Here is a 144,179-nt window from a genome sequence, read left to right on the forward strand (position 1 = left end):
TCTAACACGAACCTATGATAGCTCCAGATAGCATTCTCTGTAGCATGTCTGGGAATGGTTACATTAGGGTTAAAAACCAAACTCACCACTATCTCGTTGATGCTGACTCATAATGACCCGATAGGACAGGGTAGAACTGCCCCTGTGGGTTTACAGCTCGATATGGGAGGACAAAGCCTCCCAGTTCTCCCAAGGAGCTGCTCATCATTTTAAATGGCTGACCTTGCTAGCAGCCCAATGTGTTAACCCAAAGCAGGGAAAGGCATGAACAAGTCAGAAACCTCCCTGCCTCCCCACTGAGACTGTAAGAGCTCACCTTAGCCTGGGAGCAGGTCCTGCTCCCCTCCCTGGAGAAGCTGCCTCTTGTGGCCTCAGGGCTGCCGCAAGGCAGGGCAACGCTCCTGGAGTGGCTGAGACACCCTCACACCCTGCACCCACTGCCTGGAGCAGAAGTTCCGGCCCAGGTGACCAGACAGGAAAGAAACCTGACTTCCGATGGGCATTCTCTAAGATTGTCCTTCAAGTGGGGTTTTGACTGTGGGACTGAGTTTAAGCATTGAATTTCCATTTTGTACACACACACCAAGAGGCCCAGGGCCATGGGGGCATTTGAAATGAATACCAGCCCAAGTCTCCTACCTGCCAAGTATTCGATTAAGCTGCTAAGGTCTGTTTCCACCATCCTGTCTTTCAAATATTTATGTGGCAGATTATAGGCAAGCTTCAAAGGCAAGGAAATGCAAATCTGTTCTATAAATCATAGAATAACACAGCTGCTGTCTTCTTCAGAGTGACAGCTTACGAACGCCAGCCTTTCTGTCTGCAAAGCAGGGGGTGGGGGGATGGATCAGCGCTCGTCGCAGCCAGGCAGGGCTTGGCTTGTGTGTGTGAGTGCATGTGTGTGTATGTGTGTGTGAGAGTGCACATGCGTGTGAGTGCACGTGTGTGAATGTGCGTGCATGTGTGTGCAGGGGTGAGTGCACATGTATGCATGTGTGTGAGTGCATGTGTGTGGGTGTGAGTTCACATGTGTGTGGGTGCACGTGTGTGGGTGTGAGTTCACATGTGTGTGAGTGCACGTGTGTGTATGTGAGGTAGGCAAGAGAGTGGGAAGTTTCAACAGTATTTGCATTTTTATCAAACAACAGTTTAAAACCCTTTTCATGTGGGTGTTTTAAAAGATATCGCTCAGCAGTTCTGGAGTTAATTCATCCATGTCGAGTGCTGCGGGCTTGTGGAGGGCTGGACCCTCAGGCCTGTGAGGTTTCCTGGGACCTGGAGCTGGATGTGACCTTTGGTGTAGAGGAGCTGTGCTGGTAACATGAGGCTAAGGGAGAAGTCAAGATGGAATCACTTCAAGAATTCCAAAATAAATTTAATTTCTCCTAAATGAGTCAAAAGGAAATTGTGCATTGCAAACAGTTATGCAAAGTAAGTTCTGCCCCCAGGGCCCTGCCAATCTGCCATGGAGCCCCGGTGAGCCTAAGATGAGATGCTGTGGGCTCTTCTCGGCTGTTGCCTTGAACATGTAGATTCGGCACACTGTTGTTCCGTGACACCTCTCACGCACACTGAGACCAACATGGGCTCCTGGCGCTTGCCCAGCCCCTGATTCTGACCTGGTGTCAACCTGCGGGCCCACCTCAGGAAGCGTCCCCTCAACCGGCCACAGAGGCACCCAGAAAGGTGGGTCTTTTGTAAGGATTTCCTAGGTATTAGTGAGGATGCTATTACAAGTGACTTACCCTCAGTTGGGCAATAAGGGACCCTTTCTGGGTCACAGAAAACAGTGTGGAGAAACCAAACCATGGGAGCGGAAGGGATGGTGTTGGGCTTGGGAGCAGTGTCTTCCCTCGTCCGCCTCCAGTTTTTCTAACGTGGCTGCCAACAACCAGGAGAAATTGTACCTAAGAAAAACTTTTGCCCCTAGAGAGACTGCCTGCTGGTCCCAGTCTCCACTTGCACAATGCCAGGGAAGAACCGTAGCTGGTGTAGCCTGGGCCAGCAGACGAGCGTGAGCTAGGGAAGCCTTGGAGAGAAAGTTCAATAACTGTTTCTCATAGCCACGAGATGGCTGGAAAAATAAAACAAATAAGTAATGAAAAGTAGCCGGGGAGATGGTGTGATAAGCACAATGCATGTTGAAAGCCATGACCTTGAGGGTCAATGTGCCATAGGTTCAATGCTGCTAAGCATGCCTGGCTCTCCTTTATCTCTGAGAGCTCTCATGGTCTATCCATTGTCTCTGTTTTTCTGCTTGCAAGCCTGTGGCATGGGGGCTTCATGCAAAGCGGAACAAAGGGCTCTCTGTGGTGTCCTCAGGAATGGAATTCTGGTCTCTCTCTCTCTCTCTCTCTCTCTCTCTCTCTCTCTCTCTCTCTCTCTCTCTCTCTCTCTCTCTCTCTCTCTCTCTCGGAGAGTGGGAATCTGACCAGTGCCCCTCAACTTTTGCCTCTATAGAATATCAAGGGGCTTGGCTCTTTCCTCCCAAATGAGTATCAGGCACGAAGGGGGATTCTGGTGGCACAATGGAACCTGCTGAACGGCTAACCACAAGGTTAGCGGTTTAAACCCATCATGGTCCTGTGGATGAAAGAAAAGGCTATCTGTCCCATCAAGATGTACAGAATCCCGCCCCTTGTGCAGAAGCCTTCCTTGTCTTCCCTCCCAGACACCGCTGCGGTCACCGCGTGAGGCTTGTCCCCTGCTGGCTGCTCTGGGGGCAATGCGTCTCCCAGCGCCAAGGACAGCAAGAAGACACTGGACAGCGGCGAGGACGACCGACTCAACAAGGTCATCAAGGAGCTTGGGACCGGAGACCACTGCAGACTGCCCAGGGGATTGGCAAGCGCGTCTGTGTGCCTGCGGGCGACGCCGTGGCAGTCCTGGGCTCCGCCCCACCTGCAGAGCAGAAAGAGCAGGAGGAGGGAGTCTGAGAGGAGGAGGACGACCACCTGGGCTTTGGCTTGTTTGACTAACAACCCCGCCCTGCAAATAAAGCTTTCTTTCACGTATATGGTGGGGGGTGGGGAAGATGGACAATATTGGAAATCCTAGGGAGCAGTTCGACTCTGTTCTGTAGGGTAATTATGAGTTGGCAGTGGGGTTGGCCTTGCTTTGGTTTAATAGGCCCCTTGTCCCATCTTCCAGAACCATCTGCATTGGATTCCCACGAATCACTCTGAACACATTGTTACTCAAAGTGTAGTCCCTGAACTCGAGGTGTCAGAAATCATCCGGAAGCCTGTTGGAAATGCACAATCTTGGGCCCTGTTCCAGCATTGCTGAAGCCGAATCTACATTTTTACAAAAGAATGAGGCAATTTCTGAATTCATTAATTTGAAAAGCACTGCTGTAAGAAATTGCAAATTGAGCTCATTACATTTCTACTCCCAATTCCTAAACAGTTCTTCACATTTCCCCCACCGTCTCCAAGGCAGTGACCTCTAGTAACTCAGACTCAGAAGTCTCAAAAAGAAAAAAAAAACCAGTATTTTTTGCCTTTATTGTCTATTTTAATTGTATCCCTGGTATGTACCTATTTATCCCATTGTTTCATTGGTCTGCTTCTTCTAAGCAGCCCTCTGTTATACCAGGATCATCTAATAGATGCATGCGACAGCCAGCTTCTTCATTTAGACAGCGGATCTAATAGTATCACACTGCCTTTACATATTTACGTGTTATACAAATTTAATTCTAATAGAAGCAGTTATCAACCATGCCATGGTGAGCAGTTGTGAAGAATATTGCCAGTAATATATTATTTAGAAAGTACCATCATTCAACAATTTAAAATAAATTAGCAAGCATGAAATATTATTTCTAAATACTTTCATTTATCTGCATTCTGATACATTGTACTGAATACGTAGCAGTGTGTCTTACCTACAAATACCATAGGGCTGTCAAACTTTTTCAGTAACAGGCCGGGTAGTAAACATGTTAGGCTTTGTGACCATATGGCTGCTCTCTGTTGTGTCTGCACAGTTCTGTTAGCATATCAGGAGAAGCCGTAGACATTTTAATTAACAATTGGCTGTCTTGAATTCAGGTCCTTTAACTCCATCTTCCAACGTTTTACTTCTTTTTCAACATTGCTGACACTAACAGATTCTTTCATTTTCGTATATTTTGCATATATTTTAGCTTCAACAAGACAACTATTATCAAAAAGAAGGGGGGGCTGGGAATGGGATTGGGATGAGATCCTCTTGAATCTATGCATCAATTTGGACATAATAGACATCTTAAAAATAATCGCGTCTTCCAATTCATGAACATGGTATATCACTCCATTTCTTTGGACTTTATTTATTTCAACTGCATTCCATGCTTTCCAGTGTCCAGATCCTGTACATATTTGGTTAAGTTCATTTGTAGATATTTTATGCCTTTTGATGCTATATTAAATGACATTATATAGAATTTTACATTTGGCTTATTTCCTGCTAGGATACGGAAATACCACTGACTTCGTATATTGGCTTTGTGTGCTACACCTATGCGGTTGCTGTAAATTGAATCGACTTAATAGCAGTGAATTTTTTTTTTAAATTGAGTGCCGCATCTTTCTAAACTCTCTTATTAATGCAGTATCATTTTGCTGATTTGTTAAGATGTTTTAGGCATACGATTATGTTTCACGGAATAAAAACAATTTAGCTCGTGTTTGCTCAATCTGTCTGACATTCCCTCACCTCCGTGCTATTTCACTGACCGGAACCCCCAGTTCAATGTTGCCGAGCAGGGAAGGAAGCAAACATTCTTGCCCTGATCTCAATCTTGGTTAGAACACATCGAGTCTTCAGGTTTAAAAATAATGTTAGTTCGGATGCCCTTTGAAGTAGTTTTCTATTATTTCTCATTTTCTGAGTTTTAATCATGGCTCAAGATTGAATTGTGTCAAATGCTTTTGCTGACCATATATTTTCCCTTTATTCTGTTAATGTGGTAAATTAAATGGATTGATTTTCAAATGTTAAATAAAGGTTGTATTCCTGGCATACATCCTATTTAGTAATGCTGTATTATCATTTTACTATATTGCTGGATTCTATTTGTTAATAATTTGCTTAATATTTTTGCAACTTTAGGGATATTCATCCATAACTATCGTTTCTTTTAATATCTTTTGTTTGGTTTTGATATCAGAGTAATGATTACCTCATAAAATGAGTTGAGAAACGCTTCCTTTGCTTCTACTTTCTGAAAAAGTCATTTTAAATTTCTTTCTTTAATGTTTGATCAGATTTATTTATTAAAGCCATTGAGTCTGCTTTCTTTGGCAGAAGGTTTTAAATTATGGAGGATATTTCTTTAATAAATACATAAGCAGTCAGATGTCCTATTTCGAATTGTGTGTGTCTTCGTTACATGTATTTTGAAGGAGCTGTCCATTGCAGCAAGGCTGTCAAATGTCTGGACATAAAGTGATTCATCACTCACTCCCTGCCACAAAGTTCATTCTGACTCCCAGTGACCCTACAGGACATGGTAGAACTGCTCCTGTGGGTTTTTGAGATTGCAATTCTTTATGGGAGTAGAAAGCCTCATCTTTCTCCCCAGAAGCAGCTGGTGGTTTTTGAACTGTCGACCTGGCAAATTAGCAATTCAGTTTCTAACTGCTATGCCACCAGCATTCCTCTAAGTGATTCGTGTTTTCCTTTATTTTTCTTTTAAGTGTTATGCCATCTCTTTTGTCTCTGATACCTGTTTTTGTGTCTATTTATTTGATTGATATTTGAAAGGATGAACTTTTAGGTTTATGAGTTTTCTTTACTGTTTTGTGTTTTATTTTCATTGATTTCTACTCTTTTGTCAATTCCTCCCTTCAGCTTACTTGAGGTTTAATCCCCTCTCTTTTTTTTCTTAGTTTCTTAATGTACATGCTTGTTGTTGTTGTTGTTAGGTGCCATCCAGCTAGTTATGACTCAGGGCAGTCCTACGTACAACAGGATTAAACACCGCACCATCTTCACAATGTGGGTTATGTCTGAGCGCACCATCTTCACAATGTGGGTTATGTCTGAGCCCAGTGGTACGGCCACTGCATCCCATCTCCTTGATCATCTTCCCCTTCCCCCCAGCTGTCTACTTTGTCATGGATCATGTCCGTTGTCTAGGACAGACTTCTCATAACATGTCTAAAGGACATGAGATAGAGTCTCCTTACCCTCAATTCTAGGAACATTCCGGCTGTCCTTTTACCAAGATGAATCTGTTTGTTCTTCTGGAAGTCCATGACACGGCCAAGGTTCTTCACCAACACCGTCATTGAAATGCACCGATTCTTCCCTGGTCTTCCTTATTCAGTGTTCAACTTTCTGACGCATATGAGGTGACTGAAAATGGGCTTAGGTCACATACCCCTGGGTCCTAAAAGTGACACCCTGGTTCTTCAACATTGAGAAGAGGCCTCTGCAGCAGATTTACCCATTGCAAGAAGTTGTCTGATTTCTTGAGGGCAAGGGTGATGAAATCCTTGAGAAAGGCATTCGTTTCTTCATTCATCACAATGTCGTCTGTTGGTCCACTGGTGAGGAGTTTTGTTTCCTTCACATGGAGCTGGGATCCACACTGACGGCTGAAGTCTTTGCTTTTCATCAGCAAGTGCTTCAAGTCTTTCTTGCTTTCAGTGAGCAAACTTGTGTCATCGGCACATCGTACTTTGTTAATAAGACTTCCTCCAATCCTGAGCTTACATTCTTCTTCATATAGTCTAACTTCTCAGAGTATTCATTCGCTATACAGACCGATTCATTTCCATGAAAGAACACAACCCTGACCCTCAATTTCCTGCTTACAAACCATGCAGTGTTCCCTTGTTCTGTATGAACGACTTGCTTCTTGGTCCATGTACAGCCTCCGCACGCGCACAATGGGGTGTTCTGGAATTCTCATTCCCCTTCATGCTACCCACAGTTGGTTATGAGCCCCACAGTTGAATGCCTCTGCATAGTCAATAAAACACCAAATAAACATTTTCTCTTGTTCTCTGTTTTCAGTCAAGATCCATCCAGAGTCAGTTGACCATGCAGCTGTCCAGGCATACACTAATGAGTTCTTCCAGCTTTCCATCAGCTTGTTGAAACAGTTCAATTGACATTCTGTCAATTCCTGGATCCTTGTTTTTGACAATGCCTTCAATGTAGCTTGTAATCTTTTCTTTCTGAATCATATGCTACTTCTTGAGATGGTTGAGTAGTTACCAATTCTTTTTGATATAGTGATTCTTTCGGTGCATCCACGTCATTCTGCATTGAATCTTTCAATACTGCAGCTTGATTTGTTTTGTTCCTTCAGCCCGTCTTCCTTTTTGGCTTTCTCTATCAAGGTCTTTGCACATTTCATTATACTTTACTTTTTCTTCTTAAGTTTCCCTTTAAGTGCTCTGTTCCACTCTCACATCTCATTTCTCATTTCTTCCGTTTGCTCCAGTTACTCTACGTTCTCTTGCTTTATAACACCAAGTTAGTCGTCTTTTCTGATATCTACCTTAGGTTTTTTTTTTTCCTTTCCCGTCTTTTAAATCATCTTTTGCTGTTTTCACGTACGATGTTCTGGATGACATTGCACAAGTCAACAGGTGCGCAATGCATAAGTGCTCAATGGCGAAATCTGCTCTTCAGTTGCTCTTTAAATTCAAGTGGGAGTTATTTAAGGTTGTGGTTTGGCTTTTGTGAACTTGTTTTGGTTTTATTCAACTTCCACCTGAACTTGCATAAGGACAATTGGTGAGCTGTGTTGCAGTTAGCTCCTGGCTTGTTTATGGCTGATGATATCAAGCTTCTCCATCATCTTTTCCTACAGGTATAGACAATTTGATACAGATACACAAGGGGGTACTGATACACAAGGGGGTACTCCCCCCAAGTGGATTTTTTTCAAAGCTCTGTATTTATTTATTTTTATTTTTTACAAAATAACCTCATCACCTTCAAAGTTCTCTTTATTGCACTTAATACTTTGTCAAATCTGATATTCCATTCTTGGAAACATTTTTAAAACTCCTCTGATTGGATGGCTGATAGCACCTCCCTCTTTTTTTCTCTTTACGTCTTCTATGTCCCCAAATATCTGTCCTTTCATGTCCCTCTTCATTTTCAGAAACAAAAAGAAACCACACACAGCCAGTCGGGTGAGTAATGTGCATGGGGAAGAATGGCATGATGGTTTTTGCCAAAAACTGGAGCACTGACATGACTGCATGAGTAGGTGCATTGTTGTGTGGCAAAACCAATCCCCCATCTGTTACAAATCAGGCCTTTTTTTGTCCCACCCTGTCCCACACTTTTCAGAACCTCTAAGTAGAAAGCTTGATTAACAGTCTGACCTGGTGGAATGAACTCCAAATGCACTATGAATCAACATTTTCATCCGTTCAGGGAGTTGACGGACACCCAGAATGAAGTTTGCCATCAATCGATATTTCACCTTTTTTGAAATAAGAAAACTACTCATACACTTGAGTTTTCCCCATAGTTCTGTCCTTGTAGGTTGTGTTCACATCACAACAGTTTCTGTGATATTTTTCCTGAGCAGGAAACAAAATTTCACAGCTGCACACCGTTCTCTTAAATCGGCCATCACCAAAAAAAGGGGTTTGATTGAAACTGCTTTCAAGAAAAACATTCACTGTGACCAGTGAGCCTTCCCAGGCAATGCCACTGGGTGCACGACCTCAGTGAGTTGCTCTGTGCTCGACTGGCAGGAAAAATGTGGACTTTGAAAGCTCTGCCCAGTGGAGATTTTTCCATTTTGGGGGGGGGTACCCCTTTGCAGACCTTTATATTCCATGTGGTGAAGACCACGTATTTACTTGTTGAAAGGGGTATTTGCAATGAAGTCATTGGTCTTGCACCTGTCTACTTTGACTCTCCAGCTTTGTTTCTATCACCAAGGCCATATTTTCTAACTATTGTCCTTTCTTCTTTGCTTTCAACTTTTGCATTCCAATTGCCAATAATTATCAATGCATCTTGAAAGCGTGTTTGATCAATGGCAGACTGCAGGAGTTGGTAGAATTTGTAAATTTCTTCATCACTAGCTTTAGTGGTTGATGGGTACATTCAAATAATAGTTGTATTTACTGCACTCTTTTAGGCGTATTGATCTTATCCTAGCTCTCCTAGCCCAGATCCATTGTTGTTCAAGATAGAGCCCGAGATGCGCTTTTGATGATGAATGTGAAAGCATTTCCCTGGAATTTGCATTCTTGAACCATGTGATTGTCTGACTCAAAACGGCCAATCCTAGCCCATTTAATTTGACTAATGCTTGAGATATTGATCTTAATGCATTTCATTTCTCTTCACTTTTGATGACTTTCAATTTTCCTAGGTTCATATTTTGTACATTTCTCTATCTATTCCACCTCCAGTTTTTTGGGAGTGTTTGAAGTGGTTTCTTTCCTCTTTGAGTCATGCCCCATTAGCAGACGAAGGTCCACAAAGCCTTACTTCCTCCACGTCATTCCTCCAGTCAACTCTGCTTCAAGGAGTTGCTCCTCGCCAGTTGACTTTTGAGGGTCTTCCCACCTGAGGGGCTCACCTTCCGGGCCTGTAGCGGACAATGCTCTACTGCTCTTAGTAAGACTTTGAATTACGAATCCCTCAGGAGTGGACAACCCAGTCCTTCTGTGTAGTTTCTTTGTTGTCTGGACACTCTGCTGAACCTGTTCTTCAAGGATAACCCTGCTGGTATTTGAATCCCAGTGGCATAGGTTCCAAGATCATAACAACAGGATGCAAGTCACCATAGTATGACACATGAATGTTGCATTAAAATAAAAAAAACCTATGTATATATACACACTCCCACATATAGTTTTATTATCTTGTAATTCAACATATCTTATAAAATGCTCCAATATTTTAAAATTTGACTGTGGACAATTTAATAATGTGTTGCTTACTTTCAAATGATTTGGGGAGTTTACAGAATTTAAAAAATACATTTCTAATTTTATTACATTGTGGTCATGGAAGATCCTGTATGGTTTACATTTTTAAATATTCTGAAATGTCCTTTCTAACACAGAATGGATATTTCCATATCCTCACAGATAAATGTTGGATGTGCACTTGAAATACAGTACCATTTTTCAGTGGCTTAGCAGGGTACAGTCATCCTTTGCTTAGATTTCTTTTCTCTGCATCCTGATCAGGAAAACACACTGAAGTAAAAGACCAGGGCCCCACCGCGGGTTTTTTTGTTGTTGCAAATCCACCTAAGCCAAGTTGACTGTTGTCAGTTAGCTAATAGTAAGGATTTGCGCAGAGGCAAAGTGACATGTAACAAATGAAGGTAAAGTATCAGAAATATCATTTGCATACCATCTATTCTAATGTATGGGAGCCTTGTGGCACTGTTTGGTAAGTATTAGACGATTAACCACAAGGTCAGTGGTTCAAACCCACCAGCCGCTCCTTGAGAACACACTGAGGCTGTCTGCTCTTATAAATATTTAAAAGCCCCAGACATCCTTTATAAGGCCACCAGGCGAGACCAGTCCCTGCTTGGTGAAGTTGAGGGGTAGCAAAAAGAGGAAGGCCTTTGCCAAGATGAACTGACGTGGCAGCTTCATCGATAGCCACAAGCATAAGAACGACTCGGAGGATGGTTCGGGCCCGGGCAGTGGTTTGTTCTGTTGTACATAGGGCGGAGATGAGTTGGAACTGACCCAAGGACCTGAACAACAACAACAACAACAGAGCCAGAACTGGCTCAAGAGCTGTGGGTTTGATTGGAATTTCTCTCCCAAAGTCCTGGGAAGAAGTCTCGCAATCTGTTCATGTGGTAGCTATTTTTTAAATCATTTATTGGGGGCTCATATGACTCTTATCACAATCCACATATGCATTCATCGTGTCAAGCCCATTCGTCCATTTGTTGCCATCATCATTTTCAAAACGTTTGCTTTCCGCTTGAGCCCTTGGTATCAGCTCCTCATTTCCCCCCTCCCTTCCCACCCTCCCTTCCCTCATGAACCCTTGATGATTTATAAATTATGATTATTTTGTCATGTCTTACACTATCTGATGTCTCCCTTCACCCACTTTTCTGTTGTGGGTATTATATGTAGATCATAGTAATCAGTTTGCCCTTTCTACCCCACCTTCCTTCCACCCTCCCAGTATCACCACTCTCACCACTTGTCCTGAAGGGTTCATATCTCATGGATTCCCTGTGTTTCCAGTTCCTAGCTGTACCAGTGTACATCCTCCGGTCTAGCCGGATTTGTAAGATAGATTGCGATCATGATAGTAGGGAGGGGGACAGGAAGCATTTAAGAACTAGAGGAAAGTTGTATGTTTCATTATTGCTACCCTGTACCCTGACTAGTTTGTCTTCTTCTCGGACCCTTCTGTAAGGGGATGTCCAGTTGCCTACAGATAGGCTTTGGGTCTCCACTCCACACTCCCCCTCATTCACAATGATATATTTTTGTTCTTTGATGCCGATACCTGATCCCTTCGGCAGCTCATGATCACACAGGCCGGTGTGCTTCTTCTATGTGGGCTTTGTTGCTTCTGAGCTAAATGACCGCTTGTTTACCTTCAAGCCTTTAAGACCCCAGACGCTATATCTTTTGATAGCTGCACACTATCAGCTTTCTTCGCCACATTTGCTTATGCTCACGTTTGTCTTTAACAATTGCGTCGGAACGATGAGCATCATAGAATGCAAGTTTACTAGAACAAAGTGTTCTTGTATTGAGGGAGTACTTGAGTGGAGGCCCAATGTCCATCTGCTACCTTAATACTAAACCTATAAATATATGCACATAGATCTATTTCCCCATCATAATTTACAAATAAATTTACATCTGTACATGCTGGCCTCTGAAGTAAATTCTTCTGGGGGAGGGCCGGCTGTCCATGTAACTGGGATTGGGGCTGGCTCTCAGACTATGGTAGTTATTTTTATAAATGTTGTAAAGGTCAGATATTGGAACCACAATCAGAAAGGTGCTCTGTCTTTTCACTCTATGAGAACAGCCTCTCCATCAAATGCTCCTCAAATCAGGCTTTGCTAGAGTAGCTGGAGATGTTTTTGCTCTCTGGCTAAGGGGAAGTTCACTCAGTGATACATTTAGTTTGAGTCAAGTGGGACAACAGATATGGTTAATTTACTCCTAGCTGACCTGGTGTAGGAATACGCCCACCACTCACTCAGGAAACATACCCACTGCCGTGAGCGGGAGATAGAGGACTAGGAAGTCTACTGGGTTATGAACCCGTCTATGGCACTGGAAGGAGTCCTGGACTGAGCACTGGGCTGCTAACCACAAGGTCAGCAGTTTGAACCTCCCCGTAGCTCTGCGGGAGAACGATGAGGCTTTTTACTCCATAAAGATTTATAGCCTCAGAAACCCTAAGGGGAGTTCTGCTCTATCCAATAGCAGGCCCTTGATGGCCCCTGATCGTGGTTGTTCTCATTATGTGGGGGAGAGGAAGAAGCAAATATATAAAGCCAAAAGCCAGTCGGTGGAAAATCTGCCAATCAATACAGAAAATTGTAAGCAGAAGATTCAGTTCTTATCAACACCTAGGAAAGAAAGTTCTAGCCTGTTACAAATATGCTGTGTATGCAGTATATACAATTATAAACATTCTATCCCTCTATTCCTTTTAAAAAGAGATTGTGTAAAATAGGATTTACCACAATTCCTGTCTGTTGAGCACAAACCCATGGAGCTGCATAGCAAACATATGTTAGGCTGCCTATTTGATGAATTTAAAAATTAATAATACAAAAATTTTTGATCAATTGAGTTAGAGGAAGGGCAGAAGTCTCATTTTTTTCTCTCCATAGAAAATATATCAATAGTTGTCACATGAAAAGCTTCTCAAAGAATAAGAAACTGATGACATGCTCTGTAAACCTTAATCTAATTCACAATTTTAAAAAATGTAAAGAACGTGTAGCCAAAAATGGTAAGAAAAACATTGCAGAATAAGATCAATAATTAAGTAACAGAAACATATGGTACTCTACAAATTCTTGACATCTTTTAACTTGGAGATTTATTATTCTTTTATAATTCCATATAACTAGTCATCTTTGGACTTACTTTTATACTTGTCATTTTTCATTCTTCTTTCTCAGAGGAGGTCCTTAAAATCATATAAGTTTTGGACTCCAGAGAATTTGGACCCAGTCTTAGGTAGGGAAGGATATTGGATCTTCCTCTTCATAAGCTTGCTACCAGGTTACAACAAAGTATCAGATTAAATCCTGCCTAAAGTCCACCTCATATAACAAGCATGTGTTTATCAAGCAGGGAGGAAAACAATATTGCACACTGTTCTGTAAGCTTCTTGGTGGTCTGACTGGACCTCTGCACAGGAGGTTTATTTGAAACAAATACAATCATATGCATATCTAGGGACAGATTTCTGCTAACCATCTAATGGAAACAAGCTAATAAGAGCTCTTTGAGTCAGTGTCTACAGGAGCGTGCGTAGGAATCGGGTACAGATAGGGGATTCTGGCATTCAGTCCCTACCAGAGTAAAGAACATCTCAACAGGACCTCCATCAATCCTGACATCTTAATCACCACTCATTTGACCATTGAAAAGCTCTCCTAAAATCCACTGTGGTGCACGGTGCCCTGTGGTGCAGTCTCTGATGATGACTGCAGATGATCCTAGTGAGGAGTCATGTAGAATATGATGATTTCTTTTTCCTTTTAGTAAATATTAGCTTGTCGCCCCTGGGATGCGCATTTGCAGTTGGAACGAGTGACTGCCCTTGGAATCTAGCACATATATTCAGATTAGGCTGTCCACGCGCACACATTTAAAGAAAGTGTAACTGCTCCCTTCTGTGTAATCATTGCTTCATCATCGTCGTCGTTGTTGGATGCCGGTCAGTTGGTCCCAACTCACAGCAACACCATGACCAACACAAGGAAGCACTGCTGGGTCCTGTGCCACCCTCACCATCGCTATGTTTGGGTCCCTCGTTGGGGCCACGGTGTCAATTCATTTCTTCAACTGTCTACTTCTTTTCTATTGGCCCTTTCCTTTACCAAGCATCATGTCCTTTCCCAGGGGCTGATCTCTCCTGATGACGTACGTCTAAAGTACATGAAATGAAGTCTTGCCACTCTTGAGTCTAAGGAGCATCCTTAGCTGTACTGCTTCCAAGACGGACCTGTTCTTTTGGCAGTCCATGGTACGTTCAATCCTCTTCTCCAGCACAGTACCTCAAATGCACCAATTCTCTGGTCTTCCTTATTCAGCGTTTAGCTTTCATAGGCATATGAGGTGACTGAAAAGAAATAGATAGCTTGGGTCAGGTGCACCTTAGTCCTCAAAGTGACATCCTTGCTTTTCAATGCTTTAAAGAGATCTTGGGCTGCAGATTTAGCCAAGGCAATGCATTCTTTGATCTCTTGACTGCTGCTTCCATGAGCACTGGATGTGGATCCAAGCAAGATGAAATCCTTGACAACATCAATCTTCTCTCCATTGATCATGTCACCCACTGGTCCAGTTGTGAGGATTTTGGTTTTCTTTGCACTGAGTTCTGATCCACACTGAAGGCTGCAATCTTTGACCTTCATCAGCAAGGACTTCAAGTCCTGCCCACTTTGGGCAAGCAAGGTGTGCCATCTGCATACCAGAGGTTGTTCATAGCCTTCCTCCAATCCCGGTGCTACATTCTCCTTCACCTACAGGGTGTGAGAAAGCATGTCCGCTTCGATCTGTTGTAGATACTGGGAGCTCGGACAACTATGTTCTCTGAGAAACAATGGGGGTTCTACTGCCTTTGAAGCTTGGAAAACGATTTTGCTAGTCCTGGTCATTCTCTCCATGACCAGTGTCCACTCATAGTTGCGATGAAAGGCCAGGGTGTGCTTGAGTTATTTTGGGTCACTGAGGATGGCACTGGAGACTCGGTGGACGTCTGTGGGAGGAGAACTGACTGAACTTGGGAAACGTGGAACAGGGGTGCTAGGGCTCAGAATCGACTTGATGGCAGTTGGTTTGGTTTCTGTTTGGGTCCCAGATGAGCTGTCTCCCAGTGAGGAAGATACAGCTTTCTTCAATCTTGCCTGGGGCCTCAGAAGGACCCAAGCACACAGGGAACTCACCCGTTTTTTTCAAGGTTTTCTTTTTTTGAACTGAGAAGCAAGCCTTTCTAGTCTGATCACAAAGCAGGGAACAAAGACGCCTGGTTGGCGCCCCTGGTTCTAGCCTTGAAAGGGAAGAGGGACACACAGCCGCCCTATAATGAGCAGAGAAGATGGCTGAGTCGAGAGTGTCCTGGACATCAGACCTCACGGATGCCCAGCCCTGCTCCTGCCCCATTTGTTTTGGTTTCACGTGTCTACAGATGATCCCCAGTTGCCTGAACTTGTTGGTTGCTGAATTTGGGTCTTTTTTTTTACAACACCAACAATGACAAAAAAAATATCCTAAACAATGTGCCAGTGAAGGCAGCAAAATTATAGGGCTTGACAAAATAGAAGAAGCGAAAATAACAGCAACAAAGGAGAAAATGCCCCATAATTCATGGGGACAGCATAACTAGAGAGAATAAAATGCGCAGTCTTGGGAATCTGCACTGCGGGGGTAGGGAGGACGGCAGCGAAGACAGTGACCTTGAGACTTTGACTCAGGCAAAGAAGTGGCTGTGCTGGGTTCTCTGAGGCTTGGTGGGTGGGGTCAGGCCGGGCCAGTGGGCAAGGAGAACTTGGAGTGTTCAAGGCCCAGACCCGCAGGGCAGGGAGTGCAGGAGGACCTGGTGAGACAAGGCCGTGAGAGTGGAGAGAGTAACGGAGCAGGTAAGCAGAGAGAGGGAGGTTCTGAAGGCTGTGCAGGGAGATAAAGACCATGGCGACACAATCCCCACTCAGTGTCATACACTTGGCTGGGGCAGAGGGCCAGTCCAGCTCTCTGGGAGCAGGGGTACAGGGAGCAGGGGTACAGAGCCAGGAAGCAGCAACCTGCTGATGGGGGTGGCACCGGCATCTGGGCATTGGCATGTCTGACAGCAGGAAGGAGCTGCAAACTGCATCGACTCCAGACTCGTAGAAGCTCAGGGTCCATCTCAGGCAGAAACGAGTGAAGCTGAGAGAGACCATCCAGAGGGCGGGTCCTCAGAGCAGACACACACAGGTTCGGGGCGAAGGCAGAAGTGGGTCAGCGAGGGTGTGCATAGATGAAGCAGTCGGTTGAGAATATGCAGACAGAAAAGCTCACGCGAGATGTCGCCAGACGGTTGTCTGCCGCTGAGCTGTCGCATTGACTCCTGCTGGTCCACAGGCGGGTGGCTCTGCCCTCGGGGTCCCCAGGCACCGAGCAGGCCTTCTTGTGGCACTCCTGACAGTGCCAGCTGGTGATTGCCGGAGCGCCTGTGCTGCAAGACACAGAGGGTCTGATCCATCTCCGGGCACCGACAGTTTCGTCTTTCATAATTTAATGGGGGAATTGAGAAAAAGCATTTCCTGGGCCCGAACTGGGCCTCCTGCTCCAGAGAAGCAGAGTGACAGGGCCCTTGGGAGGAGAGGGCCAGGCAAAGTCGCTGCTCCCCAGGGCTGGCCAGTGAGGGCCAGGAATCTTCTTGAAGAGCAGGTTTCCACAGCATTTGGAGAAGGCCGAGGTGGGAGTCCATGAGTGACCAGAGACTCTGAATGAGAAGACAGCTCGAGAGGAAAGAGGCTGCTTGGGGCTAATCGTGTTTTGCTAACCGACGAGAGCCAGAAAGTACAGCCCCTCAAACCATATTGCACTTCCAGTGTCTCACCAAGAAGACTGATCTTCACAGCGGAAAGGGTAGGAGCAATGCTGGGTACAGGGGAGTCACTGGGTGGTGGCACAGACATTTGATCTGCTGGGTTGCTTAGCAGGAAGGTTGGCAGTTCAAACACACATGGTGGCATTTTGGAAACCAGCTTTGACAACCCTCTGGGGGTACAGTTCTGCTCTGCTGCACTGGGGTCGCCAGGAGTCGGAATGGGCTTGACAGCAACTGGATTTTTGTACAAAGTACCACACATCCACAAACTCCTCTCCTCTCTCTCTCTCTCTCTCTCTCTCTCTCTCTCTCTCTCTCTCTCTATCTCTCACACACACACACACACACACACACACACACACACGCATGCACGCACACACACCTCTTGGGCAGGCACAAGGAGAAGATAGATGCCTTCTTGGGAAGCAAACGTGCTGCGCTGACAAAATAGGAAAGCGCTCCATGAAAGCGTTCGGTGTGCACGGTCAGTTTAGCCTACATTTCTGCTGGGTACGGTTGTTAGGTGAGTGGATGTTGACTCAGTGACAAGCAGATCTTCTCCACAGATTTTCCCAATGTCTTGATCCCAGGAAGCTGCTGAGTAGGTTAGAGTCACCCACATTTTTGGCTAGCAGTCTAGCACTTAACTCTTATACCACTAGGCTCTGGTCAGTAGATGAAGAAGAAAGCGATCCCTTTGTTGAGAAAGGACAGCCCCACATCACAGGCTCTTGGGCAGGTGACTTGGGGCTTCCTGTTTGGCCCAGTACCCTATTCTGCACACAAATTTCCCTGTCTCTCTACAAGGCTCCCGTCCTGCCTCAGCGTGGCTTACATCAGCACATACATTCCAAGCAGTCCTGGTCTGTCAGGAAACCCAGCCCCAACCCACTCATGTCCTGGGGAGAGGCAGAAGTCCTCAGCCCACCCCCCTGAACTCATGCCTTATCCAGTGTCTGTTCCTCTCTGGAAATCGACAAAGGGAGACTACGTATCTCGGGAGATGTAGCCTCACTCTTAGTGGTCCTGACCTTCAATGACCAACAAACAGTGTCCCCAGAGCATATTCAGTCTTCCAGTAGGGCAGGCGAAAGCAGACAGCGTCCAGCCTGAGTAACACTGCTCTGAGCTTCCTTGGCTCCCTTTGAGTTTCTGTTCCAACGAGAGGCAGATACTATGCCTGCCTGTCCTTCCCGCAGCCCCATGGGCTTTCGGCTTCTACAAACAACTGCTCAGGCAGAAATACTCCCAGCTCTGCAAGCATAAGCAAACACTGCAGCTCCCGAAACTCAGACCGAGTTAAGAAATATTGCTCCCCTACTCTGAGAGCAAGGCCATTGTGGAAGCTTAGCTCTGGCTTGACCATCTACAAAATCTACACTCAGAAAATGGACGAAACATTTATCGTTCAGATCAAGACGGTTAAGGCATGATGATGAATAATAACAACCTATTTGCTCTAAATCGAGTACCTGGTTCCCGTGTAGGGGACAAAATGACCTCCCACAGTGGGTCTGCTGAAGTGTTGCGGTGAAGTCCAGTCTTCGTTGGAAAGGCACCTTCTTCAGACCACCTGCTGCGGTTGAGGGGAGGGAGTGGAGTCCTGCTCACAGGGTCCCTGCGTCTCAGAGAACGCCGTGGATCACTGCGTAGTCGGTGATGGCAAATGCACTCAGGTTCAAAAATAGTACCTTATCATTTATCTCCCCTTTGACCGATTCTGAAGTGGTTTCAGTGTTTAATCTTTTCTGCTTTATTTTTTATGGAGGTCTTTCTCTGTTTTATCTAGTTGCCATCATTGTCATCTTTTTATGTTATTTTATTGGGGGCTCTTACAGCTCATATCACAATCCATCCATCATGTCAAACACACTCGTACATATGTTGCCATCATCATTTTCAAAACATTTTCTACTTGAGCCCCTGGTATCAGCTCATTTGTTTTCCTCCCTACCTCCCTCATGAACACTTGATAATTTATAAATTATTTTTTTCATGTCTTAACACCAACTGCTGTCTCCCTTCACCCACTTTTCTGTTGTTTATCCCCCAGGGAGGGGGTTATAGGTAGATCATTGTGATCAATTCCCTCGTTCTCCCCCCACTTTCCCTTTCCCCTCCTGGTATCGCTATTTTCATGATTGGTCCTGAAGGGTTTATCTGTCCTGGATTCCCTGTGTTTTGAGCTCTTGTCTATACCAGTGTACATGCTCTGGTCTAGCTGGATTTGTAAGGTAGAATTGGGATCATGATAGTGGAGGGGGTAGCATTTAGGAACTAGAGGAAAGTTGTATGTTTCAATGGTGCTGTACTGCACCCTGCCTGGCACGTCTCTTCCTTGCGATCCTTCTGTGAGGGGATGTCCATTTGTCTACCGAAAGGCTTTGGGTCTCTAGTAGGCCCTCCCCCTTATTCACATCGATATGATTTTTTGTTCTGAATCTTTGATGCCTGATACCCAACCCCATCGACACCTCATGATCACGCAGGCTGGTGTGCTTCTTCCATGTGGGCTTTGTTGCTTCTCAACTAGATGGCCACTTGTTTACCTTCAAGTCTTTAAGACTCCAGACGCTATATCTTTTGATAGCCAGGCACCATCAGCTTTCTTCACTGCATTTGCTTATGCACAGGAAGGTGAGCATCATAGAATGCCAGGTTATTGGAATAAAGTGTTGAGGGAGTAGTTGAGTAGAGGTCCAATGTCTGTCTGCTACTTTAATACTTAACACTCAAATATATGTACATAGATCTACTTCCCTGTCATAATATAAAAATATATTTATATATGCACATGCTTGTATTTAGACCTCTATAATGTCCTTTTCCTCCTAGTTGTTTCCTCTATTTCATTTTTCTTTCCTCTTGTGCCACGATCATGTTCTGCCTTCATTCGGGTTTCAGTAATTCCTTTTGGCTACATTGCCCTTGATCAGGCCACCCCCCTCCCCCCGGCATCCTAGGCCCTTCTCACCATCGGTTTTAGATCACTTGTTGTTCCCTTGTCCCTGGGTTTGTTGGCACCTCCCCCTCCTCTCCCGTATCTCATCCGGAACTGTCGGTCCAGTTGTTTTCTCTTCCATATTGTTTAATCATGTCTATCTTTTGTGGATAGACATGCCAAAACAATAATAAGCACACAAGTAAAACAAAACAACAAAAAATAAAAGCCTGTAATTAGTTCCAGGCCTGTTTGTTGCTCTTAATGAGTGTTTTCTTTTTTCAGTTGAGTCTGATGCGGCGCCACACCCCAAAGTCTGTTTTTGGACCCCTCCACTGGGGCCTTCGTTGCTTTGCGCCCCTTGCTACCCTGATGCACGCCCTTCGTGCTTCCCGCCCCGGTGTGGTAGGGTTGTCATTTTTGGTTTGCTTCCGGTTTGTGTTTTGCACGATTTTCTCTAAATAAATCTAGGATAGGTATATTTATCGAGACAGTAACTGGATTGATTTGTTGATGGCCTAGGGGACTGGCAGGGAAGCATGTAGGCACCGGAGAGCTGACAGCAGTGAGTATGAGAAGAAAAGGTTCTGACATGGACTGTGGTGATGAGCACACAACTCTTCTCAATAGGATCGACTGCTTAGATTGCATGGTGTGTGAAGTAGATGCCAATAAAACTTAAAAAAAACACACACAAAAAAACCAAAGAACTCTGCTCTAGGGAGTTGAGTAGCTGATCTTCTTCAACATACATGACCAGGCTTTCTTCCAAGCCAGCTGTGGGTAGACTCTAACTTTCTAACCTTCTGAATGAAAGCTCTGGCAGCAGAGTGGGTTACGAGTTGGGTTGTTCACTGGAAGGTCAACTGTTCGAACCTACCTGCTGCTCCTCCAGAGAAAGATGAGGCTTTCTGCTTTGATGAAGAGTTACAATCTTGGAGACCCACCCCAAGAGGCCTCCTCATCTGTCCTATTGGAGGGTCACTATGAGTGGGGGTCGATGGTGTGGGTTTTGGGGTGTCACCCATCAGCACCACCACAGGCTCCAGTTTCTTCAGTCTACTTATTAATGGTTTTCAAAATAAATAGTAGAGTCCAGTTTCATCCAAGACACACCTGTTGAAAAAAACAACTAAGGAAATATAGAAGAGCTTCCTGCTGTTTGAAGTGGAGCCAAGTTGACTCTTGGGCACTCAGAGATCTTGCAAGTGTACTTTCTGAGTTCCTGTCAGGAGCCTTTGAAGGACTCAAAGGCTAAGGCAAGGCCTGAGCCCATGCTGCCCTGAATGCCAAACTAAGAAGAAGGTGAGATCTGGAAACTACAGAAGGCAAACAACCTAGATTATGAGTTCATGAATTAATTGTTTCAAAGGGAATTTACAAGCACTCACAACAGGAAGCAGGGATGACTAGGAGCCAGTATCGATTTTAAGGTTTCCCATTTGGTACCAAGGGCTCATGCTCTCGGCTGCTTACCAAAAGGTTGGCGGAGGTTTGAGTGTAGCCTGAGGTGTCTCAGAAGAAAGGCCTGACAAGCTACTTCTTTTATAAGAATCACCCCTTGAAACCCATATGGAGCAAAGGTCTGCTCTGACTCACAGCCTGCGTTGCAGTCAACTCAAGAGCCACACCTAGGGCTACTGGGATTCTGAGGCAGCGTGTGTATTTTAGGGAAAGAAGCCACATTGTTCATTCCTCCTCTGACTCTTTGAATTACAGGTTGAAATTGGTGACCTGTGGTCCCCATGTGCTCTGTTTATCCCTGACCAGCATTGATGACGAATTCAGCTGCCAAAACAGAAAGACAGGGAATGTGGCAGCTTGTATTCTCCTCCCCAGTGACCCCTCAGCCTATCCTCCCAGTGTCCATGTGGGAGGGGCACGGGACTTGCTCTGGCTAAGGGACTGAGCAGAAGGGATCTATGCCACATTGGTGCAGGAGCTTAGATGGGGCCCAAGGCGGGCCACGGATGGGGTTCTTCTTGTTGTCCTGGGGCCTGCAACGAGATGGCACACCAAGCAGAGCAGAGTCATAGCTACAGACCCAAAACACGGACAGAAATGAACCTCCTTAAGCCCTTGTGGGCTGTTACTATAGGTTAACCTGGAAAAATTGGCTGACACGAAGCACCAGCACGCATGAATCTGGACCTTCCGCTTTAAAAAAAGTCAGAAGCCACAGTGGCGCTGGCCCATGGCCCAGGGCCACCAGTGGCTGGAGATGAGCAATTGCTCCCTGTAGAAGGGGTGCCCAGCTCCCCCCGCCCACTTGACCTGTTTGCATGGGGTGATGGTTAACTGTGTGCATCCACTAGGCTAAATAACGTTTTTTGTTGTTTTGTTTTTGCCAATTGGTGCAGATGTTGCGGTGCACGTCTGTGGTAGCTGGGAGGACCACTGATGAGCTGTTGAGGGTAAGGGAAAGCCATTCAACTCAGTTATTCGATGGGCCTCATCCCATCCATGGAAGGTCTTAAGCAAAAACCGAGGTTTCCAACAGAGGAAGGAAGGAAGGAAGGCGGCCTTGGGCTGTAACAAGGCAATCCTCCCTGCGTTTCTAGCCTGCTGGCCTGCACTACAGATTCCAAACTTGCTAGCCCTAGAAATGTGCGAGCCAATGCTTAAAAGTCAATGAACGAACACAGCTTGCCTTCTCTCCCTGTCTATACAAGGGGGATTTGTAGAGGGTGTGGGACCTTTACGTTCCATTTCTTCATGAATTTTTCGACCTTCCTCACGTGTATATACAGATTGAGTTAGTTAGTTTATTGTGCCAACCTGGCTGATGAACACATGTGGGATTAATTGAAGGGCAGGGAATAAATGGGTTGGTGAACCTCACCTTTTGAGTTCTCGGGTCTCTTGCTTTGTGATGGTCGGGCCAGGGTGCAGCTGCCTTACCAGATCCCAGCTTCAGCAGGCCAGGCTGACTTCCTGCAAGACATCCCCAAGGAGAAGCCCCATGGACCTGCCCCGATGCAGCCCTGGGTGCTGGAGCAGCTGTGTGGAGACCCCTGCCAGCGCTGAGATGCTTACACATTCACTGTCTAGGCTTTCCTCCTGTAGTCGCTGTCATGCGTCTGCTTTGTGAGAGGGAGGAGGACTTTCTGGATCGGTGTTGGACATATGGGTTAATGTTGGACTTGTGGGCTTGGGCAGCACTGGGTTGGGATGTTTTCTTTTCTTTTTATTTATGTATTTATTTACATTTTATTAGGGACTCACACAACTCTTATCACAATCCACACATATACATATACATACATCAACTGTATAAAGCACATCCGTACATTCCCTGCCCTAATCATTTTCTTTTTTTAAAAAATCTTTTTATTGGGGCTCATAAGGCTCTTATCACAATCTGTACATACATCAATTGAGCAAAGCACCCTTATACATTCGTTGCACTCGTCACTCTCATAATTCACCTTCCACTTGGGTTCCTGGAATCAGCTCGGTTTCCCTTTTTTCCCCCCATCCCCCTCCCTCCCCGATCCCACCCCTGGTCCCTTGATAGTTTATAAATAATTATTATATCTTATCTTACACTCCCCGGCGTCTCCCCTCACTTGCCTCCCCCTTGCCAATCTCCCAGAGAGGAGGTTACACATAGATCTCCGAGATCGGTTCTCCCTTTCTACATGCCCTTCCCTCCTGGTGTCGCCACTCCCACCGCTGGTGTTGAAGGGTTCGTCTGTCCTAGATTCCCTGTGCCTCCAGATCCCCACTGCACCGCTGTACATCCTCTGGTACAACCAGGTCTGCAAGGCAAGGTAGGATTGGGGACATGATGATTGGGAGGGGAGGAAGCGTTCAGGAACTAGAGGAAGGTTTTGAGTTTCATTGTTGTTACACTGAACCCTGAGTGGCCCATCTCCTCCTCACTACCCCTCTGGAAGGGGTGTTCAGCTCTCTACAGGTGGGCATTGGGTCCCCATCATGCACTCCCCCTCTTTCACGGTGATGTGATTCTCACCACCACCCCACCTTTGATGTTGGAGACCTGGTCTCCTCTGTCCTTCATGGTCACCTATGTTGGTGTGCTGCTTCCGTGTGGGCTCGGTTGTTTCTGGGCTAGATGGCCGCTTGTTTGCTTTCAAGCCTTTAAGTCCCCAGACGCTATATCTCTCAGTAGCCGGGCACCATCCGCCTTCTTCACCACACTTGCTTATGCACACTTTCGTCTTCAGCCATTATGTGAGGAAGGTGATCACACAATGATTGTTTTTGTTCCTTTGTATCTGCTACATGGTCCATTCAACACCTTGTATTCGCTTAGGCCGTGTGCTTCTTCTCTGTGGGGGGATGTTTTCTTGATGTGCACTTAATCTTTACATAAAACTCTGTCTTATACGTATGAGTTTCTGTGGATTTGTTTCTCTAAAGTACCCAGACTAACACATAGCATATCAGGGGAGGGATGGTGCTGGGAGCGCAGCACTGGATGACATGGGAACACGAAGTACCCTTGCATTGGGTCAAACATATATGGTGACGGTGTATGGCTTGTGTGCCAGCACGTTTAGTCTAAGGAGCCCCTGCCCCCAGCGCTCCCTCTCAACCTTTCCCCATCACACCCATCACCCTCCTCCCATCATCCTCCTCACAAGCTTGCTCAGTACCTGACCTGATGACTGTCCTTCCCTAAGAGGACTGGGACGTAAGCTCCTACGGCCACAATCTGGTCCGGCTTACTGGCCTCCATGGAGCATGGCTCCTGGCACAGAGGAGACACTCAGTAACTGTCTGATGAACAAGCCATCCCAAGGATTGTCTTCCTGATCACACACACACAGGATTGCCATGGTTAATTTTAAGTAACGCATTATTTGGTGCCAGAGACAGTACATAGACTGGACACGTCAGGGTCACGTTGTCAGGGTGCTCCCAGCCTGGCGGAGCTGCAGGACTGGGATGCTGCGATGCAGGAGGCAGCACAGTGTGGAACTGCATGATGTCAGGGAGCCGAGGTGCTCCAGAACTCAGGGAATGAGTATCTATATTCACCCGAAGGATCGGGGGAGAGGAGGGATTCCGAAAGGAGGCACCAGCGTCTGGCCAGCTGGGATTGGCTGGAAGGAGGCCGGAAGAAGGTGCATCTCTGGTGCAAGGAGGAGATGCCATGCAGCCCTGAGCACATGGATTCAGCCTGAAGTCAGGGCAAGTAGGGAGTGTGGGGAGCAGAGCACAGAAAGGCCCTTAGCACCCAGAGCATGAACAGACTTGCTTGTTTATGTCAAGAAGCTTGGACTGCATCCTTAAAGTGCTAGGGAGCCAGCAAGAGATGTCTAAGTGGGAGAATTGTATCATGAGATATGCATTTTAGGAGGTTCTTGCTGGCAGTATGCCTCTAAACAGAATTGGCATAGGGGTGAGATTCAGGGAACACACACGCGCGCGCGCGCGCGCGCGCACACACACACACACACACACTGTTAACTGCTGTTGAGTTGGTTCCAGCTCCCAGCGATCTCATGCACAACAGAACCATCCTCACCACCGTTACCATTTGAGCCCATGGTCCATCTGTCTCATTGAGGGCCTTCCTCGTTTTCACTGACCCTCTACTTTACCAAACACCACATCCTTCTCCTGGGACTGGCGTCTCCAGAACAGGTCGAAAGTATGTGAGATGAAGCATGCTGGCTCTATTTCTCCAAATGTGGATTTGTGTTTTTTTTTCTGACAGTCCCTGGTGTATTCTCCAAGCTCTCTGATCATTTGCTTAGCATACAGATTAAATAAGTATAGCAAGAGGATAGAATTACGACACACACTTTTCCTGATTTTAAACTTAAAGAGATGGTGAATTATGTGGAGAAGAATGCAGAATCAAGATCAGAGGAAGGCTTAGCAACAAGCTTTGATATGCAGATGACACACCCTTGCTTGCTGAAAGTGAGGAGGATTGAAGCATTGCTGATGAAGATCAAGGGCTGCAATCCTCAGTATGGATTATAATTTAATGTCAAGAAGACCCAAATCCTTACAACTGTACCTCTAGATAACATCAAGATGAAAGGAGAAAAGACTGAGGCTGTCAAGGATTTCCTCTTGCTTGGGTCCACAAGCAATGCTCATGGAAGCAGCAGTCAAGTGATCAAATGACACATCACGTTGGGTGAATCTGCTGCACAGACCTCCCTACAAACGTAAGGATATCACTTTGAGGACAAAGGAGTGCCTGACCCAAGCCATGATATTTTCCATCACCTCCTGTGCGTGTGAAAGTTGGACACTGAATAAGGAAGACTGAAGAAGAATTGATGCAATTGACTTATGGTGCTGGGGAAGAATATTGACAGTACCACGGGCCCCCCAAAAGAGCAAACACATTTATCTTGGAAGAAGTACAGCCAGAATGCTCATTAAAATATCAACACTTCATCTCATGAGGTACTTTGGACAGGTTAGCAGGAGAGACCGACCTCTGGAAAAGGACATGAGTCCAGGCCAAGTTAACTAGAGAAAGAGATCCAGTGATGTGTGTGTGTGTGTGTGTGTGTGTGTGTGTAAGAGAGAGCTTTATATCAAAGAGCAATTTTATATTGAGAAAACATCCCAGCCCAGTCCAGATCAAGTCCGTAAATCTGATACTAGTCCATAAATTCCTCTTCAGACTCATGCAGCACATACAATGACGCTGAATCCAGGAAGATCACAGGCCAGTGGATGCAAAGTCTTGTGGATCCAGTGGCGGTGGATGCATCTCAGCACTGGCATGGGTCTCCACGTGACTCCTCCAGTTCTCTGAGTGTCTCAACAGCAAGAAAGTGAAGCAGAGAGAGAGAGTGTGTGGCTTGCCTCTAGAGAGAAGCAGAGGAAGTTCCCAGAATCCTCATGAGAAGGCCATATCACAAGGAGGCATCATCAGGCTGTGATCTGATTGATAGGCTAGACTCCACCCTTCACTTATTTATCAAGTTGACATGAAACTTTGTAACTACCACAGACATGGTGCTTGGTGAAGCAGAGGGACAGTGAAAAGGAGGTGGACGGACACAGTGGCTGCAACACGGGCTCAGACATAAGAACCGTTGTGAGATGGTGCAGGACTGGGTGGTCTTTCACTCTGTTGTACATAAGGTCGCTAGGAGTCGGAACGGACTCAACGGCGCCTAACAAGAACAATGGTGTCTTCAATATTCTTTGTCAACACCTTATGGGGCTGTCTGAGTTATTTCGAAGACAGCAGTTCTTCAGACCTCCTTGTCCACTGCTAGCTTATGATATGTTTGAGAACACCAGGGCTTCGTAAGGCGCACCTGACCCCTCAAAGTGGCGTCTTTGCTTTTGAACATCAACCACAGGTGTTTGGCAGCAGATTTAGCCAATGCCGCTTCCATGGGCGCTGACTGTGGATCCCCGGAGGAGGAAATCCTTCCCCACGTGCATCTTGTCGTTGTTGATCATCATGCTGCTGATGGGCCCAGATATGGAGATCTTTGTTTCCTTTGCGCTTGGCTGTAATCCAGGCAGCCATCTTTGATCGTCATCAATAAGTGCTATAGGTGCTCGCCACTTTCTGCAAACGAGATTGTGTCATCGCAGATCACAGGTTAATAAGCCTTCCTCCAGCCTGGATGCGGGACCCTTCTTCATGTCGTTCCGCTTCTCTGATTACTTGTGCACCATCGAGATTCAATGAGTGTGGCGAGAGGATGCCGCTCCAGTGCACACCTGCGTGTCCGTATGTACATCTCTATGGGATGGGGAGAAGCTGTCCTGAGGGGTCCAGAGAGTCTTCCAATATCCCAGGCATAACCGATGGGAGCAGAGGAGTCCACTGGGGCAGAGAGAGCCCACACGGGGGGTGGGGTGGGCGGGTGAGCGGGAGCCCTGCTGGCCATTTGAAGACTTTGGAGTGGACTCTGGACGAAATGGGAAGGCCGTGGAGGGCTCTGAGTGAGGCCGTGGCATGGACTGGCTTCAAAAGGGCACTCTGGCTGCTGCCCTCCAACGAGGCTGACTCAGGCCAAGAGTGGACACAGTGAGCAGGAAGGAGTCACACAGCAGAGAGAGGATGGTGCCCTAGGCCAGGCGGGGGAGGAAGGTGCCGTGCTAGCCCGTCCACAGAGGCATACAAATGGGATGGGTCTGAGGATCCCTGAGCAAGTCCAGCTCCTGCCTTCCAAGCCAGATCATAATTCTTTCCAGCTCTGGGTTATAGGGTGTCTGCTGCAACTCCTCGACTCTGCTGTTGTAGTGGGAAAATGGCTGCAAACAATATGTGAGGGGCTGTGTTCCAATAAAACTTTATTGATAAATATAGGCGGTCAGCCCTGCAGCCTTGTTCGCTGGCCCCTGTTGACTAAGTCACAAGTGGCGCCAGCCTGCTCTTACCCCACATTTCTAGCTGAGTTGTTGCTGGTGGTTTTGGGGCACGGCTGGGCCCCGAGGAGTGCCACCTCCTCAAGTCTGTCAGGCAGCTGCTCTCAAGGAAGCGAGCTCCTTGTACGCACACTTGTGACACAGGCATGAGTCACAGCTTCCCTCTCTCTTGGAGCAAGCTCTCTCTTGACAAAGGAAGTGGCTCTGGGCAAGACCTTTGTATTGTAGTGTAGGCTCATCAGCTAATCTTCTGTGACTAAATACCTTTATTATGTGTAATTAAGGCAGCAACTGAGAAAAGATGCAAATGTGTTCTTAAAAAATCTGACTTCGCAGCAGCTGGAAGCTCCCCGACCTTTTCCAAAGAGCAGGTTTGCAGCGAGACACACTTGACGTGTGCTAAGCTAGGGGAAAGAGAGGCTAACAGCCGAGGAGGAGACAGACAGACCGGGAGAGACAGCTGGAGCTCATGGCCGCCTGGCGCTTATCCTGGAAGCCGAGCTGACTGGCCACACCAGGGAGCATCCTGCGGCCTCCACGAGACCCCTGACCCAAGACAGAGGATGGTAGCAGTGGAAATACCATAAGCTGCCGCGGTGTCAACTTTTGTGTCGGAGTTTCCTCCATCTCTCTGTGGGGCGGAGCTATCGAGTGTTGCAAGTCAGGGCAGATGGAAACAGGGGAAATCGAGTGCCTCTTTCCCTCATTTAGGGTATAGAATGGAAGCCGGAAATGATCCCTTCTTGCAGCGCAGCACAGCACCATCCCATCAAACTTTCCATGATGCTGACAACGGCCCATGTCCTTGTAATCCAACCAATCTGGTGGCTGCCTGTGAGGCCAACTCAACTCATGTGAACTAATTTAGACCCAAATGGACAGAGCCACCTGCGGCCAGAGGCCACTCTGTAAGAGGGTACAACTGAAGCATGCTGGTTATGTGTTTGGATCCAGGAGTCAGACAAGGTGTTCCATCCTGGCTCTCCCTGCTCCTGAACTGTGACTCACACGCATCACTTACTGCCACTGATTCTCGGAGGAACCCTGGTGCCGTAGCGGTTACGCATTGAGCTGCTAATGGATAGGTCAACAGTTTGAAACTACCAGCTGCCCCACAGGAGAAAGCTGAGGCTTTCTCTCCCATAAAGAATTACAGTCTCTGTGTTAGGCAGAGTTCTCTAGAGAAATAAAACCAGGACACTCGTGATTATATAGATATAAGAGAATAGGTTTATACAGTGAGAGGGGATATAATAGCTAATTAGTCCACACAGCAGTGCAGATGGTTCAGTTTAACTCACTTTCATTGAACTGTTAATATACTGGAAGTCCTTCAACTCACGTGGGCTGCGGGGTTCAAGGTCTAGGAAGCAGACAGTGGTGTCTTCCCTCAGGCAAGACAGGCGGCATCTGTCACAGGCAGCAGACAGCAGGGAGGATCAGCAACAGTCAGTAGCAGGGGAGCTTAGAAAAGCCGGCCCTGATGGGCTCTCGAACTCAAGCAATGCATGCGACAGGATCCATCGGTGTGAGGCTCAAGCAATGTGCATACCAGCAGTGCGGTTAAGCAAGCTCAGGCTACAGGAGCCATGGGTTGTCTTGGCCCACAGGCAGTGTAGTTCACAGGTTGAGGCGGAGAATTAGCTAAAGCAGCAGCACCAGGGAGCAAGAGAGATATGGGATGCCGACCATTTTCATTTATCTTGGTCACCCTCCAATCAAGCTGTGACCTGATTAAACGCTGCCCACCAGTTCCCATTGGCCTAGTAATCTAGTTGGCACAATAAACCTAACTATCACGGCTTCGGAAACCCACAGGGGCAATTCTACCCTGTCCCATGGGGTCTGTATGAGTTGGACCCGACTCAAAGGCAACGAGAGACTAATTCTCGGTTGCTTCATTTGCAGGGTGAGTGCGCTCCTACCTACCTAACGCATGGAGCAGCCGAGAGAGTAGGCGTGGAGGAAAAGCACCTCACTGACCCGGTTATTCTCTAGGAGTCTCTGAGGGGCTTCCAGAAGGTGGCTCTGGTTCCCGCGTCTTCATAGTGGTCCCTTGGTCCTGAATGATACCCTATCCAGTGGCCTGGGATAAGTATGAGGAGCAAAGCAGAAAAGAGTCACTGGCCACCAAACGAGACACACACACCCCTGAGTGTCCATGGGCACCTAGAGACTCTTAGGGAGGCAACTCCCACTAGCTGTCCGTCCAACTGGTGAGTGGCAACAAGCCCCGCTGAAAGACTTCTGTTTCCCACGCTGTCTTGCAGTAGGGGTGTCCAATCAGATGTAAGCAGACAGTGCTCACTGGGATGTCTGCACCCTTTTGCCTTTTGTCCGCTCACCCTTCTGCTACTTCCTATCTGGAAGGCAGACATGATGGCGGGAGCCACAGCAGCCTCGGGGGCGGAAATCTTGTACTTCGAAGGATGAGGGAGCAAACACCAAGAGAAGCTTAGTGTTCCTGGGCACCGGGAAAGCATCCTTTCGGTTTTGAACCTCCCACCTTTAGATTTTTTTTATACCCAAGAAAGCCCCATGTCATGCTCAGTGGCTACGTACTTCTGAGCAGGAATTCATCATACAAGTCTGTGTTAGTATGCCGCATACTGAATAAAAGCAAGCTTGAGAAAATCAGTTCGCACCTTGTTCCTCCATCCCGCCTGCAGGGGGCACCTGAGCTTTGAAACAAACCCCACTGAAAACAAACCCTCTGCCACTGAACTGATTCAGACTTAACAACGACCCTGTAAGACAAAGCAGGACTGCTCATTAGGGTTTGCGGGATCCGACAGCAGAGTGGCTGGTGGGTTTGAACTGCTGGACTTGTGGTTAGCAACCTAACAATGAACCATTATGCCACTAAGGCTTCTCTCTGGGGAGACATGAAAAACCCACTGCTATTGAGTCCATACCTCCTCATAGTGACTCCATGAGACAGAGTAGAACAGCTTCCTAAGGTTTCTGAGGCTGTAATTATTTTCCAGAAGCAGGCTCACCTATCTCTCAGGAAGCAGTTGGTGGATTTGAACCACTCACCTTTCCATTAGCAGCCCATATGCTTAACCCACTGTACCACTAGGGTTCCTTCCCATCAAGATGACAGAAAGCCTTGAAAATCCTACTCTGCTGTCGGGCTGCTGGGAGTTAGAACTAGCTTGATGGCAGCGGGTTGAGAGTGGGCTGTGGTCATCTTTTGTGGAAGCAGACCACCAGGTCTTTCTTCCGTGGCACTTCTGGGGAGACCTGAACCGCTGAGCTTTAGGTGAGTCGTACATGCAAACCTCTGCACCACCTAGGGGTCTTCGGGAGAGAGAGTGCAGGTCATCTAGCGTGGCTAATCATTTATCAATTGTTTATCTTTTCCCCCATGACTCAGAATAAGTTATCTGGCTGCCGATTAACTTATAATTGGTGGGTGTTTGTCATTTGGGGCTGTTCTACTTTTGAGCCCTGCACACGCATACACACACACAGACACTCACTGCCATGGAGCTAATGCTGACTCCTAGTGACCCTGTAGGACAGAGGAGAGTTGCTCTTGAGTGTTTCCGAGACTGTCACTGTTTATAGGAGTCAAAAGCCCTGTCTTTCTCCCGAGCAGGAGCTCGTGGTTTTGAACTGCCAACCTTGGGGATCACACCCCAAAGTGTAACCACTAAGCCACCGGGGCTCCAGTTGACCCCTGAGGCTTCCATAATTGGAGGATATTCCCTAGCGATTCTCTGAAGGGCTGATATTTGCTCTCTGTGCCCTCCGGCAGCTGGCTATGAGCACACATGCCTTAAGATTGTCCTACTACTGGATGGTCTCACCTAGGACTCTGCCTCTTCAGCGAGGGGCACAAAGCAGCAGCCACAACGAGGGATCGCTTCCCCCATGCAATACCCTCTCCAGTCCTACAGTGGTGACTCCAGCCAGCCAGGCTGCTCGGTGGTGTGGCCTCTGGCCCAGCCTCACCCTCTTACTCTCCATGGTGAAAGCCATTCCCAGAGCCTGGTCCTCTTGCCCTGCTTTTGTTTTGGATGGGTTCTAGCTGCCATGTTTCCGGTGCATTTATTTTCTGCGTCAGCCAGCCAGTGTTGATGGTGTTTCTTGTTCACCACTAGGGATCCTGAGTGAGGCACATGCTGAGAACATGTTTTTACTTGTGACACCACACCGATCTGACATCATTCAAACCAGATGAATGGACAGCATTTTCATTAGCCAGAGCTGCCTTCCCTGGGTACATGCACTTTCTGGAAACTTTCAGGAGAGTTCGTACATATTGAGAATTCCTAAGGGCGGGACCCTGGGAGGGAGGCTGCTGGTAGGATTGCATTTCCTCACTGTACACATGACTCGTCTCAGAAGTGAGCCGGTGGAATCTCCAAGAGCTGACGTGCTTTATTCCATCAGCAGATGGTAGAAAGCATATTTCGGTGAGGGTCACCAGCCGACAGCCATTCCTTCCCTCAGTCAACAAATAACCCACCATGCCCCTTGGTGCAGGATCCACTGCACTGTGCCATAGCCTCTCTGGGAGCTCACAGTCAGGAAGAGAGGAGGGCGATGGGCATGGGCGTGAAATCCACTCTCTGACAAAAGCTTTGGGGACACAAGTCCTTGTTCTCTTCCTTTCCAACCCAGCCCTGGATCTATGGGTCCCACGAAGAAAGCCAGGGAGAGGAAGAAGGGCCACTCGGCTATCCACGGGGTCGTGACCAGAGAGTACACCATCAACATGCACACGTGCATGAAGGGTGGGCTTCCAGAAGCATGCCCCTTGGGCGCTCGGGGAAACTCGGAAGTTTGCCATGCAGGAGGTGGGAGCGTGAGATGTATGCATGAACACCAGGCTCAACAGAGCTGTCTGGGACAAAGGACTCAGGAACGTCCCTGACCATATCGGCGCACAGCTGTCCAGGAAACGTAATGAGGATGAAGATGTCCCAAAGAAGCTCTGTTCATTGGTTACCCAGGTGCCTGTCAGCACAGTCTAAAACCTATAGACCGTCGATGTGGATGAAAGCCAGTGGCTGATTATCTAGTAAAGATTCTAAAATGGTAACAAATTTGGAGAAACAAAAAAGACACAAGAGCGGGCAAGCCTAGTCAGAAGGAAGACTGTAAAGGTGAAAGCAAAAGGACTATGACTTAGGCTTCAGGCACTCAAGCCTGATGGGTGTGATGAGTTGAACCGAGTCCCTCCCAAAATATATGTTGTGAATTCTAACATCTATATTTGTGGTCAGCGGTTGAAATCCACCAGCCACCCCAAGGGAGAAAAGTGAGGCTGTTTGCTCCAAACCTTACACAGAGTTACCATACATGGGAATCTGCTCAAAGACAGTGGGTTTGCAGCTGTGGTTTGATTTAAAATCAGGAAAGGTGTGCGTCAGGATTGTATCCTATCGTCATCCTTATTCAGCCTGTATGCTGAGCAAGTCCCCTGAGAAACTGGACTATGTGAAGCACAATGGGCCTCAGGATTGGAGGAAGACTAACGAGCAACCTGTGATGTGTAGATGGCACTTGCTGATGAAGATCAAGGGCTGCAACCTTCAGTATGGATGACAACTCAATGTAAGGAAGCTCCAAATCTTCGCAAATGGACCCATACGTAACATCATGATAAATGGGGAAAAGATTGAGGTCACCATGAATTTCATTTTACTTGGGTCCGCAGCCTACACCCATGGAAGGAGCAGTCAAGTAATCAAAGGACATATTGCATTGGGCAACTGCTGCAAAAGGTGTCTTTGAAAGGTTAAAAACCAAAAAGGTCACTGAGGATTCAGGGTTACCTGATGGAAGCCATGGTGTTTTCAACTGCAGCGCGGCAGCGAATAAGGAAGGCCAAAGAGGGATGATGCATTTGAATTGCAGTGCTGGCCCAAAATATTGAATGCACCATAGACTGTCGGAGAATGGCCCCCATCGGTTTGGGGAGAAGTGTAGCTAGAATGGTCCCTAGGACTGAGGATGGGTGAGACGCAGTTCCCCATCCTTGGGGCGTGTGATCAGGTGGATTAATTTCTGGAGAAGGACAAAAGGCTTGCTCCATGAAAAAGAGGAGGGCGGTCGAGGAGATGGATTGACACAGCACCTGCAAACAGCACCGACTGGGAGGCTGACGCGGGGCTGGGCAGGGTTTCTGCTGGGCACAGGCTCTCTCTGAATCAGAACGAACTGGAGGGCACCTGAAAGCAATGCCAATGCTTCCAACCCCATCTGGCAATAGGGTTTCTTTGTTATGGTAATGAGACGGCACCAGTGCAGAGTGTGTCTTAAATCAATTTGTTTCGAGAGCCCATTGAGTAAGCAACCAAGCGGGCAAACAGAAATGAAGGGAGATAGATGCCAAACCAGTCACATGAAGATGGCGCAGCAACCCAGGCTCCAAAGAGATAGGCACGTTCCCTGGGGGGCGGGAGGGAGGGAGAGGGAGAGAGGGAGAGGGGGAGGGGAGGGAGAGAGAGAGTGCCCTGTGCTCTGAATGCAGACTGCAAACCTCCCAAATGTGCAAAAGTAAACTCTGTTACAACCACCCACGGGAGGAGCTTTCTCTGATGGTTTATCGCAACTAACTGCCCGCCATTGAGTCCGGTCTGACTCATGGTACCCTATGAAGTGCCCTGTGGGTTTCTGAAACTGTAACTTTTTATGGGAGTAGCAAGCCTCCTCTTTCTCCTGTGGAGCAGCTGGGGGTTTCCACCTACTGACCTTGCAGTTAGCAGCCCGATTGGTAAGCACCACGTCAGCAGGGCTGCTCTCTGTGGTATCAGCACCAGGTAACTAAGAGAGCAGGCCAAAGCAAGGAACTGACAAAGGTGCCTGTTCGCACTGCAGATGTGAAACTCTTGTGGACCAGATGAGAAGGCCCACCCACCACAAGAGGAAAGACTTCAAGAAAAATAGAAAGTCAGAGAATCAAATTAGCTTAAGCTGTGTCCCGCTTTAAGAAGTGTCGTGCAGAAATGTCTGAACTTGCAGAATCTCTGTTTTTGAGAAGGTTATTCATAGTTTGAAAAATTGATTCTTGACTTGAAAGATGGGTAGGAGACCTATCTGTTGTGGATGTTGCAGGAAATTTGCTTAGCTTACTTATTCTCGGCAAGCCATTGTGAGGGGGCTTATCACTCCCATTTCATGAGCAAGAAACCAAGACTTGCACAGATTCAGCAACTCGCCAAGGCCACCCCTCTTGTAAGAGGCGGACTGCATATTGGGGGGTCCTTTCGACAGACTCCCTAACCCCACCGCTCTTGATCTGCCAAGCCGCCTCCCACAGCGCGCCTTTAAGTAACGAGCCCTCTAGATGCACTCAGGAGGCACTTCCCATTGAAGAGCCTCCATTTACAAAGATTAGATTGCACACAATTCTGAGAACACATCCATTGCACGAAGCATTATGCTACAAAGTAAGGATAAATAGCATGGATCCCGTTCAAGAAAAAAGAGGGGGAGAGGGGAAAATAATAGAGGAAGTGTGGTTAATTAATGCAGTAGGCACTGAAACACTACAGGAGCAGAAGAACATGCACTCCCAGAATATGATACAATATGCAGCTTCATTAGGAAGACAATTTATGTGGAAGGAGAGATAATAGCCAGAGAAAAGAGAACGCGGAAACAAATTAGTCTGCTGGAAAACACTGATGTGAAAGTACTTCATAATGATTGATTTGTAAGAAATCTCCCTGCAGTAAATATCCTTGCTTTTCAAGACCTTAAAAAATAGGCCAGCCTCTCTGGGTTGGACAGGTTTGAGGTGTGTGTGTGTGTGTGTGTGTGTGTGTGTGTGTGTGTGTGTGTGTGTTTGCCCCTCTCTGGGAAGAGGGACCAGCTGAGTGTTTTTCAAAGGCTGTCTTTTGCGTATGATTCTAAGATTCCATTTCTGAGCTCCTTTCTGCGACTGTCTTTTTTTTTTTTTTAAACTGCTTAACTCACTGGTCCCCCCTCCTCCCGTTGCTTCTAAATTCCCCACAGGGCTTAAACAGAATCAGACCTCATTTGGAGTTCTGTGTTGCTTTCTGGGCACCACATTACAACAGGGGATATTGGCCTACTCTGCCTCCCGAGAAGGGGACCAAGACAAATGGGTGGACGTGGCTCGGAGAGAAATTTCCACCTGCGGCCATGAGGAAGCCCTCTTGCGAACATGCCGACCATGGACCTGGCCGTGTTTGCAGACAGCGCGCTCAGGTGCCCTGGGCACGAAGGAGCGGTTGTCAAGGTTGCTGTGGAAGAAATATTTTTGGTGTTTGTTTCCAGAAAGACGCCTTCCCTTTCCCACTCGGTATGATTGGGGATTCCACTAACTGCACAGTCGGTTTTGCCACATCCACGGCTCCCTTTTGTGTTTCCCCCCCACTTCCTAATTAGTCCCCGCTCTTCCCAACTACGAGTCCCTGGCAGAGCAAATGGGCAACTGTCAGCTGCTGGCCCCGAGGCTGCAGGTGCGAGTCCACCCAGACTGCCTCCTAAGCCGAGCCTGTGGCTATGTCTGCAACATGAGTAAGAGCGCCCGACGGAGCACAGCAACTGGGGCGCCTGGCTAGCTCGCCAGGAAACGAACAGGAAACAGGCGGCATCAACAATAGCACCGAAGAACCGAGGTCACAGAGCGGGCTCATGGGAAAGACACGTGCAAGAGCAGGTGAGCAGACGACAGAGCACGCACCCCCAGTCGCCCTCGCCCAGGGTTCTTCATCTCAGTTAAGGGCGCCTCTCTGGACTCAGATATGGAGTCCCGTGTGATGCTGGTGACACTCCTGTGGGCACAGGAAAGAGCTTCGATCAAGAAGCAATCTCATACCAAGGAGGCAGCCCAGCCCAGCCCCACGAAGTCCACGGGACCCATGCTAGCCGGAGCCCTCTCCAGACTCACATAGCTGCAGGCCGATGACACTGAAAGATGAATCCCCTGGGGCGCAGTGAGATCTCAGGCCCCTGTGTGCAGTCACCTGGATCCAGAATCAGCGGGAACAGAGCAGGGGACCGACAGGGATCAGGGTCCGGTGGCCCCAGATGGAGGCAGGCAGAGTCCCAGCAAGCAGGAAGGTGGAGGGGCAGAGAGAGGAGGAGAGGTTCCCAGGCTTTTCCCTGATAAAAAGGGCACCACCACCCCTCCCCAAAGGTGGCATCATCTGATTGACCGGCTGGACCCAACCCCTACACGTCCATACCAATCCAAGGGGACATAGAATCTAACCACCCCCTGAGTGTCCCAACCCCCAAGTGTCCATTTTCATGACTTCTTCTCCCTGCCTCTCCCAACACCACCATATTCGATCCACTACCCCATCCTCTTCTCTGCATACCCTAGAGCTGGGTCAGCATCTGCCACCTGGACCAGCCACGTGACACGGGCCCACTGTGCGTTCTGGTATGCACTGAAGGCAGAGTGACTTTTCAAAAACTAGAAGTCACTCTGCCACTGTGCTTCTTACTCTGCTCCGTGATTTCCTCTTGCTGTTGGATAAAGGGCACTACTGGGTTGTGTGTGGCCTGTCTGCTCTGAAGCCTACATACTTCCCCAGCATGGCCTTGTCTCTAACCTCTTGGTCTCTCTGTTTCAATCTCAACACGCTGATGGGCTTGCATTGAGCGGTGTTGAATTCTACCCCCACAAGCCAAGACTGTAAGGCTTATCACTGTATCATGCGTGTGCTTGCTCTGGTAAGGCAGCACTAAGAAATGGAGACAGGATGGTCCACATTTCCACCAATGCTTATGCCTGCTCCAGGGCTTTTGCCTCTGCCAGGAATACTCTCATCCTTGCCCAGGAAAGGCTGGGCCATCCTTCCAGTCCCCGTCAGTGGTGTTACTTCATGGAGACCTCCCCTGACCCTCCTCACCATAGCAAGACTCCACACCTCCCCTTCCCAACACTTCTCCCTGTGTCCGTCTGCAGTCATTCCCATGATGTCTTGATTTACATTCACTGAGTACATTCACTTCCATGGTGACTTGATTCTCCTGTAGTCTCTAGGAGAGAAGGAGTCATGTCTGACACATCTCGTGTAAGCCAGATGAATGAATGTGGAGGTACATTCCAGTTAGCTTTATATCTTCCACAAGGACCATCTGAACCGGTGGTTCTCAACCTGTGGGTCGAGACCCCTTTGGGGGTCAAACGACTCTTTCACAGGAGTCACCTAAGACCATCGGAAAACACACATTTCCGATGGTCTTAGGAACCAAGACACCGCTCCTCTATCCATCTCCAGGCGGGTCTGCCCACATGCAGATATGCCCACCTAAGAGTACCCGGCATGAAGACTGTTACCCAGGCTCCACCATGCTTCAAGACAAAATTTCATGTATTTGTCCTTAGAAATAAATATTTCACAACATATAATTACATATTGTTTTATAAGTCATCACTATGCTTTCATGATGTTCAATTTGTAACAATGAAAATATATCCTGCATATCAGATATTTACATGATTATTCATAACAGTAGCAAAATTACAGTGATGAAGTAGCAACAAAATAATGTTATGGTTGGGGGTCCCCATCACATGAGGACCTGCATGAAAGGGTCATTCCAGGAGGAAGGTAGAGAACCACAGCTCTGAACAGGAGGTCGTCAGCAGTTTGGAGCTCTCCCACTTGTGGCATCACCACCCCCACCCCACTGCCCTACAACCTGTCACCACTTGTGTTAGGCTGGGTTGACTAGAGAAGCCGATTCGGTGACCCTCATATGTGTGTGAGAAAGAGCTTCCTGTCAAGAAGTACTTATATATCAAGAAAACATCCCAGGCTGGTCCATCTCAAGTCTGTAAGTCCAATACTGGTCCACGAGTCCCTCTTCAGGCTCACACAGTCACGTGCAGTGACACGGGATGCAGGAAGATCGCTGGCTGGTGGGTGCGAAGTCACATGGATCCAAGGTCGGTGGGAGCAAGAAAGGGCTCCAGCAGCTCTCAGAGTCTGTAAGCAGGAAGGGAAAGGCAGAGAGAGGGGTGGAGGGGGGAAGGTTGCCAGGTTCCTCCTGACCGTATGTGAAGTCCACACCTACAGGAGACACCATCAGGCTGTGACCTGCTTGACAGGCTGGATACCACCCCTCCACATTCAGACGTCAAGTTGACATGAATTTATTTAATTACCACACCACTGATGTCAGAAATTGGACTAGCCACTCCCTAGTGTTTCAGTTGAGCCTTACCCTCGAGTTTTGCTCTTCTTCTATCATGCTATTGAGGGGGGCAGGTGCCCCTAACACCTGAATTTAGTCAAAAGTAGCATCTAGTCTTAAAACTCTCTCCTGAGGAAGAAGTACCCGAGCCACGAAAGAGTGTCCTGCAGTTGGAGGCTGGGATGTGGAGGGGGCTTGGGCAGCACAGGGAATGAACCCGGGGCTGCTGCCCCGCACTGAGCACTTCTTCCTGTCTGGAAAGCGCTCCGGTCCCATTTGCCAACACCCCTGACCATCCAGACCAGCTATACGAGATCGCACCTTGACAGACACTCTGAAACAGCAACAAGGAGATGAACTCTCACCGAGTTCCCTGCCATCAAGTCCGTTCCGAGTCACGGCAGCCTCCAGGACAGGGTAGGACTGTCCCTGTAGGGCTCTGGGACTGTGTGTCTTCACAGGGGTAGAAAGCCTCATTTTCTCCCTTGGAGCAGCTGGTGCTTTCGAACTGCTGACCTTGAAGTTAGCACAGCAACTTCTGACCCACTGAACCACCAGGGCTCCTTATGAGCAACTAAGGGGTCAGGAAACCAGATCCCTGGAAGCAGCGCAACCAGAGCACGATCAGAGAGCATGTTGATGTATTGTGCAGTAGCTAACTCATGTCACTGAGCAATTCATAGTACAAATTGTCAGATGGGGACCTAGCTTGCTGTGTAAAGTTTCACTGAAATGGTGAAGTATTATTTTTAAAATAAATCACCAGACATGCATCAGAGGCATGTGCGGGAGGCCTTTAGGCGCCTTCCCTAGCTAAGCAGACAGCTTTCTCCTCCTTTGAGCCATCCAGGCACTGTGTCCACACTTCCGCCATCGTTGGTTCCATTGCGCCGTACCACAGACATTTGCTCAGCACGTCTGTGATCGCTCTGAGCCAAGTCCTGGCTTCCACACCTCCATCTCCCCAGTGCCTGTCATCAGACCTGGCCATAGTCGGCAGGCCATCAGGTTGCAAGTTAAAGAAATCCACTTGATCCACTAGCTGAAGCAGAAAAGAAAGAAAGAAAAGCCCCTCTTGCTCACACATCTGGCTCTGGTCACACAGTCTCCAACACTGCAGTCTTGTGGGCCAACTTCTCCCAGAGAGCCACCTGGCAGATGTCCATTACACACTGGCATCACGAAGCATTCGAGAAACCGCAAGAGCGGAGGCTGAGAAGCAGGGTTGAAGGAAGACTAAGGAGAGAGGAGCAGAGCTGAAGGCCGTCTGAAGCCTCTGGGGGTCGTCCTGCTATTGTTATTGTTACCAGCCAGCAAGTCAAGTTCAGCTCAAGGCAACTTTATGTCTAACGAGACAGCCTCCTGACCATGGGTGGGTCGAAGTCCACTGTTGTGGGCATGGGGGTGGCACCTTCTAACCTAGGAGGCTCATCTGCTACCATGACACTTAGGAACCTTCTGTGGTGTAATCAGAAATGGTGGCTTGCCTTCCAGAATTCTAGCGGCCTGCCTGACACTGCTGGACATGGAACCAACAGATGGGAAGTGGTGAGACCTTCCTGGGGGGTTCAAATCCACCAGCCAGTGGGAATGCCTGTGCTGGGTCCCTGCTCTCCATTCCCCTCCTCACTCACTGTCTTTCCCTTGCACGGTCAGTTCAGGAAGCCATGGGACCTCTGTCTTGCACACCAAGATGGCATCAGGGTAGGGCTGGGCCGTTGACATGAGCCATTAGTGTCTCTGGCTGGCAGATAAGCTGCTGCTGCCTGCACACTGAGAACCATGGATGGAGGCAGATCCAGTCTCCAAGCCAAGACCAACGAAGACGCTTTTCCTCAAGTGGCCCTCGCTTTTTAATGGCCCAGATTTCTTTCGTTTTCCCAGTTAAAGGCTAACAAAGACTGAATCGAGTCTTTCAGCCGTTTTGTGGTCACCATTAATTTCATGGTCTTCTGCATTTATTAAGTCTTATTTCCTCTCCATAATCCCCTTTCCCCTTGGTATTTGTAAAAGCGCATCTCATTCCCTTTAATTGTGCTGGCTGGCCCGATCTACTTCTGATTTTCACCCGCCTTATCTTTTCCCCGAGACGCTTTAACTGACGCAGCATATTCTTGCTTTAGTTCCACCCGCCCCCCACCCCATACCCCCTTTTCCTCCACATCCGAGAATATATTTCTTTTTCCAAAGATCTTTCGCCTGAATGTGGGAAGCTGCACTGATTGTATATTGCTTTGCTTTCAGAAGAAGTGCTGGGTTGGGCTTTAATTATGGGCCCCCTCCTCTTCCCCAGGCGCCTCTCCCGAAGATTACCCACTTCCTTGTCAACAGCCAAGGCTGAGGAGGCCCAGGGAGCTTTTGGCCCTGAGCAGCAGGGATGCTTCTCCCCGGCTGTTTTACGGTGGAGCACAGGGAAACGAGGAAGGAGGAGAACTGGGCAGTCGGTGGGCTCGCTCTCAGCAGCAACGGGCAACAAAGCTCAGAGTCACAGCAGAAAAGTGGGCGTCTAGGAGGGTCCACGACTAGCCGTATGGACACTGACATCCTCTGGTCAAAGAGTGAATTCCACTCCTGGGTCTGATGGCCAACTTCACTGTTGTCCACTTGTGAGATGCAGAAAAGTGTCTCCCCAGGTTGTCCTGCTGCTTGCTAGTGCATTGCCTAGGAGGCCATCTGCTTAGATGTTATTTCTCTGAAGGCATCAGTCATCCTGAGCAATCAGATACCATTGTCTGTCCCACAGTAGGTGGGGACCACTCCCTGCTGATCAGGATAGTGGATTGTTTCCTTGAAGGAGAGCTCAGACAAGGTCAAGCCAACTCAAGGACAGCCAAGTTTAGGCTGCCATCTTGAATCTAGGATCCACCCATCTTGTCACATGTACCCCTAATTCTTCCTCTTCCTATTGTGTGTACGCCCCTAGCTCATCCCTTCCTGTCACATGCATGCCTATTGGACAGCCCCTTCCTATCCCGTATGTGGTTACCTGTAATCAGGAGGCCTTGCATATTTAAGCCTTGGTCAGAAATGTACTGGGGCTCCCTCTTCCCCACTGTCTGTGTGGGCCTGGCTGCTGAGATCATGGCCTAACCAGAGGTGAGCATGCTACCGTGAAATATGTCTGACTCCTTTCATTTCATCTTCTCTCCTATCTCTCCGGTTCTCTGTGATTTCATTATAATCTTTATATAACTGTACAATTGAGCTTACGGACCCTGTGGTTTACTCTAACATCCACTTCTCCATAGATGACGCCCTTCAGCACCATGATTAGAGTCCCTTCCAGTATTCTGCTTATTTTACGTCTTTCTTCTGCCTTGACTTGTCGCTGGTCATTCACACACGTTTAAAGATCAAACTTGTGGTCTCATCCCTTTGCATCCGAAACATTCTTTGGACCCTCCCTGGTTGCCACGTGCACGAACAGCATTCCCTAAACCACTCCCAAACTGCCCCCTAAAACATTTTCCCTTGGCCTGCACTCATTCCTACACTCAAAAATGAAACTCATGGCCATCGTAGATTGGCCACGTGTTGGGCTGCTAAGCACAAGGTCAGTGGTTCAAACCCACCAGCTGCTCCTGAGAGAATAATTGGGTTTTCTACTCTGGTGAAGGTTACAGCCTCAGAGACACATAGGGAGTGGTTCTTCCTGTTCCATAGGGGCACTGTGCGTCTGCTCACTATCATTCACAAATGACACATCTTTGATGTGGGCTTCCTTTGCATCTCCCCAGGAGGTCCTTATCCCACCTTCCATGGGGTGGGCCGCACTGGGGGTCTCATCACATCCAAGGTGCCCTTGTCCTCCGTTCGTTTGCCCATACCTCCTTCATGCACTGAGCCAGACCACTTTCTGTGAAACGGAGTCTGACTCAAGGTGACCCTGAGCATCGGGTTCAAACGGTGCTCCCCAGGGTTTCAGTCACTGATCTTTCCAAATCAGATCTCCAGGCCTTTCTTCTGAGGCCCCACTGGGTGTTCTTGGATTGTCAACCTTTCAGTGAGAAGCTGAGGGTGTTAACCATTTGCACCACTCAGGGATTCTCCCACGGGATGTAAGCCAACTCTAGGAATGGGGCATGTGCTGTCGACGTAGCCCAATGTAATTCCATGACTCCAACCCACAGAGGTGGGCAGGCGATTGGGTTCAAAGTGATGAGATGGCAGAGGGCACTTACTGGAAACTTGTCAGGAAAAATGGCTTCCTGGCTCTTCTGAGGGAACCTCTGGGAATGATCTTCCTTCTCTCACCCTTTCCTCCCCTCCTGGACATGAACAGGAACCATGTGGGGCTGGCCTGTCCTCTAGCACACTTCACAGCCCTCTGTCTTAGGATGAGGCAGAGAAAAGGGACAGAAAGAAGCTCAGTCTTAAATGACATTGTTAGTGAGCCGGACCATGCTAACCCAGCAGCCCCTGCCACCTATGGACATCCAGGGGCAGACACAAAGACATCCTCTTTCCTGTGTCCACTCCTGTGAGAGTGCTCGCGACGGATGGTCAGATTTTCTGTCTGCTTGGCAGATGGTCCCTAGGGGGAGGTAGGGGTGGAGACTGACCTCTTGGTCAGGTTGGATCCTGGTGATGCTGTTTTTTTTAAACTTTTATTTTTTTAAATCATTTTATTGGGGCTCATACAACTCTTATAACAATCCATACATTCATCAATTGTGTAAAGCATATCTGTACATTCATTACCCTCATCATTCTCAAAACACTTGCTCTCCACTTAAGCCCTGGCATCGGGTCCTCATTTTTCCTTTCCCTCCCCGCTCCCCCTTCCCTCATGAACCCTTGATAATTTATAAATTATTATTTTGTCATATCTTGCCCTGTCCAACATCTCCCTTCACCCACTTTTCTGTTGTCCATCCCCCAGGGAGGAGGTCACATGTAGATCCTTGTAATTGGCTCCCCCTTTCTAACCCACCCTCCCTCCACCGTCCCAGTATCGCCACTCACACCACTGGTCCTGAAGGGATCATCGGCCCTGGATTCCCTGTTTCCAGTTCCTATCTGTACCAGTGTACATCCTCTGGTCTAGCCAGATTTTCAGGGTAGAATTGGGATCATGATAATGTGTGTGGAGGAGGGGGGGGCGGGGAAGGAAACATTTAGGAAGTAGACGAAAGTTGTATTTTTCATCGTTGCTGTATCGCACCCTGACTGGCTCATCTCCTCCCCGAGACCCTTCTGTAAGGGGATATCCAGTGGCTTACAAATGGACTTTGGGTCTCCACTCAACACATACACACCCCTCATTCACTATGGTAAGATTTTTGGTTCTGATGATGCCTGATAACTGATCCCTTCAACACCTCATGATCATAAAGGCTGGTGTGCTTCTTCCATGTAGGCTTTGTTGCTTCTGAGCTAGATGGCTGCTTGTTTACCTTCAAGCCTTTAAGACCCCAGATGCTATATCTTTTGATAGCCAGGCACCATCAGCTTTCTTCACCACATTTGCTTATTCACCCACTTTGTCTTCAGCGATTATGTTGGGAAGGTGAGCATCATAGAATGCCAATTTAATAGAAGAAAGTATTCTTGCATTAAGGAAGCACTTGAGTGGAGGCCCAATGTCCTTCTGCTACCTTAATCCTAAACCTATAAATATATGCATATAGATCTATCTCCCCATCCTCATATATAAATATATTTGCATATGTACATGTCTTTATCTAGACATCTACAAATGCCTTTTAACTCCCAGCGCTTTCCTCTATTTCCTTCAGCTTTCCTCCTGTCCCACTATCATTCTCAGTCCCCACCAGAGTTTCAGCAATTCCTCTTGGTTACATTACCCTTGATCATGCCCTACCAGGCTGCCCACAGCCTCCTCACCACTGATTTGGATACTTGTTCCCTTATCTCTGGGTTTGTTAACACCACTGCCTTCCCCCCACCTCCCCTTCTCCCATGTCCTCCTGGAACTGTCGGTCCTGTTGTTTTCTCCTCTAGATTGTTCATCCAGCCTATCTTATTTAGACAGACCTGCGGAGATAATAACATGCACAAAAACAAGACAAAACCAAGTAACAATATACAACAAAACAACAACAAACCAATGACAAAAAACAAAACACAACAAGAAAGAAAAGCCTGTAGTTAATTGAAGGATCGTTTGTTGGCCTTTAGACTGTTTTCCAGTGCAATCTGTTGGAGCACCATGCCCTGACCCCAAAGTTCACCTTCAACATTCCCTGGGGACCTCGTCGCTCCATTCCCTTGATGTTCTGTTTCACCCCCTTAGTGTTTTGCCTCAGTGTGGCGGGATCAGATCAGGTGCAATTCCCACACTGTGTCTCTGGTGTTGTCCCCTGTAGGGCTATGGGTCAGTGACGGGTGTCATGTCTCATCGTGGGGCTGGCCATGTGGTCCTCTCTGTGGACTGGCTGCTCTAATAGGGAACATCGTTCTCAAGGCCTGGTGGGCCAGGATGTGCTCCACTCTCTCCTCCTTCCGCTTCATCTGTTCTGATCAGATATGTCCCTCTCCTGGAGCTGCAGATTCAATGCCATCCTTTGAAATAAATTCTTCTGGGGGAGGGACAGGTGTCCACTTAGTAGTTGGGATTGGGCCCATCCTCCCAGACCTCTTTACTGGTTCCCTACTCCATGCCGGCATGTTACATTTACATCTCGGAGTACTGAGTTGAAGTCTGGTCCCTCTTTCCTTGTGGAGATATAAACAATACCCTCCCCTTGGGTGGGTTAGTGCCCTGTGCCCCACTACCCATTTCTTTTTTATTATTATTTTTTCCTTTCCCCACCCCTTTTTAGTTGTCTACCTTGTGTATCCCGGTATTTAGTGTGACCCCTGCCATATTACCTGGTCCTCACCCCAGGAATGTTTGTATACAGTAGTTTTTTTCCCTATGCCCCTTTTGCATTTTTTTGTTTTCCTTTTGAATTTTTAAAAAAAGCTTACGTCAGCAGATTCATGTTGTACTTGTCCTTTTGTGCCTGACTTACTTTGCTTAGCATGATTTCTTCCAGTTCTTCCCATGCTGCGATGTGCTTCATACGTTCACCACTGCTTTTTAGTGATGCGTAGTACTCCACTGTATGTATGTACCACAGCTTTTTAATCCACTCGTCAGCTGATGGAAATTTGGGTTGTTTTAACTCCTTGCCATTGTGAACTGTGCCACAATGAACATTGGAGCACAGATGTCTGGCCTTGGTTTGTTTCTTGCCTCTTCTGGGTATATGCTCAGTAGGAGAATTGCTGGGTCATATGGTAACTCGATTTCCATCTGTTTTAGATATCACCAGATCAATTTCCACAGTGGTCGTACATACTTACAGGTCCACCAGCAGGTGATGCCTTTTTATAAGAGACATTGAGCCTTTCTTCTGCTTTGCCTTCCTGCTGGACTGGGTCTTATGTCTCGAGTCTGAGGCTGGCGGCCCTGGGAGCTGTTGACCCTTTGTCATGTTCTGGTGGACTTTGGAACCATATGGCTCTGTCCCCACCAGCCCGGAGTCTCCCAGCTTCCCATTTCATCTTCCTGCTTCTTCCACCTGCAGCCTCGTGAGTTGGAGGGTCTCCAACGAGCACCCGACTCCCGGGCTCGAGGGGGACTAGGTTCTTACGCCTTCTTGAGAGGAAGTTCTTTCTCATACGTGGATCTGAGTGTCTCTGGGTTTGTTTCTCCAAAAAACTCAGCCTAGCATATGTGTCTTCCTTCTTTGTGCAACTAAATGCAGCCAACCAACGCCCTGTTCTGTGGCCAGTGAAAACCTCCTAAGAATAACCGAACCAAGCCAACAGCCCCCAATCAAACAGAACCAGCCCCATGGCCATCAAGTTCATTCTGACCCATGGTTACCCTGTGCCGGGTCAGAGACCACGGATATTTCAAGGGAGCAGACAGCTTCATCTTTTTCTCATGGAGTGCCTGGGGGAGTTGAACTACCAATGCTACAGTGAGCAGCCCAGTGCTGGACCCTGTACCATCGGCGCTCCTTGCAAACGCTACCAATCATGAAACCTTGTCTGAGATGTTGCCTTGCTTGCAGGGCACATCAGGATGGACGCATGGCTGGAGAAAGGCATCAGGTTTGGTCAAGTATGTGGAGGGCCGTAGAAGGCGAGGAGACCCCTCAATGAGACGGGATGGTTACCGTGACCAAACAGTCGGCTCAAACACACCAGAAATGATGAAAACAGAGTCAGGCAGGGCAGCATGGCAGTCTGCTCTTCAGGGCATCTCTGAGAGTTTGAGCTACTACCAACAGAAAGCTGCCCCCGGAGAGGTTGGCACATGATGGAAAGAGTGCATGATCGAATGAGCAACTTCCTGATTTGGAGGAAGGTGCCGGGAGCTGGGTTTATGCTATGTGAAGCCGACAGTGTCCTAACACAGTGTTCCCTCGATGTTTGCTGAAAACCTAATGGTGCCCGGCTATCAAAATACACAGCGTCTGGGGTCTTAAAGGCTTACAGATAAACAAGCAGTCATCATCTAGCTCAGAAGCATCAAAGCCCATATAGAAGAAGCACACCAGCCTGTGTGATCATGAGGTATCAAAGGGATCAGGTATCAGACATCAAAGAGCAAAAAAATCATATCATTGTGAATGAGGGTGAGTGCAGAGTGGAGATTCAAAGCCCATCTGTAGGCAACTGGACACCCCCTTATGGAAGAGTCTTAGGGAGGAGATGAGCCAGTCAGGGAGCAGGGTAGCAACAATGAAACATCTAATTTTCCTCTAGTTCTTAAATGCTTCCCCCCACTATCATGATCCCAATTTTACCTTATAAATCTGGCTAGACCGGAGGATGTACATTGGTACAGATAGGAACTGGAAACACAGGGAATCCAGGGAGGGTGATCCCTTCAGGACCAGTGGTGAGAGTGGTGATACCGGGAGGGTGGAGTGAGGGTGGGGTAGAAAGGGGAAACCAATTACAATAATCTACATATAACCCCCTCCCTGGGGGATGGACAACAGAAAAGTGGGTAAAGGGAGATGTAGGACAGTGTATGATATTACACAATAATAATAATTTATGAATTATAAAGAGTTCATGAGGGAGGGGGAGTGGAGAGGGAAGGAGAAAAATGAGGAGCTGATATTAAAGGCTCAAGTAGAAAGAAAATATTTTGAGAATGAGGATGGCAACAAATGTACAAATGTGCTCGACACAATGGATGGATGTATGGATTGTGATAAGAGTTGTATGAGCCCCCAATAAAATGATTTTAAAAAGTTATTCTTAAAACAACGCCCCCAAAAAAAGATTTGTTGAAGAAATTGTAAAATAATGTGTTTTTTAAAACTTTAAAATAAAAATACAATTTGTAAAATTATCGTAGTGGTATAAAAATTTAAAAAAAGAAAACCTTAGCTTTGATAGGTATGGTAGTTATATAACCTGGTGTCAATAGGAGGATTAAGAATGAAGGGTGGAGTTTAGCCTGTCAATTGAATCGCAGCCTGATGACCTCATTTGGAGGCGCTCAGGAGATACTTAGTTCGTTGGAAGCAGAACACAGGCTTGATCCCTAAGAGACTCTCTACTGACAAGACATGTCATCTACACTGATGGCAGCGAGAGCCCTGTAGCTGGAGGAGCCATGTGGAGCCCCACACCAGCGCTGAGATGCTTACACCACCTCTGGATCCACAAGACTGTCCACCCACTGGCCTGTGATCATCCTGCATTCGGTGTCAATGCATGTGTTTCATGTGGCTGCAGAGGGCTTATAGATTGGTATCGGACGTAGGGGCTAATATCAGACTTATGGACTTGATCTGGCCCGGGCTGGGATAGTTTCTCAATATTCAGTTGCTCTTGTATAGAAAGCTCTTTCTTATACACATACGAGTGTCTATGAATTTGTTTCTGTCCTCCACCCAGACTAGCCCAGTAGGGGTTCTAAGTGAGATGCTCCTGGAACAGTAGCAATAATACTGAGAAGGGACTGTTCCTCTTGAACCCCAAGTTATTGTGCAAGTCCGTGCTCCCTGAGATGCATTGGTTTTGTAAGACAAGCAGGCCGAGTCCTCCCCCTGCCTCCCTCCCCCCTCCCCCATTACAAGGAGGGTAATGGGTGGTTTGGAGGCTGAGGCAACACGGCAGGCAAAGCCCACTCAGCTCGGCCCACTCAGCTCTTCCCTCCTCCCGTTTGTGCATCTTGTCCACACAGCTCTGCTGCCTCTTCCTGGGCGCTCACCCCAGCCCCAGCCCCGGGAGGGGCTATAAAAGGCAGTTCCATGTGCTCTCTATTTATCTAACAGTTCCAATTCCCTCTTCTCCGAAAGCCAATAACATTCTGAATTTTTCCCACATGAGATAGCGGGCAGATTGGGAAAAAGAAAAGTAAGCATATGGCTCTCAGGAAATCAAATCTGCTTTGTGAGATAATCTCCAGGCTGCCCCCCCCAACCCCCCCCCCACCCGCACGGAAGCCCAGCACAACCCCATCCCCCACCCCCGCCCCCAACTACCCTTTACTGGTCGGAAAGGGGAAGACAGCCGAACGCGGCCTCCAGCTGCCGTGATGCATCTCCCCCAAACCCTCCTGCAGCCCCCCTTTCCAGGGTGGGTGTTCCTTCCCCAGCTATTCCCCACGGAGGACATTAACTCCCATTTTACTCCCTTTCCCCTCGCTGCGCACCGCGATGTACTCACCAACCCCCGTGGGCGCGCACAGACCGATTGGGTTTCACGCGTAATAGATAAAACAGCAGGGACTTCTAGTCAGAAAACGTTTCCAGGCAGCAAAAGACCGCAGAAAAACCACAAAGCTACCAATACGGTTCAAGGCTTATTCATAAACACTTGGTACAAGTTTGGCATGAGACACCCATGCCGTCCCCCACCCCCACCCCAGAGAGGCATGTTTGGTGACACGTTTACCAAAGCAGCCTCCAGGGGGAGGAGGCCCTCCCTATCCGGGGACCTCATGCTGAGCTCATCACTTATAGCAGTGGCATCGGGTGACTGTGGACTGGAAATGGCTGCTTGGGGTTTGTTTATTTATTTATTTTTCCTAATCACAAAACTCAAGTGACCCTGCTCTGGCTTGCTGCAAGGAGTATTGTGTTTTTGTTTGCTTTCTTTTTTTTTTTTAATTGCTGCAAATTCTTTGCCATGCTTCCCACCAAGATGAGCCCCTGAATCCGGGTGCTATGGTGGAAGCAGGGCTATACGATTCCTAAGACCAGGTCACGAATGGTTACGTACCTTCTGCCTGCTCCTTCTGGAAGCCTTGCTCTCAGGAGGCACCGGCTCAGAAGGAAGCAGCTCTCTGGGGACAAGTCCTGGCTCCACGGATGGGCCGTGTGGGAGCTCTCCCAGCGACAGCCCCAGCCTGTCCCTCCCTCTGCTCCTCCCAACCAGGCCCCAGGCCCAAGGGTGAAGGCGCCCTCTTGGAGAGGCACCCTGCAGCCCTAGCACCTCCAGCTACCTGCTTATCCAGTTACCCAGCCATCGGGAGTCCTCTGTCAGAGGCTGCGGGCATCTGCTGGTCAGAGAAGCGCCATCCCTGCAGAGCCTAAGGCTATAAAAGAAGGTGGTGGTGAGAAATACAGCATGCTGTATACCAAGCTGCATTGTAGCACCGTTCACTAGAGCCCCCCAAATCTAAATGCCCGTCAACAGATTAATGCTAAGTAAAATGTGACGTAGCCCTCCAAAGGCACAGTACACAGACCGCTTCCCAGAAAGGCAGTCTGGATGCGCCACACAATGTGAATGAGCCTTCAAAGCACTGTACTCGGCGAAATCAGTCGGACACAGAAGGAGAGAGTCCATGATCCTTGCCCATCCTTTCTTCTCTTTCTCCACCACTTGGCTGTCAACTTGGCATGCTGTGGTGTCTCGTGTGCTGCTGTGATGCTGGAAGCTAAGTTACCGGTATTTCAGATAAAAGCAGGATCACCCAAAATGAGCAGACTACTAAGAAACAATAGGCGGAGGATTTAGTCATCAACCCCCCTACGGAGAGCATCAAAGCATCACCAGATACGGAAACCCTCGTGCATGGAAGCAGAACACTGTCAGAGTCCAGCTGTGACCATGAGTCTCTCCCACCTGAATTTTGAGAACATCTCAAGGACAGATTTGAGTCACTAAATACTAACAACAGAAGACCTCATGAGCCGTGGGAAGACATCGAGAACATCATACATGAGGAACACAAAAGGTCATTAAAAAGGGGGAACTGGGGGGAGAGGAAGTGGTGGTAACAAACCCAGGGGCAAGGGAACAAGAAGTGATCCAAATAGGTGGTGAGAAGGGTGTGGGAAGCCTGGTAGGGTGTGATCAAGGGAAATGTAACTGAGAGGAATTACTGAAACCCAAATGAAAGCCAAGCATGATAGTGGGACAAGAGGAAAGTAAAAGGAAATAGAGGAAAGAACTAGGAGGCAAAGGGCATTTATAGAGATCTAAATACAGGCATGTACATATGTAAATATATTTATCTTTGAGGATGGGGAAATAGATTTATGTGCATATATTTATAAGTTTAATATTAAGGTAGCAAATGGACATTGGGCCTCCACTCAAGTACTCCATCAATGGAAGAATACTTTGTTCTATTAAACTGGCATTCCATGATGCTCACCTTCCTGACATGATTGCTGAAGACAAATGGTTGCATAAGCAAATGTGGCGAAGAAAGCTGATGATACCCGGCTAGCAAAAGATATAGCATCTTGGGTCTTAAAGGCTTAAAGGTTAACAAGTGGCCATCTAGCTCGGAAGCAACAAAGCCCACATGGAAAAAGCACACCAGCCTGTGCGATCACGAGGTGGCGAAGGGATCAGGTATCAGGCATCATCAGAACAAAAGAATCATACCATTGTGAATAAGGGGAGTCTGGAGTAGGAACCCAAAGCCCATCTGTAGGCAACTGAATATCCCCTTATGGAAGGGTCGCAGGGAGAAGATGAGCCAGTCAGGGTGCAGTATAGCAATGATGAAACATACAACTTTCGTCTAGTTCCTAAATGCATCCTCCCCACCCACTATCATGATCCCGATTCTACCTTATAAATCTGGCTAGACCAGAGGATGTACACTGGTACAGATAGGAACTGGAAACACAGGGAATCCAGGGTGGATGATTCCCTTCAGGACCATTGGTGAGAGTGGTGATACCGGGAGGGTGGAGGGAGAGTGGGGTAGAAAGGGGGAACCGATTAAAAGGATCTACATAAAACCTCTTCCCTGGGGGATGGACAACAGAAAAGTGGGTGAAGGGAGATGTCGGAAAGTGTAAGATATGACAAAATAATAATTTATAAATTATCAAAGGTTCATGAGGGAGGGGGGAGCAGGGAGGCAGGGGGGAAAATGAGGAACTGATGCCAGGGGCTTACGTGGAGAGCAAATGTTTTGAGAATGATGAGGTTAACGAATGTACAAATTTGCTTTATATAATTGATGTATGCATAGATTGTGATAAGAGTTGAATGAGCCCCCAATAAAATGATTTTTAAAATCCCGAGGCACCCCCCCCAAGAAAAAAAGAAAAGATCAGCATGGATGTCAGAAGAGACTCTGAAACGTGCACGTATCACAGAGTAACTTAGGTAAATGTAAGAAATGATGAAGTCAAAGAGCTGAACAGAAAATTCCAAAGGGCAGCTTGAGAAGACAAAGAAAACTATTACAACGAATGTGTAAAGACCTAGAGTTAGAAAACCAGAAAGGAAAAACATGCTTGGAATGTCTTAACCTGAAAGAACTAGAGAAAGCATTGGAGTCTCGAGTTTCAAAAGTGAAAGAATTTAGGTGCAAAATACTGAAAGACAGAAACAAGGTAGTAACAACACACAGTTGCTGTACCAAAGAGAGCTCATGGAATTCAACTACATCAAGAGGTAGCATATGATCAAGAACCAGTGGTACGGAGAGAAGAAGTTCAAGCTATACTGAAGGCATTAGTCCCAGACAAGGCTCCGGAAATTGATGGACTGCCCACTGAAATGTTTCAACAAGCCTGTCAAGCATTGGAAGCACTCACTCGTCTATGCCAAGAAATTTGGAAGATAGCTACTTGGCCAATTGACTGGAAGAGATCCATATTTGTACCTGTTGCAACAAAAAGTGATGCAACAGAATCGAAAAGTTATATAGAACAAATCATTAATAGCATATGCAAGTAAAATTCTGCTGAAGATCATTCGACAACGGTGGCAGTAGGGCATTGACAGCCGCTAGAAATTCCGGCTGGATTCAGAAGAGGATGTGGAGCAAGGGATATCATTGCTGATAGCAGGTGGGTCTTAGCTGAAAGCAGAGAACACTAGAAAGGTGTGTGCTTGTGTTTTATTGACTCTGCAAAAGCATTCAGCTGTGTGGACTATAACAAATTATGGATATCTTTGAGAATAATGGGAATTCTAGAACACTTCATTGTGCTCATGAGCAGCCTGAACAAAGGAATACGGTGCATGGTTGTGTCGGGGTTGTATTCTCTCACCATGCTTACTCAGTCTTTATGTTGAGCAAATCATTGGAGAAGCTGGGTCGTATAAAGGAGAAGGGGGCACTAGGATTGAGGATGGCTTAGTCACAGCCCACGATGTGCTGATGGCACAACCTTGCTTGCTCAGAGTGGGAAGAACTCGCAGCATTTGCCGCTGAAGATCAAGGGGCGCAGCCTTCAGGATGGACTGCAGCTTAACGTAAAGAAAACCCAAATCCTCACAACTGGACCAATAGGCAGCATCATGATAAATAGAAAAAGACTCACGTTGTCAAGGATTTTTAACTTGCTTGGATCCATAATCAATGCTCACGGAAGCAACAACCAGAGGATCAAAAGACACATCGTGTTAGGGAACACTGCTGCACAAGACCTCTCTAAAGGATTTTCTCTAAAGATGAAGGTGCTGCACCATGAACAATGAAAGCAGAAGCAGAATCAGTGTGTTGGAATTGTGGTGCTGGAGAAGAATACTGAAAGTCCTGTCGACTGCCAAAAGAACAACCCAACCTGTCTAGGAAGAAGTACAACCAGAATGCTCCTTCAAAGCAAGGGCGACGAGACGCCGTCTCATGAATTTTGGACGTATTATCAGCGGAGACCAGTAGGGGGCGTCATAAAAGAGGAAAGTCCTCAAGGAGATGGATGGACACGGTGGCAGCAACGATGGCTCAAACAAGAACAATGGTGAGGATGGCGGAGCACCAGGCAGTATTTGGCTCTGCTGTACACGGGGTCACTGGGAGTTGGTACAGACAGGATGGCCCCCAAAACACCTATTTCTAAGGAGTGTGAACCTTTATTTATGTTTGCATAAAGAAATTTCATTATTTTTTGCTGTGTCTCTCTTTTTTGGGGGGGTTTTAAACATTTTATTAGGGGCTCATACAACTCTTATCACAATCCATACATATACATACATCAATTGTATAAAGCACATCCGTACATTCTTTGCCTTAATCATTTTCTTTTTTTTCTTTACATTTTATTAGGGGCTCATACAACTCTTATCACAATCCACACATATACATACATCAATTGTATAAAGCACATCCGTACATTCTTTGCCCCAATCATTCTCAAAGCATTTGCTCTCCACTTAAGCCCTCTGCATCAGGTCCTCTTTTTTTCCCCCTTCCCTCCCCGCTCCCCCCTCTCTCATGAGCCCTTGATAATCCACAGATTGTTATTTTGTCCTATCCTATATCTTGCCCTATCCGGAGTCTCCCTTCCCCCTCTTCTCTGCCGTCCATCTCCCAGGGAGGAGGTCACATGTGAATCCTTTTAATCAGTTCCCCATTTCCAACCCACTCACCCTCCACACTCCCAGCCTCGCCCCTCACACCTCTGGTCCTGAAGGTATCGTCCACCCTGAATTCCCTGTGCCTCCAGCTCCCATATGCACCAGTGTACAATCTCTGCCCTATCCAGTCCTGCAAGGTAGAATTCGGATCATGGTAGTTGGGGGGAGGAAGCATCCAGGATCTGGGGGAAAGCTGTGTTCTTCATCGGTACTACCTCGCACCCTGACTGACCCGTCTCCTCTCCTAAACCCCTCTATGAGGGGATCTCCAGTGGTCGACACTTGGGCCTCGGGTCTCCACTCTGCACTTCCCCCTTTATTCACTATGGTATAAATATACACACACACACATACACACACACACATATATATACATACATACACACATATATTTATATATTCTTTTTTTTGCATGATGCCTTATACCTGGGCTCTTTTTTAAAACTTATTTTCGCCCTCTCCCTTTTCTTCCCCCCTCTTCCCAGCCTCCCCATAAGCATCAATGTCTGCTTCTTTTATCTTTTCATTTCATTTTCCCATGAACCTTTTGAAGCCCCCTTAGACTGTAAGATCTCCCTCACACGAGACAGGCAAACATGTAGAAACCAAACATTGTCGGTGGTTACCGGGGGGAGGGAAGGGGGCAGCGAGTGTCTGTTAATAGTGGTATACAAGGCAAGAAAAATGTGCTCACAAGGTCTGAGGGCCCAGTCCCAATCCCAACTACGTGGACAGCTGTCCCCCCAGAAGAATTCACTTTAGAGGACAGCACTGAAGCTGCAGCTCAGGGAGAGGGACATGTCTGATCAGAGCACACGGGAGCAAAGGAAGGGGGAGGAAGAGAGAGTGGCACACATCCTGGCCCACCAAGCCTTGAGGACAAATATCCCTACCCAGAGCAGCCAATGCACAGAGAGGACCATATGGCCGGCCCCACTATGAGACACGACATCCCTCACTGACCCATTGCCCTATGGAGGACAACACTGGAGACACAGTATGGGAATTGTGCCCGATCTGACCCCACCACAACGAGGCCAACCACTAAGGGTGTGCAACAGAACAGTAAGGAGAACAGAGCAAGGAAGTCCTGAGGGAACACCAAAAATAGACTTTGGGGCCAGGGCTTGGCACCCCATCACACTTGACCGGAAACACTCCTAAAGGTCAACAAACAGACCTTGAACTATTTACAGGCTTTTCTTTCTTTCTTTTTTTGTCATTGGTTTCTTGTTGTTGTTTTGCTCTGTTTGTTTTTGTGCATATTATTATCTCTGCAGCTCTATCTAGATAAGACAGGCTGGATAAACACTCTGGAGGAGAAAACAATGGACTGCTGGTTCTGGGGGGACATGTGAGAGGGGGAGGTGAGGGAAAGGAAGTGGGTGTTAGCAAACCCAGGGACAATGGAACAAGTGATCCAAAATCGGTGGTGAGGAGGTTGTGGGAGGCCTGGTAGGGCTTGATCAAGGGCCATGTAACTGAGAGGAATTACTGAAACCCAAATGAAGGCTTAGCATGATAGTGACATAAGAGGAAAGTAAAAGGAAATAGAGGAAAGAACTAGGAGGCAAAAGACATTTATAGAGGTCTGAATACAAGCATGTACATAGATAAATATATTTTATATAATGATAGGGAAATAGATTCATGTACATATATTTGTGTGTTAAGTATTAAGGTAGCAGATGGACATTGGACCTCTACTCCAGTACTCCCTCAACACAAGAACAGTTTGTTCTAATAACCTGGCATTCTATGATGCTCAGCTTCCTGACACAATCGCTGAAGACAAAATGATGCATAAGCAAATGCAGTGAAGAAAGCTGGTGGTGCCCGACTAGCAAAAGATAAAGCATCTGGGGTCTTAAAGGCCTGAAGATAAACAAGCGGCCATCTAGCTCAGAAGCAATAAAGTCCACATGGAAGAAGCACACCAGCCTGTGTGATCATGAGGTGTTGAAGGGATCAGATATCATGCATCAAAGAACGAAAGATCATATCATTGTGAATTAAGGGGTACGCGGAGTGGGGACCCAAAGCCCATCTGTAGGCTACTGGACATCCCCTTATGGAAGGGTCGCAGGGAGAAGATGAGCCAGTCAGGGTGCAGTGTAGCAATGATGAAACATACAACTTTCCTCTAGTTCCTAAATGCTTCCTCCCCACCCACTATCATGATCCCGATTCTACATTACAAATCTGGCCAGACCAGAGGATGTACACTGGTACAGATAGGAACTGGAAACAGGGAATCCAGGGTGGATGATCCCTTCAGAACCAGTGGTGAGAGTGGTGATACCAAGGAGGGTGGAGGGAGAGTGGGGTAGAAAGGGGGAACCAATTATAAGGATCTACATAGAACCTCCCCTGGGGGATGGACAACAGAAAAGTGGGTGAAGGGAGATGTCAGAAAGTGTAAGATATGACAAAATAATAATTTATAAATTATCAAAGGTTCATGAGAGAGGGGGGAGTGGGGAGAGGGGGAAAATAAGATGCTGATGCCAAGGGCTCAAGTAGCAAGCAAATGTTTTATGATGATGATGGCAACAAATGTACAAATATGCTTGACACAATGGATGTATGTATGGATTGTGATAAGAGTTGTACGAGGTCCAATAAAATGATTTAAAAAGTAGATACCAATAAAATTACATTAGTTGAGGCATCAAAAAAAGGAAAAAAAGAAAGAAAGAAAGAAAAGGTGCTCACAATAGTTGATACAGGAAGATGGCCGCCAGGGTTGATGAGTTAAACATGGAAAGGTTGCTCAGTTAGCAAATGTTTGGTCATGCATATCTTTACCGCAATAAAAAAAAAGTCCTTGAAAAAACCAAAACAAAACACTTTTTTTTTACAAAGTGGAAAGAGGGGGGGTGGTGGTTGCTTTATGCTGGTAAGCCAAGCTGGGTAGCTGTGCAGCAAGGGATGGACTCACATCCGGGGGGCCCCTGGGTGTTATCAGCTGAAGAACAACCTGAAGTCGCATCCAAGAACAGACCCCCTCAGATGCCCCCTGAGCTCACCTGCTCATACCTCACTCTGATCTATAGTTGAAGTGCAGAAGGGGGTCCCCTAACATTCCTTCAGACTCTACAGAAACAACTCTAGCCACCAGCACCAAGCGCTTCTGCTCTGAACCAAGCCTCCCAGGAGTTCCTGCCTGGCCTGCTGGCTCGCCTGCGTTCTACTACGCACTCGCTGCACCACAGCCACACTGGCCTCCTCTCTGCCCCAGACACCTCAGGGCCTTTGCACATTCTGTTCCCCCTGCAGGCAATGCTCTTCCTCGTTTCCCTGCCCTTCGGCCTCAGTCCCATGAGCTCAGGGAGCCCTTCCTCACATCCTTTCTAGAAAGGCAATCCCCAAGCCCCAGCCTGCGCTTTCACTTTCCTGCCGGATTATTCTCCTTACAGCCTGTACCAGCTCATTTGTTCATCTGGTTCACTGTCAGACTGGACTGTAGATTCCATGGAGACAAGACATGCCCCCATGCCTAGTCCAGGACTCCCCATGAAGAAAGCAGGCAGCTTAATAAAGGAAGATTGCACCACGCCGCTTTGGCTTGGCTATTACCCTGACTACCAGGAAATAAAGGTCTCTCCCTGGCATAGCACTCTCGACAGATATTTGTTACATGAATACATGGGAGAAATGGAGAAAGAGCATCACATGGCTGCTTTACGAAAAACACCAAGTGTTGGATTCTTCCTGCTGCCCTCTCTCCCATCCTGCTACCAAGGTCGGGGGAATGATTAATGCGCCCGCGGCCAGCCGAATAGAGTCCACCCAGAAACACTGTGGCAGAAAGGCTTGGAGATCCAGATCCTAAACCCCAGCCTTGCAAATGCACACTGAAGGCGCTCCACAGCCACTAGGGCCTCCCCTCACAGTCCGCCCCTCTGTATGCAGAACGAGGGCATGCGTTCCCCTAGCACACAGACATTTACCTGCGTCTGAGCTTCACTGCCGCAGAGAGATGTTTCCTAAGGACTTCTTTATGAACGTACACATGTCTGACTCTTAAGGGCCAGGTCAGGCTCTGCCTCTCCCAGCCGGAACCCCACTGGTCTCCAGCATTTGCCCAGAGCTGGTCTGCGACGCCTCCCACTGGTCCTGGGGGGCTCCGTCGTCCATCAGAGTTCCCTGGGGAAGCAGGGGCCACCATGAGTTGTCCATGTTCATGGCCCTAGCACCCCTGGTCTGGAGGGGCCTACAGTTACAGATGGTGTGGGAGTTTCCGGCCTTTGTTGAGAAAGAGAGGTAGCAGAAGTCCAGGCTGTGGATGAATTCTGCCAGATTCTGAGAGTTACTCTCACAGCGACAGAACTAACGGATGCACTCTGGTAACAGTCGAAAGAACACAGGTTTAGGGGTTGGAGAACCTGGTTTCATGATCTGACTAACCTCCGTGTGTTGAATTGTCTACAAAAATACCACCACTACTGCCACCCCCCAAAATGCTTATACCACAGGGACAGTGTGCAGATGAAATAATATCATCTTTGAGAAATGGGGAGCAGGGAGTAACTGGAATAGCATCCAAATATTCTGCAAATGCAACCAACATGCAAACGAGTGGTTGATGGGGCGGGGGAGGGGGGGTGGAGGCGGTGTTGTTAGCCCAATTCTAGCAAGGGTGCAGTTCAGGTTGTGTCCAGAGGGTGGCAGCAGCAGGCAGTGACTTTGCCCCAAGGCCCTTTGCTATAAAGCAGTCTTGGAATTTGCTGGTTGCCCTTAGATGCCGGTTCCCCTTTCTGCCCACCTCACCTGGTCTCAATCCGGCCCTGGCTGTGCCAAACCCCAGAAACGCTTCTTCTGTGAGTTCCTTGACTTTTCTAGCACCTCCCTTCCCTTCCAACACTGCCTGTCCTTGGCGGTGCTCAGCATCCAGGGCTGCATCTAGCCTTCACCACAACCCTGTGAGCTAAATGAGGCCGGCAGAGCGGTGGCCTCTCCTCCCATGTAGGAATGACAAAGACGAGGCACAAAGAGGTGCTTTGCAGATCACATGGAGACCATAGACATTCACATATTAAGCCTGGGTCTGTTGTTCCCACAGCACACACATCCTGAGCTCTGGCAGCTTGTGGTGGAAATTCCAGCCCACGAGGCCGCTGGTCCCCTGCTGGCCAAGCCCATTGATGGCTCCCACCCTGCTCTCCTGCGCGCAGTGTCTCAGCTAGTCTCCTGTGTTCTGTGCAGCTGGCTCCTCCTCTTTGGCGTCCTGGGATGGTGTAGCCAGTGTCCCACCAGGGCGTCCTACGTCATTACTCCCTAGACCACAGGCTGGCAGGCTTCAGGGCTGAGCAACGCTGAAGAACAACTTGGGAGAGGAGAGCTACAGACGCAGAGGCACAGCCGCTTAGAAAGCCCATGCTTCCTGCATATTTGTCAGTTCGAAAGGCCCACTGTCCTGGCTAGAAAGGGCTCAGAAGCTCTTGAGAACCCCTAGTTTCCTCGTTTCGTTTTGAAGGTGAAGATTATCTACTCTCTTAGAAGTCGTGGGTAATGCAGGTCGCTTGCTCAGTTGGAAACTGCAAGGTGAACAATAGTTCCCGTCTTCTCCGTGACGCCCTGGGAGAAAGCTGACAAGCTTTCTTTCTCTCTCTCTCTCTCTCTCTTTCTCTCTCTCTCTCTGTCTGTCTCTCTCTCTTTCACACACACACACACACACACACACACACACACACACACACACACACCAGTCACACACACACATGATGATCTATAACACACAAGACAGTCTATCACAGCATACATGACAATCTATTACACACACATCGCACTCTATCACACACATGACAATCTATTATACACACACACCAGCGATTGAAAACCCAATGAAGTTCCACTCTGATACATGTGGTGCCGCCATGAATCAACCCATCTAATGTCAACACCCAAACATCCGTGCTGCTGCCGAGTTGATGTTTATTCCCGCCTCAGGAACACGGTGGGCTGTCCGGCGATGACACTGTCCTAGATGCAAGGCCCGGGAGGGAGGCAGGTGTAGGGGTGGTCCGGCAGGTATGGCAAGCCCTTGAGCACCACTTGAGGGAGGCGCCCATGAGCTGTTCCGGTAGTTTGTTATTTTCTGTCGATCCCCCTCTGGAGGCCCTGTGAGGCACCCAGGACACGCGACCTCATTGGACTCTCACCAGAACCTCCCACACTAAGCGCTCTTCTGCCCCAACCACGATGGAAGCTCTCAAAGACATGAAGGGACTAGCCTCGGTCGGTGGGTTGGTCCGCCCGGCTAGTCACCGGTGGTGTGGGGACTGGTGAACTCACACCTCTTTTGTCTGCAATCACCTGATGACACACCTGGCGACCAGTGTCACCCACCTCTTATCTCAAGGGCCTCTCCCCTTGGGGGACTTCCAGGCTGCGTAAATCTCATTTCGGGAAGCCAGACTTCACACCGGAACTGTCGCGTGGGTTGGTTCTGGAGGCTGGGCTGCGGCGGCAGGAAGTCCAAGAAGAAAGCCCGGCCCCTGCCCTGCAAGGGGACCACACCCTACAGAGCTGCCAGTTCTCGGAGTTCAGGTTTTTGGATTGGAAACCAGCTTGTCACTGTGGAGGTCTGTGAGTACCTGTGCTCCTGTGTGTGCGCGTGGGCACCCCCGGGCTAGGGACCGGGCCTGAGCAAACAGCAGAGGCATGTGAAGATGGACATCCTGGGGACAGGGCGGCAGGAGGACATCCCATGTGGCCTTTCAGATCAGCCCAGGGGCGACAGCAAGTGTCTGTTTTTCATTACAGTTTGTAATGAAAAATGGGACAGGCTCGGCACTGTGTCCTCTTCTCCCCTGAGTTTGTGAAGGAGGTTCCAGCGGGCGAGGGAGAAGGTGCCCACTGGAAGGCCATGCCTGGCTTAATGGACGTAAAAATTTAGGAGATGCAGGAGGCCACCATGGTGCTGAGCTTGACATGGGCCAGCAGCCAGACTTGAAAGGCTGGGGGGTTAGACTCAGTCTGAGAGGGGAGGGCAGACTCCCCACAGGAACACCCTTGGCCCCAGAAACCTAAAGGCAAACCTGGAGAGGCGGTCAAGTCCCTTCCTGAATTCCTTCTCGTTCTACAAGTCCAGGATGGCGGAGTTGATATGGGCAAGAACTGGGAGACGACGTCAAAAGTATTGCAATTAGGGGTCCAGTTGACACATGCCCAGGTTCAGTCCACAGATGCGTGTCTCAGCGTGTCTCTGGGATCAGCAGGTGGCGGCCGCCAAGGTCTCTCAGCCACGCACTGTTTTGGGCTCATCAGAGTGCCGGCAGAAATGAATCCCATCAGGTCAGTGGCTTCAGTGGTTCCATTCAAGGCGGGAAGTCAGGTCGGAAGGTTATGGCAACTGTTTTTTTTGTTTGCTGGTTTGTTTTAATTCTCAAGATGTAATCTTGATAGGTTTTTTTTGGACCAACACAGGACAATGATGGGGTTTGTTGTGAAGGAGTTTGTCTGAAACGTGGAAACTACATTGGTCCCGCAATAATAGCCCGATGAAAAATAAAAATAGAGAACACCAAATGCCCCAGAGGGTGTGCAGAGATCGGAACGCGTATCCACTGCTGGTGGGCTTGTAAATATGCACCGCTAGTGTGGAAATTGATACGGCGATACCTAAGACATCTGAAAATAGAAATGCCATACAGCCTGGCAACACCTTTGCTGGCCATGTACGCCAAAGAAATAAGCGACAGGACATGAACAGACGTACGCTCTCCCTTGGTCATGGCGGCACCGTTCACAAGAGGAAGCAGCTGGAACCATTCCAAATGCCCATCAGTAAAAGAATGGATTGGGACACAAAACCCTCTGGTACATGCACGCAGTGGAATACTATGCATCCCTAACAAACTGTAATGAAACACCTCATGCCACAGAGAGACCTGAAAACCATGACCCTGAGTAAAGTTAATCAATCACAAAAGGACACATGTTGTACGGGCCCATTACCATAAGGGTAAACACCAAGATGAAGGCAGGCTTCTGCTCCCACAAGGCTGAAACTCCCTCCTGTGGGGAGAATAAATGGCTGCTGGTCCAAGGTCATAAGGACACAGAACTGGACATTGCTGGGCTTTGGTTCAAATCTCTCGCCTTGAGCTTGCCCCATGAATGGTGGGCCCTGCATGCCGTATACTTACTATTTAATACCCTCATTGCTTTATTATGATACGTGTTCATCTGGTAGGCACGGTTCTGCTGTTGTGAATGAATATCACTGAAAGTTTTGGCCTTACCACCAACCCCCGTTGTTTGTGTAAATAGTGTCCAGTCACTTAAGAGTTTCATCTGTACAAATCAATGATTCATGTATTGTGGTTTACAGCCAATCTATACTTGTATAATTTCCATTTCCAACTGTGTTTTCAATTCTATATCATGGCCTAAATTATGGAAACTCTCAATGGAATTGTCTTAGACCCCAGGGGGATGACTGATACTGTTCTCTGACATAAAAACGACGATGGTGTCTCTAAGCTGAACCAGAGACATATCTGAACCATAGATGCAGGAACGGATTTTGGGATTGCACTCCATTCTAGCCCCAATCTGAGAACAATTAGTTCTTATGACATGGACCTGCTAGATGCTCACCCTCATGAAGAGATCACTGAAGGTATGGACGCTACAGCGAAGGATGGTGAAGAACTAGATGGTGCCCAGCCATCAGAAAGAATAATGCTGGGGGTCTTAAAGACTTGTCTTAAAACAAGCAGCCATCTAAGTGAGGGGTACGCTAAACCCACATGGAAGAAGCACACCAGCCGGTGTGATCCAAGGATTGTAAACAATATAATCCACATACAAAACAGGGAATGGTATCAGATTTGGAAACATGTGAACACCTGTTTGCAGCAGGCTGTTTGATGGTCGTGGCAGTCCAACGCCCACTAAGCCTCCAGGGAACCCCCTCTGACCATCGTCGAGGGGTGTGCGTAGCCTGGCCGTCGTGCAGACGGCATTGGGAAGTGCACTATTGCGGATGCAGTTAGGTTCAAGTTCAACACCTTACGATTGGACCTCTCTTTTGACTCATTTTAACGCTGTTCTAGTTTTTAGTATTTTCCAATTTTTGCTTGAGGTGTTTCTCTACTTCAGTTTGTCATTGTTGCTAGTTTTTTTTTGGTCTTGTTTTTGTATGTTTTCTGCATAAGAAACCCGGGAGAGGTAGCTCTGTGGTGACAGTAACTGGCTGGCGGTTCCTTGGAGGTCTGGCAGGGGAGGGGAGGGAAATGGGGAGCAAATCACGGTGAGTACAAGAAAGAAGAAAATATTCTAAAACAGATTGTGGTAATGATTGTACACTCCTCTGGATATGATCGAAAGATTGAATTGTATAATATGCAGGTTATATGCCAATAAAATGGTTTGTTTTCAAACTGCATTGGTGTGAAAGACAACCAGGAATCCTGGGCCGAGGGATTTTTCCCCCCATCACGACAATGTGCCTGCTCACCATGTGAAATTCCTACAAGAATTCCACTGGGAAACCTTACGCCACCCACACTATAGTTCTGATCTCGTGGAACATTCTTCAGAAAAGGGTTAGACAGGAACCCAGGTGGAGGATATGTCGGGGAACAATAGCTTTGATTTTGTTATTTTTGTTCAATACCCAAAATGTTTTCTAAGACTTTGTAGCGGCACTTTTTTACATACCCTCACGTAGCAAAGTTCATTGGACTGCAGAGCTCACTCAATCTGACTCTTGCAGCGGGCTTTGCTGTGATCTATGGGGGGAGGGTGACAGCGCGGGCACCAGCGTCATTCTCACTTTCTGCGCTGCAGGTCTCGGCTTGGTCCCCCGTCAGTACGCCTCATGTGCGGCCACCACCCTCTGCCAGCAGAGGCTTGCGTGTTGCTTTCGTGTTGAGTAGGTGCATAGGCTAGGAAGAAAGGCCTGGCAATCAACTTCTGAAAACTGGCTAATGAAACCCTGTGGCTCCTAATGACTCCATCTCCAGTGGGTCACAGAGACAGCACAGGATTGGGGCAGCATTCCACCCCATTGTACGCCCCCTCCACAGACGCCACAGGAGTTAACACTAACAGCACAGAGAAGGAGGCTGAAGTCAGGACGGCCTGTGTTTACTAACTAGGAGAGGGGAATAGGATCCCATCCTACAGCAAGACTTCTAAGAACATTTCCCCTTGCTTTTAACTCTCCGCCCTTCAGTCTGCTTCCCCACCGATGTTAGTTTGGATGAGGGAAGAGGTCAATGAAGATAGGACAACCTTAGAATATTCAACCGAGGGAGATCAAAGTCCAGAGGGTTAGGGAGAAAGGAGGACCGGAGACAGGGAACAGGACGTGGGAGAAATGACGCCCCGTCGAAGGGATTGCAGCAGGAGTGGAAGCAAAATGTGTACAGATTATTGATTATAACCGATGATCTGCTCTGATGTGACCTTCACTCGATTTACGAGAGAGAAAGAGAGAGAGAGAGAGAGAAAACTAGCATGAGTCATTGACCAAATTCGCCCCTGAAACATACCTGTAAGATGGCTCCTGAGTCTCAAAACCGGAGGTTTTTCATTTTCGATTTTCTAAAAACACTTTAAAAACTAAAAAGACTGAAAAGCATTGCAAACTTAATTTATAAATACTAGAAGAGTAACAACGAAATAGTTACTGTTAACCCACCACTCAGGGAGTGTACCTTTTCAAAAGACAACCACTGTTTTTTTTGGTTTTAAGAAACCAAAAAAAGGGACTTCCTCGTTTTTGTCATCTGTTGCTTCCCCTCCCTCCCCATATCCCACACTGTCTCTACCATGATTTACATAACCAATTTCTTTTTAAGAATCCATCTGCTCCCTACTGACCAACTGCCTGGCAGAAACAATGAACCGATTGGCATTTCTACTGACCATTCACCAGAATGCCTCTTTTCACACCATCAACACTGTCTGTGTTCATTTTGAAAAGAAAGATGAAGTGGGTGAAGGGAGATGCCGGGCAGTGTAAGATAAGATAAAATAATAATTTATAAATTATTAAGGGTTCATGAGGGAGGGGGAGGGAGGAGAGAGGGGAAGGGAAAAATGAAAATGAGCTGATTCCAGGAACCCAAGAGGAAGGCGAATTTTGAGAATGATGAGGGCAACGAATGTATAAGGATGCTTTACTCAATTGATGTATGTATGGATTGTGATAAGAGTTGTATGAGCCCAAATAAAATGATTTTCAAAAAAAAAGAAAAGAAAGATGAAACAATTAGGTTGTCTATGCTGAACTGGGTGCTCTCTTGATTACTGATGGCTTGACTATGTTTTCACAGGCTTGCTGTTCAGTTGTGTTTCTTCTTTTGAGCATTTTTCCTTGTTTAGCCTTGACCCATGTTACTACCACAGCACCTATTTTTTTCTTTCTGTATTTAAAGGAGGATTTTTACTGTTACGGATCTGTCATGTATCTTGCAAATAATCTGTCCCTTTTAATTTTTGTTTCTTAAATTTTTTTTTGGCTTTTTACCTACAGGCATACATCGTCTTATTGTGTTTCACTTTATTGTACTTTGTGGCTTTTTTACATGTGGAAGGCTGGTGGCAACCCCGTGTCAAGCATGTCTACTGGCACTATTTCTTTTTTTTAAACTTTTTAGTTTTTCTTTATTATTTTTTAAAAATTGTATTAGGGACTCATACAACTCTTATCACAGGCGCTATTTCTTCAGCAGTGTGTGTTCTCACTGTGTCTCTGTATTTTGGTAATTCTCACAATACTTCAGCTTTTTTCCATAATGTTATTTCACACTTAATAAGCATCTCCATGGTGCAAGCATAACTTTCATATGCACTGGAAAATCAAACATTTCAAAGACTCGCTTTAGTGCAACGTCTGGGCTGGTGTGGTGGCCTGAAACCAAGCCCACAAGCTCTCTGGGGTGTGCCCGTACACAAGTTTTGAATTTTTCGTAGTCAGATCTAGTGGTCCTTTTCAAAGTCACGGTTTCTGCTCTGGAAGCCAGACTGTCCACTCAGAGTTGGGGAGAATGTGTGAGGTGCAGAATGAATGGCTGAGAAAGAAGAACTGAACGTTGTTTCCAATGTGCGAGGGCAAAGGAAGAACAGCCCGGAACGTGGGGGGAAAGGGGGCAACTTCTCAAAAAACAGATACCCCCAAAACCCAACCTCACAGCCATCAGTTCCATTCTCACTCACAGCAACCTGCAGGTCGGGAGAGAGCTGCCCACGTGGATTTCAGAGGCTCCTCTTCCTCCCGTGGAATGGCTGGTAGTTTTGAACTGCTGACTTTGTGGTTATCAGCCCAGCGCATGACCACTATACCAGGGCTCCTGGTGGTCAAAATAGAAGCCTAAACACAACCCCATGCCCTTGAGTCGACTTTGATGCACAGTAGCCCTGTGTAGAACTGCTGAGACTCTCGGCCGTTACGGGAGCAGACAGTCAGCCACCTTTCTCTCGCCGGTGGCTGGTGAGTTTGCAGCGCGGCCCTGGGGTTAGTGCTACCGGGCGCCTTCACAATCATCGCAAGGGGACCCTGGCGACATGAGGGTTAAGCATTCAACTGAAACCACAAAAGGGTGGCTGCTTGACCCCACCAGCTGCTCTGCGGAAGAAAGGAGCTGGTGAACAACTCCCATAAAAACGACAGTCTAGGACGCTCTCTAGGGCAGTTCTACCTGGGACATTGTGGACAAGACTCCACAGCCATGAACCTAGCCCAGGACTTGGAAGCCAGATGGTAATGGCGTCTCAGGAGCTGCCTTCTCATGTGTAAAAAAGTATGAGTGTCTTAAGACTTTTGTAGTTTAAAAACCGAAACAGAAAAACCAAAGCCATGTTTTCCCATCTGAGCACTAACCAGGTCTGATGCTGCTGAGCTTCTGAGATCAGATGAGATCCGCATATTGAGAGCGAAAAAAAAAAGATCTTTTCATTAGAAAAGTAATGTGCTATCAAAATTTCAAATCTCATAGAAGTTACTGAATCGTCCACAGAGACAAGCACTATAAAATAATTGGTGCTAATCCTTCTCCACTTTTCCTCATCCATATACTAATACTATCAATATAAAATGACATGTGAGATGATAGGATATAATATATCTTAAAAGTTATGCTAAGTGTGTTGATTTGCAATTTTCTATTTTCATGTAATTCCTCAAAAGTGTCTTTCCATTCCTTATGTACGGGTCTCCTTCATTCTATTTTAATTGTTGGCAATGCTTCAGTACAAAGCTGTGATAAGTTTAGTTACTTGCAATTTTTTATTACAGACAATGCTGCAACCATCGTTCTTGAACAGAATCTTCATGCATCTATGAAACCATTTGTGTGAGATAGATATCTTGAATTGAAATTATTGGGTCAAAACATGTGTTTGAAAATGGCCAAACAAGCTGTCCTCCCCAGAAATATTGATTCACACTCTCTCCAAATGATACAAGAAGATGGTTATTTGTTGCTACATTATTTTTTATTTAAAAAACGAATTGGTTTATTCATTAGCTTTTACATACACTCGTATATTTTACGTAGCTATTAAATGTTACTTTTTTGTGTGATTGCGATGTACACTCTCTTTGTGTTTTCTCAAAATTGTTATTAATTAATTTTGAATTGGCATTTAATTTACATGTCATACAACTCAATAGTCCAGTCATAAGAAGGGTTGTGTAATCATCACCACAGTCAGTTTTAGAACATTTTCTTCTTCGTCCTACTCATTGTGAGCCCCCTTTTGTCCTCACCCTTCCCTGCCATCTGCCTAGGTAATTATTAATCCAGTTGCTGATTCTATAGCTTTCACTATCCTGGGATTCACATACTGCAGGAACATTCTAAACAAAGTCAAGAACCAACCAAGAAAGCAAAAACAAAAAACACCCTAACAATGGCAAAATAAACAGAGAAAAATCTCAATTCAAAAGGGAGTATAAAATATTAAAAACTAGAACAAATTCAAAATGGGTCCTAAAAAGGAGATCAAATGACAAAGTGTTACATTTAACCCAACTGCCTCGTCGTCAATGACGCTGCGATCCTCCCTGTGTGATAGCAGGGCTAGCCACCTCTCTGGACTGCGGTCAGAGGTGTAATCCTCATGAGCACCCTGCAAATGGACCTGGGGCCCCCACTGCCCTCCAATAGCCTTCTGAAAGCTGGGTGTTCAAAATGCAAGCTCCGATACCATTCCCTCCTCTGGATTTGTATATTTTACTACTGATAATCTTTGGATCACACAAGTTGGTGTGCCTCTTCTGTGTGATCTGAGTTGACGTCTCGTTTAAGACGAAGCTTGTTTGGAAGCAAGCCTTGAAGACCCAGGCACTATTCTTTCGACAGCTGAGCACCATCTGATTTTTCACCTTGCTTTACTGTAGCGCTCACAATCTCTCCAGTGATCTACTCATAAAAGTGAATACTGAGCAGGGTGGCCAAATTCTTGTCAATTTTTCTTCTTTTTTCTAATTTGACCAATTTGATGGTGAAAATGAAATTTTATGGCTACGGTATTTCGGGGCGGTTTTGTCTCTCATGTTTTTGTATTTATCCAATAAACTGTCGCTACATTGTTCAGTTATATCTGTGGATCATTTAAACAACTGGTGTTGTCTGACTGATTATTAGAAACTAGTCATTTTTCATAGTTATGGCTTTTCATATATATTGTCCTTCCTGTCATGGGTCTTCATTTTGCTTATTATCTATTTGCATAAGAGTTTTATTTTTTGTAATTAACTGCTCACATCTTCTCTTTATTACTTTTAGAGAGTTTATCATCCGGAGGAAGGCCTTCCATACTCAAAGATAAAACAATATATTTTTTCAGCACTACATCAGTTTCTTTGCACATTTAAAATGTTAAGCCATGAAACCTTGAACTGATACTAACCCCTTGTAGCAGCTTGGCTCACAAAATCATGAATGTCACCAGTCAGTGCTGTGCTTCTTTAGAAAACGTGTCCAGAGGAGGCCCGGAGGTTAACAATCACTTTAAAACAAAGCTGAGAAAGGAAGAGGGCAGAGAAAGGAGGACAGAGCGGAAATACTGCGAAGGCTCACCTGTTGTGAACAATGTTGCCAAATGAAAGCCTTGCTGAATGGGGCGTTAAACTGCAGTGTAAGCCTGGAACGAGAGCCAGCAATGGACTGGGTAAAAGTGTTCAAGTCAAGTCCGGTTCATTTTCTGGGTGATGCCAGGTAGGTATCTAGCACACGCCTAGTGGGTAAACATTCTGCCCAGGCTTCCTTTCACCTAGAGAAAGAAAAGAGCCATTCCTGTCATCTTATTTCCTTTCTTGGGCAACCTTCTGCAAGGCTATATTCACCGGTGGCACATTAAGCAGAAGAAAAGGAAAAAGACACAAACAAAACCACTTTTAAGATCCCCCCCCCCCGCCCCCCAACAGCCCATGGAATTCTAATTCTGGAGGTTTTCTTGGGGACTCTGCCATTAGGAATGAGTAGATACATATTAGTATATATTCATATTAATATCTGTATTCATATTCATATCTCTGTCTTCCTGTGACTGCGTGCCTCTGTGCCTCCTTTTCTGGGCCCATTCATTCATCCTGGAATCGTTGGGTACTGCTGTCATTCTGCACTATTTGTGACCCCTCGCCGAGCCACACGCCGAGAATTTCTTTGCCTCTCAATGCCCTTCCACTTCCCTTTGCTTTCCCTCTGACCGGCCCTGTCTTTCAGCCAGGCGCCGTGTGAACGGCTTTGAATGCTTTCAAGTCCTTGGCCCTTGTAGAAAGAGTGTTTGTTCAGCTCTGTGCTTCTTCGTCTGGGAACCAGTTTCTGTTTATCTATCTTTTACATTCCAGCGATCTCGTGAAACATGTGCCAAACAGGAGAATTGGGGATTGCACGTATGTACGGCTGAGATGAGTTTTTATTTGTTTCTTTTGGGGACCGAAACAAATGGAGAACATCCAAAAGAAGGTTGGGGAGCTAACGAAAAATCCACGTTCATCATGATCTGATCTGCCTAACACTTGACAGCATTTATAGCCATCCGATCAATAGTTGTGCTCAGCCATGCACTTACCGGTCACTCCCCACATTTCCGTGTGGCCTCGTCAGAGGCTGGAATGCAGAACGGAGAGGAGAACGCAGCTATCTCGGTGTACTTTGCTCCTCCTGTTCCAAGAGGACGATCCTGCGTGGCTTACTTGGGCTCTCAGATCTTCTCCGTGAGCGAGCAGATTAAAATCCACCCAAGGTGTTGTGAGATTAACATAGGATCGGAAAGCACACACCCGTTTTGGTAAAGGCTCGCGGCAGAAGGATCAGTTGGCTGAGTGGGTGTGTGGGTGCGTTCTCCACTACTGTAAAAGAAGCAGAAGAGAGACTCGTGGTTGATCTCTGGGGGTGGGTCCTGCCAGTCCCGCTTCACTTCCTTTTGCAAGAAGAGCTCAGAATCACCACAAGCACCAACCATGCTCCTGCCATGTAACATTTTAGCCAGCGTCCTGCTGCTTTGCAACTGTGCCGCCAAAGGTAAGTTGCCAGGTGGGGATCCACCATCCCCGATGTTTTCTTTGCAGACCCTGAAGTGAATCTAGGCATTCACGAGACCACACGCAGCCCGGCCTGCCTCCTCTGTGAGTTTCAAGGCCTCCGTAACTCTCTTGCTTTTCCTAGGTGCGGCCTCTGAGACGGTGAAGAACATCTTGGGTATCCTGGATCGTGATGTCACCCTAGACATTCCTGGTTTCAAGATGGACAAGTCGATAAGTGATATCCGATGGTACAAGGGAGAAAGCAAGAACAGGATTGCTGTCCTGAAAGACCAGAAAGCTTTCTTAGAAAAGGAGTACGAGCTTCTCCAAAATGGATCACTGAGAATCAAAAATCTGACGGAAGATTTTAATGATATCTACAAGGTAGAAGTATATGGCACGAACGGGAAAAACCTAATGGAGAGGAAAATTAGTTTGACAGTTCTGGGTAAGTGTCTGTCTTCACATTCCTGCTTTAGCAGGGTGGGGAGGAGCATTTGTGGAATGTCCCCACAGCGACTCTGGCCAGAGTCTAAAGGACATGTAGTACTTCCCTTCAGCCCCAGTGGCCCTGATGGCCCTGCGGAGGAGGTGGACGTCACCCTTGTGGAAACGAACAGCTGATAGGCTCACAAGGTCTATAACACGTCCTTTATCAGCGGATCGCAACCCCTTTGGGGGTCCAACGACCCTTTCACAGGGGTCGCCCGATTCATCACAGTAGCAAAATGACAGTGAGGAAGTAGCAATGAAAATAATTTTATGATTGGGGGTTCGCCACAACTTGAGGAACTGTATGAAAGGGTCGCGGTGTTAGGAAAGCTGAGAACCACTGCTTCAGAGGGTCCCAGGGACCTGGAGAGGGCAGAAGGACCGGGGTGATGGTGGCATCATAATCAGGTGGAAAACAGGGGGGCAAAGGCAAGCAGTGGACATTCCAGACGATGGAGGGGCGAGCTGTGGGGGGAGGCAAGGAGGGGAGCAGAGGCTGTCTAGAGAGGAGTGGGTCTTTCAGTTAAAGAGTTGATTCCAAGCCACCGGTCCTTTGAAGACATAGTTATATGGCAGGAAAAAGCCGGGAAGAAGGAATTTTAGGATTAGAAGCCCTAGCATCCAATTTGATGGCAGGCGGACGTTGGTTTTTGCTGGTTGTGTGGAACACACGCAGGTGTGACTTTGTACATGTGTGCGTGTCCTGTAGGGATGGATGTTGAAGGGTGGCAAAAAGACCAGCCAGCGAGCTGGTGCCATAAACAAAGTCAAGTGAAGAGGGGGTGCATGGTGATTCTGAATTGTGGTGGCCCACTTAGAATCAACCGGGAAGGTAAGACATCTCACAGTGGTCCTTAGGTTTGGGTCTGGGTAGGAAAACTCAGAAAGGGATCCTGGGCTATTCAGCATCTCCAGATGGGTTGCTGAGTTGGCAACCTAGAGTGCAGGATGTCAAGAAGTTGGGAAGGTCCGGTGGAGAGAGTTGTTTCTGGGAGAAGGTTGAGCAAGACGGCTTGGGTGAGGGCGTGACGGATGAGAAACGGGGAGACCAGGAAGGGGCCCTTGACTTGGAAAGAATGACTAAAACCCGCTTGTGGACAATCCTGTGGGTCTGTGAGCAAGGAAACAGGCCCAGGCGTCACACAGGAAATGCCACCAGAGGCAGGGCCCCCTCCTGCTGCCAAGGGACAAATGAACAAAGCACCAGGCCCTCTCCGGCGATGCCAGATGGCATCAGCCCCCCATGGGCACGACCATTTCCTGTGCCCCTCATCCTGCACCTTTGGATGGAGAGCATCCCAGAAACGGGGGTGGGATGGGCTGCGAGGGGCATAGCAGATGGTGTGGCTTACAAACCCTGGGGGACACATCCAAATGCACTGAGCTGTCCAAGAGGCCCCTCTGAGCATCGGCCTATCCTGGGGGTTATGTCAGCACTACCCCCACCTCTCCCAGCTACAGCTACAGGGCAGGTATTGTACCGTCCCCCTGTGGTCTGTGTGGAAACAGAGAGCCAGCCAGAAGAGACCGGAGCAAGCCACGATCGAAAACCCAGGACTCCTGCCTGCACAGCAGCGACTTTATTTTAAAAATAGAGTTATTGGTGTGCTCCACCAAACAATTCACCCCCTTACAGTGCAGAGTTCAATGGCTCTTAGTAGACGAGCGGGTTTACAAAAGTTCAAGGGAAAATGCCATTGGTTCGAAATTTCCAGCGACTCAGTGTTCATCTTCACAGAGCTGTGTGACCACAGCACAATGTTAGAACATTTTCATCCCCACCAGGAGAAGGGCTGCCCTGCCTAGCCAGGGGACAGCAATCTTTGCTCAGCACGGGGGCTGCCTCACAGTGGTCTGGGTGCGAGTGGGCAGGGGCACGCACACGCATCAACCTCGCACAGCTTCTCAATGTCTGGCCCTTTCCCCATTTCCTGAGCAAATTTTCTCTCTGCGCTGTGTCTGACTTTTACCAGAATAAAAACTTCAAGGGACATAGAGAGCTTCAGTAACACAAATGTGCTCTGCAGAGCCGGGACCTGTGTGCGTGTGCGCGTGTGTGCAGGGGCCACGCCCTCCCCCACTCCTTTGTGGGGGCCCGTGTCTCCTTAAGGAGGGGTCGAGCACCCACTGGCTGCTGAGAACTCTTCAAAGCAGATGTTGTTGGAGGAGGAAGTGATCTAGCTAGAATGAAGACTTTTCACGCCTAAGGACGTCTTCATGGTCACCCACTGGACCCGGCCGTAATGCAGGCTGGGAAGCGATCTCAGAGAAAGGACAGTCTGTCCTGGAAGAAGTACCATTAGAATGCTCCTTGCAAGTGAGCATGGGGAGATGTCATCTCGCGACGTCCGTTTGACATGTTGTCACCAGGAATTAGTCCCTAGAAAATGGACAGCGTGCGGGTAAAATGAAGGGGAGGGACAAGAAGACCCACGACAAGATGGATGGACAGAGTCTCTGAGCCATGAGTCCAGATGTAACCATCCTTGTGAGGATGGTACAGGACCGGGGTGTTTCCTTGCATTGTGCATAGATAGGTCGCTGTGAGTCAGAATCAGCGTGTGACACTTGCCAACAACAGAGGCTCCACAGGAGCACAGCACACACTGCGGATGCTGGGAAGATAAATAATCATACAAAGGCTTCAAAGTCCCTACTTGTCCGAAACGTATGAACTGATGAATGCGTTGTTTGAAAACAGGAGGGAGATGTGTATTTGTTGATGTTTATAAAGGGAAAAGAAAGTTACATTAGGTCAGGACGAGAAGGCAGCCTACAAAATCGGATAAGTCAGTCCTAATATTCCAGTCCAGTTTATATGGGTACATATGCTGAGAAAAGCAGTAAAGAGAGTCTTCAAAATATTAATAATGATGGATTCCGGGTAGTGGAATTGTAGGTGATTCTAAATCTTCTTTAAATATTTACAGACATGTGCTTCACCACTTTCACCATGATGTCATGATTCCGGTCCACAGTGAAACTGCAGGGGTTGGAGCTGGACAGGGCTGTTTGCCTGGGTCGCCTGAGCTTTCCGCCTCCTGCAGGGTCCAGACCTCCCACTTTGCTGTTGCTCGATTTAGTGGGAAACGTTTCGAGTTTTCCTTTTTCTGACAGGCTTCCAGCTTCCACAGATTTGGGCTTTTGTAGGCTCTCTTCCTGGGCAAACTGCCATTTGGAGAGACAGGTAACTGCTCAGACCCACCCTGGAGTATGCAGTGGGCTGTCCCCAGTCTCCTTGCTTGGCCTCCACGCAATTCCTGAATGACATTTGGCTGAGAGAGTTTCTGGGGAAGGGAACAGTTGCTAGGGAGCTGAGGAGGGAAGGAACCACGGGGGCCGAAGTTGTCAATTGGCATGACAGACAGACAGACATGGAGAGAAAGATGGAAAGATTCTGGGGAAGAGAATGGTGTCAGGGTTGAGAGCAAGAGTGAAAGGGGGAGAAAATGGAGGAGAGGAGAGGCGGGTCAGGTGTGTCTGAGAGAGAGAGAGAGAGAGAGAGAGAGAGAGAGAGAGAGAGAGAGAGAGAGAGAGAGAGAGAGAGAGAGAGAGAGAGAGAGAGAGAGAGAGAGAGAAAGAGAGAGAGGAAGCAGGCGTGAGCTGGTGTCGCCCTCACAAACCCTGATTTCCAGAGCAAGTGATTCTTGAAGCTGTCTTTGCTGGGGGTTTCCGAGAGACCCACGGAGGAAGCTGTCTGTCGTGGATTTCTTCCTCCGAGGGAACCAGCCAAGAAAATCCCAAAGGTGACTATGATGTGGACCGCTGAAATGGGAGCTCCCATGGAGTCCTCCAAACCCACTCTAGTTTGTGATCCAACCAGCGCCCGTGTGCCAGGCACTAATACTAGCTCCCCCCTGGGGCGTGCACACACACACACACACACACACACACACACACTCATGAGATCATCCACTCCTCACCCACCGTGAAAGAGGGAAAGAACAGCACGGCCGCTTGTAGGTGAGGACAATCAGTGCCTTCAGAACTAGGGAGAGGGTGGAGGGCGGGTCTGAGCCTGGATTATCCGTTGGCCAGGCCAGGCTTCTCCCTTTTCCATGCAGCCTTTAGATGACTGTGACTGCAAGGGTGGGAGTGAAGCGTTTGCGAAGGCGAAAGTAAGAGTGACCACCGTTGTTCTGAGGGGCCAGCGAGTCAGTTCTGACTCGTCGAGACCCCAAGAAAGCACTGCCCAGCCGTGTGCTGGCCTCAAAACTGCTCGGACACGTGCGGCAGCCCCGGTGTCCGTCCATCTCTGAGGTTTTCATCGACTTTCTACTGCACCTGGCAAGACGCTGAGCCCAGAGCCTCCGCACATGGTGCCCCTTTGTGACTGGCGGGGGATGTGCCCCTGTCTTCCTCTTACAAGTAAGGCTCAGAGAGGCGCTGAGGGCAGCCAGGAGGCCTGAGGGCAAGAGAGCAAAACCAGGCCTTCTGATGCCCAAACTGGGGCTTTTCAAGGTCCCCCCACATTCGTCTACTTCCCACACCCGGCTTCCAGGACCCCTTTGTGGTCAAGGCCCCGGGTCCCGCAGGTTTCTCCAGTTAGGGTGCTTGAAGGCAGCGGGGACCGGGGCATGGCAGCTCTCCTAGTCCTACTATTGAGCTTAGACGCAGCAGAGCAGGCTCCTGTCCTGACCTGCCGTGGATGGACGGATGTTCGGTCAGAGCTGGGCACGTGCCACCGTGCCCCAGAAAGCCACTGCTGTGAAGTGACTGATAGGATAGAGTAGAGCTACCCCGTGGTCTCTGAGCAGATGGCTCATCTTTCCTTCTTGGAGCCACTGGTGGGTTTGAACTGCCAACCTTGTGGTTAGCAGCCCATGCTTAGCCCGCTGTGCCACCAGCATTCAATTTCATCCCTCACTGGGAAGATAAGCATCAGCTTTTCAGTTTGTTTCCAGGATTCAGTGATACTAAAGATATTCTGCACTATGCTACTTCTATCTATGAACGTTTCCAGAAATCCTTCACACACCCCCACCCTGAAAATAGAATACAAGCTATTTTATAAAATATTTTTTCTAAAATTAAATTTCTACCACTCTAAAAGGGGACTTTGAAATGATTCCTTGGCCGCCGACTGAATCCAAAGTCCCCTCTACAAATAGGCGTGTCCATTTAACATCTGAAAATTGCCTCGTGTAAATTGTATCTTTCTTACCATTTTCAGAGATGGTCTCGATGCCAGAGATCTCTTGGGATTGTGTCAACACAAGTCTCACCTGTAAGGTAATGAAAGGAAGTGAACTTGAACTCCAACTGCTTCAAAATGGGATAGTTGTCAAAAAAGAAGTTATGCAGAAGGTCATCACTTTCAACTGGCACAGGAACCAGGACATGTCCTTCACCTGCACAGCAACCAACCAAGTCAGTCGTGAAGACAGTGTGGTCAACTTCAGCTGCACAGGTACGTTCTTGGTGGGCATTAAGTGAGAACACCCCAGACCCATTGCACAAATGTGCCAGGCCCATGGCAGGGGCACATTCCAGAGCACAGTCTTTGGCTCAGGATAAGAAGTGAAAACATACCTTGTTCTCCTGGGCCATCAGAGAACAAGTGGTGATATTTAGTTGTCAAACTTGGAGGGAGAATTGTAGAGATAGAGCAGGTGTCTCAGGACAGCCTTTCTAGAGAAACAAAAACCAGTGGCCCGTCTGTATAGAAATAAATACAGAAATTGACATCACACAGTCTATGAATACAGAAGACGGCTCCCCCAGTCGTAGAAGCAGGCACACGCCAGTCTAGGCAGATTGCAGATTTGTGGATCAGGTGGCACTCAAGCAGTGTTAGGGGCTGATGAACTCAAGATCACCAGGAAGACCATAGACTTGTGACTTCACAGGTAGATGACTCCAATGTCAGCAGATCAGATTTGGGGCTGCAGAGGCAGGTGAATTCTAGTTCAGATGCCCGGTCCCAATATCAGCAGGCCCTAGGACAGGTCACTGGGCCAATTCCAAAAAACTAGACATCAATGAGCCAGATGTGAGTTTCAGGCTTACCAAAAGAAAAACAGGCTTTCTCACAGTGTCCACCTGTATTGGAAGCAAGCCCCACTCTTTTATTAAAATTTATTCATTTTGCCCAACAGTTTTATTGGCATAGAATTCACACATCACACAATTCAGTAGTTCAATCACATCAAGAAGAGTTGTATAATCGTCATTACAATCAGTTTTTTTATAACTTTTTTTTTATTCGTGTATTCATCATTATGACCTCCCCGCTTTCCCCCAACCTTCCCTGCCAGAACCCCAAGGAACAATTAATGCAGTTACTGTCTCTATAGATTTACCTATCCTGATATTCATATGTAGAAAAACATTAAAAAACACACAAACAAAAGCTAACAAGAGGGGGAGGGGAGGGAGGGGAAAAAGTGAGGAGCTGATACCAAGGGCTCAAGTGGAAAGCAAATGTTTTGAAAATGATGATGGCAACAAATGTACAAATGTGCTTGACACAATGGATGGATGGATTGTGATAAGAGTTGTATGAGCCCCCAAGAAAATGATTTTTAAAGGGGGAAAAAAACTAACAAGAATGACAGAGCAAAGCAGATTGAAAACACCCAAAAGAAAATAAAACAAAATATTAAAAACTAGAGCATATTTAAATGGATCCCAAGGGAGATCAAATAATAGAGTGGTGGATTATAACCTAATCACATCAGCAGCAGTCCACTTTCCCATGCACTCTGCCTGAGAGCAGACCTGTTCACATCCCGGGTTCATGGTCAGAGAGGCTTAATCCCTGTGTAGTTCCCCTGCAAATAAAAAACAAAACTGAAACAGATTTAAAATGGATCAAAAGAGAGCAAATGATAAGCTCTAACATTTTGGCCTCACTGTGTCTGCCATATTGACTTTACAATGCTTTCTGACTCACAGCAGGGCTGTTCACATCCCTCACTATGATCACTATGATCGCCGACTCAACCCATGTGTGTGGGCTTCCCCTGTCATCCATAGCCTTCTGCATCCTGGGTGTTTACAATATAAGCTCTGACTCTGCTCACTCCTTCAGATCTGGATTATATTATTGACAATCCTTGGACCTCACAGACTGGCGTGTGGACCTAGTGGACACCTTACTTAGATGGCTGCTTGTTTGAAAAGAAAGCTTTCAGACCCCAGATGCTATTCTTTCTGATAGTCGGGCACCATCTAGTTTCTTCACTGCACTTTGCCATAGCACCCGTATCTTTAGTGACCTCTTCATGAGGCCGAGCATCAAGCAGGGCCATGTCATAAGAATTAATTGTTCTTACATTGGGGCTAGGTATGTGCAAGCCCCAAATCCATGAATATATCTATGGATTATATATCTCTGGTTCACTTTAGAGACATCATTGTCATTTTATGTCAGAGAACATTACCTACAAGTCAATGCCGACTCATAGCGACCTTGTAGGGCAGGGTAAGACTTCCCCTGTGAGTCTCTGAGCCTGCAAATCTTCACAGGAGTAGAAAGCCTCTCCCTTCCCCTGTGGAGCTGCAAGCCACACCATTGAGGAAACTTCCCTTTAAGTACATCAGGGCTGTGATCTCAGTAGGGTGGTGGTGGTGGGGGGGTATTGTGTCCCACCTTCATCTTCCTACAAGTGATTGGCTGGCTGTTCATTGTAGATCTTATTCTGGAGCTTAATACATTGTGTGAGGTCACATGATGAAGGGGTTATTAGGTTTTAACTGCCAAACCCACCCCTTGTCTCTCAGTTTGTCCTACTGTGGTGGCTTGTGGGTTGCTATGTTACTGGTTGGTATTTCAAATGCCAGCAAGGTCACTCAAAATGAATGGGTTTCAGAGGAGCTTCCAGATGAAGAACAGACAGCAAAGAAGAATTCACATACATTTACTCCTGCAGAACTTGACCCTGGGTCAAGAGGTAGTTAGTTGTGTGAACAGAGCAAGGCAATACTGCATGGCTTAAAATCAGGAAAGGTGTGCATCAGTTGTCTCCTATCTCCATGCTCATTCAAGCTGTAACTGAGCAGATCACTAGAGAAGCTGCATTATATGAAGAAGAATGTGGCATCAGGATCGGAGGAAGACTTATGGTGAGACAATGGATTGGAGGAAGACTTATGGTGAGACAACGGATCGGAGGAAGACTTATAGTGAGACAATGGATTGGAGGAAGACTTATGGTGAGACAATGGATTGGAGGAAGACTTATGGTGAGACAACGGATTGGAGGAAGACTTATGGTGAGACAATGGATTGGAGGAAGACTTATGGTGAGACAACGGATTGGAGGAAGACTTATGGTGAGACAACGGATTGGAGGAAGACTTATGGTGAGACAACGGATTGGAGGAAGACTTATGGTGAGACAACGGATCGGAGGAAGACTTATGGTGAGACAATGGATTGGAGGAAGACCTATGGTGAGACTTGTGGAAGACAATGGTGAGGATGGCACAGGACCAGGCAGGGTTTCGATCTGTGGTGCTCAGGGTCACTCTGGGTCAGAACCAACTCGAGGGCAACTAACAATCATGACAACAGCACCCGAGAATCCTGGCCCAGCCAAGTTGACCCCAAACCTAATGATCACCAGACCGTTTCATTCAAGCCTCCATTTTCCAGAGAGAATGAAGTTGACTTGTCCAAGGTTCCTAAGCATGATTCTGAGTCACAGGGCAATGATGGGAAAGAGAGCCAAAAATAAGATGCCTTTTTGGATGGGAGGTGGTCAGCATCTCTTATAGGAGTAATTTAAGAAAGGACCAAGGCGTTAGCAACCTTGGACATTAGGGCCACGGAGGAATAAGAGAAGAGGCCAGGGAAGCCTGCTGACCCAGTGGGGCCTTGCTTTACCAGGAAGTCTTTAAATGCCAAGAGCCTCAGTTCTTCTCCAGAATCCCAGTGTGACGTGCTCGGCAGACGTGATTTTGGAGAGGCCACCTAGCACAGTGCTCCAGCCTTGGCCTGAGCACCAGTCACTGGACGCTAGTTTGGGTTCTGTCCAAATTTAGTTGATGACTTTGATCAGGGTACCTTTCCTCTCTGGACTTCCGTCTCTTGATCCACAAAGAGGCTGAGTTCCATCATCCTCGAGAGCCTACTCCTTTGAGAATTTGGAATTATTTTCCAGTTCTGTTTAGTCCAACTACTTGAAGGGAAACACAAAATATTCCATCAGAGACCTTGAATTTTTACCGCAACCGATAGCTTGTTCTGACTCCAAGAGGCAGCTTTGAGCTGGCGTGGAGTCAGAAGTAAGAACTTTCTAATGTATACTTTGTTACGGGTGGTGGTTCCTGGTCCCAGAGAGGTGCCTTGGAAAAACAACCTGGTTATTTAAGTCAAAGGGGGAAAAATAGTCATGGGGCACAGTTCTAGGCTCATGGGGTCTCCATGAGTTGGAATTGACACAATTTTAATTCCAACCCATTTTGGGGGTCTTTGTATTATTATCTATTGCTATGTAACAGATTATCCCAAATGTAGTGCCTCAAGACAATAAGTGTTTGTTATCTCACAGTCTGTGTGAATCAGGAATCTAGGGACTTCGCTGGGTGGTTCTGGCTCACAGCCTCTCACTAGGCAGCAACTGCAAGGGGACCACAGTGATGTCAAGGTTCTCCCAGAGGGAGGATTCGCTTCGAAGCTCACGCATGCGACCATTGGCAGGCCTCTGAAACTAAGCTCCTTTGGGTGGGTCTCTCCACTGGGCTACCTCACTGCACGGTGCCTCGCTTTTCTCAGGGAAACCCAAGAGAGAACGTCAAACATCTTCGGACAGAAGTCACAGCCTTCTGACAGTCTAGTATTGCAAGGGACGTAGCATGGCCTCTGCTGCTGTTCTTCAGTCATTAGAAACAAAGGAAGAAGCCCGAGTCAGCTGGAGAGGATGACTCAGCTGGAGGGGATGACTCAGCTGGAGGGGATGACTCAGCTGGAGGGGATATCAACTGGACAGCAGAAGATGAGCATCGCTGGCGAGCATCATAGAGGTTGTCAACCATGCCCTTAGACCACCATCACGCTTGCCTCGGCCTTCCTCACCAGCAATCTCCCTACATCCTCCCATCGTGACGGCAAAAGAAATATGTGTAGTATCACCTGTATTTTATCTGGCAGCCCTATGTTCAACGTACATTTTTACCATTATTCATGAGTATAAAAATATGTGCACTAGGGAATGATGGCGGGGACAGGGAGAAGATTGGAACATTCTCACCTCCTTTTTCCATGGTGCAGAAAGGGAGCAGGCCCAGGGAAGGCTTCTAAAGAGGGGAGGGAAATGCCTGGGTGGGAGGAGAACTGCTTCTCAAGGCCCTAAGAGGGTCTGCACATCTGATCCTAAAGACCAAGGCAGAGAGAGAAGCCATGATCAGACTGACAACTTGGCTCAGGTCAGGTGAGCATGTACTTTAAACAAAGCAGATTTGGATGGCCAAGAAGCATTCCTCCACCTGAATGTATAGGTATGTTCTCCCCAAGAGGAAATGGGGCTAGGCTGAAAGGTCAGAGCCACAGCTGCCCCGAGACCAGCTGTAGCACCCACCTACTGTACTGAGGGAGGTGCTGCATAAACCAGAGAAGGGGTCGTGGACGGAATGTGCCCGCAATACGAGCATGGCAGCCTTGCCAGAGGAACCTGAGAGCCATGAGGTCCGCAGCCTGCTCCAAGGTCTTCCCAGCTGACCCTGGGCCAAATTTTGGCGGGCCCTGGCCGGGGCATGAGATGAACTTAGCAGCCCTTGCCTCCTCTCCTGACAGCCTGCATCCTTTGTGGGCCCAGCCCCATGGCAGCTTATGAGAGCACCTGTTCCTGTCATCCAGTTTTGTGTAGCCGGCCGGCTACTCAAGAATGGGTCAGAGAGAGAGTTGAGAAAAATGAATTGAGGATGAACATGCCCCTACGATTTGCAAATCCACCAAGTTTGGTTTCTTATTAAGACACGAGCTGCCTCAAGAGGTTCCTGTGAAGAGCGTGTTTCCTCGGGGAGGTGGAGACGGAGCTTCTCCGAGTCCAGCTAGCCTCTGAGTCCATCCGCAGCGTCTGCTTTCCCAGTGGCAGTTGAGGCCCCGCTAAGGGCAGTAGTGTCCCTCCTCCGGCCTCGCTCTCAGAGCCGCCAGGGCCAGGAGGGCGGTGAGGGTGAGGTCTCCATTCGTGAGCTGCTTGACAGTTCACCAAGCACCGTCTTATCCACTCTCTGATGATTCTCAACAGCCCTTCTATGACGTCGGTTTCCTGGTCTCCATTTGGCCAAGAAGGAAACGGGCTCAGCGAGGTGAAGACCTTGCCAAAGGTCACACAGCCCTTGCCAGGACGAGCCTAGATTTAACCCACTCTCTCTTCACTGCAAGAAGTGCCATACGGCCAGCTCCCGGTGTGTCTGCGCTCCTCTCTGGGGCAGCGGAGACCTGGGAGGGGTTGCTGGCTGCAAGGGCAGAGGGATGGGCTGAACAAGTGAAATGGTCCCTGAGGGCCTGGCAGCTGCCTGATGGAGAAGGATTTCTGGGGAAGGAGGAGGTCAGAGCCCAGCGCTGCATGAACAGTGAGTGCAAAAGCAGGTGAAAACGTGCTTATAGGGAGTGTGCGGGGCGACACCGAGACCACAGGCATCTGGGCTTCGCACTGCGTTATCTCAGGCAGATCTCTCTGCTGGGGACAGCTCAAGATGAATGCATGAGAACAATCCCTGCTGGGGTCTTCTGAACAAGCTCAATCTTTCAGGAACGAACAGCCATTTGGTTTGCGTGAAGCTGAACAACCAAACCAAGCCAAACCAAAACTCACTGCCATCGATCCGAGGCTCACTCATAACGGTCCTATAGGAATGGGTAGAACTGTCCTTGTGGCTTTCTAAGACTGTGACTCTTTATGGGATCAGAAAATGCCACCTGTCTCCTGATGAGCGACTGGTGGTTTCGAACTGCTGACCTTTCAGTTAGCAGCCCAATGCACAACCACTATGCCACCAGGGCTCCTTATGAGGCTGCAAAGCCCCACTGATTTCTGACCTGCTGTCTCGGGGGCTGGTCCCCTCCCCACTGTGCCGTTTCTTTTCTTGCAGAGAAAAATCTAAATCTCTACATCATCTTCTCCATCATCGGAGGCGGTGTGCTCGTCTTCGTGCTGTTGGCCATGCTCATTTTCTGCATCAACAAGAAGGGAAAGCTGTGCAGCTGGGGCGCCGGTAAGCTCCCCTGCCTCTGCCCCACCCCACCCCACCCCCACCCGGCCCAAGCCATCCAGCGGACTCCTGGCGATGGCACCACCAGTCTAGAAAGAGAATCAGAGAGCAGGGGAGTTTCCCAGCCTAGTGGTGGCTCCAGTTTGTTCCACCTGTGACTGGCTTGGTTTTGGAAACCAAATTCATGGTGGTAATGACAAGAGAGGTGTGAGGGACTGAATCTGGAGGCTGTTCTCAGAACCCCCACCCCATCCCCTAGCCCCCAGGGCCAGCCGGAAATCAGGATCTGTGGGCCTTTTGGCCCTTTCCCAAGACCTAGCTTCTACAGATAAAGTCATTTGGGGACATTCAGTTACTCACAGGAAAACGACTGCTCAAAACGGAGCTGGTTCTGCCCCCTTTTCCAATGTGTGGTCTGAGTGATTGTTCCCCAAACAGGCCTATTGTAAGCGGGAAGCAGCTCAGAGAGCTTCCAGGCCACCGAGAGCTATGAACTTAGAGGTATCAAACCCAGGTGTGCCCAAGTGCTGAGATGGGGTGGCTGGGAGCCTATCCTGAAGGCAGGCCCACAGGGAGAGGTCCTGACCCCCCAGTAGGACATGCACCGAGGTGGGCAGGCCCCTGAGCTTTGTAGACCCTGTACATTCACAGCAGACCCAAGTCACCTTTCTCTGGACCTCTCTCAAAGCAGGCCTAGCATGCCCATGCTGCATCAAAAACTCACTGCCATCAAGTTGCTTCTGACTCCTAGTGACCCAATGGGACAGAGTAGAACTGCCCCTGCGAGTTTCTGAGACTGTCCATCTTTACCAGAGTCAAAAACCCCATCTTTCTTCCTCCGAGTGACTCGTGGTTTCAAACCCTTGCAGTTCAGCAAGCTGCCCGGGCTGCGAGCAGCCCAAGTAACCACTACCCCATCAGGGCCCCATCAGCTATCTCTAGCACTTCCCAAACAAGGGCCTGAGCCAAACCACCCTGGCAATGGCAGCCTCTGAGCATGCTCTCTCTGGGCCCAGGAAATGCAAGTGGTTAACACTCTTGCTCAGCTGCTAATTGAAAGACTGGTAGTTCAGTTCCACCCAGAGCGATCCCGGAAGAATGGTCTGGCAATCTACTTAGGAAAAAGCAGCCAATGGAAACCACATGGAGGCCAGTTCTACTCTGACACGTATGGGGTCACCATGAGTCAGAACCCCCTCCAAGGCAGCCGGTGCCCATTCGCATTTGGGATCCTTTGGAACTCTTTCTCCAACGCGCCCATGGCCATCCCTTGAGGTCATGGCTCCTCAGCCCGTGGCCTGCCCGCATGTTGCTCCCACCTTCACACTGTGCCCCGGGGAAAGGGAATTGCTAGCGGAGGCACCCTGGCCTCCCCTCTCTGCCCTTGTGCCTCTGCAGAGACCTCTTCTGTGCAGCGGCACAGTCCACGCCATGACAAGGCCATCCTTGCTCTCCCCAGGCTGAATGGACAGAGAGACCTGGCTCAAGTTGACAAAGAATAGCCCCACTTTACAGCCGCCATCTCATCCCATCTTAGGGTGACTCTGTGAGACGGACGGCATTGATACCCATGAGGACAGCCTCAGTCCATGCGGTTCACTCATTCCCGGCAGTCCTCAGTCCATAGGTCAGCATAAGTCAGGGCAGGGCGGAGGGTGACAGAGCAAGCAGCCCAGGGCAGGAGGTTCACTTGAACAACGGTGTGCTTGCACAACCTTCTGAGGGAGCCCCTCCTCACAGTTGGCTCTTGACTCTTTGCTGGCCTCACCCTCATCCCGGCTCTGAGCCTGGAGGAAGTCCATGGGGTCCCCGTTGGGGCAGTGGATCCGGTTGCTATGTGGGCTTCCTGGGCCCAGCCATGGGGACCCGCACCCAGAGAAGGGCTCTTAATATTGCCATCTACCCATATGGGCACCACAGCCTCCTTCTCCTCCGGGAATTCATGCTACACCTCTCATCTGGCTGGCACCTCTCTGGTGTCTATCGCTGGGCCCTACCAGGAGGTTGACACTGTGGCTGGTTGCCCCGCTTCATCCCACTTCACTTGCTCTGTGGCTTCCTGGAGGAGCACTGGCGTCCGAGTCATCCTTGTACTTGGTAGGCTACCTGGCCCGTAGCTTGGGTGAGGAATACCTGTTGACAGGACCTGCACACAGCAAGAGGGATGGAGGTGTTCAGCACAAAGAAAAATGACATTCTGACACGTGCTTGAACACTGAAGCCCCTTGAAGATATGATGCTGAGGGAAATGAAAGGCACAAGGACGCATTTTGTATGAGCCCGCTTACACCCAGTATCTAGAACAGGCTAAAGCAGAGACCAGGGGCAGTGTGGGTGCAGGGTGGGAGAGAAATGGGGTGCTATAGTAGGGGTCCTGAGTTTTATATATTTCGAAACAGAGAGTGGGGATGGGTCCACCAAACGCCTGGCCACTGAACACTGAAGGAGGGTCACAAAGGAAAGGTTTGGCTTCACATACATATTCCACCACAGTCTATGGAAACCCAGGATGAGGGTGAGCAGGCCAAACTCGCCCCCAGCAGGAGGCAAAGGAGAATGCCCAATCACCCAGCCACCCAGCCTCGACCCCAGGCTGCCTCGGGTACCTTGGAGCTACAGGGAATACCTCTTTTGTTTATTTCCCTTCGTGCCTCTTCCTTTTTGTTCTTGGAGCGCACCAGCCAAACCGCACGGTCTGACTCCATCCTAGCCTTCAGAGCAGCCTGGTGCTCGGCGGGCAGCAGTCAGAGGAGCCAGCAAAAGGCACCACCACCTGGGGTGTGGATGGAGGGTGTGGGAGGGCCTGGGCATTAGAGGCCCACCTCCCTAGAGAGATGTTGGCGGTCACAAATTTACCCCCAGGGAGGATCTCCTCCCCTGCCTCCCTCTGGAGTCCCACTGTAGGGGTGGCCTCGGGCTGAGGGACCAGGTATCTGATGTGTAGTCTGAAGGAGGACAGAGGGCCCCCTGGGGCCTTCCCAGGCCAATAGCAGGGGAGCATCCTCACAGATTTCCTTTGTGATTCTAAGAGAGCCAAGAAAAAGCAACAACATCCCTGTTACCTGTCCTCACTGAGTCTCAAGCAGCAGGCAGTCCAGCAGGGACAGAGGGAAGGAGAAATCCTTTTTCCTCCAAGTCCAAGCAGATCAGATGCGTTAATGAATATCCAAGGGACTAGTAAGTTTCTCAGCACTGGAAATTCTCTTCTCTTGTGTAACCCCCCCCTTCCTTGCCAGAACAAGGGGGCTTTGCAGCAGAATTCGGGGGGGGGGGGAGGCAGATCTACCGTAGAAGCTGTTCTAAGGGTGCGAACAGGGAATGGGCTTGGCTACTAACCGAGAGACTGAAGGGTCGAGTCCACTCAGAGGTGCCTCGGAAGAAAGGTCTGGAGATCTACTTTAGAAAACCAACCAACCAACCAACATCTAGCCATTGAAAACCCTTAGGAGTATCGTTCTCTTCTGAAACACATGGGTGGCTGTGAGTCAGAATGGGCTTGACGTCCACTGGTCACCCTGCTGTCACTGCTGTGGGGTTCCCCGTGGGGAGCAGTGGCATAGCGTGGTACAGCAGCTACTACTCCCCGGTCAGTGGAGGCTGCAGTGTGGCTATGACGTCTCCAGGTTTCAGTGAAGCTTCCAGACTGAGACACATGACGAAGAAATGCCTGGCGATCCCCTTCCAGTGGAAACTCTGCGGGTAACAACCGTCCAATTCCATTGCAAGTGGTAGGGGTGGGGAGTGGAGGGGATGACAGGAGGCAGGGGCCACCTCAGCTGTTAGCCATAACAATATCGTCCCTTCAGGTTAGAATCGCTAAGCAACGGAGGGGGCAGGGGGTGGGGGGTTTCTGGGCTCGGTCTCTGAGATCCTGGGGGCTCACTCTGCTCTCAGGAAACCCAGAGACCCGGCTCTCTGCCTGGGCCATCTTTGCCTCTGGTTCCCTCCATTTTCAGAAGCTCCTGGTTCTCACTCCACCTGGCAGGTGTGCGTTTCTCTCTCCCCCACCAAAAAACAAACAAACCGGGGCTCGCAGGCACCTTCCGATCTGTGGGGTCTTACCGCGGTGACCTCTTGAGAGGTTTTCTTCTTGCAGATGAGGAGATAAGGACCCACAGGGGAGTCACCGAAGAAAGAGTGCGGAAACCCCTCCAGGCCCCCAGCTCTGCGTCTAAAATGACAGCAGCTTCCCAACCTCCTCCGCCTCCAGGGCACCATCCCCAGGCACCTAGTCACCGTCCCAGGCCTCCTGGCCACCGGATTCAGCACCAGACACCGAAGAAGCCTTCTCTTCTGCCGCAAGGCACACAGGTTCACCAGCAGAAAGGTCCACCCCTCCCCAGACCCCGAGTCCAACAGAAACTGCCCCCCAGGGCTGCCCAAAACTGACAATTCTGTCTCCTGAGAGAGGTGACTGCTTCCACGTGGCCTGGTGCCTGGAGGGTACCTCCCACCATGCCCAGGAGGGACAAACAAGAAAGGCATGCCCCTGACAAGGACGGGTTTCAAGCACACCAACAACTCTTTAGTCTCCAAAAAAAAAGCCGGGTTGCACCTGTGTCTGTGTAACTAAAAGTGGTTGATCTGCTGAGGGACTCTTGTGTGTCACATGGGCCCCAGTGAACACTGGGTCCAGTTTTGTCAACAGATGTGAAATAAAAGCTTTTAACACATCCTCAGTGTCTTCTCATTGTAGAGAGGAGGCCAGCATGGGGGATAGGAAGCCCGCTGGTATGAAGACAAGGGCCGATTTGGTCAACCCCAGTCACCTGGGCCCCCTTAGCTCCCCTCAGGACAGCTGGCGCGGGTCCCCCAGTTTCAGCTGCAGAGTCAGGCCAAGCTCCGTTTGGATACTGGATTGAGAACTCTACACTTCCACAAGAGGCAGCAGACCAGGTGACGTCTGGGTCTCACTTCCTTGATCTCTATGGCAGCCACCAGCGCGCCAACCTTCGCCTCTGAACAGAGGGGTACCCACAAGCGCTGCAAGAGGCAGGAGCCCGTTGAGGGTTCAGAAGGGCAGGCCAAGAGACAACTCAGTTGAATCAAATTCTAAGCACCTTAAAGGATTACTGTTAGGAAGGCCACACCCATCCCCACCTAGCAGCCTTGTCAGCTGTGCTGGGGAGAGTGGTGTGTGGGCTGGGCCGGGCCGCCCGTTTTCAGTTAAAGTTCTAAACTAGGCAGTGAGAAGGCGCCCGCTTTGAAATGTTAGTGCCAGTCTGTGGTCCCACCGGCCCGCGTTCTCCCCGGCTGCTTTGTCAGATGTGTCAAGCTCTGGCAGGAAGCTCTGAGGTGAAAACCACAAGGTCTAGGTACACACAGGGTTTCCTGTGAGAGCTCACTGGCGGCCGAAAGGCCTTTTCCTCTGATCCGGAGCATCTCTGTTTGCAGCATCCAGAGTGCATCATTAGGCGACCCTCCTCACAACGTCTGCCCAGTTGGAGAGACGGGGGTCCTGGCGCGGCCCCCTCCCATGCCTCATGGCTTTGGGTGCGTCAGTGGGTCATCCTGCCAGAAGGGCTCATATAGCCCACTCCCTTCATGAAGCCTTCTCTGGCCTGTCCATCCAGTCTCTCTCCCCAAACCCCGTGCTATCATGTCTGATGCAGTGCATGTATTCAGTCTGTTCTCATTAATTCATCCGACCAAAGTGTATCACCCCTCCACGCCATGCTAGACGGAACTACAGAGGCACAAGATGGTCTTTGCTGCCCATGAACCCACAGCCTGGTTAGAGGGCACGCCGACGATACAGGACTAGTGGAGCACGGTGTGGTCAGCATGGCGCAGAGGCAGCCACGGAGGCCAGGGGCAGCGTGTGAACCCACTTTGGCATTTGGATGACCCAGATGGCTTCCTCTCAGCACTAGTGAAGCAGAGGGACAGAGCTACCCCCGTAGAGGGAACAGAGCAAGGCTCACATGAGCCACCTCTTACACGGGCATCTTGTTCCTTTTCCAACTGCTATGTGACAGGTGTTTGAGGCTGCCAGGGATGTTCAGTGCCTCCAGCATGTCACACAGCACTGTCCTTTGTCCTCAAGTCAATTATGACTCATGGTGACCCTGTTGGACAGAATGGGCCTGCCCCACAGGGCTCCCATTTCTTTACGGAAGCAGACTGCCACGCCTTTCTCCCGCAGAGCACTGGTGGGTTTGATCATTAACCGTTCAGTTCTCAGTCAAGCTCTTTAATGTGGCTGTACCATTCAGAAAGAAAAATACTCTTAATTGAATTATAAAAAAATGAGGCATGACCAACTCTTAACCACAACCCCATTTTGGAGACATTCATTTACAAGAGAACAGTGTGCTTTTTGAGCTTTAAGGACCTGCAGAGCTGTTAAGTTTCTTCAGGGGATCAGCCACTTCTCAAGCCTGCCCTTAACTGGGAATCCCATTAGCCGTCCTGATGAAAGGAAGGGAACATGCTTGGTGTCTGGTAAGTCCCACTCCAGGCCCAGTTGACATTCCCAGCTTTGAACGGGATGCCCACGAAAAGCATGGGCGTGGGTGGTTTGATCCTGTGCAGCCATAGCCTACCCCCCGACACCGTGTCCTCACACTGACCCTGTGCCAGAGGCTGGAGCCCGGGACAAGGCCAGCCAGTGCTGTAAGGAACGTGGGTAAAATAAATACAGATGGTTCCTTAGGTTAGACTGAGACCCACGTACTGTAGTTTAGCAGCCTCTCCAGGTGATTCCGGTGGGTCTGTTGATTGTGTGCCCACAGGTGTCTCAGTCCCCACATGATTGCTGCTGTTGCTGTGAGGTGCCATCTAGGGGGTTCTGAATCATCGTGACCTCACACCTTACTGCCCCATCCTGTGCTAGCCTCACAGATGTTTCTGTGCCTGAGGCCACTCTTGCAGCCCCAGCGGAGACCTGTCTCCTGAGGGCCTTCCTCTGATTCGCTGCCCTCTACCTGACCAAGCATGATATCCTCCTCCGGGGACTGGCTTCTCCTGACAATGTGTCCAGGGCATGTGAGATGAAGCCTGGCCATTCTTGTCTCTGAGGAGCACTCTGACTGGACTTCTTCCAAGACAGATGGGCTTGTCCTTTGGGCAGTCCATGGCACTTTCAATAGTCTTCGCCAGCACCGCAATTCAAATGCACCGATCCTTCTTCCATCTTCCTTTTCCTAGGTCCAACTTTCACATGGATATGAGGTAATTGAAAATAACACGGCTTGGGGCAGACATGCCTTTGTCCTCAAAGTAGCATCTTTTGATCTCTTGGCTGCTGCTTTCATGAGCATTGATGGGGGATTCAAGCAGGACACAACTCTTGACCACTTTCATCTTTTCTCGATTTACCGTGATGTTCCCTACTGGTCCAGGCTTCTGGTCTTCTTCACATTGAGTCGTGATCCAATCACTAGCAACTGGTCAAAGAGGAAGACTTTTAGATAGCGCAACCGTTTAAGGAAAACACCCTGTGATCGCCCAGTTAACTGGTCCTGGGCGGGGAAGTGGCCTTTTGAAAGAAATCAGCCACATTGGAAACATGATCCATACCCTTTCCAGGAGAAATGGGACTCTGTGTGACTCTGCAGCGGCGAGCACAGAGATTGGAGCCAAGGGGTTGGAGCATCCTAGAGGATCATGGGAACATCCCAGAGGGTCTTTTGGTTAGCCTACCTGCTCACCCACACAGTAGGTCCAGTGGCGCCAGCTGGGCCTCAGCTGTGAATTGGCAAGTCTATCTCCATCTCTGTGACCCTCTCCTCCCCTCTACTGCTAACACTGGGTTCCTCGGGGCTCCGCTGTGCTCACTGAGCCAGGGCCACCCAGGCCCTCCTGCTCATCAGTGTGATCCCCACCTTGGACCATCCAAGCTGTGCCTCCTGCCCACCCACCACCCCCAGCCCCCACCCCTGCCTGTTAGATTCCCACCAGAGGCCCTCTCCTTGGAGAGACCTGACTCCTGTGCTCTGCTGGAAGCTGGGTCTTGCGAGATCTTCTCGTTGTGTTGTAGTTTGATGGCCGTCCGCTTAGAGTACCAGAAACCCCAAGGGACTGGAGCCAGGGGGTCTAACGTAATCTCACACCGGCCTTGAAACCTTGAAGAATTTATTCAGCTTCTGTGAACATTGGGTTTCTCGTCTGTAACATGAGGCCCATGCCTCACAGGGGAGGGGTGAGGAGTAGATGGGGAGCACGTATTTAAAGGGGACTCGGTGGTACTGTATCAGTGAGCGTTAGGCCGCCAAAGGCAAGACGCACATGGTTCAAACTCAGCCATCGCTGCTTGGGAGAAAAGATGAGGCTGTCGGTTCCAAGAAGAGTTACAGCCACGGAAACCCTATGCAGGGTCACTGGAATCTGCAGTTAGCATCAACGATCAAGCGCTGCGAACCCAGAGGTCCTCAGCTTGAATCTCCACGGCAGAGCCTCAGAAGACAGCGGTGGTGAGCTGCTTCAGAGAGGTAACAGCCGAGACAACCCTGTGGAGTACAGTTCACTCCACAAGACAAAGGGGCGCCAGGTTGGAATCCGCTGACAGCTAGTGGTCACTTTTGTTGTTTTTAGCATACCTTGGCATATAGAAATCCCACTTGTCACATGCTTTTCCTGCTTGAATCTAAGGAGGAATACTCGACAGCAGACACCACTGCTCCAATTATTGGACAGGGGGCACAGCCTATGGTGCACTGAATAAAGAAAGGCTCTGTAGAGGAACCCCGTCTTCGGTGACTTGCATCCACTCCAGAAGGTTCCCATGGTTTAGCTGTACTGAGCCCAAGGGACCAAACCCTACCCCCAAGCATGCAAAGTTGCAAAACAGGCCCTCAAGGCACACGTTGTGGCCCCCACCCTGCTGGTACCCGCCTAGCCCCAATTAATCATCTCCCTTCCCTCTCCACTCCCCTCCTCCTGTCTCCCACCACACCACAATACACGCTCCACTGTCGCTGGCCTCACCAGTGCCCGCTCTTCGCTAAATCTGGGGAAGCCCTGTCCATTCATCGCTCCTTGGACTTCTCGCAGCACTTGGTCCTAGGAACCCATTCCCTCCTACTGTAAACACGGCCCCACTTGGATTTAGCCTAGCCACATTCTCCTAAGCTTCCTCGTCCTCATCAGGTGCTTAATCGCAGTCTTCCTTGCGGGTTCCTGTTTGCCACCCAGCCCTTCACTGTTAGCGTTCCTCAGGGCTAGGTCCTGGACCCACATTGGTCTCGGCCATCTCTGGATGATCTCAGACTTCCTCTTGTCCTCAGAACAAGCTGTATGCTGACGACTCTCACCGATGTGTCCAGTGCAGATCTGTACCCGGAGTCTCAGTCATACGTCTCCAAATGCCAGCGTGAGGTCCCAAACCCAAACTCTCTACCATCAAGTCAATTCTGGCTCATGGAAACCCCATGGGACAGGGTAGAGCTACCCCGGTGAGTTTCCGAGACTGTAACTGTTAACTGTTAGAAAGCCTCGTCTTTCTCCCACTGAGGGGGCTGATAGTTTCAAACTTCTGACCTTGTGGTTAGCAGCCTGATGTGTAACCATTATGTCGTCAGGTCCTATAAAGCCAAAGGCCAGTGGGCATCTCCAGGACTACTGTACCTCACCAAGCAGATGGCAGACTATACAGTACTCCTCAGCTTCCTGATCTCCTTGCTTCCTGCTGTGTCCTCAGCACAGGGACTCAGTCCTGATGCAATCGGGACTCCCAATAAGCACTTGTTGGGCAGGTGAATGGTCTTTCCCTTTTTCAATGTTCCCTGCCTCACCCTCCCACTAGCTGCCTGGCCAGGAGACCAGAGTTTGTTCGTTGGGCTTTAAGCTGCTTTCTTGCGGTATTTGGACGCACAAGAAGCCGAAGACACCCAGGGTGCACAATTGGGAAACAGTCACCAGATTTCAGAACTGATTAGCCTGCATTCATGGCTCCTTTCATCTCCTGAATATACTCCTGCCCTGTTCCTTTCCCTCCCTCCCCTTTCCTCCATGCTGATGCCACCAGTCCACCCAGGTGACCGTCAATTTCCCCTGGACTACCGCGCTGACGGTGTCAGACCTCGTCTTCCTGCCTCACGCTCACACAGCGGTAACTATAAATGGGGTGCCTCTTCTAAGTCCTTGGTCTGTGGGTTCCTGTGACGCTCCTTCATGTGGGGCGCTCCATTCAGCATTTGTCGTCGATGGTGGCTGCGCTCACTGCTGGGGTATTCCATGAGTGAATTCGTGCTTCCCATCAGGACAGCATCCTGTCCAGGGCGACATTTGGAGGACGAGCCCAGCTTCAGCCTGGAGTTGTGACCCTTCAGATGAATTTAACGATACACAGCAAGCAGACCCCGGAACTCGAAGACAGAAATACGGGCTGTCTTTGACCACCCCTCTTTGCTGCTACAGGGTAGGCCGAGCCAACAGGTAGTTTGAAGCCCACCAGCTTCTCTGTGGGAGAAAGGTGTGGCAGTCTGCTTCTGTAAAGACTGACGGTCTTGGGACCCCCATGGAGCAGTTTGAACCTGCCTTGCTGGGTCGCTGTGAATCAGAGTGGACGCCGCACCAGTGCATCTTGGTTGAAACTTACTGCTTTTCCATCAGGGATTTCCTCTGGTCAGAGGCTCAACTAAATGCAACAAATCAAAGAGAGCTGCCCGCAGGTCTACCGCTGTCAGAGTAGAACTGTCATCCCCAGAGTTTGCTTGACTTCCCCACTCTCCCCTACAAGGGCGTGGTGTGTGTATTTGGTCAGAATAATGATTTGTAGCAGACTGGTAAGCTAAGACCAAGCCACAGCAGCAAACAATTGATCCTTTGCCCCAGGGAGATGGGAAGCCACAGGGCTATGGGAGCAGGCAAGAAATGACAAATTGGGGCGGGAGGAATAATAACACCATTCCGATGGTGCCCCAAGAGCCTGAAGAAGAAGGCGGAGCTGCCTGGAGCACAGATGTCCATCATGTGTCTAGGGGCTGATTTTTCTGGAAGAACATTGCCAGGCCTTTCTTCTGAGGCATGTCTGGGTAGACTTGCCCCTCCAGGCTCTAGATTCCAAGTCGAGAAAAATTAACTAGGTTGTTGTTCTTGTTAGGTGCCATCGAGTCGATTCTGACCCACAGTGACCCTACACACAATAGCACAAAACACTGCCAGGTCCTGCGCCGCCTCACAAAGGCCTGGGCCCCCTGTGGCGGCCACTGTGGCAGTCTGTCGTGGTGAGGGCCGTCCTCTCTTCCGCCGCCCCTCCACTTTACCAAGCACGATGTCCTTCTCCGGATGGGTCTCTCCTGACAACATGTCCAAAGTCCGTATGCCGTCCTTGCCTCTCAGGAGCCGCTCTGGCCGTGCTTCTTCCAAGACAGATCCGTTTACCCTTTGAGCAGTTTATGGGGCTCTGCATGTTCTTCCCTAGCACCACCGGTCAAACACACCGACTCTTCTTCTTCACCTTCCTGATTCAAGGTCCAACTTCATGTTCATACATGAAGGGGCTTCAAAAAGTTCCTGGGAAATGGAATTAAAAGCTAGCGGCAGTTTCCTATAAACTTTAAAAGGTGTACTTGTGAATATCTATCTATCTATCTATATCTATATTTATCTATATATCTATATATACACACACACACAGCAACATGGTTGAATATATATTCAGCAACAAAGGAAGCTTTTTTTGGTCTTGTTTTATTTTTGGAAACCACCAGCCCTAGTCACTGAAGTGCTTCTTGTTCAAACCGCCAACCTTTGGTTTCCCAGGTGGATGCTTTAAGTGGAGGAATAATGAATGGGCGAGGACCATGGTTTGGTAACCATGGCACCAGTTCTTCCAGCTTTGGCCCTATCTTCAGATGATCCCCCTTCCCCCTCCACCCTTACCAGGCCAGCCACATTATTACTGGTGACGGCTGTGGCAGTGTGGCAGTCGGTGACAGCCCAAGGAAGAGGCCAAGAGACCATTGTAGGCTCTCCCCTGACCTCCCGTTGCTTGACTCGTCATCCTGGTCTCATTCATACCCGGCCCTGCCCCACATGCCCGCTCAGAAGGGCCTTCCATCTCCTCAGCGCTTCTAAGTTTTGATGCCAGTTTCTCATATGAATGGCTTTCTGGGGTTTTCTTCTGAAGTTTCCTAAGAGGTCATTTTAGAGGAAGGAGCCAATGGCACAAGCTCATTTCATTCATTAGCTTTCCATGAACTTCATCCAGGAGGATGTTAGTCATAGGATGCAAGAAAAACCAAGTGGAAATATCAGGTCTGAGACAAATAACAGCTGAAGCAATAGGAAACAGCATAGAGAAAAGTATGTATGTACGCACATATGTATGTATGTAAAAGAACAGATGCACATATGTATGTATGTAAAAGAACAGATGCACATATGTATGTATGTAAAAGAACAGATGCACATATGTATGTATGTAAAAGAACAGATGCACATATGTATGTATGTAGAAGAACAGATAAGAGATATGAAGGGTAAAAAAATGCCAGCGTTCAGATAATAGGAATCCTAGAGGAGAAAAATAAAACCGTAGAGAAGAAAATCAACACATAATATGAGTCCAAGCGGCAGAGACAGAGAAAACCTCACGTCAGTATGTTACGAAGAATTAGAACCATCAACGGTGAAGAGAATATTCAAAAACATTTTCAAAGCAAAAACCAAACAGCTCACACACACAAGAACAAGCATCAGATTGACATGAAACTCCCCAGCAGAAATCCTGGATGCAAGAAGACAAAGAAGCAGGATTTTTTTTTAAGCGCTGAAGGGTAAAAAATGTGTACATAGAATTTCATATTCACTCCAATTGACATTGAAATGGGAGGATATAAAAATATTCTAGATATAGTAATAATTTCTGACATGCAAAACCTTGGAAACTGTGCAGCACAGAGACTCATTCTGAAACCATCTTTGGAAGAAATGTACAAATCAGATGAACAAAAGCCACCAGGATACTGTCGAGACAGGTAAAATTAGGGTGCTAGAATAACATCATGAAATTGATTGTTACCTAAAATTGTGAAGGCAAAAGAAAGTACCTAGGGAACAGTATATTCCTGCTAAATCAAAAGTAACATCTTCTGTCTAAACTCCATGAACTGTCCGTGTGTGCATGTGTGCACACACGCGAGTGCATGCATGTTGTTAGGTGCCATTGAGCTGGTTCCAACTCACAGTGACCCCAATTACAACAGAACACAACTCTACCTGGTCCTGCACTGTCCTCATGATTGCTGCTGTTTGCGCCCACGTTTGCACCCAGCTGTGTCAAATCATATCATCAAGCGTCTTCTTCCTTTCTTGGCCCTCTGCTTCACCAGTCATGAGGTCCTTTGTCAGGGACCGGTCTCTCCTGCAAGCATGTCCAGAGTATGTGAAAGATCGCCATCCTTGCTCTTAAGGAACATTCTGGCTGTACTTTCTTCCAGACAGCTGTGCTTGCTCTTTTGACGGGCCACCGCACTTTCCATAGTCTCCTCCCACACCATAACTGAAATGCACCAACTCGACTCTGGTCTTCCTTATTCCAGGTTCAACTTTCACATGCACATGGAGTGACTGAAAACAAATCATGACTTGGGTTAAGTGCACCTTAGTCCTTAAAGTAATATCCTTGCCTTTCAACAATTTAAAGAGGTCGTGTGCAGTAGATTTATCCATGTAATGAATGCATCATTTGGTCTCTTGACTGCTTCTTTCTTGAGCATGGCTTGTGGATCCAAGCAAGACGAAATCCTTGACAACTTTGATTTTTCCCTCCATTTATGTTGGTTCAATCGTGTTTACTGTGAGAAGGAAAGTAAGTTCCAAATATAAGAGAATAAGCCACTACTTGTCTTGTTGGAGGGAGAAAATTGGTATTAAAATGTTTAATAAATCAGAATGAGTAAATAAATAAACTTGTTCCTTAAGAGAAACTTACAAAAGAACAAAAATAAAACTCATTCTCTTAAACCATCAGAAGAAAATAACATCTATTCAGTACAGACTAGGAAGGTTAAAAATAAGAAAAAATATTGTTAATGGAAAATATGAAATTAGATGGCAGAAATAAGTCATACATACAGTAATTATAATAAATGGGTTACACCACCAATCCAAAGACAGAGCACCTCAAGTTGGACATTTTAGGTGACATCAAAATATCCTATTTATAGAAGACCATCTGTAACTAAAAACTACAGGAATGTTGGAAATAAAAGAATATCAAGCACGTGTGATTCCAAATAAAGCTGAGGAATCAATTCTAATATCTGACCAAAGAAATTCAAGGGGAAAATATAGCTAGAGACAAAGAAGGAAATCATAAACTGATTTTAAAAAGCAATAAGGGAAAATATAGATGCATCTTGAAATATTTTTTCAAAGCTGAAAAAAACAAAAATAGTTTCAGCTTAACTCGAAGTAGATACAGCAACAATTTTATTTGGAGGTTTTAACACACTGCTTCAGAAGTTAATATATTATATCTATACTCAGAGAAGAGACAAAAACAATAATATTGAAGATTTGAATATTTCAATTAATAAATTCAATTTATCTATGCCCAGTAGGGCATAGCTAGTCTCTTTGAGTACACATGAGTCAATTTTTATAAATAACTAAACCACAAGGGAAATTATGGCTGATTCTAAAGAATTAATGTTATTCACACTACATCTTCCAATCATAAAGAATTAAAGTTACAAATTATTTTTGAGGGTAATGAAAAAGTCTATCAGAAAACTAAAAAAACACCCACTATCGAGTAACACTGAGGTTAATAATGAAATCAAAGGTGAGCGTGCATCTATTAAAACTGAATGATAAGGGACTATGTGTCAAACTTGACAGATCTTAACTACAGCAGCATCCAGAGACAAATGCATAGCACTCTATCAAGCTTGCACTGAGATACAAGAGAAGTTGAAAACACAGGATACAAACCAGGAAGATGGGAGAAGAGTAGCCAAAGCAGCAGAGTGAAAAATAAAATTAAGGAAGAGCAGAAAAGAATGAAATGGAAATGAAATGATTAGCAAGGATTAAGTAAGTCATGAACTCTTGTTTTAGAAAGATCAATAAGATAGACCTGTGTAGTAAGACAGCTTAAAGAAAAAAAATTAAAAAGAGGACCAGAAGGCACAAATAATGGAACTGCACACAGACACAGACACACACACACACACACACACACACACACACACACACACCGTAAAAGGCAATAGCAACAGATAAAACAGAGGCTTTCATTGAATAAGAGTATTTTGAACAACTAACTCGACATCATGCATTTTTAAGACTGGAAAATTGGTATATTTCTTAAAAACTTCTAAAATGGCAAATTGGCATAAGAAGAAACACAAAGCTGTAAACAAGTATTACACATTAAGAAAATTGGTATCACTTTCTGAGTTCTTCCTTTGCAAAAGTTTCCAGGGAATTTCTGCAAGTGAGTTCTAAGAAATGTCCAAGGAGCAGTGAATTCTTACTGCAGACCAGCGATTTCAGAAACCGGGGTAACCATGAAAGCTGCCTCATTCACCTGATGATTCCAAACCTGGACTCTGAAACTAGATACTAGCTTACCCGCTGCCATCACAGGGATTCTGTCTCATAACAGCGGATCGGGCAAAGTCGTGGAGTCAAACAGCGGGCCTTGTAGGTAGCAGTCCAACACATCACCCACCATGCCATTGCGGCTCCTTAAAACTGGATAAAATGTATATTAAAAAAAACCAAAAGGGGATAGACCCATTTTGCTTCTGAATCCCACTGCCATCGAGTTGATTCCAACTCATAACAACCCTATCGGGCAGAGTAAAGACTAAATCTTTACGGGCGCAGACAGTCTCTCATCTTTTTCCCAGGGAGCAGCTAGTGGGTTTGGGGCTATCAGTCAAATGCTTACACCATGATACTGTCGAGGCTCTTTGATTATGAATATAGATACCAAAGTTTTAAATAAAATATTCTCAAACAAAGCCAACATTGTAATTTGAAAAAAATAATGATGACTTTATCCCCCAAATGCAAATGAGTAATGTCTGTGAGTTCTGGGTTGCCATTTGTGGTAGTCTGGGTAAACGAGGGAAATAAATCCACAGAGACTCATGTGTACAAGAGAGAGCTTTATATAAAGGGCAAGTGTACATTAAGAAAGCATCCCAACCCAGTGCTGTCCAAGCCCCTAAGTCCAACATTAGCCCATATGTCCAACACCGATTTACAAAGTCCTCCTTAGTCTCACAAAACACACACAATGATGCCGACTGCAGGAGGAGAGCTGAATCAGTGAGTGTGTAAGCATCTCAGCGCTGGCAGGGGTCTCCACACAGCGGCACCAGCACCCAGGGCTGCATCGGGGTAAGTCCATGTGACTTCTCAGGGATGTCTTGCAGGAAGTGAGCCTTGCCAGCTAAAGCAGGGAACTGGCTAAGGCAGCTGCATCCTGGTCCAGCCATCAGAAAGCAAGAGAACCCAGAACTAGAAGGGCGAACCTTTATCGCTTGCCCTTCAATTTATCGCTCCACCCTTCAATTAACCCCACATGGGTTTATCGGCCAGGTTGGCACAATAAACCTTAACTATCTCACCATTGCAACTAAGTGTCCAGCAGGAAAGTGAATGTCTTGGGAGGAATGGTTGGCATCTGATTAAGGAAAGAGGGACAGAGGGTGAAGCCATGTCTGAGCTCTGCCCCGTGGCAATGGGGAAGACAGGAGGTCACAGTCCTTCTCCAGGGACTGGTTCCTCCTAACGACATATCCAAAGTACATGAGATAAAGTCTCATTGTCCTTGCTTCTGACGAGCATTCTCGTCTTCTTCCAAGACAGGTGTGCTCATTCCCCTGGCAGTCCAAGGCACATTGACTGCTCTTTACCAACACCCTGGTAAAAGGTGTGAATTCTTTCTCAATCTCTGGCATTCACACATGAGGCAATGGAAAATAACATGGCCTGAGTCAGGTGCCCCTTAGTCTTCGGAGTGACATCTTTGCTTTTTTTTAATACCGTGGAGATATCTTTTGCAGCAGATTTGCCCCATGCTATATTCATGGGCACTGATTGTGGATTCAGGTAAAATGAAATGCTTTCCCACTTCAGTCTCTTTCTCTCTCTTATTGTGATGTTGTTTGAAAATTCACTTGTGAGGATTTTTGTTTTCTTTATGCCAAAGGTAATCCATACTAAGGCTGTGGTCTTTGATCTTCATCAATAAGCACTTCAAGTCTTCTTTGCTTTCAGCCAGCAAAGTGGTACCAGTGGTATCACTGTTGTTCAGGACTCTTTCTTCTATCCTGACGCTGTGTTCTTCTTCATACAGTTTAGATTCTCATATTCATTGCATAGCATACAGATTGAGTGAAGTACAGTGAAAGGATACAGCCCTGATACACAGCTTTCCTGATTGTAAACTAGGCCGCGTTCCCTTGTTCTGCTCGGTCAAGCCCAGGTTCCACATGAGCACAATTTCTCACCGCCACCGAGTTTATTCCGATTCACAGTACCCCACTAGGCATGAGAGAACCGCCTCTGGGTTTTCAGGACTTCAGATCTTTATGAGTGCACACAGTGTCGTCGCACTTCGAGAGAGTGACCCGTGGGTTTGAACAGTAAGCTCAGAGCATCGCCCACTACACTCTCAGTGTTTCTCTAAAACCAAGCTCACTGCCATCTAGTAAATTCCAAAGAAAATTTCCCATTCCTCACAACATATTCCATCATTTTCTATAATCCATGCAGTCAAATGCTTTTGCATAGTCAATAAAACAGCCAAACACCTTTCAAGTATTCTTTGCTTTCAGCCAAGATCCATCTGCTATCAGCCATGATAGCCCTTGTTCCATGTCTTTTTCCAAATCTAGCTGGCACTTTTGGCATCAACAGGAGTTGATGTACAGCGGTTACCAAACTTAAAACATTATTTTCAGCAAAGTTTTATTGCTTGTGGCATTAACAATATTGTTCAGTAGTTTCCACATTCTGTTGGGTCATCTTTGGAAAGCTCGCAGAGATGTATCTTTGGCAGTTGAGTAGGCAGCTACCTTCCGAATTCATGGCGTGGATGAGTGAGTGCTTTCGGTGCTGCATAGGGTTTTAGTTTTTTAATATTTCAATTGGTATGACATCATTCCTGGGATCTTCTTTTTCACCGAAACCTTCAGGGCAGTTTGAACTGTTTTTCAATAGCATCAGCTCTTGGTATCTGCTACCTCCTGAAGTGTTTGACCTGCAACCGATTTCTTCCGGCACAATGACCCTGTCTTCGTTCCATGTTCTTTTGGGTGCTTACTGGGGCAGTTAATATTTTGCCCATGGAAGCCTTCAATGTTTCGATTTGAGGCCCGAATTTTTCTCCAGTTTTTTCAGTTTGAGAAATGCCTCCTGTGTTCTTCTTTTCGGGTTTCTAACGCCGAGTCTTTGCACATTTCACTCTAACACTTTGTCTTTTCAAGCTGCCCTTTGGAATCTTCGGTTACTTTATTATTTCTCCCATTCACTTAGCTAGTCTATGTTCAAGATCAAGTTCAGAGTCTCTTTTCACATCTACTTTGATTTTTCTTTCTGTCAATGATCTTTTGGTGTCATCATGTATCATGTCTTTGATGTCACCCCATAACTCCGCTGGTCTTTGCTTATGTTGTTCAATATGTCAAATCCATTCTTCAGAAAACAATCTAAATTCAGGTGTAATACATTCAAGATTATATTTGGGTTTTCCTTAACCACAGTGACCCCTTCTCCTCTTGTGAGGTTCTGAGACTGCAATTGTTTATGGGAGTAGAAAGCTCCAGCTTTCTCCCTCAGAGAGGCCGGTGGTTTTGAACTGCCAAACCATGTGGATCTCAGCCCCATTCATAACCACTACCTTGCCAGGGATCCTGGCAAATTCCCTTCCATGCAGTCAATGCTGACTCATAGAGTCTCCTGTGAGTTTCCAAGACCATAACTGTTTATGGGAGTAGAAAGCTCTTTCCTGGGGAGCTGTTGGTGGTTTCGAACTGCCGGCCATGTGGATCACAATCCAAATCATAACCACTACACTACATGAATAGCTCTGTCTAATTTTTTTATACAGGTGGAAGAAATTAACATTATCAAGGGTGCTTAGGACATGCTGTTGCGCAGATGAACGTTGAAAACGATTAAGGGATGTAGGTTTATGATTTCCACACTGGGCGACTGCCCAGCCACCCACCTTAGAGAGACCCTGATGATAACTGCCATTTCAACAGCTGGATCACCAGACTCAACAAAACATTCGGTTTCGGTTCTGCCGAACGAGTGTGAACTGTCCGAATCCCACCACTGGACAGGAAGCCCTGCGGTTACTCAGTGGCTCCTGTATCACTAACCGACAGCTGGTGTTAGCGCTTGGTTTTTCCGGCACGAGGTAGTGACTGAGCAGTGTGCGGCCTTAGAATCGGGAATGAGAGCGGCCGACACTGGCTTTTAGGGTGCGTGTCCAGATGCTGTTTCGGGACTGAAGGAACACACGTTTCCTCGCGGACATTACTCTGTGTTGTCCAGCAGGTAGTCTAAGCTTGGGGGGAAATGTGCTGTTTTCCTTGCGTTTTCAACAGAGAGAGCAAATAGAACCTACATCTGTAATCCTTTCCTGAGTTCAGGGGAGGTACTGACCTCTGGCTTAGGGGCCTGAGCCCTGAGCATGAGAATGCAGTCGTCCCACGAGAGGGCAGCTTTTTGTGGGCAAGAAAGGAGCATGTGGGCACTGGTGAGGCTGGTGGATCCAGAGTAGAATGGATGGGGGGATTTAGGGGCAGGAGAGTGAGGTGGACAGAGGGCGGATCAGCTAGCCCCACTGCCCTCTCCCAGCTTTGCCTGAGACAGCAGCACGGGCTCAGAGCACACAGCGACAGGCGGTGGTCCAGAGGTCCTTCACCTGATGTTCTCCAGAGTGCTCTCACTCAGTACCACGGAGCCCTTCCCCGACAGCCTCCAGGAGCTGAGAAAGAACCCTGACATCTTCAAAGTCAAAGTCTCCAGTCCATGCAGAAGCACCCTGTCTTCAACCCAGAGCTCGCGGAGTCTCTGTGGAAAAGAGCAAGCGGAACTTCTCAGGGGGAGCTGCGCCCGCCCAGGGGGACCTCTTCAGGGAAAACATTTCAGAGGCGCCCTTCTAGGGGCCCTGTCCTCAGGAAGCTGTGCTGACGCCCTCTAGAGTCTGAAAGCCAGGAACAAGGGGCTCCTCTGTCCTTGTTTCTTCGGGGCTGCAATGGCTTGACATGCCCACAATATCGAATGTGAATAACGGCCAGGAGACAGATTTATATGAAGGGTAGGAGCTTAGGATTCTCTTCTGCTCTATCTAACTAGATGTGTGACCTTGGGTAAATGACTTCATTTTCTGAGCCATAAACTTAGGCTAATTTAGGGAACTGAAAGGAAATAAATAGCGGAGAAGTAACGTATTAAGAAGAAATCATGGGAATTAGAAGCATCCTGAAGTTCGGTTCTTTTAATCAGCCAGCTTGCTAGCAGCCAGGGATGGTTTCCACTGAGGAGGGTCCCAGGCAGTGGGGATTAGGGTCATCAGTGACCTCCATTTTATGGGGACCCACAGCCTGAAGTGACTTACTCTTCATTTCTGCTTTAGCTACAAGTGCAATCCTCAGAATCCAATTCTTTTTGCCCCTTCTGCAATCGTTTCCTTAGGAAATCTGGTCCTGAAGATCAACGCCTGTGTTATAAACCAGTAGTCCTGCGGCTGGTTCCGACTCATCATGACCCCACATCTTTCGGCGTAGAATTGCTCCCTGGGGTTTTCCGTGGTTAATTTCTCAGGACTAGGGATCTAACCTTTCTCTCAAGGTGCCCCGGAGCAGACTCCACCTTCCACTGTCTTGAGGCGCCCTGCACTCCCAGAGGGCACCTTCTGCATAGTCAAGTCCGCACATGTGTGCCTTACTGTCTCCTGTCCCCACCCTCCATCCCTTGTCCTCTTCCCCGCCTCCGAGCTGACTTCTGGTGGAAGGCAGAGCTGTGAGGTTTTCCTTGTCTGGAACAGCAAATGCAGTGCCGCCCTACATGGGAAATACCGTCCACTGGGGGGCGCTGCAATGATGCTGGGGACTGCTGAAGCAAATAGCAACATTTCCTCCCACATGATAGACTAGAGTACAAAAGTTTTTCATCGTCAGTGGGTGGGAGGGTGGGTGGGGCCGACTGAGTAATTTTTTCCTTTTCTGAAAAAGGAGCAGTAGGCCAAATACATTGGGGAGCCTGTGGCGTTTAATTTCACTAAAATGCAGGCACTTGGATGCTTTATGGAAAACCTCCCAGGCGAGGGCCAATTTGTGGGGACAGTCTGATTTCCTCTAGAGTTTTCAGTAAGTGTCTAGGAGCGTGGCACGGGCTGTCTGCAAACCCATCACCTTGCACCTAAAACCAGACTCTGCCTGGGGCTGGTCCTGGATAGTAACATTCCTCAGGGCTCCTGGAGGGTCGGGGGACGGACAGACAGACCCTCCCTCCTGCCTGCTGTCCTGCGCTGTGGAGTCCTTGGCTGGGAGCACTGCACAATGGAGCTGTTGGAACGTCAGGACGGGGACCTGGGGCTCGATGGAGCCCCTAAGAGCATCTGCCTGAGCTGCACGGGCGCTGCGTGCTCTGGACGCTGCTGCTGCTGCTGTTGCTGCTGCTGCTGGCATACAAGCTCCTGGAAGCCGATCGAGCAGGCAGTGTTGAAAAGCCCGAACTCTCTTAGTGCAGAACACCACCAATAAAAGGAAACCAGTGCAGGGCGGGTCTTGCTTCCGATGGAAAATAACCTTTCGCTTGACTTGTGTGACATAGGTAACCCCCCTGTGAGCAATCCGGTGCTGCGGAGAAGCAACATTCCATTCAGATGATTCCATGGAAGAGGCTTCAGAGAAGGGACCTTTTAAGGAGCCCAATGGGAATGTTGAGGCAACCAGACTCTAGGTATTATAAGACGTTGACACACACACACACACACACACACACACACACACACCGCCAGGCTTAAAGAGACCAGGGCCCCTAAGAAAGGTGGAGTTGTGGAGAGGGGTCACTCAATGGGAGGAATAGTTAGGGAAGGACGCAGCTACTCATAGATACACAGCTCAGCAGCCGGGAAGTGGGGGGGCACCCCACCCCACGCACCCTTCCCTCCTTCTTGCTCCCACTGGCCAACTCTGCCAGAAGCCAGTGGGTAAGGGAGCTCACTCTCTGGGACACAGAAAGGTAGAAGGGGGGAGGTGAAGAATGAGTTTAGGGATGGGTTGAAAAGATGAGTATTTTTATTTTTAAGTTGGGTATATGAGTAGATATTCTTTCATTTTTAACAGTTTTATTGCATATAACTTGAACACCATGCAATTCAATCATTCCATTATATTAGGAAGACTTGTACATGCATCACCATAATCAATTTTAGCGTGATCTCTTCCTACCTGTACTCATTGTGATTAGTTATATATTCTTTAGCGACAACATGTTTATGGATTAAATGGTGTCTCTGAGCATATGTGTTTTATTGACTCCCGTGGTTAGGGAGGGGGTTGTCTTTGTTAAGTTAGTGAGGCAGGATGCGTGTCTGGCAGGACTGGAGTCCATCTCCTTTGCGATAGGACTAGATCAGACACGTGAGCAGAAGCTGAGATGGGGATGGGAGATGCCAGCCTACAGGAAGGTTGCCCAGGAGCAGAGAGACAAAGACCGCCCCTGGAGAGTGGGCACAGAATGTCTTCCTCTAGATCCCAGTGCCCTGAATCCAGATTCCTAGCCTTCCAAATTGGGAGAAAATCCATTGGTTGACAGTGGTAGTTGCATAATCCCATGTCAAGTTGAGGCTATTAAAGAGGGAAGAGGTGGAATCTCGCCTGTCAGTCAGGTCACAGCCTGATGATGCCTCCTTGTGGACATGGCCTTCTCATGAGGATTCTGGGAACCTCCTCTCTTTCTCCCTGGAGGTGGGCCATGCTCTTTTTCTCTACTTCACTTTCTTTCTGTTGACACACTCAGAGAGCTGGAGGAGCCATGTGGAGACCCGCACCAGTGCTGAGATGCTTCCACTGCCACTGGATCCACAAGACTTTTCACCGGCCAGCCTGTGATCTTCCTGCATTTGGCATCATTGCATGTGTTGTGTGAGTCTGAAGAGGACTTATAAACTGGTATCGGACATATGAGCTAATACCAGACTTATGGAATTGATCTGGACCCAGCTGGGATGTTTTCTCAATATGCAATTGATCTTTGATATAAAGCTCTCTCTTACACACATATGAGTGTCTCAGGATTTCTTTCTCTAGTCAAACCGGACTAACACAGCTGGATAAAGCCTTCCCCCTCTGGTATATCTGTTACAGCAGCACTCGATAACTAAGGCAAATGGCATAATAAAATAATCACTCACACACACACAGACAGACACACACAAATCCCTCCTTAGCTTTCACTCTGTGTGCCCTCCACCTTTCCCGCCTCACAAATATTAACTAAGAAATTTTCCAATGGGAAAAAGACTCTAATCAGATATCATAGAATACTGTTTATCAAGCCTAAAACTGGGCAAAGAAAAGGCACATAGAATTCATTGAATGAGGGAGACCATCACTAAGAGGCCAAAATCCTGTCCAAAGGATTCATGGCCACAAGGATAATTACAGATGACAGGAAGCAAAGGAAGGGTCACACATCGTGATTGGCAGTAGATCAGTTCATTGTAGTTGCAGTTGGGACTATAAAATTGGAACAAGTACTATGAGTGGGTTATGCACAGAGTCACAGCTTAGGACATTTTATATCATTGGCTCTGGGACCCTTCAACCACTTGGCTCTTTGCTGATTGAGGCATGACTTGTTCCTACAATTAGGGTCTTATCTTCAGCAAGAGAAAGATTGCTTTGGTTAGAGGTAGAGGCAACAGAGACCCCAAGAAGGAAGGAAGCCACATCTAATACTGCAGACATGGGCTTCCTTGCTCGGCACATGCATTCCCTGTTGTTTTAAAGGTTCCTGTCAGTGATATTCTCAGGGCTTCAGTCCAGGACTTTTGTTCCCACCAGATGACATTTGGTGCAAGGGTTTCTGGGAAATGTAGTCAGAGGGCAAGATAGAGTTCACAAGATAGAACTACTCCTACCTATGCCCCTAGCCCAGGTCTCCACTTTTGCTGCCCCTACCCCATCTCAGACTCATGATTAAGCAGCCCTGGGGTTCCCAGTTCCCAAGTATATCTATAAATCATTAAGGGCACACCCAGGCAAGTGCTGTGATGGCAGGGCTGTCCTTCCCTGGCCTGGCCAAGGGAGTTGTAATAGACTTTCAAATACACTCTGCCTGAGGGAAATGCTTTTCATATTGCTCATTAATAGGAAGAATTCAGATGGTGGCTGAACTTAAAATGGAGTTAGGTGTCCCACTATAAACTACACCCTCCCATGAACCAAGTTCTTTAGAATGTAAGCACTAATACACAACCATACATACCTGCATAATTCATAATACTTACCTGGGACCTGCCACATATATAAAACAAAGGCTATTGATTCCTTAAAACACTCTTATTTTATCTCAGCTCCATAGCAGATGGTCAGTAAATGAATAATGAAGGATGAGCTGCAATGACCCATCTTGATCTAGGACCAGGTCTCAGCTCCTTCCTGGAGGCAGCCTACTCCTGGAATACCCAGAATGGTGCAGAGACAGCCCTGTGACCACATGTGTTAGGGTGGGGTCTCTAGAGACTCAAAGCCAGTGGCACTCAGATATGTTGTCTTTAGCAAGAAATTTCTATCAAGAATTGGCTTTCGCAGTTGTAGAAATAGGTAAGCGCAGTTCTGTTCAGGCCAGGCTTGTCCTGACCCATGGAAGCTGATGAGCGGGAAGCAACAGATTGAGAAAGCAGAGACCACAGGGGGCACAGGCTAATGGATGCAGTCGGCTGAAGGAATCCACTGTCGGGAATCTGCTCATGGCTTCTGGATAGGCAGGCGACACCACAAGAGATCAAGGCACTAGACACAAATTGACCACTGTCAAGAGGATAAGGTCCAAAGATGGTTCGATTCTTGTTGATCTCTTATACAAAAGGCTTATGACATCAAGGAGACTTCATCAGGCTGCAACTTGATTGACAGACTTTCCTTGACCCCTAGCCAGGAGTGTCTAGTTGACATAGTCCCAAACCATCATTCCATGTGAACCCAGGCAGATGCTGGCCAGTGGGGTAGGAGGGCAAACTGAGGTCGTTCTGGATGCTTGTTGGCATTAGCTGTTGCTGCTGTTGCTGAGTAGCTTCTGACTCAGGGCGACCCCATGCACTTCAGAGGAGAGCTGTACACCACAGGCTTTTCACTGGCTGTGATCTTTCACAGCACATGGCCAGGCCTTTTCCCACGGTATCTCTGGTGCAGTCAACAAAACAAAACCAAAACCAACTCACTGCCACGGAGTCCATGCTGACTCACAGTGACCCCCGTGGGTTTCCGAGACGGTAACTGTTGATGGGAGCAGAAAGCCCAGTCTTTCTCCCGAGGAGCTGCTGGGGGTTTCAAAGTGCAGAGGCTCTCTTGCCATCTTCCTCTTCAACTTCTTTTCTTTCTCTCTCCTCTCTCTCTCTCTCTCTCTCTCTCTCTCTCTCTCTCTCTCTCTCTCTCTCTCTCTTTTTCTCTTTCTCTCTCTCTGTCTTTCTTTCTACTTTAGAAGCCACCCTTTAAATTTACTGCCATCAAGTTGATTCTGATGGACTTACAGTGACATCTGTAGGATTCTGGGGGCTTTGTAAATCTTATGGAAGCTGACAATTGCCTCATTCTCCTTCAGCGCAGTTGATGGGCTTGAACTAGTCTGTGGTGAGCAGTCCCATGCTGACCCAACTGTGACCAAATGGAAGCTGTGACATTCATTTCATCATCCTTTCTTTCCATCTTTTCTTTTTTAAAAAACACTATGGACACTTGGCATATCAGCACTGTTTTAAGCGCTGAGATTAGGAGGGTGACAAATATGATAGTTGGTCGTGAAAACATGACCTTCTGATTGTATAGGCACCATTTATTTCCCAAGTCTTATCAGCCTTGAGGCTAACCAAGGCCATGAGTGACCAGTGCAGAGCTGTTTGTCTCTGAACACCCACAAGAGATGGTTACACTCAAGTTTCATTTTAAGTCGTGGAGACAAAGACTGCTGACCTAGGGTTATTTTCGACTACCACCCCATCTTACCACTCTGCTAGCCCCTACTTCCTGCACTGCCCTGTCCCCCTCTTCCTCCTGCTGCTGCTATTACCTTAGTATGAAGACCAAGGGCAAAGACTCTGGGAGCATGGAGGGGCTCATTAAGCAGGTTCTGTTGACCCTCCTTGTCCATCTCAGTCTCCACACGCTCAGATAAACACCTGTCGCCCTGTGTCTCCTTCTCTCATCCATGCTATCATGAAGGAAACATCTACTTTTTTTTTGAGTCATCTATTTATTTTACCTGAAAAACCTTCCTGTCAAAAATATACGGGGAAGCTTTAAGGCCTGTCTAGAAAACTTCCATTATTCAAGTTCCCTCCTGAATTTCGCGAAGCCCCCTTGCAGCTAATACCCGATCCTTAATTTTTCTGCAAGCAATGTAAAACGATGGAAGGCCTTGGACTGGGGAAGGAGAGGAGGGAGACTCCTGAGCATCATAGACCCGAAGGAAGGGCAGGGCCAAGACTTCCTGATTTTGTGTGTTGACGAAAGCTAGCCCTGCTAGCTTGCAGCAGGCAAATACAGGCCGTTAGCATCCTGTGTGCTGTTAGATACTAGCAAGTGTTGTAGGTGCGGGCACCCACCACCCTTCTGTCAGTTTGTCACACTGTGACGGCTTGCGTGTTGGTGTAGTGCACGCAGCTGTGCCACAGGTACAGGCAGGCCCTGGGTTGAGGATGAGATGTTCCTAACTGTGTCTTTAAGAACTTGTAGTTCAGTCAGAACAGGTGCATATGGTTCTTGTTTAGATGGCACTGTGGGATAAGCATTAGGCTGCTAACTGCAAGTTCAGTGGTACAAATCCACCAAAAGCTACAAAGGAAAAAGATGAGGCTGTCTGCTTCTATAAAGATTTACAATCTCAGATCACTGAGTCAGAATCGACTTGATGGCAGTGAGTTTAACTGGATTTTGTGTTTTCAGCTTAGTGCAGTAAGGCATCCTGGTGGCCCAGTAGTTAACAGGAGGGCTGCTACCTGCAAGGTCAGTGGTTCAAACCCAATAGCTGCTCTGTGGGAATAGGGGGTTGTCTGTGCATAGAGCTGTAATCTCAACCCCCCCAGAGCAATTCTACCAGGAGTTGAAATCCACTTGGCAGGGGGTAGATGGATGAGAGTGAACAAAGCCTGGGAGTCTTTTCAAGTCAAGGTGATTGTGATGAAGAATCTGTTGAGAGCAGGGGCTGATCTGAGGAGTCCTGGTGGCTTTTCAAACTCACACACTGCTTGATTGACGGCCTATGGGGCTCTTCTGTTCTGTCATTCAGATGGATATGGGTTGGAAGTCACTTGATGGGTTGATGGGCTTGCTTTTTTCTTTCTTTCTTTTTTTTCAGGGACTGGTACTATTGTTTCAAAGGGAACATTTTTCTAACATTAAAAAACAAGTAGGCATTGTTTGTATCAGGCAGTAGTAACCTGTGACCAGGGCACTGCACACATTTCAAATACCAACAGAATCACCCAGGACACGCCTCAATGGAGTTCCCAGTCTAAGAGACTAGGAAGAATAGCCTGGAAGTCTACGTCTAAAAATTAACCACGGGAAAACTTTAGGGGCCACAATAGAACATTGTCTGGGCACGCCCATCAGGAGAAAGCAATTCCCTCAGGAGATCATCACATCTGGTGAACTAGAGGATCACTAAGGACCCGAAAGACTGTATTGGTAGGGACTGGCACTACAGCCCCAACAATGGACTTGAACATGCTGGGAATCATGCCGATGACATGGGGCAATATTTTGTTCCATTGTTGGAGTCAACTCAATTACTATCTATCTATCTATCTATCTATCTATCTATCTATCTATCTATCTATCTATCTATCATCTATCCGTGATAGTTAGGGGTTTTTGTGCCAACATGGCTCCCATAGGAACATGTGGCCAGAGTTTAGCCTGTCAATCAGGCCACAGCTTGATTGGAGGGCAACCAAGCTAAATGGCTCTTCCAGGCCTGCCTCTTCCTCTTTCTCCCTGGTGATCAGCCCAGCATGCAGCTGCCTGAGTTAGTTGTCCTGCCTCAACCGTGTGCTCTGTTACCTCTGGGCCAAGCCAACCCATGGATCATGTCACTGTGCCTGCCATGCATTGCTAGAGTTCAAGGCCCATCGGGACCTGCTTCACCACAGTACTGGTGGGTCGTGTCATCATGCATGCATCTCTACAACTTGAGGTTCCATTGTGACCTGCTTTGTCCCCCTGCTGCACTACTGGCCTCTGCTACACCTCGACATCTCATCTTCCGGTTGTTGCTGCCCAACCTTGCTGTGTCAGTAGCCTCTGTGCAGACACTGCTGCCTTGCGCTTCCACCAGCTACTTCGTTGTCTGTTTCCTTGACCCGGGTGCAGCAGCAGGGGTGAGTTGGAAGAACCTTCAGTATATCAACTGCCCCATGAAAGTGAGTTGAACTGAGCCCTTTGTACTGCTGTGTGGACTAATTTGCGGTTTTATTGCTGCTCACTATATAAACCTATCTATCTAGCATCATAAGTGTCCTGGTTTTGTTTCCCTAGAGAATCCTGTCTTATACACTATCTTTTGGAGTATAAAGCATCCAATGTTTTAAGTCATGCCCAGAATTTGTCTTGTCTTGAAATAAATACAAACGCATATGTCATTTAAAGATATATGATGAGATGTACCATCAAACATCAGACTGTGAAAGGTCTCCTGCCACTTCAGCTCCATCGTCAATCCATCCATGAATCATCTGCTGCGCGCAAGCACTGAGAAGTGGGTTAGAAGCACCTCATTCTCCCACAACGCGCACTCTCTAGCCAGAGGGAGGGCATCTGTGGAGGGATGGCTTCCCTCTTCCTTCTTACCACCCCCTTCCTTCCATTTCCTCAGAGTAAACTTCTCCAGGCTACAGTAGCAGAGGAGGATTTCTTTGTGATGAAAGCCAAGTTCGGGACAGAGACAACTGTTTCACCTAAGAAGATAGGAGGTAAACATTTACCTTGTGAGAGAGCTTAGTCTTAATTTCAAATATCCTATGTGGTGGCTGCCTGCTGTGAACGTTCCTTCCACTTTCTTCTACTTCAGCATCTGAAGCTCTCCCTCCCCCTATCCCAGAGCAGAAGGACATGAGACAAGAAGCCGTCTAGAGCAGCAGTTCTCAACCTGTGGGTCGCGACCCCTTTGGGGGTTGAATGACCCTTTCACATTGGTAGCCTGACTCAGAACAGTAGCAAAATTACAGTGATGAAGTAGCAACAAAAAGAATTTTATTGGGGGGGGGGGTTTCACCACAACAGGAGGAACTATATGAAAGGGTAGTGGCATTGGGAAGGTGGAGAACCCCTGCTCTAGAGATTAGACACAGAGAGTGGCAGGGCTCCGGCGTAGGTGCTCTGGGGGAAAAGGTTAAAATAACTGTAGGCGAGAGGGAAAGGGCAGCAGGAAGAAGAGAAGTAATCCTGCCACCCAAAGGGGCTGCCTGTGGTGGAGGCCAGGTCTAATGGGGAGGCCCTATGCGCCTGACCTGGAGCAGGAACAAATGAAGAGACCCAGGAAATGGTCATCATGTGTTTTAGAAGAAAGTCATAAAGAGCTGATGTCACACTCTTGGTGAGCCCCCGTGTGTGTTGGACACGGTTGGGTCATCTTCCCACCTCCTGCTCCCTCTTTCAGCAGCCGACTCCGGGATTACAGGAGAGAGAGCATTGAAGACCATTGCCCCTGGGACCAATTGACCAACAGCAGCGTGGTAGTTGTATAATTGTCAATTTGAGGATTAAGCGTGTAGGGGTGGAGTCTAGCCTGTCAATCAGGTCAAAGTCAATGAGGCTTCTGTGTAGGCATAGCCTTTCCCTAAGGATTCTGGGAATTCTGGGATTTCCTCCTTGGAAGGGGGGAGATTCTCTGCTCACACGGGAGACATAGCAGCTGACAAGACACGTGGACCCACCCTGATGCAGCCCTGGGTGCTGGAGAAGCCATACAGAGACCCCTGCCAGCATTGAGATATTTCCCACGCCACTGGATCCAAAGACTTTCTGCCCACTGGCCTGTGATCCTCTACATTCGGTGTCATTGCATGTGTTTCCTGAGTCTGAAGAGGATTTTATGGATTGGTATCGGCCATATGGGCTAATATCAGTCTTACGGACTTCATCTGGACTGGGCTGGGATGTTTTCTCCATGTTCAATTGCTCCTGTACATAAATCTCTTTCTTATGCACATATGTGTGTCCATGGATTTGTTTCTCTGGTCTACCCAGACTCACACAAGCAGCAAGACCATTTCTTTGTGCACCTCTACCTCCACCCTCAGAAAGAGATTGGTGCCCACATGACGGGCCTATACACAGATGTTAGGCAGAGCTTGCAAAGTGCTCGCTGAGATGCCAGTCCGCTTTGGTGAAAGGAAGGCTGATGAGGAAAGAGGCATTCAAAGGGCAGATGCCAGTTAGGTCTGTGGAGACAGAGGAGGAGGAAATTCCATGCAGAGGCCCAAGAGGTGAAAGGGGAGTGGAAATGAGATGTGTGGTCTTGACTGATCAGGGGTGCCATGGGATATCAGGTGGAAAATCATTGTGATTATTTATCTCCAAGAGACTGACCTCTTTGCATCTGTGTAATAATAACCTTGGCAGGAGCTTACATAAAATCCCAACTGGAACCAAATATTCATTTCTTATCTTTAACTAAACCACAGCCCCATCCAAACTTGAAACCTGAATTCCCCCGCCCACCTCCCCACCCCCAAATACTCTTATGTTTGAATCAGACAATCGAATCCTGCATCTTTTGAAAAACCATTGGACTGAAGTTGCTGACAAGAGATGCATATATTTTTAAAATTCTAAATAATCATTCTCTTCTAAATCAAATATCCACCTTATTCTGGTAACCTGAGTTTGCACACCTCTTCATTAGCACACAGGATTCAAGGAGGCGGGAACATAAGTAATGATATTGATTTCTACATGTAGCTTGCAGGATTAGCCTTCATAATTAAACCTCTGTACATTGCGATATCCACAGGGTATCAGTCGGTATCCTTAATTGAAACCACGATCACCCGCTTAGCTAGTGTAAGCACAAAGAGAATTTATGAGAGGGCACCAGGTATTACACAGATGCTCTGCGAAGGCCGAGGGCCAGGTTTCAGAGCTACCCATCACGGGCCTGTAGCTCCAGGACCACACAGGGCAGGATGACAACACCCACAGGTGGGGCAGGCACTGCCGCCACTGCACCCTGGAAAGGCCAGACACACGGCTGCTCCTCGCCTCAACAGATGAGTCAGTGCCGAGTATTCATGCTCGTCTCGGAGCTGGCCTCCAAATCTCTGTGGATCTGCTATGCACGTCTGCACCCCCATCTCTCCGGGAAGCTGGGGACCTGATTTCCACCATGAGAGGTGCATGACCCGTTGTGGGAAATCCCCATGAGCACAGGAAGCTGCTTATACAGAGACATACCTAGCAAATGGCCCCTATGGCAAGGGCTGAACTCGCCCAGGCGCCGACACCCTGCTTCTAGACAACTTCACCGTACCAGCAGCTCCAAAGCTCCTTAAATCTGTCACGCAACACGCTACGGCACTACATGAAAATAGCTCCACCTTCCTTGCTGTCACTGATGAAAATATTGTCTCTCCTTTACCCCCCATTCTGTTTCTCTCTTTCTAAAGGAGCCCAGTGGTTAGGAACTATGGGGTAGGCACTGGGCTGCTAACCTTAAGGTCAGTCGTTCAAACCCACCAAACACCCCACAAGAGAAATATGAGTCTGTCTGCCCTGTCAACATGCAGAGTCTTGGTTTCTCTTTCAACTCTACAGTCTTGCCTTGACTCCTGGAGTCTCTCAAATATAAGCGGATCAGTTTTAACTTGCTGAATGATCTCTGAGAGCTGACGAATCAAAGTGCTCAATGGCAGCCCCTGTAAGTGCCATCCAGGTGACCTCGAGTTCAACACCTGCCAAATCTCAGAAGCACCTTTGACTCAATAATGCGGGTGGCCACAAACCATGGTGAAAATCCACACCATATGGGTCTAGTGTCGTGTGCTGTGGTCCTATGCTGGTACTTGCCTTCAGGTGGAATCCAGTTCACGGTGATCCCATACCTTACAGAGTAGACTTGTTCGGTCGGCTTTTCTTGGCAGCAATCTTCCTGGAAGACTACTTCTTCCTGGTGTGTGCTCTCTTTTCTGGTGACTGCTGGAGGAGTTCAAAACCCCAGGGCCTGGAATCTTCAGGTTAGCAGTCAAACACAAACGATTTGCACCCCCTTTTTCCACGCAAGTTGTTTGACATTCAGGCGATGGCTGTTGCTGGGTGTCTTGTGGATGACGTATTCTAAAAAGATGTCCCATTAATCCCACTGTAAGTCCTATTAATACTGGGTCAGAGAGGCCAAATCTCTTTTGAAAGAGCAAAAGAATCTTACCCAAAATTAGTGCAATCTCCACCAAGATGCTGCAGGAGCCGGGGTCTGACTCTGAGGTTGCAGCTGTCCGCGGAGGAATGTTCTGAGCTCTCTCACCAGAGAGGGGGATTTAGTGGTAGTTTAGGGAATGAAAGCAAAGCCATGGGTCCATAACAAGATGGGGCTAACCCCCCCCCACAATGTTGACAGATGTAAACCATGTCAGTAAAAGGGTGGCCCAGGACAGGCTGTTCAAGGCAAAGGGGACTATCAAAGGGACTGGTATGATTATTATTTTAATTGTTCGGTTGGGCTGATTGGCCAGAGAACAGTGTCACTTGGAGGTTTGAGTTCAGAATGTGATTTTACATGACCTGAGGAGCCCCGAACTCTGCAACGGAGAAAGGAGCTCAAACGCCTCCGGGTTGGTAACATCCAGGTAACTGGTAGAAGTGAAAACTAGTTGCGTCTATAGGCTCAATTCGGGTCTCTTCAGGAGTCCCAGATATGAAGTTCAGCCAAGCATAACATTACATCACATCATATAATTGTAAAAAGACCTACAGAAACACCTCCCTGAGCAAGAGGCAGTAGAAATAACAAAAAGAAGTCGATCATCTAGGACTAAAGACCATAGAGTTACGATACAGCTTCAAGATGTTAAAAGAAAGGAAGGGGTGGGAAGAATCAAAGCTATGCACAAGTGAAAAAACATTCTTCACAGAAAGGACGTGCTGTAAAGTAGATTAAGCACAGCTGCTGAGAGAATTGGTGAGCTGCAAGAAGTTACTCAGAAGGCAAAGGGCCAGTGCAGTCGAGGAAGGGATTAGAGGGCCCCAGGCTAGCACCCAAAGGTGGAGTCACAGACTCCTAAAATAGTGTGTTTCTGTGAAGTTAACCCAGATGCATGGAGGTTAGACCTGTGTCTCTGTCCTTCTTAAAGCTATTCTGGAGGAGAAAACAATGGGACCAATGGTTCTGGGGGGACATGGGAAAGAGGGAGGGGGGAAAAGGAAGTGGGTGTTAGCAAACCCAGGAACAAGGGAACAATAAGTGATCTAAAATCGATGGTGAGAGGGTGTAGGAGGCCTGCAGGGTTTGATCAAGGGCAATGTAACCGAGAGGAATTACTGAAACCCAAATGAAGGCTGAACATGATAGTGGGACAAGAGGAAAGTAAACGGAAATAGAGGAAAGAAATAGGAGGCAAAGGGCACTTATAGAGGTCTAAATACAGGCATGTATATAGGTAAATATATTTATATATGACAATGGGGAAATAGATCTGTGTACATATATTTATAGGTTTAGTATTAAGGTAGCAGATGGACATTGGGCCTCTACTCAAGTACTCCCTCAACGCAAGAACACTTTGTTCTATTAACCTGGCATTCCATGATGCTCACCTTCCCGATAAATTTGCTGAAGACAAATGCGTGCATAAGCAAATGTAGTGAAGAAAGCTGATAGTGCCTGGCTATGAAAAGATATAGTGTTCAGGGTCTTAAAGGCTTGAAGGTAAACAAGTGGCCATCTAGCTGAAAAACAAGAAAGCCCACATGGAGGAAGCACATCAGCCGGTGCAATCAAACGGTGTCCATCAGATCCGATAGCAGGCATCAAAGACCCAGAACAAAAAATCATATCATTGAATGAGTTGAAACCCAAAGCCCATCTGTAGCCAACTGGACATCCCCTTACTGAAGGGACTTGGGGAGGAGATGAGCCAGTCAGGGTGCAGTATAGCACCAATGAAACATACAATTTTCCTCTAGTTCTTTAATGCTGCCTACCCCGCCACTATCATGACCCCAATTCTACCTTACAGATCTGGCTAGACCAAAGCATGTACATAGGTACAGACAAGAGCTGGAAACCCATGGAATCCAGGACAGATAATCCCCTCAGGACCAAGACTGAGAGTAGCCATACCAGGAGGGTAAAGGGAAGATGGAGGGGGGGCGGGAGATAGAGGGAACCAATCACAATGATCTATCTATAACCCCCTCCCAGGGGGATGGACAACAGAAAAGTGGGTGAAGGGAGACATCGGTCAGTATAAGACATGAAAAAAAAATTATCAAGGGTTCGTAAGGGAGGGACAATGGGAGAGGGAGGAGGGAAATGAGGAGCTGATACCAAGAGTTCAAGTGGAAAGAAAATGTTTGAAAAATGATGAGGGCAACAAATGTGCAAATGTGCTCGACACAAAATATGGATGTATGTGTTGTGATCAGAGCTGTATGAGTCCCAATAAAATGATTTTTTTAAATGTATTCTCTAATCAGTGAGCTAACCGAGGCAGATTTAAAGATTTTTTTCCCACTGAAAATAAAAGGAAGGCTCAAACCCTATGTCAAGTAGCACAAGACAGATTTTGCTGAGGCAACACATGATCCCCAAATCTCATGACTGAACCCAGCAAAGCTTTTTTATCACTCATTCCACATTCACTGAGCTTCCAGGGGTCTCCCAGGCAACAGTCTTCATTGGTCCAAGAAATGCTCCAGTCATTCCAGCTGATGGTCCCGTCTGAGCACGTGGCTTCCTGTGCCTCTGCAGCAGGAGATGCGCACAGGACATCATGGCCCTGCTCTTGGAAGCTTCCTATCAGGAGGAATGCATGTCTCTTTGGCTCACAGTTAGGGTCTGCCTAACTTCACCGGTCTGTCAGTTTGTCAGACTGTGGTGGTTTATATATGGTTCTGGAAGTGATGTCGCCTGTATTTCAGATGCAAGCAGTGGAGCTTCTAGACTAAGACAGACTAGGATGGTGTTAGTCTGGGTAGACTAGAGAAACAAATTCATAAACACGCATATGTATATAAGAAAGGGGTTTATATAAGAGTAATTGAATGTTTAGAAAGCATCCCAAACCAGTCCAGTCCAAGTTCATAAGTCCAATATTAGTCCCTGTTTCTGATACCAATCTATCAAGTTCTCGTTAGACTCATGCAACACATGCAATGATGCTGAGTGTAGGACGACCACAGTGGGTAGAAAGTCTTTGGATCCAGTGGTGTTGCAAACTTCTCAGCACTGGCAGAGGTCTTCATGTGGTTTCTCCAGTTCCCAGGGCTGAATCAGGGTAGGTCCATGTGGCTTCTCCTCAGGTATGTCTTGTAAGAAGTAAGTCTTGTCAGTAGAGTGCCTTCCAGGGAGTGAGGAGAGAAATTATCTCCCATCCCTAAAGAGGAAATACAGGAGTTTCCAGAGTTCTCAGGAGAAGGCTATGCCCACACAGAGGCCTCATGGACTATGATCTGAATGGCAGACTAGACTCCACCCCTTCACTTTTAATCCTTTCAAATCCCAAATTGACACCAGATTATGTAACAACCACAGAGATGAACAGTTTGGTGATCTGCTTCTGAAATTCAGCCAGTGAAAACCCAATGGATCACAACGATATATTGTCTGGTCTACCAGGGTAAGTAAAAAATGATTGCTATAAATCATAGAAACCTTTATTAAACAAAACAATTAAAATGTATAGGTATCGTTTTCGGCTCTATGCTTCATCTAGGTTTACGGTCTTCTGAAGGCAGTGCTTCTGTTTCTCTGACCGTCCTTAGAAGAATTCTGCACGCCTCGATTTACACTAAATCAAATCAGCAGTTTGGGTGTTCTCAAGGGACTCCTGGCCTTTCCTCGCTAGAGCAGTTTTCTATCTTCTGAAAAGTTCTTCCCACTAAACCCTGGTGATGGTCCTGTGTCCTCCAAGCAAATCTCTCAAGATTACCCTTTTGGCATCCCAAAAACAACCACCATGAACTTCTGAGCTGACTCTCTAAATTTCTATGTAACTGGGCTAGCAGATCCCTTTAGAAACCACTGTTTCTGAAGGTACCTTAATGAGGAACCCTGGTGGTGTTAGAGAGCTAGATTCAGGGACAAGGTGGGGGGGGGGAGGGTTGTCCCTCCCATGCCTGCACAGGCCCCCACAGAGGAGGTTGGAAGGAAATCAGGCGACCATGAAACACCTATGAAGACCCAAACTGAGCATGTTCAAATCCAAGTCCCCAGCCAGGCAGGAGGTACATCTGGGCAGCCCAAACTCGGCCCCGGCTCATGACATCTCCCAGGTGGGCTTAACACAGCAAATGGGGTCAAGCAATACCTTCAATCACGCCTCCCCCAGCCAAGCGGTAGGCCAGAATAAAGGCAGGATGCAGCTTTGAGATGATCTCTTATGCTCTTTAACCCTGCTCCTGGGCAGCAGCAGGTCCGAGGGAGGAGGCTCACAATGGCAGCATGGGTAAGCCCCTCCAGGGCCTGCTCTGGGCCTGCTTGAGGCCCAGCCTCTATGACTACCGCTCTGTTGTTCGTGCCCAGTTGTGAACTTCCACGGCTTCCTCTCTGCCCAGAACGCTTCCCAGGGATAGCGGGTACCCTTTTGAGACTGTAAATCCTGCAACTTGCCCTGTCCTTTATAAAAACCCACTTGGATTACACATGGGCTTTGGTGTGAATTCTTTCATCTTGCAGAGCCCACTCAAGAAACCTTAGAGTGGCAGAGTGGTTACCTGTTGGGCTGTGATCCAAATGGTTGGCAAAACCACCAGCAGCTCTGAGAGACTGGGTTTCTACTCCCCTAAACAGGTTTTTTCTTCTCCCATAAACAGTTCCAGTCTCTGAAACCCACAGAGGCTCACTGAGAGAGTTAAAGTTGATTGTACCAACCTGGCTGATAAACACATGTGGAGTGAATTGAATGGCGGTGAGATAAATGGCTCAGTGAGCCTCACCTTTCTTGTTCTCGTGTCTCTTGCTTTGTGATGGTTGGTCCAGGGTGCAGCTGCCTTAGCCAGTTCCCTGCTTCACTTGGAAAGGCTCACTTCCTGCAAGACATCCCTGAGGAGAAGCCACATGGACCTACCCTGATGCAGCCCTGGGTGCTGGAGCAACTATGTGGAGACCTCTGCCAGCGCTGAGATGCTTACACGCTCACTGATTCAGTTTTCCTCCTGCAGTCGGCATCATTGTGTGTGTTTTGTGAGATGGAGGAGGACTTTGTGGATTGGTGTCCAACATATGGGTTAATGTTGGACTTGTGGTCTTCGGCAGCACTGAGACGGGATGTTTTCTTGATGTGCGCTTACCCTTTATATAAAACTCTCTCTTACACCTGAGTGACTGTGAGTTTGTTTTTCTAATGTACTCAGACTCACACACTCACTATGAGTCAGCCTTGACTTGATGACAGTGATTGTGGTTTTTCAGTGAGGCTGAGATAAATCTATGACTACGAAAACTTGTCTGTGGTCACCCACTGATCACAGAGGCATGTTGAAACATTTTCGTGTGGAATAAACCCCTGCATGAATGTACTGGAACCTGACGAGCAAGACTTTGGCTTGCCCTTACTGGGCTAAAAGATTAGTTCTGGCCCTAGAAAGCACTGCACAATGGCTTCATTGTAAGTACACCTGTACCAAAACTCACGCAGATGGCACAGGACCGGGCAGCATTGAAAACAAACCTTCTGATGGGACTCGGCGAAGGTGTCCAGAGCAGATCATCAGTTCAACATTCGGCAGTTCGTGCGCAGTGCTCAATTCATCCTTTAAAACCCGCCACTTTTCTCAAATCCTCCCTGCATTTCCCGTTTCCCTCCCTCTTCCTGTTCTCACCCTCTATCTCTCTAATGCTTTGTCCTGGGAGAATTGCTGCCCTTTAGTTCTTAAATGGTTGATTGTTCAAATATGTAGGTGAGTTCACTTTCAGACCTGAAGGGTGACTAAGGGCCACAGTCTGGTGTGGGGAGAGGAGGGTGGGGTGGGGCTTCCACCAGCTTCTATCTGAGCAGTCAGCCCAACTCTTTTATGATCTGGGTTTTTAGTCTACATTTTCTCCCACTCTGTTGTGAACCTTTTAATATGATCCTTTTGGAGCTATTGGTAGTGATAGTCGGGTACCATCTAGCTCTTCTGGTTTCAGGGTTATGGAGGCTGATGTTTGCACGGTCCACTAGTCCACGGTGGGAGAAAGGCAGGGCTATCTATTCTCCTAAAGAGTTATCGTCTCAGAAACCCACAGGGGCAGTTCTACTTGTCCTAGAGGCTCGTCATGAGTCAGAACTGACTCAACACAGTGAGTTTGGTTTTGGTTTAGTCCGTCGTCTTAAAGGTTTCCATCTGTCTTTTGATGTCCTTCATTCTTCTTCTTTGCTCCAGATGGAGAGAGACCAATAGCTGCACCTTTGATGTCTACTCGTGAGCTTTTAAGACCCCAGGCACTATTGACCAAGTGAATAGTGATATAGAACAGTGGATGTAGGACTACAGATACAGGAGGTAGAACTTGTCTTTGTAGATTACATTATGCCAATTGACCTTGATGTCCCCCAAGACTGTGGTCCTCACCCCCCGGGCCCAGCAATCCATCCCCTCATACTGTTTGGTTTTGCCTAAGAAGTGCTTTATAGCCTAGCTGGGCAGCATTATGTTTTTTTGTAATAGGTCATCATAAGTTAGAGGCACTTGACAGTAACGAATAGCAATATCAACAACAGCCGTCTTCCTTGTGACTGGAAGTGACCCCAACACATGGGTGACTCAGGCAATGCCTCCCACAAACACCTTTTGAAAATAGCTTTCATGTTGGAAAGATCATTTTAATTCCTAAAATGTCATCTCTGTCCCTCTTCTGTATTTCCTCCTATATCCTATTCCGTATGTACCACTGCCCTCAGCATAAGCATACATTTCCAGCAGACTCAGTGGATTTTCTCTGGGATTAGTCCATCATTTCCAGAAATATCCTAATTAGAAGTCTTATGCTTGATTTTTCTTATGGGAAGGTTTGATGGCATCAGTGAACCTGAAATTGGCTCAGAACAAATATAGACTATTTTTGAACAGAAAAGGATTTAGAATGTCACAATCATATGCTCTGAGGAACCTGCAGGAATCTATCTTGTCAAAATCTGAGTTTGATTTGAATATGCCCGTCAATACTGCCTCAGGCTCCTCTGTCTTCAGCACCATTTGGTCTTTTGCCAGGGCCCTGGATCCTCGTGGCCTGCACCACCTACCTGTGTCTCATGCTCTCCTCCCCACCTCAGGTCCGTCCAGCCCATCCCCTGTGCTGGGGCCAGAGGCTTGATCTTAGCACTCATCTATATTGGGATTGAAATCGTAGACACTACCTCTAGCATGTCTCCCTAGTAGGCTGCGAGCTCCTGAGGATTAGGACCGCTGACTATACTGTTGCATGCTGTTGCCCTCCCGGGTCCCTCCCTCCTCCAGCACCTGGCCCTGAACACTGTGCATTCACAGTGTGCTCAATAAAGGCTTGTTGAATGGAATTCTCTAAACCACACTAATTATCCATTCCACTCGAGTGCCTGTGTCTATGTCGAATGATGGATTTCCAGACATCAGGACTGAGGGTCAATTGAAATCTCTGAGGGCCTCTTGGCTGTCCCATCGCACACCACTTTCCCCCCGGCCACGCTGGAAAAGAGGGGCCACGGGGGCTGGCTGCCCGGTGCTCCCAGGCAGCTGCCTGCATTTCATGCCACCCCGAGAATGACTCCTCGTGGCGGGGCTGAAAATAAACCCACCTTTTTTCTTCTTCTCTCTAAATTCTGCCCACAGAAGGGCCCATGACTGTCAAATTAATGCCTCATTCAAAGTCCACTGCATCCTGTTGCTGCCTTCTGAAGGAAGTAGACCCCACGGTTTCCGGGGACACGCTGAGCACTTTCTGGACTGAGCGCTCTTTCACCGGGGTCTGTAGAGCGACAGTGCCTCCATTATGACGCGCCCAGACCCTCCAGCGGCAGCGGCGGCTGCGATGCGCCATTGAAGGGGCCTCAGAGCGCATTTCTAGCTCGGCTGGGAACCTTGACTGTTCCGCAGCACCGCGGTCTTCTGTTTGCGCCCAAGCAGACCCAGTCCTCGGAAGAGTTATGACACAGCACGAGAAAGCGCTTCGATTGTTGGGATCAGTTTTCCTCGACCATCAAGTAGCCTGGGGGGAAAACAGCAGCAACAACAACAAAACACAGCAGGGCCGCATGTCCCGAGAGCGCAGAAGTAATACAAGAAAGGCCCACGCTGGAGACAGGCAAATGCCGCCGCGAACTGCCCTCCGTATGTCATCGGGTGCTGCCTGGACAAACAGCCGCTTCCAAGAACATACCAGAATCTGTTCATTCAGTGCCGGGTAAGGGCGCACCAATTGCCGACCCGATTAAGGCATGGTCTCCAAACTGTGGACCCTCAGTTCTAGCGTCTCCGGTGATTTGTGATGCTGTGGACTGGGAGTCCCCGTTCGCTCTGTGTCTAGGGTGAAGGAGGAGCTGGAATGTTGTATGATCGTGTTAAATGGAATGAGAGACCCTTCTTGCGGAGGGTGAGTGGAAGGAGATCCACTGGCCAACGATCTCCTCAAACATTACCCAGCGGCCCCTCTCACGGACCTTTTCAGTCCATCCAATCAAACCAGCATGGAAGGGACAGCAGGCTCCCGGGGCTCATTGCTCAGTGGATATGCAAAACGACTTTCTATTGGCTGTTTCGCAATTGAACGCACCTCCGTGGAACGCAGGAGCTAGGTCCTAGGAACTTTTGAGAAAGGACATGGTCAGAATAACCAAAGATCAGCAGTCCCTGGGTGGCACAAATGATTCCCCCCTCAGCTGCTGACCCAAACGTTGGGGGTTCAAGTCCACCCTGAGAAGGAAGGTCTGATGGTCTACTTCTGAAGAAGCAGCTGTTGAAAGCCCGGTGGGCACCGCTCTGCCTTCATATGCTGGGGTCACTGGCTTCAGCGTCATCCCAGGCCAGTCACTCCCTCAAACTCAAACTCATCGCCTCCAGTCGTTTCCAGCTCTTGGTGACGTGAGAGTCTGAGTTGATTGAAATAGGTTTGCTTCCAACTAGTGGAAATTTATACTAATATTTCTACTGGAGTAGAAAGCCCAGTCTGTCTCCTGAGTCTTCATAGACAACCAACTCATTAAAGAATGTCAGTAGTTATGAAATACCCTTAAAAATGTTACTGTGACCGTTCACAGAGCGAACTGATCTCTCATTCAGCTTCGGATACACAGATGGCTGTTCCGTGACGTGGGCTGTGATTCGCACAGTGTGCTAGCACACTCCCCGTTTTTACTTTGGCTTCTTCTCCGTTCACCCATTTGCTCCCTGCTTGCTGTCTTCTTGCTGCTGGGGGGCCAATGTAGTCTTCTCAGCCTGAGAGCCGTGATTAGTGCAAGGAACCTTCCTCCCAGGTCTTGGGGCTCCCTCCATGCGCCTGTCTTTTGTGAGGCGAAATGGTGTTCTCCAGGAAGGGTGTCAGTCCTATGCTAGAAGGGGCCTAAGGGCCATTGTCTTAGGACTACTACTAGTCTCTGTCAGACCCGTAAATTCTGGTCTTTTTTATGAATTTCAATTTTATTTTCTACTCCCCCACCCCCAATCTATTCTCTAACGTCTACTGTGATTCCGGTCAGAGCCATTGGTGATGGTAGGTGGTCAGCCAGGTACCAGCTAGTTCTTCTGGTCTCAAGTTAGTGGAGGCTGTGGTCCATTGATCCTTCGGAGAATTGTTTCCTTGATTCTTTGGCTTTCTTCCCTCTTCCTTGCTCCAGATGCGGAGAGACTGATATTTGCAACTTCACCAGTTTCTCTGAAGCAGGTAGGACCCTCTGGTCTCTCCTCACCGCTGTATTGTCTTCATGGATTATGGGGTGCCAGTTGACCCACATGTCCCCTAAGATTGTGATCCCTAGCCCTCAAGCCCAGGAGCTTGGTCCCACAAAGTATTTGGTTATACTAAAACCTTTTCATGATTGTACCTGCGGTGTACTCTATTATGTACATAGGTATATAATACAGCGTGCAAATATATACGTAGGACGATCCACTGCCAACTCTCTGTGTATGCTGAGTGTACTTCCATGGGCCCGCTCATCCCTGCTCCTCAGTGTACCTATGTATCCCTCACCGTGACTGCTTGCTATCACTATTGCTGCAGGGCTGTATCGATAACAGCATTTCCTGCTTCTGCCTTTTACTCTTGCATGCCACTCAGTATCTTCCCTTACCTTGGTCATGTTTTGCTGACCTCCACCATGCCGTGTACTGTCTTTCCTTAACCAAAGCGAGCAGCTGACTTGCTAACCACTTGTGTGCCCTGCGGGATCTTCATCCCATGGTCTTTTTTGTTGCTAGGTGCTGACCCTCTGCTTGAACAGGATGGTTTAATAGAATCCTCTCAATGTATCAGTGAAAAAGGGGCAGGACTTCAATGAGAGAGATCAGTACAGTGGCTGCAGCGATGGCTCAAGCGCAGCAACACTTGTGAGGATAGGACTGGGCGATGTTTCTTTCTGCTGAACGTGGGATCGCTATGAGTTGGAAGTGACTGGTTGGCCCCTCCTACTTTCCCAAGCCTGATATACCCCGGGGTGTCTCCTCCCGACAACACAGTGGTTCTCAACCTGTCAGCTGTGACCCTTGTGGGGGTCGAACGACCCTTTCACAGGGTCGCTTAAGATCATTGCAAAACACATTACGATAGCCATTATGATTCATAACAGTAGCAAAAGGACAGTGATGAAGTAGCAACGAAATCATGTGATGGTTGGGGGTCACCACCCCATTCGGAACTGTAGGAAAGGATGGCGACCGGAGGAAGGTCAAGAACCACTGCGATAACATGTCCTCAATACATGACATGAAGTTTCGCCATCCTCACTAGAAATCTTTTAAACAGTTTTATCATATCATACAGTCACATATCATATCGCTCAGTTGTTTAAATATATTAAAAAGAGTTAGGCAATCATCACCCCAATCAATTTATGAACATGTCCTTCATCCTGTTGCTTATTATTATTAGCTCTCCGTTTCCCCTGCTCCTCTCCAGCCATAACCCCAAGAAACTAGTGATACAGCTGCTGTCTCCACAGATTCACTGATCCTGGATTTCACATAGAGAAAAACATACGAAAACAAACAGAAATAAGAACCTAAAGCATAGCAAAACTTCCGTTGAAAACACCCCAGAACACAGCAAAAACTAGAGCAAATGTAACAGGGTCAAAAGGGAGAACAAATGAGAAGGTGTTCAATGTTCGCCTAACCACAGCTGCCGTCGCCCACTTTCCAGCGCACTCTGTCCGGCAGCAGACTTCTTGCCATCCCTGGTCCATGGTCCTTCATGGTTTCTATGGAAATCTGCATAGCTCTCCTTTCTTGCTTCAGCAACGGCAAACGTGGAGAACACTGCAAACCCGAGGCGTGAGGCATGCTCCAACCCTGTGAACCCTCACGGGCCTTGCTGTAGGGCCTCCTTGCTTCGAAGGAGCATTCTGGCCACACTCTGAGAGATTTACTTATTCTTCTGGCATTCCATGGTCTCCTCACTATTCTTCATCTATACCACAATCCAGATGCATCCATTATCCATCCTTCGAATGCATGTGCCACGATTGAAAATACCATGGTCCACAGTAGGCAATAAATGGTCACAAGATGTATGTGTATAAGTTCATCAAGGAGTGTACGCAGACTCTGAACCAGGATTCAAAGGTAAGTCTTCAAGGGTCACACCTGGGCATGGGTTGTGGTCAGACTGGCAGACATCTAGGACCAGTCTGGTAGTGGCAAGGCACTGTGGGGCCCAGGGTGTGTGTTGCATCACTTCAGAGCTGTTGGTTAGAAAGCAGGTGACTTGTTTCATTCGGTTGTGAATAAGGGTCACTATGATTTGGACTGATGTGATTGTCCCTACACTGGCTGGTTGGAAAGAAATTGAAAAGTGAGAAAATTTTAGAGGAAAAAAAGCCAAGTACCCTAGTCCCAGAGGTAAAACCAACCACCCCCCAATCCTATTGCTTTGAGTCAATTCTGACTCGTAGCCACCCTTTAAGACACAGAAGAGCAGTCTCATGGGGTTTCCCGAGTTGTAATCTTTTTTCTGTGGAGTGGAAGGTCGGTGGATACTGCTAGCCTTTGGGGTCAGCAGCTGAGTCTTCCTCGCTGCACAATCAAAGCTCCTAAGCCCAAAGGTGACAGGTGTAAATGTTTAGCATGCTTCCTTCTAGTCTTTTTTATTTTTAATTTTGTCTGGAGAAAACCTGGACTTTCTATTCCGAGGACTCAGGAACCCGCAGGTGGTTCTCCTGCCCCACAGCGTCTCTGTGCGTCGGCACTGACTCAGTGGCAGTGAGCTTGGAGTTTTTATTTATTTTATTCAGTTGACATCGACCTTTTTAGGTAATTAGGTACCCTGCTTCTTTTTCACTTAGTATTTTGTAATAATATTTCCACCTAATTGAAATCCTTTATAAACACTTTAAAAGGTTTCATAACATTTTATTACTATAGCTCTCTCCATTCATTAAGCCATGACCCTATTGATGGATATTTAAACTGTCTGCAACTTTTATTTAACCCTACTAAATGCATCAAAAATTTATTGGAGCATTGAGATAACTTAGCAAGGTGTATAACACATTAATATATTTCTAAATTCTGAAAAAGAGGAGCAAGTCTTATATTGAAATTATGCTTTTAATATCAAACACAAATACTGACAAACATATGGTATGAAGAGCATTTATTTGGAATAAAATTAATTAGTATTATTTGTGAACAATATGAGTATTTTAATATATTAAAAATATTTGCAACATTTCCTGTGACAAATTAAATTATACAACTGAGAATTCTATATAAATTCGGCGCACATTCCTAGCCTTTGCTGAAGGCTAGATGCCTAGAGACTGTATTTAAAGATTCTTGACAGACCTCATTACACTTTTTCCCAGAAAAGTTCTCTTGATACAGGAGAGTGCTCACCTCACTACAGCTTCAACAGCTCTTAATGTTATTAATGTTCCTTTAATTGAAATAATAAATGAATTAAAAAACTTAACCTTACTGCCACCAAGTCAGTTCTGGCTCATTGTTTCCCTCTAGGGGTTCTAAAGCTGGAAATCTTGACAGGAGCAGACGGTCTCATTTTTCTCCCTCAGAGTAGCTGGTAGGTTTGAACCACTGAAGTTGGGTTAGCAGTTCAACACTGAAACCATAACACTGCCATTATTTAAAACAAACATATGCCATCCAAAGATTCTGTACTGTCCTTCTGTCCATAATTCAAATACAACTCCTTTGGACATTTTTAGCTATTGCTCTAGGTATTTATCACTGATGATATCTGTATTCAGCAATTCCAAAAATTTAGATATGATTTATCTATTTACTGCTGCAACAAATTAGAATTTAGCTCCCTTACATCTCTCTCCCTCCAGCCCGAACCTTTCCCTATCACATCCTCTCAACAAAGTGATATGGCTATATTTAGGTAAACCAGTAATGCATGATTAATTAATATAATGACATGTTATTATATAATAATCATGAACACAGTCATCAAAATATTATTATAATAAATTATTAAAACTTCATTAACGTTACTCAACACAGAGCCAAGTTATATCTTAATATTACATTTCTTTCCCCATCTCTTTTTGTGTTGGTCAACATTTCAAACTGTCTCTTTCTCCTGGCATTGTCTTTTCCTAAAATATCATTGTGCACATTTAAAAAATACACCATTTATATCAAGTGTTCTATTAAGTCTTATATTTCTTGAAACCTCCTCTTTTTCCCTCCCTCCTTCATCCTCCCATCCTGATAACTTATAAATTTTATTATTTGCATATCCCTTTGCCATTGATCATTGTAGACAATAGACAATTCCCCATTTCTCCCCACCCCACCCCCCTTTCCTTCCACCCTCGTGGTACCGCTACTCCTGCTCCTGTTCCCGAGGGGTTTATCTGTCCTGGATTCCGTGTGTCGGGAGCTCTTATCTGTACCAGTGTATGTGCTCTGGTCTAGCCAGATTTGTAAGGTAGAACTGGGGTCATGATAGTGGGGGGAGGAAACATTAAGGAACTAGAGGAATGTTAATCAGATATCTCATTAATTGTCTGGTTATTCATTCTATGACTCCCTGTGCGTCTGGTGTCTGGAGTTTCAGAGTCCAGGGACCCAGCTCCTGCTTCCTAGGGTGGCTCTGTGGGCACATCAGATGTGACTTCCTCCAATGCACGCCTCCAAGCACAGCTCTTCAAAAGTCCCCATCTTCACGTGGGGGTGATCTTGGCATATCTTTTTGAACTTTGTGACAACAAGAGTTGTCACGCCTGGGGGAGGGATCAGTACTGCCACACAGATTCTGCTACACCTATCATGAACATCTATAAGGAACAGTTCCGCCCACAGCGCATTATCTGGCCCAAAGTGTCGATAAAGTTGCCAATGAGAAACTCCACCCTATTCCATTCATTGTAACACCTTTTTTTCTTAAAAAAAATTAGTCTCCTCCTTTTTATTTAAAAATATTTTAGAATGAAATTTGTCGTTGAAAATGTACATAGCAAAATATACATAACTTCAACAATTTCTACATTTACAAAATGTAAAGCAGTTGTTTTTCATTATGTTCTTCACCCGGGAGTACACACTTCTGAAGGCGGTATTTCCATTCCCCTGGTGGCACAGTGGTTATGAGGTGAGTTGCTAACTGCAAGGCCAGCAGTTCAAAACCACCAGCCATTCTGAGGGCGAAAGATGAGGCTTTCTTCTCCCATAAAGTGTTGCAACCTCAGAAACACTCAAGGGCAGTTCCACCCTGTCCTACAGGGTCACTACGGGTTAGAATTCACTCGATGGCAATGCGTTGTTATCCCCTTCCCGAAGAATTCTGCGCTCTTGAATTTCACCACATCAAAACCGCAGTTCCGGCATCCTCAGGAGACTCGGCTCATGTTCCTTTGAAACAGTCTTTGAGATTTGGGAACGACAGGCAGTCTGAAGGAGCACGGTCATATTGGAGGGTGAGCGGAGTCAGGTTCCCAAAGAAATCCTCCCAGGGCAGCCCTGTGAGGAGCAGGTGCGCTCAGGATGGGAAACATTCCTGGGGCGACCTGCCTGGCCTTTTTCTCACCGCTGCTGTTTCAGTCTTCTGAAAGCATCTTTGTAACAGTCCCTGTGACTGTCCGGTACCCTATGAGAAAAACCTATCAAGATGACCCCTTCGGGCTCCCAAAAAACAGTGTCCATAGGCTTTTGAGCCCACCTCTCGGCCGTGAATTGAACTGCCCCAGCCCTGCTTCAAGTGATGCTACCATGTCCCTCTCTTTTTCCTCCACCATTAATATGAACCCACTGCCCCTGGGTTTCTTCTTCTCCCACCTTTCAAGCCGTTGTCGATTTCATCCCACATAAATGGTTCTGTAAACGACACAGTGCCAAAGGTGGGCATTATTTATGAACGAAGCTAACCTAGTGATCAGCTTAAAGAGAATGTCCGGGGATATTTGGGGCTTAAAGTTTAAAAAGTATTGCAAGGAGTTCATCCAGGCCCCATGATTCCAAAGAATCTGGATTTTACGAGAGTTTGTGCTGCGTCCCCTGCTCCCACCCCTTGGGATCGGGATAATCCCAGAGACTCATTGGTTGAAATGTTCACTCAGAGTCCCCAGACAGCATCCAGTTCCAGTTCCATGGCAAAGGAAGCAGTTGTCCATGGAGCCAATTAGACCTGCAGTCCCCTTTTTTCCCCCCTGAATTCCACTTCATCCTCCACCCTGACTCTCCTTCCCCCTCTGCTGCTCCAAGGGCCTAGCGACCATTGGTGTACAGCGGATGACTGCCTGCGAGCATCTGAGAGCCCAGACGCTACGCAATATCTCGGAGGCAGGACAGAACCACTTAAGATGACAGTGACCGAATTTCCCATGCAATCATGGTCTAATACAGCGATTCTCAACTTGTGGGTCTTGACCCCTTTAAGGGTCGAATGACCCTTTCACAGAGGTCACCGATTCATATAGTAGCAAAATTACAGTAATGAAGTAGCAACGAAAATAATTTTCTGGTTGGGGTGCCAGTAAATCATGAGGAACTGTACGAAAGGGTCACGGCATTAGGAAGGCTGAGAACCACTGGTATAATAGGTTTCTGTGGGCCTTATTCAATTACTTATCACTTTCCTTCATGACTTGCCATAGGATCTCAGGAGAGAGCTCACATACATGCTCAATTTGACATGTTTGCATCATTCAACTCTTGGAAATTCAGTTTCTTCTTCTTCATAACAGAATGGATATTTAGAATTATTATTAGAACTAAAAAGAGTTAGTGTATAAACCGGACCCAATGGGTAAAGAAAAATCTTCAAAATTAGTCACAAGTTATAAAAGAATGCTATTTTTCTTTTTGTAGTTCAGCAGATAAGACATACAGAATCCTGTTTAAATTTGCATTTCTTTGTACTAGTGAAACCAAAGTATTTTCAGTGCTCCTTAGAGGCCAGGATGGTGAGACTTCGTCTTATGTATTTTGGACATGTTGTCAGGAGAGACCAGTCCCTGGAGAAGGACATCGTGCTTGGTAAAGTAGAGGGGTGGTGAAAAAGAGGACATGGATTGACACAGTGGCCGCTGCGATGGGCTCCAGCAGAATGACAATTGTGAGGGTGGCGCAGGACCGTGCGGCATCTTGTTTTATTGTGCCCAGGGTCGCTCTCGGGCAAACTCCATGACACTGAACACTAACATTTGGCAATTTACATTCAATCTTCTGTGACTTGTTTGCATGAATCCTTTGTGAGAATTGTACTGATGTTATATGATTATTTTATCCCACATCCTCTAGCCCCACCAGCTGTGACAGGAAAATAAAGTTATGTTTACCTTCTTACCCGCATTGTCCCTCTGTCCCGACAACCCAAATGAATCAGAAACTCACTAACTTTCCAGAGGTACCCTGAGTCCCCTGAACTATTTAAATACTCACCCTCTTCGCCAGCTGCCCCCTGCTGGGAGAGCAAGGACCTGCAGGCACCCCACACTAGAGTCCCTTCCTATGGGTCTCATATGCCTCCCCGGCCTCTAGTGGTGGATACTGGTGAGGAAAACCATGCAGAAGTCAGGCCAAGCAGAGCCACCGTTTGGTTTCCATTGCCTCTGGTGCAGGAATCGGCCAGCTTCTTCGGGAAGAGCTGGGTCTTCAAGGTAAGGGGAAGGGTAGTCCTCTCACTACTCAGGCCCGTCAGGATGATCCACAAAGAAGATCCCCAAATGCCACGCAAGCCAGCTCTGAGTGATGTAAGCAGGCGGTGTGATTTTATATATAGCACTTATTGAGCACTTACTGTGTATTTGGGGGTATGTGTGACACTACATGGTGTTAGCAGCAGGAAGGTACTTCTTTAAAATTGAAACAAACAAACAAACACCTGTGTTACGAAGCTCTTCAGCCATGAAGAGAGTCCTGGAAGGGAGCCTGGCAGGAGCAGTGGAGTGAAGCAGGGCAGGCTGGCTGGAGGCATCAGGACGGAAGGAAACTGCACGGTGGCCCCGTGCCTTGAGGGGACCCACCACAGAGGTGGCTCAATCACCATCTATGTTGCAGCCATATATATATATGTTGTCTTGTGCTTTAAAATAGGAGTTCATCCCTGAGCTGTCTCATTGGACATTAACATAAGAGCAGAGATCATTCTAAAGCCCCCTTTCATCCACCTCACCCATCGACAGAGAACTCAACTCACCAAAGTCATGACCAAGGCCCCTTAGGACTTCCGCAGAGAGAAGGTGCTCAGCGAGGTCCGGCTGTTGAGCTACCTCGGAGCATGGATGGAAGAGGGACTGCCTTCAGGAAGAGAGACGAGATCTCACTGCCTCAGCCCTCCGTCTCTGCCTTCCCCCTCTTCTCAGAGCTGGGGCGCCTATCTTGCCATCCTTAAGCTCCATTTTTGCTGGCTCTTCAATCCACTTTCTGTGCACTTAAAACTCAGCTCGGAAAGTGGTATTGGCTCCTACGCTCTCCTCTCCAGTCTCCCCTATCTGTGTTCTCTGAACTGCATGTCCCAGCCCACAGGCTGAACTCTTTCTGTTCCATGCCGAGGCCAGGCCTGACCTTTCAGTGGCCCTTGGGGAAAAGTGTCCTCCATTCACATATACACTGTAAAAAGAAACAGCCAATGGAATCAGTCAATAGATTTAGAGCCCAGGTCTTCCGTGTGACTAATTATGCTTCCTGGTCCATGATCCTTGTCCAGAAACACAGCAGGTCCCTAGGGTCCTTGGTGTGCTGTTCTGCTGTTGGCACTCCATTTACCTGCACTTGGCCTCTTGTCCACTGTCCATGCCGGTCTGAATGTCACTTCTGCCTGTCACAGTGAAGTCCTACAAGTCGGGAGGTTTATGCGCACAGCAATGTACTGTCTCACCACTCTAGAAATGAGGAATCTGAAATCAGGCTGTCAGCTGTGTAGGTTTCTTCTCAGGCCTCTGAAAGCACACCTGTCTCATGTCTCTCTCCTAGTTTGCTGTGACAGCTGGAGGTCCTTCATGTCCATGGCTTGTAGATCTCCAGTGTCTGCCTTCATCACTGCATGACCATCTTCCTTCTGCGTCCCATCTCTTAATAAAAACACTGCGTGGGTCACTTAACATCCATTGGGGCAATATCTGACTGCACATACATCCATGATCTGGGGCACCCAAGTGTCTGAGTGCCAGGACACCAGGCCTTTCTCTTGAGATCGGAGCCCCACTTCTCCTGACTATGACCCGGAAGCCACCTAGTCTGTGGCAAGGGAGGCCCAGACCCAAACTTCCAGCTCAGGTCCCACTCAATTCACACAGCATGTCTGGCCCGGTGTCTTTGGGAACGACACTGATGGGAATCTGTGTGCTCTCAACACTCCCACCCTGGCACAGGGCCCCTCAGCTCCTGAGCACCACTCTCCCTCCTCAGGCAGATTCTCACTGGCAAGTTGGCTTTCCCGTCGGCTGGCTTAGCAGAACAGGTGGTGCCAGTCAGACAAAACCGGTCAGACACTCGGCTATGGCATTAACCGTGGGAGCTGTCGGCACTGCGTCACACAGAGGCCTCGGGCCCTTGTACCCAGGAACGCCATGGCCTGGCGTCTTAGCCTGGGTACTTTAGAGAAACAAATCCACAGAAACTCATGTATAGGAGAGAGTATTTTTTTTTTATAAAGGTTAAGTGCACATCAAGAAAACATTGTTGCCCAAACCAGTGCTGCCCAAGCCCACAAGTCCAACATTAGCCCATATGTCTGACACCAATCCACAAAGTCCTCCTCCATCTCACATGCAATGGCGCTGACTGCAGGAGGAAAGTCGAATCAGTGCATGCGTAAGCATCTCAGCGCTGGCAGGGGTCTCCACGCAGCTGCTCCAGCACCCAGGGCTGCATCAGGGTAGGTCCATGTGGCTTCTCCTCAAGGATGTCTTGCAGGAAGTGAGCCTTTCCAGCTGAAGCAGGGAACTGGCTAAGGCAGCTGCACCCTGGTCCGACCATCACAAAGCAAGAGACCCGAGAACTAGGAAGGTGAGGCTCACTGAGCCATTTATCCCTTCGCCCTTCAAATAACCCCACATGTGTTTATTAGCCAGGTTGGCACAATAAACTACCTCACCTAGGGACACAGGTATTTCCACATCTTCCAAGACACACAGCACTCAATTTGACAGAACATATCATGGCCTGTAAGTGATGCACACCAGTACTCAGGTAGAATTAGGGCTCACCTAGACTGACCTCTCATATTAACTTAACTGATAACATCATCATAGACCCTAGTTCCAAATTATAAGATTTTATTCCCAGGCACCAGTGACGCACATTTTCAGGGGATACGCTTCAATCTGTAACTCTGCCTGCCTACGTGGCCCAAATATCGACAACTGAGGCATCCTTGGGCCTAGATATCCTCTTCTCCTGATTGGGCACGGTTTCTAATTTGTGCCTGAACACCACCACTGTCAGGCATTGGGACGCACCTCACCATCATCTCCTTTTGCAGCCAGCTCGTTCCTGCACTCTGGTTCCAGTCCTGACCTCTCGCCCTGCTCTGCCCCGTTCTCCTCCTGAGCCTCAAGTTCAGATGGCAACAGAAGTCACTAACCAATGGCTGAATAACCAGACCCAGAGTCTATTCATTGAGAAATAACATGTGAATTACACATTGGGATTGAAGGGATGGAGTCTTCGTCACCTTAGCATCCTGAGTACTTTACTCATTCACTGAACAAATCGATCTTCCTGTGGTGAATGGCAGACCCCCAGAGGAACAAGAGGACTCCAGGGAGCTCGCTCCCCAGCAGAAGTCCACTGGGCTTCTCTGTCCTTGGCCCACTCAGTTCAGTGTTTTCATCAGTTGCCGCATGAAGTGAACGCCCAACAAATGGTGCTATGGAAGATGTGATTATCCACACTGCAAGCGACAGAATTAATTGGTGCCTTACCTCTCCATTTCTAAGATGGTCATTTTTACCTTTCTGAAATCGGATATGTCACACAATCAACGGCATGCTGTCGCTTGTATGGTATTGTTTTATTCTTCTTCGGGGTTAAAAAAATGTAACGTACAATAGAAGGGGTTTTGTATTTGACGAAACACGGGCTATTGGCTGATGTCATCCAAAGCAAAGGCTATCAGCGGGATAGGACAAATGAGTGACTCTAACAAGATGGAATTTCACGGTGATAAACAGTAGAGTCCAGCACTTAAGTTCAAAAAATCAATCGCGCAAGTAAAAGATGAAGACAACCTGGCTTCCATTCAGTTCCCATCACAGCGGCAGGAATGGATTTGAGTAGACTGCTGATGAAGGGTCAATACCAATGTTGCTACCCAGAAAACGTATGCAATTGGAGGCTGCGTTAATAGAAACATAGTGTCCTGGCACAGGCAGAAATTGCTCATCATAATTTCTTTAGTCATATAGAGTCTGAAATAGTACATAGATTGCCACGTTTTTAAGAGGCGCATTAACAAACTGGAGCATGCGCTGTTATTACAATTGTGCCCTGGAATTAAGACCTAGCTCTTTACTGAGAGATCACTTTATAAAAAGCAGTTTAATAGAATGTGTTGTGAATTTACCATAAGTCACTGGACACATTCCTCTCTCCGAGGACCCAGAAGGAAAATTTTCTTCTATTTCTTGTTCCTGAAATGTCTGTGTTTCACAACTGCTCTTACAGACACTGGGTTGTGTAATCGCCCGTGTTTCCCTTTTTTATATGCCTCCCAGCAAGTTTTGTGCAGAGGCATTTGAAAATGGAGGTGCTTGGCATAAGCAGGGTGGCAGACTCTGGTAGGCTGTGCAGGCTGAACTCCATCTTTCATAAAATGTCGGCTTATTCTAAGTCTTCCTTTCTGCCGACTACGAATGGAAGTCATGACATAGAGCCCTCATGACACAGTGTCTTATAGAAACGTTCACTGCCCTCCGCAACGGCACAGGGTTGTGGAGAAGCATGTGTCAGGACAATGTTGGCCATGAAGGTCAAGGGAGAATGTGCCGCATGCCCCAGAAAGCATGTACGTGTAAACAGTGCACTTCCGTTACGAAAAGAAAATCACTTGGTACATCGACTCCAAGAAGTCTGTGTTAGGAGGTGAAGCAGCTGCTCCTGTAGAATCTGAATGTGCTCATGTTCATGGCTGCCACCCATGACCCTGGCTCCCACGCCCCCTCTTTTCTGTACAAATCCACTCGGAATGATGGGATCAGGGGAATTTTCACTTTGTGCCTTGTGTCTCCTTGTTCCAACTGTGTTTTCTCTCTTGATAAAATGAAGCAAAACATTTCAAAAGGCAAATTCAGGATTTATGTGTAGCAAGTGTTGGAGATCTGTGTGAGGTGAACTTATGTGCCCTGCTTAGTTTGCATCAATGTTTCCAACATTCATTTTCCCTTCCCTAGCCTCCCCTTCATTACTTTGATAATCCTGCTGCAGCATGTGTGCCTTTGTAAGCTCCTCTAAAGCTCTTTTGGAATAAAGTTGGGGTCTGAATGAATAAAACCCAAAATAACCAAGTGAAAAACGGATGCATATTCAGAAGACGACAGCGATCAGAAATGGCTCCCAGGAGAAATGGCTGCAGGGATTGGAACTACTGGGGCAGCAGAAGGCATACTGGGAAAGGAGAGCAAGGCTAAAAATGTTTACAGGCTTCTCGTGTTCGAAAGGGATTGCTGTTTTATTTGATCTTCTCCCAGTGGAAGAGAGTAAGGCAGTGGAAGAGAGAGGGAGAGAGAGTGTTCTTCTTCCTAATAATAGGAGCAGCCTCAAATTAGAATGGAGACGTTGTGATGTAACCTGCTTTGGTTGTCCCTGGGAAGTGATGACCTGGGAAGGAGGTAAGAGAAGGCTTTGAGTCCCCAGAGATCCTGGAAGCCATCTTGTCCCTGTGAGTCAATTGTGTAAAATAGATGTGAGATGGGGCCCAGGTAAGGCGGGTCCAGCCAGGATGTCTGTCCTTACAGGTGGCATTCAGGAGTCCCAGAGTCTGGAGGAAGAGAACAAGGATTTCTCAGGGAGGATGGCCTGCCTGTCCCTTTCCCCTAAGGACACTAGGACAGCCCAATGAGACTAGGTCCCCAAGCACCACAGAACACAGAGGTGCTTCCGAAATAGCACACAGAGAAATCCGGAACACAAATATTAACCCTGAGCCATGTCGGCCTGTAACTGCCCTTCCTGTTCTCGGGGGCTCACAGTCTCAAGCCGGGGACAAGAATGTGGCACGCTCAGTCCCCAGGGGTGTTTTATATTCCCTGTCCTTGGCTGAAATTCCAAGCTTCACACTGATTGGCCAACAGTTACCTCACTGTCTCCTCACTTGCTTAGAAAAATCGCATCTGCCCTCTCTACCCTCCTGCCTCCTTTCCCAAAGCCTCTCATGTCAAAATGACAGAGAGCATTCCCCTTGCTGTGTCGCCCTCCCCTCGAGTTCACAGCTCCCCATTGTCCTCGACCCCATGTCCCAGGGCTTTCAGCCCTGTCGTCCCTGACTTCATTAGCCATGCAGATTTATGCGGCTCTGCCGGCCAGCAGCCTTCTTCCAATTTCCCTGCTGCCGGAGAAATTCCCTTTCCTCCAAGTCTGCTTGGAGCAAGGAAGCTGCGCTTATTCCAAACTGCCTCCAACCCCCTTTCCCAGCCTGGTGAGGCAGTTGGGGGTGAGGACAGGGGCACCCCTGTGAATAGGTGGATGGGTGCAGGGATCTAGCTGGAGACTGATTTCAGTAAGAGTAGGAGGGGGAAGAATGAAACACCTCCGCCAGCTGAAGCTAAAAACAGATCTGGGGGCATCCAAGTGTTCCATAAATGCAGGCTGGCTTCCTCCCCGGCCCCCGCCCATACCCTGGGTCCCAAACAGCCACGCTGCAACTCAGGGAGCCACAAGGCTTCTGTCCATCAAAGCCACTCAGGATGCCTGTTTAATCGAACTCACATTGACAGACACAAAGAGGAGAGGAGGAAGGAGCCCGCAGCCCAGTCGCCACCCCCCATTCCATACCTCCAAGGGTGGACTGGGCCTGGCTAGCAGGATCTACAGCTTTCCAGAAGGCTGGAAGGAATCCAAGGCCATAAACTTTGTTCAAAGTGCTGTTTGATAGTTTATGGTGAAGGGCAGACACGACTTCCTGGCCCTGGGCCTGCTCCTTCATTACAGAGCATCCCTGACTGCCACTCCCAGAGCGCTCCCAGGCGTTGCTACTGAACCATCAGTGTTAAACAGACTGGGGCTAAAGACCTTGCACACCAAGAGCCTTCAGCACCCAGGTCCTTGAACACCAGAATTCTTGCACACGGTGGTCCCTGCACTCCGGATCATCACACACCAAGGGCGTTGCACACCTAGGTTCTTGCCTGCTCAGGTCCTTCCATGGCGTGGTCCATACAGGCTGGCTGAGTTACTTCCACATCAAGCTCCTTGCACGCTCAATGTCAGATGCAGGCAGAGGGCAGAAGGTTCCGATGGTGTCACACACAGCCCCATCAGAAGTGCAAACTAGTGAGCATCACTGTCATTTATCGAAACAATGCTGTCACCTTTTTATTTAAAAACAAATTAGGAAATCTATCCTAGTTCACTTTGATACAGAAAGTTTGCACCTCCTCTGCCCCCACCTCAAGCTCTCACTCCACTCTGACCGGGTGGTTGGTGGGAGCTGGCTTAGCCGCCCTTGTCTCTAGCTGCTGCCTGCTCACCTGCTGGCAGGTGCCTGCTGTCTCTGGAACCCTCTGGGAATGGTCATAGGCCCTTCCCTCGACTCTCCGGTGATATCAGAAACCAGACCAGACATAAAGCAAGATTCCTCCAGAATGTTTAAGTTCTTAGACTGCATCCACAAAAAGAACATCAATGTCGGAGTCGAGGGTCCCAGAATGCACATCTCTCCGTATTGACTGTCACCCCACCCATCTCCCAGTCAGCTTCGCTCCAAAAGAAGCCACATTTTCTCTCCCACTATCCAAACTTTGAAATTATTTGGCAGCTCACTTGAAGTCCTTCGCCGACCACTATTTACAAAGCCTCTCCCTCTACCTTTTAAGGCTTAAGGAGCCCTGGTGGTGCAGTGGTCAAGCACTCAGCCACTAACTGCAAGGTCAATGGTTCAAACCCTCAGATGCTCCACTAGAGAATGATGCGTCAGTTTGCTTCTGTAAAGGTGGACCTTCTTGGAAACCCTACGGGACAGTGCTACTCTGTCCTTTAGGCGAAAGAGAAAGGCAATTGCTGCCTCCTCCTCCCACCTTGGCAGCCCTGGTGGCACCGTGAGTGGTGCCTCAGGCTTCGACCCCCAAGGTCTATAGTTCAGACCCACCTGCTGCTCTTCGGAAGAAAGCTGTGTTGGTCGGCTCCCATAAAGATCTGCAGTCGTAGAATCCCAAAGGAGAAGCTCTACCTTGTCCTGTAGTCTCCATGTGTTGCATCAAGTCCACGGCAGCGGGTTTGTATCCCGCCTCTGTCCTGATAGGCTGACTCAGGCATTACTGCCATGATTGGCAGTGGAGTGGCCCACTCTGCTCAGGACCACAGGCAGCCTGACCTCCGAGCTCTTTGTTCTGCTCACCTGTAATGACGCGCCCCTTCCCTCTCGCCCAGCCCTCTATTTCCGTAGTCTGCGTACATCTCGTGCTCACCAAGAATTATAGCAACGTTTCCTTCCAACACCCCCGCCCCCCGCCCAACTTCCTGGCTTTCTAGGTCCTGTCTGCTCTAGTAGCTTTTTGGTTCTAATTCTTTGACTCCAGTGGGGCCCCCATTGGTGTGTCACTCTTTAGCAACCCCCCTTCTGTCTCTGCTTCTCCTCATCAGGCTGAGAGCCCCGTGACCAGCCTGAAAGGACAAACCGCTGCTGTAGAGCAGACGCCCAGGGGGTCAGGGAAGAGCGGTGTCCCTCAGGTTTCCAGTGGCCCCGTTCTCAGGTGTGATCACCATTCTGCCGAGGCTTTGCTGGGCGCAATACTAGCCAGTTAGTAGCCAGAGTGTTGGGAGCCGATGGCCATTAAGACCCTGGCCTCAGACACATAGCAGAAACTTGGCCGCTTTCTAACAGCAAGGCTTTGTTTCCTGCCCAACTTTGCCCCCACATTCCAAGCTACTGTAGCATGAGCAGTTCCGATAACTGACCTTGTTGCCATTAGTCAAAGTACTGAGCACCCATTGAACTGCAGATATAGGAACATCGTGATCAGTTCACCCGGTAAGCCTTGAGTTGCATGCGGATGTCACCACGACATCTTTGAGTACTGTTGCGCACCCTTTGTACCTTATTGGGAATATGTGGCTGGTTGGTTGTTGTTCAGTGTGCGGTTGTTACACAGTGTGCTTCATTGGAATATGTGCATCCCACTTCCTTCTCTGTTGTGAATATATACCCAGAGTTTTGGCAAAATAAACGGGCTTGATCAGCACTTGTCTTGCCCCATGTCTCTGTGTCTTTTTCCCATCCAGGTTTGTTACCCCTCCGGGTCACTGCGTGAGGGTCTCACTGGACGAGACCCTAACACCAGAGGACTTTACTGTAGGCACCTCCAGGCACTCCTGACAGATGCTCACTGGAAAATAACCTTCAACCCCCATGTGATGCTTCTCTCTGTCTGTCTGTCTCTCCATACGCACCTGGCAAACCCTCACTCTGACAGAAGCTGAGTAATTGCATTTTCTCTGCCTGTGCCTCACCCACGAAAGGTTTCTAGAGGAATCTCACACCAGACTGACCAGCCATGCTTTACATGCGTGCCTACCAACCTGAAGGGATGATTCAAAGCTGCTGTCGTGCCTTCTGCAAGCGCCAGGTGGTCTGGTTTCTCATTCTCTGGGATTCTTTCTGCAAACTCCCCATTTTCAGTCATGGTACCTCCCGAGTGGATGACCCTCCTCGTACTTCCCTGAGGAAACAGAAACTAGCAGATAGGAAGCCTCTCATTTCCTCCTCTTCCCATTACCACAGCTCAGTCCTCACTGTAGCCCCACCAACCTCCCCCTTTTCAGACCTCAACCCCTGCACTTGAGGTCTCGAGAGACCCCATTCACTCCCTTTTTCCCAGATTTGCTCCTAGTGATGCTCTAGGACAGAGTGGAGCGGCCCTCTGGGGTTCCCAGAAGTAAGTCTTCATGAGAGTAGACAGCCTGGTCTTTCTCCCTTGGCACAACAGGTGGGTTTAAACCACCAACCTTATGGTTAGCGGCCCAGCACAACCTACTACGTCCCCAGGGTCCTTTTGCTCCTATAGGTATTTCCAATATTTTTTGTATCACCAAGCTTTCTGTGCTCCAGGCCCTTTGGATCACTTGACAATTACACTTTAGTTTCACACACCTTTTCAAAGAAAAAGACACATGAACAGACGTCCAACTTCAATGGCCATGAGGGAAATGCCTGTCCAAATTGCCATGGGATCCTTGCCACATAGTAGCGTGGTTAGAATCAAAAGGACGTGACCACAAGTGCTGACAAGTGTAGAGAAACCAGGCCTCTTCTACACCGCTGACAGACAGCAAGATGGCAGAGCGGCTGCGTCGAGCAGTCTGACCGCTCCGTAAACACGGAGCTACCTAAGTTCCCTCCCAGGTTAACACTCGAGAGGATTGGAAACGTCTGTCAGCACAGAAGCTTGGACGTGGATGTCCACAGTAACATTATTCATAAAAGCGAAGAAGTGGAAACAGCTCACATGTCCATCACATGATGACTGGGTAAACAAATCCATCCTGGTGCTGTCCAGCCAGTTTGGACTCATTGTTCCTTGTAGGCTGGATTAGAACTGCCCTGGGGGGGGGGGGTGGGGGCTCCCACGGCTGGGATCGTCCTGGAAGCAGACTGCTACCTCGTTCTCTCTCAGAGTGGAGGACGAGTGCTGTATCGGTGGACCTTTGGGTTAGCAGTCAAGTGCCTATCCACGGTGCCGTCAGGGCTTCTCCGGGATATTTGTCTAGAGAAATATTATTTGGCAATCAAAAGAATACACCATATTAGTACCTGCTACAACATGGATGAACTTGGAAAAGATTGTAAGTAAAAGAAGCCAATCACATACAGAGGATCATGTATGGTATGAATCTATTAATATGAAATGCCCAGAGCAGGCAAATCTCTGGAGACAGAAAGTAGACTAGTGGAGGCCTAAGATTCAGGAGGCTTGTGGGGCTGGAGAGGGGAGTGGCTGCTCATATATCAGGGCTTCTGTGG

At 47.9% G+C, this 144,179-nt stretch overlaps 1 protein-coding gene, 1 long non-coding RNA gene and 1 pseudogene across 2 annotated transcripts; 2 read left to right on the top strand and 1 right to left on the bottom strand.

Moving 5' to 3' along the window:
* Positions 1 to 2,166: 2,166 nt before the first annotated feature.
* Positions 2,167 to 2,978, top strand: LOC142437221 (large ribosomal subunit protein P2 pseudogene; annotated as a pseudogene).
* A 35,473-nt stretch (positions 2,979 to 38,451) lies between these two features.
* Positions 38,452 to 50,012, bottom strand: LOC142437014 (uncharacterized). The gene is made up of 3 exons (XR_012782177.1): positions 49,811 to 50,012; positions 43,345 to 43,490; positions 38,452 to 38,955 (listed from the first exon to the last, which is right to left on the bottom strand). It is a non-coding gene; the product is annotated as an uncharacterized LOC142437014 (long non-coding RNA).
* A 21,339-nt stretch (positions 50,013 to 71,351) lies between these two features.
* Positions 71,352 to 85,567, top strand: CD2 (CD2 molecule). The gene is made up of 5 exons (XM_075540489.1): positions 71,352 to 71,412; positions 71,557 to 71,862; positions 77,080 to 77,316; positions 83,946 to 84,068; positions 85,464 to 85,567. Exons 1-5 carry the CDS (start codon positions 71,352 to 71,354, stop codon positions 85,565 to 85,567), a joined length of 831 nt encoding a protein of 276 aa, XP_075396604.1.
* The last annotated feature ends 58,612 nt before the right edge of the window (positions 85,568 to 144,179 follow it).

Source organism: Tenrec ecaudatus, chromosome 1, assembly GCF_050624435.1.
Source record: "Tenrec ecaudatus isolate mTenEca1 chromosome 1, mTenEca1.hap1, whole genome shotgun sequence".
Lineage (NCBI taxonomy): Eukaryota > Metazoa > Chordata > Mammalia > Afrosoricida > Tenrecidae > Tenrec > Tenrec ecaudatus.

Bases quoted from the DNA above. Each gene is read 5' to 3' on its own strand.
- CD2 (XM_075540489.1), top strand. From the start codon at position 71,352: ATGCTCCTGCCATGTAACATTTTAGCCAGCGTCCTGCTGCTTTGCAAC. The intron at 71,413-71,556 runs GTAAGTTGCCAG...TGCTTTTCCTAG, and splicing joins TTGCAACTGTGCCGCCAAAG to GTGCGGCCTCTGAGACGGTG. The intron at 77,317-83,945 runs GTACGTTCTTGG...CTTTTCTTGCAG, and splicing joins GGTCAACTTCAGCTGCACAG to AGAAAAATCTAAATCTCTAC.